This window comes from Rhinopithecus roxellana, chromosome 6 (assembly GCF_007565055.1).
Source record: "Rhinopithecus roxellana isolate Shanxi Qingling chromosome 6, ASM756505v1, whole genome shotgun sequence".
NCBI lineage: Eukaryota > Metazoa > Chordata > Mammalia > Primates > Cercopithecidae > Rhinopithecus > Rhinopithecus roxellana.
This window is the reverse complement of record NC_044554.1, coordinates 79,867,882-79,989,777: the sequence shown is the minus strand read 5'-3', so window position 1 is coordinate 79,989,777 and position 121,896 is coordinate 79,867,882. Positions and strand designations below refer to the sequence as shown.

Below are 121,896 nucleotides of genomic sequence, written 5' to 3'. Positions count from 1 at the left end.
CTGTCTATATCTCTACCAACATTAACAGTAAATGGCCTTTACTGTCCATATCTCTACCAACATTAACAGTAAATGGCCTTTACTGTCCATATCTCTACCAACATTAACAGTAAATGGCCTTTACTGTCCATATCTCTACCAACATTAACAGTAAATGGCCTTTACTGTCCATATCTCTACCAACATTAACAGTAAATGGCCTTTACTGTCTATATCTCTACCAACATTAACAGTAAATGGCCTTTACTGTCTATATCTCTACCAACATTAACAGTAAATGGCCTTTACTGTCCATATCTCTACCATCATTAACAGTAAATGGCCTTTACTGTCCATATCTCTACCAACATTAACAGTAAATGGCCTTTACTGGCAATATAGCTACCAACATTAACAGTAAATGGCCTTTACTGTCCATATCTCTACCAACATTAACAGTAAATGGCCTTTACTGTCCATATCTCTACCAACATTAACAGTAAATGGCCTTTACTGTCCATATCTCTACCAACATTAACAGTAAATGGCCTTTACTGTCCATATCTCTACCAACATTAACAGTAAATGGCCTTTACTGTCCATATCTCTACCAACATTAACAGTAAATGGCCTTTACTGTCCATATCTCTACCAACATTAACAGTAAATGGCCTTTACTGTCCATATCTCTACCAACATTAACAGTAAATGGCCTTTACTGTCCATATCTCTACCAACATTAACAGTAAATGGCCTTTACTGTCCATATCTCTACCAACATTAACAGTAAATGGCCTTTACTGTCCATATCTCTACCAACATTAACAGTAAATGGCCTTTACTGTCCATATCTCTACCAACATTAACAGTAAATGGCCTTTACTGTCCATATCTCTACCAACATAACAGTAAATGGCCTTTACTGTCCATATCTCTACCAAATGGCCTTTACTGTCCATATCTCTACCAACATTAACAGTAAATGGCCTTTACTGTCCATATCTCTACCAACATTAACAGTAAATGGCCTTTACTGTCCATATCTCTACCAACATTAACAGTAAATGGCCTTTACTGTCCATATCTCTACCAACATTAACAGTAAATGGCCTTTACTGTCCATATCTCTACCAACATTAACAGTAAATGGCCTTTACTGTCCATATCTCTACCAACATTAACAGTAAATGGCCTTTACTGTCCATATCTCTACCAACATTAACAGTAAATGGCCTTTACTGTCCATATCTCTACCAACATTAACAGTAAATGGCCTTTACTGTCCATATCTCTACCAACATTAACAGTAAATGGCCTTTACTGTCCATATCTCTACCAACATTAACAGTAAATGGCCTTTACTGTCCATATCTCTACCAACATTAACAGTAAATGGCCTTTACTGTCCATATCTCTACCAACATTAACAGTAAATGGCCTTTACTGTCCATATCTCTACCAACATTAACAGTAAATGGCCTTTACTGTCCATATCTCTACCAACATTAACAGTAAATGGCCTTTACTGTCCATATCTCTACCAACATTAACAGTAAATGGCCTTTACTGTCCATATCTCTACCAACATTAACAGTAAATGGCCTTTACTGTCCATATCTCTACCAACATTAACAGTAAATGGCCTTTACTGTCCATATCTCTACCAACATTAACAGTAAATGGCCTTTACTGTCCATATCTCTACCATCATTAACAGTAAATGGCCTTTACTGGCAATATAGCTACCAACATTATATTTAATATTGGTAGAGGCCATTCTGATGAGGTCTCAGACAGAAATGAGAAGCAAGGTATTGGAAACTTGAATAAAGGGCATCTTTGTTATAAAGTAGTAATGGTGGAACTGTGTCCATGCCTGACAGCTTTATGGAAAGTGGAATGTGAATGACAAACTAGGATATCTGGTGGAAGAAATACCTAAGCAGTTAAGCATTCAGGCTGCTACGTGGCCATTTTTAATCACATATAGTGAGATACAAGAACAAAGGAATGACTTAAAGACAGAATTTATAATTTAAAAAGAAGCAGAGTGAAAGATTTGGAAAATTTATAGCCTGGCCATGTAAAATATAAAAAGGTACATTTAGGAGAGTGAACTCAGAGCGTGGCCCAGAGACTGCTTGCTGAAGAGATTAGTGTGAATGGAAGGGAGCCAGATGCTATTCACCAAGGCAATGGCAATGGGAGAATGATCTCAAAGCTATTTCAGAGGAGATTTTCGAGGCTGCCCCTTCCATCACAGGTCCAGAGCTCTAGGAGGGCAGAATGATTCTGGAGGACAGGCCTGGGGTAACGTCCATAGGCTCACTGCCCAGAGCTGCCTTGGAACTCCGCTCCCTGCATTCCAGTGCAGCATTCCTCAGCTGCCCCAGGCACAGCTCATGTGGGACCAGGTCGGTTTGGATTGCTGTTTTGGAGGGCACAAGCAGTAAGCCTTGGCAACAGCTTGAGGCCCAGGAAGAAACTTATTGCAGGGGAAGAGCCACCACAGAGAGTCCCTACTGAGGCAATGCTTAGCAGGAATGTGTGGTCAGAGCTGTTACAGAGAGTTCCCACCAGGGCGGCACCTAGTAGAGCCCAAAACTGTAGACCTACCCTTGTGTAACCCCAGCCTGGGAGAGCTGCAGTCATGAGACTCCAAACCAAGAGAAAGCCATGGAGATCTGGCTGCCTGAGGCCTTGGGGGCCCAATCCCCAAACCAGTGTGCCCAGGATTTAGAACATGGAGTCAAAGGAGATTATTCTCCAGCTTTAGGACTAAATACAGGTTTTTCTCTGCTGGGTTTTGGACTTACTTGGGGCCTGTTGCTGCCATATATTCCATTCTGCAATGTGTTGTATTCACTTCATAAATTCATACCCACGGATTCTCAGTAAATACATGTTGTGTGTGAATAAAAACTATGGATCACAATTTATTCAGCCACCTATGGTTGGGTGTTTAACTCTAGCTTTTCACAATTATAAATCATGCTGTAATGAATGTCCTCATATAAATAAATCCATACAGTCGCTTGAATATAGTTATAGGGTAAATTTCTTTCTTTTTTTCTTTTTATTTTTGTGATGGAGTTTTGCTATTGTTGCCCAGGCTGGAGTGCAATGGCACGATCTCGGCTCACCACAACCTCTGCCTCCTGGGTTCAAGTGATTCTCCTGCCTCAGCCTCCTGAGTAGCTGGGATTACAGGCATGTGCCACCATGCCTGACTAATTTTGTATTTTTAGTAGAGATGGGGTTTCTCCATGTTGGTCAGGCTGGTCTTGAACTCCCAACCTTAAGTGATCTGCCCACCTTGGCCTCCCAAAGTGGTGGGATAACAGGTGTCAGTCACCGCGCCCAGCTGGTAAATTTCTAGTAGTGAAATTGCTTGGCCAATATCTATGTACATTTTGATTTTCGATAGTGTACTGGATTTCTTTTTCTTGCCTTTTCTGATCTGCTCTCCACCTTTTTCCAACCTACTCTCTTCCCTGGAAGGCTGATCCAGATGAAGAGGGTTAGCCTGTTCATCTTAACTTCCGGCTTCAAAATGGATGTGACCATTAGTCACTACCAGCAGAAAGTCAGAGGGCAAGGAGTTAGAGGACAGGTGGGCTTCTCCACTAGCAACTATTCATCTTGATTTTAGAAGCCACTTTCTTCCAGGCCCTCCAGGCCCAGGGGTGGGAACAGCTCCCTGCTGTTACTAGTCCCATGGTCCCATTCTATCTCATGCGAGGTTTCAAAAACCTTGCCCCTATCTTTGTAAATAGTCCCTTTTAAAAGCCCCCTTCAAACTACCCGGCTTGGGAGGGCCATCTGTTTCCTACCAAGATCCTGACTGATAAAGCTAGATTTTGCCAAACTGCCTTAAAAAATGTCTGTATATTCTTACACTTCCACCAGCAGTGTCTACAAGTGTCTGCTCCCCCACATCTTTTTATTATAGTGTATAATGAACTTCTTAAAACATTACATTTTAATTATAAAACATTTATTAATAAAATGCAGAAACCCTTTAGATTTACAGAGGGCAATATTTGACATCCCCAACTTCGATCTCCTTTATTCTTATTTTTAGCTGAGGTATTTTGTTTCATTATACCATAGTTTAGTTTCTTTTTTTCTTTTTTTGAGACAGTCTCACTCTGTTGCCCAGGCTGGATGGCAGTGGCACGATCTAGGCTCACTGCAACCTCCACCTCCCAGGTTCAAGTGATTCTCCAGCCTCAGTCTCTCGAGTAGCTGGGAGTACAGATGCGTGCCACCATGCCCCGCTAATTTTTGTATTTTCAGTAGAGACAGGGTTTCACTGTGTTGCCCAGGCTGGTCTCGAACTCCTGACCTTGTGATCCTCCTGCCTCAGCCTCCCAAAGTTCTGGGATTACAAGCGTGAGCTACCTTGCCCGCGGAATCTTGCTGTCTTCCAGTAAGCTCATTAAAGAGATTTGCAAAAATGTAAAACTATGTTACTCCTCTCGCTGAGCTTTTATTGCTTTGAAGAACATTATTTTTTGCATAAAAGTATGTTAACATGTAATGTGTTTTATCGTCATTTAAAAATGGATATTTAAACATTTTCTAAGTTTTAATTTCTAATGTGGTAAATATTGATAAGTATAACCCATATCAACAAATGTTCTTTGGAGTGTTCAACAAATTTTAAGAGCATCAATGGCTCCTAAATCAAGAGTTTCAGAACCACTGTTCTAGGGCAATTTACCTGAGTTTGATTTTACTTACAATTCATTAAAGTGTAGACACTATGAAGACGTGTTAACCTGCATGTTTTATTCTAGAAGAAGTGCAAATCATTTATATCCACTAGAAATGATAACCTATGGTTTTATCATCTTGTACAACACCAGCCGGCTTTGTATCCAACCTAATCTTACTCTAATGCTTTGTCAAAATGTTTAAAGTCCACTTCCTCAAAATGCTTTTGAACCAGCTTTACCATATCATTGTTAATTTGCTGAAGAAATCTTGGATATGTGTTCATGATAAATTTGTATGAGTGTCATGCTTTTAAGATTATACTTTGACAGACACTAACAACATATGCATACATGACGTATATGTGTATATACATACTATACACACATACACGTACATATTTCACAACATGGCATACGGATTCCCTATTCTGAATCTAGCTCTTTCCACTTAATATACGTGAATGCACTCACTCTTTTCTTTTCTTCATCGTCTTGACTTTCTTCTGATGCAACGCCCTGAGTTTAACTCACAGCTCTGTTATTAATAAGAAACCCATAGATCCCACATATACGCATTTTCCCGTATCTGGCTCACTAACAAAAAGCTTACCGCAGCCCCAGCTTTAACCACAGGTTCCGAATACCCAGGCGGGAACTGAACACAGAAATAAGAAAGGCTCCACAGAAAACGTGACAAAAATCCGAGCAGTCACGTGACACTGGACGCCCCATAGTTTTTTTCGCCCTCTTCAAACATGGCGGCCAAGCGACCACAGCGCAACAGCAGCCACGGGCCTCCTTCCGCGTAGGAACCTCAATGCTGACTTTATCGGGCTCTTTTGTCAAAGACCACATCAGGGCAAAGAGCGTGGGGCAGCCGGGCCCGGGGAATACAGCCCGGGGTCGCAGGGGCCGAACAAGCACGGACCGGAAGTTCTGGAGCCACGCCGTCCGGCGGAGCCGTTGGCTGCGGACGCCGGAAGTGGCCAGTCGGCAGGTCTGAGGCGGCGCTCCGTGTGTGAAGCGTACCTAGGGCGGGAGGCGACATGGAGCCCGGAGCGGCGGAGCTGTATGACCAGGCTCTTCTGGGCATCCTGCAGCACGTGGGCAACGTCCAGGATTTCCTGCGCGTTCTCTTTGGCTTCCTCTACCGCAAGACAGACTTCTATCGCTTGCTGCGCCACCCGTCGGACCGCATGGGCTTCCCACCCGGGGCCGCGCAGGCCCTGGTGCTGCAGGTGAGGCGGGCAGGCCTGCGGTCTGGGGAGCCGCCGCCCCCGGCCTGCCTTGACTCCTGGCGCCCGCTCCTCCAAGCTCTCCCAGCCTGTTTCCTCCTTTTCATGGTGTCCTGGGGTTGAGCTTTCGAGAATGGCTTCAGTAATCTGAAGCACGGATTGGATGTCAGTTTATTCCGCTGAGGGAGCAGCCGGGGTTCGCTCCGGACGTCCTGAGGTTTCAGAAGTAGTAAGCCCACTGTTAAGAGCCCTGCTCAGCACCCGGCAGCGCGTACCCCTCACGGTGCTGGGGTCTGCTAGTCAGGGAGTGAAATCCATGCAGGCCAGACAGGAAGGAAGGACATTTACAGCAACAGAAACGTGCATGCCCCAGAACCACCAAAGACTTGAGCTGGCGGTGATGACGGAGGCATTGTGTGGATCAATGGGTGTGGCCGCTTGTTTGAAATGTGACTTCCCAGGTCAAAGACTGTCGTAGTGATTATTAAAATTTCATTTGAACTTAATTCCATACCTTCCAGGTTAAGTTTATTGTATGTTGGAAGCGCTGTCAGTACTCATTCAGTAAAGTTGACTGGGCACTTTTGAATGTAGTAAGCAACCGTTTGCTGAATGTAGTTTACACTCTTAGGTACGGGTGATAGGGGTGTTTAAGTAGTGGTTTCTCTCTGTTTGTGACACAGTTAAAGAGGGAAAACCCAGAAAGTAATAGAAAACTTTGTAAGGGCAATTATTTGATGGAGCCCATTGTAAAGAAAGGAGATAGAAATGATGGTTGAGAAGTGAAGAAGGTTTCATAAGAGAGATGGGACTTCTGATGAGATTGAAAGAAACTATTCAGCCAAGCATTAAGCCTGTTCGTAGAAACCCAAGAAGATAGAAATGCTGATGATACCTCCCCCAGTTCTCTAGATGTTACAATTTATAAAGTGTTTCAAATGTTTCCTACTGAAATCTTAATGCATGCTGCAGGTTGATCGGATGTTACTTTCCTCAGTAGAAGCCAAAGCTTTGACTGGCTTGGTAGCTACCAGGGTAATAGGGCCAAATGAAGAATGGGGTTCCATTAGGGTTCAATTTCAGAACTTAAGGCTATTCCTCATCCTTGTCAGTGGCATAAGTGCCATCTTAGTGATCAGAGAGCTGTTGAAGGTGGCCTTTAGCAGGACCTTATGGCAGGTTAATGAAGCCTTGCCATTTGATCTTCAGTCTCTCTGTGAAATAGGTAAGTTTCAAGTTCACATACCAATTCAGCAAGGTTAAGTGATTTGACCGAGAACACACAGCCATTCACCGTAGAGCTGGAACTAAAAATTTCATTTTGTGAAATCCAAATCTTTCTGTTCTATTGTTTAACCATTCCATAGTAGCATGAGAACACTTTTGTCCAGGATGATTGTAGTTTGCAGAAAGGTGTGGAGGAGAAAGGAGTATATACGAATATGTATAGTGTCAGATGTTTTATATTCTGGAGTTGTTGTCTTATTTAACCCTTAACATAACCTGAGAGGTTGGTCTTTGTTTCACAGATGAACTGACAGAGGTAGTGCACTCATTTACCTGGTAACACCTCTTATAAGACACTTCCATAGGTTAGGGTTTGGTGACCAGTCTAGAGAAGTAGTGGAGATGGGGAGCGGGGATGGAAGAAGGGGAGGGATGGGTCAGTGATGATCCAAGGTTTAAACTTGGGTGACTGGAATAGTGATAATGCATTAACTGAACTGTCACCTGGGTTTAGGGGAAAAAGTTCAGTTTTAGGTTGAAGTTCCTGGTAGGAGTCCCTGCCCATAGGCTATTGGAATTACTGGACTAGATCTTTTGGGAGCTAGAGCAACTGGAGTGATTCGAGGGAGAGAGAAGAGCCAAAGGTGAAGAACAGGTCTTGGGGAATAATCTTGGTGGAGAGCAGTAAGTTTCACAGAAACGCAAGAGGACAGTCTTCAGCAAATGGTTAAGAGAGGTGTCATGTTTTCTGGAAGTGGTTCTCAACTATCAGCATCGCTTAAGGAACTTTTTTTTTTTTCCCGGAGACAGAGTCTCACTGTCACCCGGGCTGGAGTGCAGTGGCATGATCTTGGCTCACTGCAACCTCCACCTCCTGGGTTTAAGCAATTCGCCTGCCTCAGCCTCTTGAGTAGCTGGGATTGCAGGCATGCAACACCACGACTGGCTAATTTTTGTATTTTTAGTAGAGATGGGGTTTCACCATGTTGGCCAGGCTGGTCTCAAACTCCTGACCTCGTGATGTGCCTGCCTCAGCCTCCCAAAGTGCTGGGATTACAGGTGTGAGCTGCTGCACCCGGCCAAGGAACTTTTAAAAACACATTCCTGGATATTTTGGTTGGGTAGATCAGGGTGAATCCTGGGAACTTGTTCTTTTTTTTTTTTTTTTTTTTTTTTTTTGTGAGGTGGAGTCTTACTCTGTTGCCCAGGCTGGAGTGCAGTGGCGCAATCTTGGCTCACGGCACCTCCACCTCCCAGGTTCAAGTGATTCTCCTGCCTCAGCCTCCCGAATAGCTGGGATTACAGGCATGCGCCACTATGCCCGGCTAATTTTTGTATTTTTGGTAGTAGAGATGGGGTTTCACCACGTTGGCCAGGCTGGTCTTGAACTCCTGACCTCAGGTGATCACCCACCTCGACCTCCCAGATTGCTGGGATTACAGACATGAGCCACCGTGGCCGGCCAGAACCTGTTCTTTTATCCGCAGAAGCTCATTTGGCAGGAGGCTTGTAAAGGTGATTTCAGTATTGACAAGGATTTTGTTGTGGGGTGGGACAACACTGAATGAGACTGAGTGACTTGGTACCAGCATAACATTATTTCTGTGTGGTGTGGTAGTAGGTGATCTCCTGACCTCTCCACTCCTACTCATCTGCCTCTTAGGATTTTTTTTTTTCTGTCCCTAACTTGATGGCATAAGACGGCTTCCTGTGGTCTGCCCCTCCACCCTGACCAGAAGTGGGATGCTTGGTGTCTCTGCTGAATATAGGCAGAGAAGAATTTGGATGGGAGTGCTGGGCTGCATCATTGTAGAACTTCAAAGTGTTCCCTTAATATTTTGGGGAGTGCAGTGTTGGTGTAGAGTTAGGCAGCTCATATGTTTCCTCCTAAGAGTTTGCATAGCCTGGATACACAGCTTGAAGAACCTCAGTAGGAATGATGTATGTGAAAATTGCATTCCACTTTAGAATACATTAGTATGTTTTAAGACAAAAATAGTTTAGACCGACAAGCCATTCATTGTAATCGATAATGCTGTTTTTTTTGGGAGTCCACTTTGAGAAGTGCTCCTTTGTAGAAGTCCTTGAAACTAGAATCAGGAAAGCTAGCTACATCCTGTTCCTCACATAAATTGTTGGGAAATCTTGGGAGAGTCACTTCACCTCTTGTCAGCTGAGAAGATTGTCTCAGGAGGTCACAGATTGGAGTTCTCTTCCAGCTCCATGTTCTGTGACTCTAGAATGAATACTGAGAACACGTGATGGTTGGGAGGTTGGCAGTGGTAGCACTTCCTGGTGGTGTGAATGGGTAGGTCAGAGAAGGCTAGATGTACTGAGTGAGCAGAGGCAGTGGCATGGTGAGGACTATCAAGTCTGGGGATTCTGTGTTAGAAGTCTCAGGTGTTAGGAGAGAGAGTTCTTGTTGCTTTGCTTTTGTGGAGTTAAGATGAGCTGGAGTATCAGGAGGATGAGCAACTCTGACTGCAATGGACTCAAAGCGGTAGAAACACGAATGTTAGAATCTAGTCAGGGCTTCAGGTTATCTGCAGAAGTGAAAGTGGTTCTGGTGTTGTTTCCAGTTTTTAACCTTTTAGGATTTTATTGATTTTTTTTTCCCTTCTGCGTACATCATCATCTCCTTGCACTGTTTGGTGCGTGCTGCGTAATTTTTTACTTCTTTTGCCAGCAGGAGCTGGGGCAAGTTACTTAACCTTTCCAAGCCTTATTTTTTCTCATTTTTGAAATGTTGATGCTGTCTTCTTCACAGGATTTTTGTGAGGGTTTTGAGAGAATGTTGGTAGAATCATTTGACACAGTTAGTCTGTTAGCACCCTTTTGACTGCCTGCGCAGTGCACAGAACATTGTTACTTAATACCAGTCCACATTCTAGCCCTTTAGAATCTGACTCCCACCCATGTCCCAGGTTGCTCTCTCAGCCTTTCCTCCCTCCAGTTGTTGCAAGAGCTTTTGCCATTCCTTGACAAGCCTATTCTTGGAGCTATGGCGTTTCCTCCAATGGTTCCCTATGGAAGATGTGCCTCTCATTCAAGGTCTAACTGGAATCCTCCTTGTTCCAAGAAGTCTCCCTAGATTTCTTTTGCCAGGTATGCTCATTCCCACCCATACTCTGACAGGGAATTAAGGGCTCTGTCATGCCTCCTCTTGTATCAGAGTTTTCATATGTGGGTATGTCTTCACTGTACTTTTTTGGTAGAGAGGTCCCAGCACCTTCATGGGTGTGACTGTGTCCCAGAAAATGTTAAGAACTTATTTACACACCAGAATTTTGAGTTCTTAGGAGGCAGCAGAAATCATTTTCATATTTTTTTTTGTTTGTGTGTTTCTTGCACACCATAGGCACATAGTAGATGTTTGTTGAATTGAATGTCCATACAGTGTGGTGAAAAATAGCAGCAGTCCAGTAAACCTGGTTGCATTTGGGGAATTGAAGTTCAGCCATATTTTCATGTTTCATTTGTGAGTCTGAATTTTGGATCCTTTATAACCCACAGTTGTACCAGGACCATGTATTCTTTGCATTGTGAACAAAACTGGGGTCTGTAAAAATAATGACAACAAAGACCATCTAACTGTGCATATTTTAGGTTTGTAAATATTGTTAGCCTTGGTTTGTAAGTTTTTGATTTTGTTGATTTTGGAATCCTCCTGTTAAACACTGTTTACCTGTCAGCTTTTGGTGAAGTGGCAGTGCATTTCCATTTTTCCAATGGGAAAACTTGTCAGTTTATGACTTTTAGTTCTCTCCTTAACAGATTTTACCACATTTCTACAAGATATGTGGTACATTGTTGAGCAGACGAACTGATTGCTGGGTTGCTGTTTGATTTTAGGTATTCAAAACCTTTGACCACATGGCCCGTCAGGATGATGAGAAGAGAAGGCAGGAACTTGAAGAGAAAATCAGAAGAAAGGAAGAAGAAGAAGCCAAGACTGTGTCAGCTGCTGCAACTGAGAAGGAGCCAGTCCCAGTTCCAGTCCAGGAAATAGAGATTGACTCCACCACAGAATTGGGTGGGCGTCAGGAAGTAGAGAAAGTGCAGCCTCCAGGCCCACAGGACCCTGTGAAGGAAATGGCCCATGGCTCACAGGAGGCAGAAGCTCCAGGAGCAGTTGCTGGTGCTGCTGAAGTCCCTAGGGAACCACCAGCTCTTCCCAGGTGGGAATTTCTACTTTGCAGCTTCCTTCTTTCTTGCTTGACATCTGGTGTTTGTGTTTGTCCATAATTCATTCTTTGTAACACATCAATTCTTGATGTCAGTATTTATTTAGCTCTTCATATTTGCAAACTGCTGGATTACAGTCTTTCAGTTACGTAGGATGGGAGGTCAGTTGGCCTAAGGTCAGTTCCCTCATTAGGTAAGGTCAGTAGTCATACAACCATTTGAGATATAGAGCCAAAGTTAGAGCACTTGACTCCTCTCACAAAGACCTAACTTCATCTGTTTTTAGACGTTTAGCCTCATCAGCTCTATTGTTTGTGTTTTTCTCTCTGCAGGAGCACTGCTAGGATGTGCTTATAGTGCCTGAGGTATAATGGACACCTGAAATGGCAGTCTGTTTTAGGTGACTGGATTCACATCCTGGCTATGCTGCTTCCTGAATGTATTACCTTGAGCAAGCAGTATAATCTTTCTGTGTCTCTGTTTTCTCCTCTGTAAAATGTCGGTGATAATAATAGTACCTGTCTTATAGAGCTATTGTGAATTTTAAATGAGCCAATAGTCAAGCAGCTAATGAGCAGTAGAGCTTGAATGTGGCATAAGGTTTCCCTGAATCAAGTCTCATGCTGTACTTGTACTCACTTTTTAGGAGTTATGTTTCGTGGGTGCTCTAAACTTAGTTATACAGTCCTTCCTTGCAGTCTGAGTGAGAGGAGCTGATCCCTTCTTGTGTGGGAGTTGTAGCAGTGTCTGCAAGACAGCCATGAGCCTCTTGGCCTGCTTTGTTTTTTGGAAAATTCACTCTCTTCCCTCTGATAGGATGGGTCACCTGTGTCCCCCTGAATCCCTGCCACCTTGAGTTCTCTTCTGTTTTTCTTACTTCTGTGCTCTTTCTGACCTGTTTTGTGGGAGATTGTGTGTGTGCATGCACATTTTTAAATAGAAACCGGATCTTACTCTGTTGCCCGGGCTGGAGTGCAGTGGTGTGATCATAGTGCAATATATGAATTGAACTCTTGGACTCCAGCAATCCTCTTGCCTCAGCCTCCTGAGTAGCTGGGACCGTAAGCGTGCACCACCACATCTGGTTAATTTTGTAATTTTTTGTAGAGATGTCTGCCATTATACCTGGCTAAATTTTTAAAAGATTTTCTTGCTGTATTGCCTAGGGTGTGGGGGAGTTTTTGAATTTTTTTTTTCTAGTTAGTGAAGCAAAGTGAACAACTTGGAATGGCTTATAAAATATGGAGTAAGAGAAAATAAGTTTTGTAAAGACAGGAGGGGCAAGATTGCAGAGTCTTAAAGGCCGGGCTAACTAATGAAGTTCAGAGAAAACAATTGTTTGATGGCAGAACCAAATTGATGGAGAAGGGGAGCAGTTCTTGAATATGGAGCTCTGGATGAGAAGGGGTGAAATAAAGATTTAGAGATTGGAAGTGGGAAGTATAGGGTGGAAGGCAGACATCTGATATTTCCTTGCAGATCTTTTAAAAATATTTTTTATAGTACAAATCTGCTGATAGTGAATTCTTTCAGCTTTTTTGTCTGAAAATGCCTTTATTTCATCTTGCATGTCTGAGGATATTTTTGTTGGATATAGAATTGCAGTTGACACTTTTTTTTTGTTTTTGTTTTTCTTTAAACATTTTAAAGACTATAATTCCATTGTCTTCTAGCTTGCACTGTTTATGATGAGAAGTGAGTAGACATTCTTTGTTCCCCTGTATGTGAAATATCCCCATTCTTTTGTTATATCAGCTGCTTTTAAGTTATTATCATTAGTTTGAGCAGTTTAAGATTTACTCAGGCATGATTTTTGTTGTGTTTATACTATTTGGGGACTTTTGTGCCCACCCCTCAACCCCAACACACACACACACACACACACACACACACACACACTCTCTCTCTCTCTCTCTCTCTCTCTCTCTCTCTCTCTCTCTCTCTCTCTCAGGAGGTCTGTTTTCTCTTTGTCCTTCCTTTGGAATATTTTCTGTTGACCTGCCTTCAACTTTACTGTCTTTTCTCCTTTAGTGTCCAATCTTTAGTTAAACTCATCTAGTAACTTCTTAATTTCAGATAGTTTATTTTTCAACCCTGCAGGTTCCCTTTGATTGTTTTTTATGGCTTCGATTCCTACCTTGGTTTTCCTTTAAATCCTTCAATATACTTACAATAGTTTAAAGTCTTTATCTGCTAATTCCATTATCTCTGTGATTTCTTGGTTTATTTCTATGGATTGAGTTTTCTCTTGATTTTGGGTCACATTTTCTTTTTCTTTGAAATGTCTGATAATTTTTGATTGGATGCTAGACATTAACGAATGTTGCGCTGTCGAGTCTCTGGGTTTTGGTTTCTTCTGTTGAGTGTTGAGTTTTGTTCTTGCAGGCAATTAATTTATTTGCTGATCAGAATGATCTCTTTGAAGCTTGGTTTTTATTTGTATTGATTGATCAATTGATTGTAGAGATGGAGTCTTAATGTTACCCAAGCTGATCTGGAACTCCTGGTCCCAAATGATCTTCCCACCTTGGCTTACAAAGTGCTGGGATTATAGGTGTGCACCAATGTGTCTGGCCTTGTTTTTCAGTTTTGTTAAGCTGTGTCTAGGGTACTTTTATTTTAAAGCTAGCTTAGTCTTCTAACACATGCCTTTTTGGGGCTTCTGAGTGCTCCAGCTGTTTAGTGAGGTCTTTCCATTCTGGCTGGTTGAGGCTTGAACATCTCCCAGCTCTAGGGATTGTCTGGCAGTTACCCAGGTTTCCTACTTGTCTCATGGAGTTGCACTTTACACGTGTGCAGTTTTGTATTCAGCCAAAGACTCAAGGGGATCTTATGAGGTTTTCTAGAGTTCTTTCTATGTGTAGCCCCTCCTTACTGGTAGTCTTTCTGTACAATAATCAGATGTGAGAATGAAGATTGAATATACAAAGTTGTTTGTCATAGTCCACTTATGCTGCTATAATAAAATAATATAACCCGGGTGGCTTATAGACTACAGAAATTTATTGCTCACAGTTCTGGAGACTAGAAGTCTAAGATCAAGACTGGCCGCTTCAATGTCTGGTGAGAGCCCACTTTCTGATTCATAGTTACCTCGCTGTGTCCTCAAATGCTGAAAGAGGTGAGAGAACTCTCTCAAGTCTTTTATGAGGGCACTAATTCCAGTCATGAAGGCAGAGCTGTAATCACCTCCCGAAGTACTAATCCCAATATCTTGGGATTAAGATTTAGCATAGGAATTTTGGGACACAGACATTCAGTCTATAGCATTGTTCACTTGAGTTCTATTTATTCCAACATTACTTATATTAGCAAAATTTTGGAAGAATGCTGAATTTCTATAGTAAGGGAATGGATAAATACATTTATAAAATGCTTTTAAAGATTACTGACACGGTTATTGTGATGGTCAGTTTCATTTGTGAGTTTGGCTAAGTTACAGTCCTGGTTATTCAGTCAAACACTCATCTTGGCATTGCTGTCACGGTATTTTGTGGATGTGATACAAGTTAATAATTGGTTGACTTTAAGTAAGGGTGATTGTCCTAGGTGATCTGAGTGGGCCTGATCTATCAGCTGAAAGCCTGAAGAACACAGCAGAGCTCCCCTGACGTAGAAGAAATTTCTCCGATGGACAGCAGCTGCACTCAGTTTCTGGAGAGTTCCACATTGGCCTGCTATGTGGATTTCAGACTGGCCTAGCCAGCCCCCACAATCATGTAAGCCAATTTCTTGCAGTAACTCTCTTAATAAATACATTTATCCCTTGGTATCTGAAGGGGATTGGTTCCAGGTCCCTCGTGGATACCAAAATTGGTGAATGGTTAGGTCTCTTACATAAAACAGTATAATATTTGTGTATAACCTATGCACATTCTCCCATATACTTTAAATCGTCTCTAGATTACTTACAATCCCTAATACAATGTAAATGCTATGTAAATAGTTGTTACACTGTATTATTTAGGGAATAATGACAAGAAGTTTGTACATGTTCAGCACAGACAAAACAATCCTTTTTTTTTTTTTTTGAAATTTTATTTTATTTTTTTTGATACTGGGTCTTGCTCTGTTTGCAGTGACATACTCTTGTTTCACTGCAGCCTCTGGCTTCTGAGCTCAAGCGATCCTCCCACCTCAGCCTCCCAAGTAGCTGGGACTACAGGCGTGCACCACCTTGCCCAGCTGATTTTTGTATTTTTTGTAGAGTTGGGGTCTTAACCATGTTGCCCAGGCTGGGGTCGAACTCCTGAACTCAAGTGATTCACTCACCTCAGCCTCCTAAAGTGCTGGGATTACAGGTGTGAGCCACCATGCCTGGCCTTTTTTTGGGAGTATTTTTGATCTGCAGCAAATATTTTGATCAATATTTTTTGGGAATATTTTGATTTGGGATATGGAACCCATGGATAGCGAGGGCTGACTATATCTGCTGCTTCTGTTTCTTTGGTGGAACCTTGACTTATACAGATATTTTCATGATATAATGTTAAGTGAGAAGGGGAGAATTCAAACTATATAGTCTAACATCAAATTTGAAAACTTTAAAAATTATATATGTAGAAAAAAAGGCTGGAAGAAAATAATAGTAGTAATCCCAGAGCGGTGGAATTGTGAGTGTTCTTCATTTTTATCTTTGTCGCTTACTATATTTTCTAATTTTTCTGTAATGACCGTTTATTTTGTTTCATTAATTTTTTTGTATTCCTTTTATGATCTCTAAAAAATGAAAAGAGGGGATTTGTTTTGATTTCTGAGTAATAGACTAGAATAGCTACTTTGTTGTTTCATAGGGACCCTATTTTAAAATTCTTGAACCAATGATTTATGTTCTGGGTTAGAATTAGAGTTAGTTTTGTGAGTTCTACCTTAAAAATAAGTATAGAGTGAAGACTTGCATATGTTTCAGGAAAGGTAACCTTTCTACTTGGTAGCTTTTTGTTCAGAATAGACTGGTCCTGCAAGAATCCTAATCAAACATTTCCAAGGACTGGAACATTCTCAGCTTCAGTTACTTGTTTTCCTCTAACAAAACAGGAAGTTGTGGCACTGATCTCTGGTTATACCTGAAATGTAATGTTTTGGCAGATTTGAAAGTAGAACATGAAAGACCATCCTTTTCCTTGTTCTACCTTTAGCAGTACCCCCAGTCCTCCCACCAGTGTTCAGGATAGTTTATCCTATAAACTGTAGATCTGCAGTTCTTTTAGTTGAGTAAGTTAAGGTAGTTATTCTTTGGAAGACCACACAGAAGCACCGCCTTTTGTGGGCACTCTGTCTAAAATCAGTCACCTAGAATCTAAGTCTTAGATTGCTGATTTCTGCTGACTCCTGCTTGACACGTTTTTTGGTTCTAACCAGTATTAGGCATTAGCTCCCTTTTTGTATGCTACAGTAAAGTCACATCACATGCTTATTTAATTTAAATAAATTTAGTGTAAGTTCTGGGAAAAAAGAAATTATTAAAAAATAATGTATTTATATTTTGCATGTATGTATTTTGAGTTTTAGTTTTTTAGAGACAGAGTGTTGCTGTGTTGTCCAGGCTGAACTCAAACTTCTGGGCTCAAAGTAATCCTCCTGCCTCTATATATGCATTTTTATTATAAGGTATTCATTACTGTATACAGACAATTGTTTTGTGTTTTAGTAGAGTATAATTTATGTAACAGTACAATTCATTCCTTGTAGAATACAGTTTATGACTTTGGACAAATACAGTCTTGTAACGACCGCAGTCAAAATAGATGACCGGTATGGTTTAGCTGTGTCCCCACCCAAATCTCATCTTGAATTGCAGTTCCCATAATCCCCACGTGTCATGGGAGGGACCTGGTGGAAGGCAATGAATCATGGGGGCAGTTACATACATGTGGTTCTCATGATAGTGAGTTCTCATGAGATGGTTTTATAAGGGGCTTTTCCCCCTTTGCTTGGCACTTCTTCCCGCTGCTGTGTGAAGAAGTATGTGTTTACTTCCCCTTCTGTCATGATTGTAAAGTTTCCTGAGGCCTCCCCAGCCATGCTGAACTGTGAGTCAATTAAACCTCTTTTCTTTATAAATTACCCCGTCTTGGGTATGTCCTTATAGCAGTGTGAGAATGGACTAATACAGTGACATTTCCATTGATGCCAGACTCCCAGATCCTGGCAACCTTGTGCCTGTGTTCTGCCTTAAAGCTGTTGCAGCATACATTGTTATTTATACATAATAATGTACAGGTTTCATTTACAGTATTTTCGGGGTGATTTGGGGGAAATTTTATTTTGACGTAATTTTACCATCACTCTGATTTTAGCATCTCCCTGACTAATAACCTACAACTGGTCTGAATTTCTTTCTTGCTCCTGCCCTGCTGTTGCTGCCAGGACATGGCAAATGAAGATCAGAAATGCTCCCACCCCAGTGCTTAAAATAACCTATCTTTTTTTTTTTTTGAGACGGAGTTGTGCTCTTGTTGCCCAGGCTGGAGTACAATGGCGTGATCTTGGCCTACTACAACTTACACCTCCCAGGTTTAAACGATTCTCCTGCCTCAGCCTCCCAAGTAGCTGGGAGTGCAGGTACCTGCCACCATGCGTGGCTAATTTTTGTATTTTTTTAGTAGAGACTGTTTCACCATGTTGGCCAGACTGGTGTCGAACTCCTGACCTTGGATGATCCACCCGCCTCAGTCTCCCAAAGTGCTGGAATTATAGGCATGAGCCACTGTGCCCGGCCCAAAGTAAATAACCCATCTTACTCCTCAGAGAAGAGTGAGAATTTGAGCACACAGATATTCCCTTATTTGTACAAGATAGCATCAGAGAATGTGCTTATATTCTGTAAGGATACTTTACAGTTTTGGTAGTTGTTCAGGCTGGGTGTGGTGGCTTATACCTGTAGTCTCAGCACTGTTAGAGGCCGAGGCGGGCTGATCATTTGAAGTCAGGAGTTTGAGACCAGCCTCATCAACATGGTGAAACTCCATCTCTACTAAAAATACAAAAAATTAACCAGGTGTGGTATGTGCCTGTAATCCCAGCTACACAGGAGGCTGAGGCAGCAGAATTGCTTGAACCCAGGATGTGGAGGTTGCAGTGACTTGAGATCGTGCCACTGCATTCCAGCCTTGGTGACAGAGCAGAGCGAGACTACATCTCAAAAAAAAAAAAAAAAAAGTTCATAGTAAAGACTTTGTAAACAGTGAAAAGTGCCATTTGAGCTTCAGTGTTTGTGTAATACTAGACTGAGTGACCAGTGCCTGCAAACATGATTAGGACTGTGGAAGAGAGGAGTGCAAAGTCTGCAGCATCTTATGACATAGTCACTAATCAGGCATTTCTCAAGAGCTGCCTGTTAGGGTTTGCCTCTTGGATGACATCACAGTAGGGTTTGGTGTTGGTTTTCTGGGCATGGGCTGTCAGTGTCAACTTTCATAGCACCTGCAGTTCAGACTCTTGACCTGCAGGTGTTGCTGTAGGCAGCGGGATGGTAACTTTGTCTTTGCTAGTGCTGGGATGCTGACAAAAATCTCCAAAAGTCTGTGTCAGTTCTGGGCTTTTCTCTTTAAAAATCACGAGCAGAATTCTTTAACAAAGACGAAGGAAAATATGGTAGCACTAAGAATGTCAGTTACTGCCTAGAAACCGTTGTCTTTGTCCTGTGTGCTTGGACTGGGTGTCTTTTTGTCCTTTGGATGAGGAACAGAGTGCTCCAACACTGTTGGTGTGCACTGGGCAGTGACAGGGCCCTGGGTCCAACCAGGCCATTCCTCCTGCCCTGGACAGGGAAGCAGAGTAGTGGCAGTGTACCAAGAGGTGTCATGGAATAATTTGACATATTAACCCCTTCTAGGACAAGCCCATTAGAACATAAAACCTGAGAAAACTGTTCATTACTTTCTCTTGCTTTGGGTAGTATGGCCTTTGTGCCCAGTTACAGGGACCTGAGTGCTTCTTGGGAAGGGAGTGGCATCATTTGGAAAATAAGTTTCAGGTTTCCTAATAGTGTCCTTGGCAGATACTTCATCATCATCAGACTGCTCCCTCCTGACCTGGTCCCCGTAGGTATGGGCGCTCTTCACTTCTCTCATCAGCAAAGTCTTTCCAGTAGTTCATCCCTCCGATTTCCCCAGCAGATAACCCTGCCTCCTTGGAGTTTGTGCTTCGTTTTACGTTATTCCTTTATGGCTGGCTGTGCCCACATTTTCAGTGATACAGGACAGTGACTTACTCAGCCTTTCTCACTTCCTGGCCCTTTGTGAGGTGACCCCCAGTGCATGCTGAATTCCATTTCTTACTACCTCTTCTTTGGTTTTGCTTACTGTTTTCGCTCAGTCTGTTATAACAAAAATACTGTAGCCTGGGTGGCTTATAAACAACAGACATTTATTGCTGACAGCCTCTAAAGGAGGCTAGAAGTCCAAGATCAAGGTGCCAGCAGGTTCAGTGGTGAGGGCCCACTTCTTGGTTCATAGACCTGTCTTCTCATTGAGTTGTCACATGGTGAAAAGGGCAAATGAACTCCCTTAGGCCTCTTTTATAAGGCCACTACTCACATTCACGATGGCTCTGCCCTTATGACCTACTTGCCTCCCAAAGGCCCTACCTCCAAATAACATTACTTTGGAGGTTAGGTCTTCAACATGAATTTTGGAGGGACACAAACATTCCTTCTGTAGCATTCACACACCTATCATGACATCTGTGGCTCTTGATGTCCTTCGGGTGGGCTGTCAGGAGAATAGAAAGGTGCCTGTGCTCCGGGCCTGAGACTTCTTTCTGTGTGTAGGTGCACACTGCCTGAGAAAGTTGGCTTCCTTGTTTTGTCTTTAAACAGCTTCTCCTTTACTATTCAAGGCTTTTTCAGGTGCCCATTGCAGGAGACCCCTTTGTAGAGTCATGGGGGCTTAATCAGAATCCCCTTCTCTCCATATACCCAACTCTGTAGGCTCTGGTGAGGATTGAATGAGGTCTGCTTAGCATGATTCCTGACAGAGTGTGAACTCAAGTAGGTAACTAGCTATTATTGTTACTATTATTTCTCTTGAAAAAGCTTTTCATTTTTCTTTCTGATTATTTATACTCAGTGTACAATGTTTGGAAAATACAGCTAAGTATATAAAGAACATTCCTTCACCTCCTATTAACTTTTTGGGATATTTTCTATGGCTTTTCTTTCCTTTCTTCTTCCTTTTCCTCTTCTCTTTTCTTTTTTGAGACAGAGTCTTACTGTGTTGCCCAGGCTGGAAGATAGTGGAGCACAGTGCAATTGTAACTCAGTGCAACCTCGACTTCCTGGGCTCAAGCTGCCTTCCTACCTCAGCCTCTGAGTAGCTGGGTTCACAGATGTGTACCACCATGCCTGGCTAATTTTTAAAAAATTTTTTGTAGAGATGAAACTCCCTGGTGTTGCCCAGGCTGGTCTCAAACTCCTGAGCTTAAGTTATGCTCCTGCCTGAGCCTCCCAAAGTGCTGGAATTACAGGCATGAGTGTCTGTGCCCAGCCTGTTTTTTTCTTAATGTAAACATATACATAAATACATGTATGTATATTTATAAAATTTTATTACACTTTATCTTCTTTTATGCTAAACAGAGTATCCTGAGCATTTCCTGGTATTCCTTTTGCTGATTTTGAATTCGTGATATAGACTAGCCTGGACAATATGGTGACAGCCCGTCTCTACTAAAAAATACAAAAATGAGCTGGGTGTGGTGGCACGCACCTGTAGGAGGCTGAGGCAGAAGAATTGCTTGAACCAAGGAGGCGGAAGTTGCAGCGAGCTGGGATCATGCGACTGCACTCCAGCCTGAGTGACAGAGTGAGACTTCGAATAAAAATAAATAAATAAAATAAATGAATTCGTGATATACACTGTTGAGTGTTGTCTGCCTGAAGTGGCTCTTGTCCTTGGATGAGGGCATATGCTGCATAGTATGCACTGAAAGAGAATAATGAATTGAAAGCCAGGGGTGGAGGGACGTCTGTCTGTTTCTCATCAGATTCAGCTTATGCACTGAGAGAGAATAATGAATAGAAAGCCAGGGGTTGAGGGATATCTGTTTCCCCTAAGATTCAACTATCTGTGGACCCCACCTGGGGATCGAGCCTTGGGCCACCTGGCTCAGTCTCATCTTGTGTCATAGCTGCTATTTCACCTTTCCAGTGATTCACCCTGAAACTGCACCTTCTTTAAGAAAGCTCAGGCATAAGAAGCCTCCAAGCGATTTGACTTAAATCACAAGTCAGGAAAACCTGATTTAAGTTGTTAGGAGGACTTTAAAAAAATTATCACAAGAAACATTGCATTTTAATTTTTTATTTTGCAATTTATTTTTATTTTGCAGTGAAGGTTATATGCTTCATTTTTAGAAAGCAGTATTGAGTTTGCTAGATATTGAAGTTATATCAGAAAATAACCTGGTATCTTAACCTTTCAGAGTTGGATGGGTTTGAGGAGCATGTGGTCAGGGAGGAGGAAGAGGAGTGTTAGAATCATCTATGAAGTCTTTCCCCTGGAAAAATATATATTTCCAAAATTTGAGAACCAATGATCTGCTTCCTTTTTACAGATGAGGAAATTGAGATGTACAATGGTCAAGTGCTTTACTTAAAATCACACATTTAGAAGGTAGGGCCAGAGAGTTATTGAGGATTGAAACAGAACTACCTCGTGGACTAACTGAGGATTTATTTGCATTGCCGTGTTAGAAAAAAGCGACTGGCCGGGTGCGGTGGCTCAAGCCTGTAATCCCAGCACTTTGGGAGGCCGAGACGGGTGGATCACGAGGTCAGGAGATCGAGACCATCCTGGCTAACACGGTGAAACCCCGTCTCTACTAAAAAAATACAAAAAACTAGCCCGGCGAGGTGGCGGGCGCCTGTAGTCCCAGCTACTTGGGAGGCTGAGGCAGGAGAATGGCGTAAACCCGGGAGGCGGAGCTTGCAGTGAGCTGAGATCCGGCCACTGCACTCCAGCCTGGGCGACAGAGCGAGACTCCGTCTCAAAAAAAAAAAAAGAAAAAGAAAAAAGCAACTAATTACCATACTATCTGAGAGATACTTTTTAAAAACTAGCCAATTTCTTCTAAAATAACCAACTTCTATTTGAATATTTTTCTGTAATAATAGTTCTACTTTTTACGCTAGCTTGGTTTTTTTTGATGTTGGAAAGGTAATATATGTACTTCACAAAATGTTTATTAGGTAGAATTTGAAATACAAAAGACAGTAGACAGAAGAACATGACTCCTCATGTGCTCATTGCCCACTTCCAACAGCAGCCTGCTTTTTTCCCTCCTGGGTTATTTTGAAACAAATTCTGCCTTGTATCATTTCATCTGTAAATATTTTCAGCCACTGTTGAAACTTCCAGTTTTCTTATAATGTCTTAATTAAAAGAAAGTTCTGTTTGAATCAGGCTATTAATAAGGCTCCAAACACCAATGCCTCGTAGTTGACCTTCCATTTCTCTCTCTCTTTTTTTTTTAACCTCAAAATTTATTTGGTAAAGTAAATCAGGTTGTTTATTTCCTACTGGCTGGATTTTGCTGATTGTTACCCACGTGTGGTTTAGCATGTCCTCTGTCCTATTTCCTGTTAAGTTGGAGTTGGATTTAGGGTAACATTTTTGAAAGTTATGAGAGTATGTAATAGAAGCAGGTTCTTCCTAGAGGTGACTGTTGTCAATATCGTCTTTTGCAAAATTTTTATATTTTATGTGTATGTATATATTTTCCATATTATATGTAGTACACATGCACACACAAAAGCACATCTGTGAGTATTGCCTTTGTCATATCCCTGGAATGTGCCATGAACCTTTGCACTAGATAAGCAGCTGACACTGACTGAATACTTCCTATTGCCAGGTAGCTTCTCCTTAGCGTTCACATAGGTTTTTCACTGTCTTCACAACTCTTTGAGGCCAGTCTGTTGCCTTCCCATTTTGTAGTTTAGGAAGCTTACCCAGGCTCATGTTGTTGAGCAGTGGAACCTAGTTTGCCTTTGGGTGGTTTGCCCTGAGATTCTCCGCTATTTTAAAATGCTGATTCCTTATGCTCATTTTGTTTGGTCCATAAAACATAAAATAAAATAAAATGCTTGGGCCGTTGCTCTAGAGATCTGATTTAATTGGTCTGAGTGTGACCTCTTCTGTGTCATGTCTGGATTTTCAGAAGCTTTCCAGGTGACTCTGATGTGTGGCCAAGATGTTTATTAGCTGCCGTATAGTATTCTGCTGTGTAGATCTTATTATTTAATGAGTCCCCAAGGGGTGTGTACTTACGTTGTTTCCAGTGTGCTGGCATCACAAATGATGTTGCAATGAATATGTGTTTTAAGTGTCTCTTGGAACATGTGTATGAACATCAGCTAAATGAATTCCCAGAACAGGAATTACTGGGTCAAAGGGTATGGCATTTGTAATTTTGATGGATGTTGCTAAATTGGCCTCAGGGAGTTTGTGTCAGTTTGTTCTCTCACTGCTAGGTTGTCTGAGGGTACCCGACCCCATCCTAGGTGTCAGCCGGAGTCCCTAACTCCTTTCTGGGCTACTGTTACCTTTTCTTCTTTGGTTTTCTTTGAAATGTCATTCACTTTTGAAATGTCTTGGATTTAACTTTGTATATGTTTCTGTATTTTTTTCCATTCTGTGTATTTACAAATACTAAACCATTTGTTCAGTTTGTTTGTTAGTACCACGCTATTTTGTTTATCATAGCTTTATAATACATTTTAGCACTTGGTAGAACTAGTGTTTAGTCTTTTTACCCCCAGCTTTTCTCAAATATTCCCGTAAATTTTTGCATATGAAAATTCTGTTGAAATATTCATTGAGAATCATTAAATTTATGTTTTGCATCTTCACATTGTTGAGTCTTTTGGTCTAAGAAAAAGTTATGTCTTATTTACTAAAGTCTGTAGAATTTTAATCTTTTTATTCAGTAAGTCCTATATACCAATATTGAATTCTCTGGTTTCTAATAGTTTCTCAGTTGATTTTCTTGGATTTTCTAGGAGTGCAGACTATTTCTTATTTATTGTAGTATTTTAGTAACAACTGTATTTAGTAATGTCATATATGTATTTGTCACATTTAGAATTCTAAATGTAATTGTATTTTTTTCCTCCCCCTCAAAATTTGTTGCTGAGCAACTGGAAGGATGGAGCTGGCAGCCACTGAGCACTGGAGGGGAAGCTTCTCAGGGGTGATTGGGTTTGGTCACAGCTGCCATCAATCTGAGAAGCTGGCCAGTGGTCGAGGTGGCATTACTGAGTAGGCAGTAGACACACGAGTCTGGAGTTCTGAGAAGAGTGGGGACTGGGATGGGCATTTGGAAAGCATTAGCATTTAGATGCATTTAACCATAGACTGGGTAAGATCACCAAGGCAGTGAGGGTGGATGGAGGAGACAAACCTGAGAGCATTCCAGGAGCCCTTGTGACTGGTGCAGTAACCCCTTTATTAGACCTGTTGCTTCATCTCTGGTTTGTTCATGGAGTCTGGATGAGCACCTAAAATCTTGTGTCACTTTTGTGAGCTTTTGTTACCCCTTGCTTCTAAGAGGTATATCTAAAGTCTCTGTGTCATCTCTACTCTGTAGTGGGTGGCCTCAGTGTGTCCCTGGGTAGATGATTCTCTATTCTCTGTCCCATGAGTGGTGGCTGTAAACACTTCTGTGTGTTTACATACTCCTATGTGTTTACAAAAAATCTTTATGTGCTTTTCCTGTGCACACTGTCCTTTGTGTATCTTTTCTTATGGCCACTCATGCTTGCCTGCTCATTCTGTCAGCAGAGAAGTCAGGAGGAGGGGAGTGGGACTGACCTAGATCACCTGGCCCTGAGCTGGTCGTTACCATGTACAGTTGGCCCTCTGTATCCTTTGGTTCCATATCTGCAGATCCAACCAACCTTGGATTGAAAATACTAAAAAAGCTCGAAATCATAAAAAATAATACAATGATAAAAATAATGCAAATAAAATATTTAACAACTATTTACATAGCATTTACATTGTATTAACTATTACAAAGCTAAAGATGATTTAAAGTATACATGAGGACGTGCGTATGCAAATACTACACCATTTGATATCAGGATATCAGGGACTTGAGCATCTTTAGGTTTTGGTATCCTCAGGGATCTTGGAACCAGCGCTCTGTGAATACCAAAGGACAACTGCGTATCTACTCGCTGGGTATTATTTGTCGTCACCATGCAAGGCAGGGAGTTTGTTCATTGTGGATTCTACTGCCTGGCACATAGTTGGCACTCAGTAAACAGCTGAACAAATAATGATTGAAGTTAAAAGTCACATTGAAGATGATCAACCTTTGAATTTTAACATATCTCATGAATGCTACTCTTCAGTAACATTTAGTTTTTCTCATATTTTTACATTTGTGTATGTTCCCTGTCTTATGAGGGCAACTCAGAGTTGTGCTTTAAACTTGCTAGTAGTTTGAACTCTTGGTTTGGTCAAAGTAAAGATAAATAAACAATAGTTAAAAGTTAAACTTGCTAGTAGAGTCCTAAGGCCACTTTTTTGTCTTCCAGCAATTATGCTGAGCCATCAGGCTGTCAGCTGCCCCTTCTGGTTTTGTTGTTTGTGCTCTTGCCCTTCTTTCCCTTCCCTTGTGGACTGCTTCAGTTGCAGCCCCTGAGTTACAGATACCCAGGACCATGCAGAGCCCGGTCCACGCAGGCCTCGTGCTCTCTGAGCCACGCTGTGAGGGAATTGGAGTGACCTGAGTTTTTTTTTTTTTTGAGACGGAGTCTCGCTCTGTCACCCAGGCTGGAGTGCAGTGGCCGGATCTCAGCTCACTGCAAGCTCCGCCTCCCAGGTTCCCGCCATTCTCCTGCCTCAGCCTCCTGAGTAGCTGGGACTACAGGCGCCCGCCCCGGCTAGTTTTTTTTTTTTTGTATTTTTTAGTAGAGACGGGGTTTCACCGTGTTAGCCAGGATGGTCTTGATCTCCTGATCTCATGATCCGCCCGTCTCGGCCTCCCAAAGTGCTGGATTACAGGCTTGAGCCACCGGGCCCGGCCCTTTTATATCTTCTTTAATTAAGCCAAGGAATTTGCTGTGGAAGCAGCATCTGAGTGACAGGCTGACATTGAGGGGACCTCAAACTGAGCCTGAACGTGTGGGCAGCTCTGTCCTGTAGAATTTGCTTTGAGACCCTCTGGAATAAGTAATCTCAAATGACTTGGCTCTGAGTTCTGTGAGCTGAGAAATCAGATTTGGAGCCTGTTATCTGGTCTTTAAAATAGCAGCTGTGGGATTCTGAAGAATGAGGGTCAGATCTGTGGTCTGGCTGCTGGCTGCTGTGGTATGGAGTCAATCTGTTCTTAGTAAGCAAAGACTAGCATATTCTCTCTCTCATATAACTGTTAATGTCTGTTTATTTTTTGGTCTTTTAAAAAAATCTTTGAATTTTAGATAATTCACACCTACCAAAAAAATTGCAGAAGTCATGCAAATAATTCTCAAATAATGCTCTTCACCCAGCTTCACCAAATGTTAGAGTCTTTTATAATGAGGGATTACCATTAGCTCATCTGTAGACCTTGTTTAAATTCCGCCTGTTGAATGATGTCCTTTATCCTTGGCTCAGGGTTCCATTTGTTATTGTCATTATATTCGTGGTTGTGTCTCTCTTCAGTCTCCTTTATCTGGGACAGTGACAGTTTCTTAGTCTTTTCATGACCTTGACACTTTTGAAGAGAACTGGTCTTTTTTTTTTTTTTTTTCTTTTTTCTTCATTGCCTTTTTTGTTTCTTTTTGGGTGGAATGTCCCTCATTATAGTTTTGTCCAATGCTTTCTTATGACTATATTTGTGTTACATATTTTTGGCAAGAATACCACAGAAGAATACCACAGTGGGCCCTTGGTGTGTCATGCCAGGATTTGCCCCATTCCTTCTGATGTTAATTGTGATCATAACTGTGATCATTTGGCTGAATGGATGGCTGCACATTTCTTCCACTGTGGAGTTATTATGTTCCTTTTTGTAATTAATAAGTATCTTGTGGGGAGATACTTTGAGACTAGATAAATATCTTGTTTCTCAGGATACTTTTACCACTAATCTTAGCAACCACTGATTATTCTTGCCTGAAACAATTATTACTGTACTGTTTGCTAAATGATTTTCTATTTTTATCTTTCTTTCTCCCTTTATTATTTAGAATTATACTTGTCAAAAGACAAAATTATAACAAATTTAGTTTAAAGATCTAGTTGGCTTTTGTGTTTCTAGAATTGGGCAACATTTTATTCTGTAAAATAGAATGAGTATTCCTATGAGCTGACCAAAGGAGTCAGGTTTTATAGGCAGAAAAGGGCTGAGAAAAGCAGACACAGAGAACAAAAAGCAGATCGTTTCAAAGTCACTTCCTCATAGGGTTGAAACAGAGAGGTCTTCCTTACCTGCTGACTCAAGTTGACTGAAATCTCCTGTTTTTGTTTGTTTGTTTGTTTTTGGTTGGTTGGTTTGTTTGAAAACTGTCCCTTTTTAAAGTACATTTTGATTATCTCCATTCTGGTTTGGTCTGGTGTGCTGAGGCCTTGTGCAGGAGCTCAGTCCAAAACAGATGGACTGTAAGGACTGTAAGTTTCACATGCTGTAAGGAAGAGCTTTTCTTTCTCCTCTACTTATTTATTAGTTGTTGATGTATGTCAGTGTGTATTCATGGACAGTTAGTTTATAGGTTGTGGTCCATTACTATTGTTTAATTCCTCAAGTGGCTTCTTCCAGTTGACTTTTCCTGTTAACATGTTTGCATCATTTTTCAAGCACTTCTTTACTTTCTTGAACACTACAGGAAGTTCCAGGTTTGAGTTCTTTTCCTGCCCTGGCTGTGAAATGGACCCCTTCTCCAAGAAGTCCTTGGGTTTTGATAAGAGATTGGGATTACAAGCCAAGAGCTGGGCCTGCTGTGTTAGTTGGTGCTGTGGTGTCAGGCTTCTAGACTCTGCCAGTGGATGAGCAAGGAGGATACCCGTCTCCTACCTTGTGGTTTGCTGCTTTGGTCTCTGAAACTGTTACATTTATCTTTTTACTTCCTGACTCTAGTCTTTTCCCCCCTTTAAAAAAAGTTACAGTGTGGAATGAGAGTGTGAATCTTGGAGTCTAGAAGCCATGCATTCAGTTGCTAGTTCTGACACTGATAAGCTGTCTGGCATTGAGCAGATTCTTTTGTCTCACTGGGCCTTAGTTTTCTTTTCTTTTTCTTTCTTTTTTTCTTATATACAGTAGGGTGATAACAATTAGAGGGCTGTTGTAAGGATTAAATGAGATAGTATAATTAAAGCTTTCAGTATAAGCTAAGTACTAGGTTTGGTTCTTGTTTTCAGCAAGTATATATGGAATAATTTTTTTTTTTTCAGGGCCTTGGGGCAAATGGGGTTTAAGATTACCAGCCTGCCCTAATCTTCTGCCCTGTCCCTGCTGGGCCTCATTGGGGACCTTGGTCTCTGACCTGCCCCTTGATCGAAGAGCTCCACCGCTGACTTGTCCCTTGATCTGGGAGCTTGGGCTCTAACTTGGCAGCCTGGATCAGGGGGATTGGCCTCTGACTGATGCAGAGGAACCTCTGGCTTCTCTTTCTTCCCTTGAGCAGTTGTACAATTTGAGTCAGTAAGGGAGAGAGGATGGCTCCTTTCTGGCCACCCACTAGCAGAAGTTTTGGAGTGGGCGCTTCGCCGTTCCCATGTTAAATGAGCAGTTCTGATTCTGTCTGGGCACATTCTGCTTCTGAAAGCAAAATTTCACACCGATCTCTGTGGGTGGTATTATTGTGAGGACCATTGGAAGGGACTCTCCTTCCCTCCCTCCTTTTCTGTCATAACTTTTCTATCTTTATTGACCCATTCTTCAGTAGGGGTGAGATGCTGGCTCAGCAGGCCCTGAAATAGCAGCACGCTCAGCCCTGTAGAGGCTGGAGGAAGTGACACCCAACCTTCTTCACCACGGGGGGCCAGTGAGGGTGAATGTGGGGAAAGAAACTAGCCAGTGCCCCTCAGTCTTCACTTCTGGTAGCTGAGCCACACCTTAGATTTGGACCAGAATCTTCTCCCAAGGAGGGCCAGTGCTGTCTTCCTGTGACCCGCATGGCAGAGTCTGAAACACCAGTCTGAGCTAGTCACATGTTCCCTCACCTGGTGGGGCTTTGTGACCTGGTGGTTCATGGGAAGCAGGGGTGTTTGCACACTTTCTCCCTCCTGCCCACTAGCATGCCTCCTGCTTTGCAGGCTCACCCAGAGCATTCTGTTCTGCTACTGCTAGAGCTTCCCAATAAGTGGGTAGGTAGGACTAGCTGTGACCTAGAAAACACTTAGCATTATCCAAGTGTCCCTAGTGAAAAGCTGAATAAAGCAAGAGAAATGTCACTTTGGATGCTCAAGTTCTCCTAGGAGAACAAACTTACAGACTTTTTGTTTCCCCTAATTTTTGAAGGCAGCATGGCTGAGCCCAGAACCACATGGCTGAGCCTGGTACCAGAGTAGCTGGCAGGATGAGCACTGCACAGATTGGTGTGATGACTAGCAGCCTCCTTCCTGAGGCCTTTGGGGACCCGCTAACTGTACTGGGTCTTAAGTAAGAAAAACAGAAAACTGTTTCTCATTCCAAGGAAAACAAGCAGTCAACCCCATGTACATACCTCTCAGAGCTCTGAATAAGAAAGGAAACCAGGCATGGTGGCCCCAGAAGTGTTCAGGGCATATGGGTGTGATCCCTTGCCCCGAGGGGGTTGGCAGTGCCCTCTTGAGGGGCTTTTTGTGTCTGCTGAGTGTTTTCCAATTTAGCATGGCTCAGGGGGTGGGATGAGGATTCTTCAACTTTTCCCTTGTTTTTTGGCTTTTTTTCTTAAGTTGGCCCTGGGTGGCTGTCCCTGCTTCTAGGGGGCATTGTGAGCTTTACATAGGTGCAGTGCTGGCTCCTGACAGCAAGCATCTGGCTTATGCCACTGAGATGTCTCATGTGGAGTGGCTATGCCACCCAGGCTTCCATGGTCCTGGGTTCACTGGTCATTTCTTTCCCAAAAGTATGCACTCATGAGGTCAGCTTTGTATCTTTGGGGCCAAGCATCTGTGATTTTGCTGCTCTAGCTTTTATTTAAATTTGACGCTCTCATACCCCTCTTACCCTGGAGCTTCCCATTTTTCCTTAAAAGTTTTTCTTTTTTTTTTCAACTGGTGTTTTGAAAAATGCTGTATGTGGCCGGGCGCGGTGGCTCAAGCCTGTAATCCCAGCACTTTGGGAGGCCGAGACGGGCGGATCACGAGGTCAGGAGATCGAGACAATCCTGGCTAACACGGTGAAACCCCGTCTCTACTAAAAAATACAAAAAACTAGCCGGGCGAGGTGGCGGGCGCCTGTAGTCCCAGCTATTCGGGAGGCTGAGGCAGGAGAATGGTGTAAACCCGGGAGGTGGAGTTTGCAGTGAGCCGAGATCCGGCCACTGCACTCCAGCCTGGGCGACAGAGCGAGACTCCATCTCAAAAAAAAAAAAAAAAAAAAAAAAAAAAGAAAAATGCTGTATGCATATATCAAAAGCAATTTGAGAAGTATGGGAGGGTGTGTAGTGGAACTTTGGTGGTCTTCTCACTCACGGCCCTGTCTGTGGCTCTATTCTGCTCTACACAGAGAGGTGATGGTATTTATCCACTCTACCCTAAGTGGCTGCTGTTACCAGTGTCTGGTGTACTGGTCAGGAGATATTCTTTGAAAATACAAGCATACTTACCTATGCCTGTCTTCTTTCTTTTTTCTTTTTTGGTTAGTACAGTTTATTTTTAGATTGACTTTAGGTTCACAGCAAAATTGAGCAGGAAGTGCAGAGAGTTCTCCCTACACTGATGACCTCCGTGATTAATGTCCCACATTCTCTACTTTTTCAGTTTTAACCTTTCCACAGATGATAGTGGCTGTATACACTGCTCATCCGCGTCAGCCTCAGTGGGTGTCTGCTGTGTTCTCTAATGGCTGTTTAGCAGTTTCCCATTTCATGTGGACAGGCCTTAAGGTGTTGATAATGTTTTACTGTGTGAACTGTGCTCTGGCTGTCTGTATTCTCTCAGTCTCATTTCTGGTGGAATTATAGGAGAATAGTGTGAGATGACTGTGACATTTTTAAAATCGCTAAAAGTTTCTTTATAGTAATATAGAGGAAAATTAGAGAATATATGTAAAAAACATTAAGATTAGGGAAATTTAAAATGCTCTCTGTAAATGTCCTGGGGGATGTCCCATGCTCGTGTGGGGTCCAGGGCATAGGGTGGATAGCAAAGCGTTTGTGTTTGAACTGGTGCTGCTGAGGTGGAGCAGAGCACAGGTGTCAGCTTCTGCTTCCACCTTCATTTGGGCCCTTCTGCTCTGCTGCCACTTCCCTGGGCCCTGCCCTGGGCTCATCCCCCAGGATGGATGTGGGTTATTGTTTTTGGCACTGTAAGACGAGGGAATTTAGAATAAGGAAAAGAGGGTTGAGATTCTGTACTAAATACCAGCATTGTTGGGTGTATTAATTTAAAAGCCGGAATGGGGATAACGCTCCTTCTAAACAGGTATTGGTCCATAGAAGAACAACAAATTAAAGCTTATGTAAGGATTTGGTGGGCCGGGCATGGTGGCTCACACCTGTAATCCCAGCCCTTTGGGAAGCCAAGGCGGGCAGATTACTTGAGGTCAAGAGCTCGAGACCAGCCTGGCCAACGTGGTGAAACCCTGTCTCTACCAAAAATACAAAAACTAACTGGGTGTGATGGTACATGCCTGTAATCCCAGCTACTCGGGAGGCTGAGGTGGGAGGATTGCTTGAGTCCGAGAGGCAGAGGTTGCAGTGAACCTAGATTGTGCCACTGCACTGGGTGACACAGCGAAAGTGTTGATCTAGTCAAGGTACAAATTGTTGATCTAGTCAAGGTACATTTCTCTGTGCCTGATGTTTTTCTGAGACATAGGTGTATGATTTGTCCGGGCTATATTGTGTTCTAACCCAGAGACCCTGAAATGGAAAAAACGTGTAATTTAACTCAAATTAATGGGACCATGGAGCTCTTTTTCTTTCTAGTTGGCCTGCTGTCACTGTGAGGGACTGTTATTTGGAGGAGGTTAATTTGGGAAATGATTCTTGCTTCGTTTTCTTTTTTTTTTTTTTTAAGATGGAGTCTTGTTCTTTTACCCAGGCTGGAGTGCAGTGGCATGATCTCCGCTCACTGCAGCCTCCACCTCTCAGGTTCAAGCAATTCTCCTGTCTCAGTCTCCTGAGTAGCTGGGACTACAGGCGCGTGCCACCATGCCTGGCTAATTTTTGTATTTTTAGTAGAGATGGGGTTTCACCATATTGGTCAGGCTGGTCTTGAACTCCTAACCTCAGGTGATCCACCTGCCGCGACCTCCGAAAGTGCTGGCATCACAGGCGTGAACCACTGCGCCCGGCTGGAAAATGATTCTTTTGGTCCTTCATACTGCCTGCAAAGTTGTAGAAATACTAAATTCCCATTTCATCCAGAAAATGTATTTCTTTGAAAATACCCATTTTTTTAATTTAGTAAAAATACATTCCTTTTGTAAATAGATAAAACTCAAGACCCTTTTGATCAACTCTCAAGCCCAATATTCTGCCAGAGAGTTATCATTGTTCTTGTGCTCACCTTTTGAGTTTTTATTTGTTTGAATTTAGTGATTCCAGTTTTTAATGTTTAAGATCGCTGGTTGATTCTTATGAGTGTAATATCCTCTTAGACCACTTGGAGGCCATTCATTGCGCCTGTTTTTAAGTCCTGTGTCTTTACTAACTCTGTGTTCTGCAGCATCACTTCTTTAGGTGTAGAATTTGGTGCCCTTTTCTCAGGGTTTGGGGATACTCAGCTGTATATTAACTTTTAAATTTGAGGTTTCTGTTAGCCTATCTGGGTGCTGCATGTTTTCCATAGTTGGTCTCTAGACATTGTTGGGGGCTTGGTTGGGCATGGACTATGCCAACTGCTAATTCTCAGGGATGGCAGGCTCCCTGCCCTCTGTGAGTGTCACCCGCTTGTCCTCGCAAACCAAGTGTCTTACTCTCCTTCTCTCTGGGTTCGATGCCACTTGGGTTCAAGTGAGTGGAGTTACATGTGTGTTTGTGGGGAGGGGCAGGAGGTTGTTCCATTGTTGTACCCTAACCACATTGTCCTTTGATACTCACAAAGACAAACTACAGCAGGCTAGGGTTTCTGGGCATCTCTGCCTCCTGACCCTATCGGGGTCAAGACACACCCAGGCTACATGTGTAGCCTTCACCTAGTGTCTATATTCAGTGCCAGCAGCTATCTCTTGAGGGCCACGGGCACTCATACAATGCAAAAGATACTATAAAGCTCTTGTATCTTTATATATATACACACGCATATATACACACAGCCTGGGTGTGTCTTGATTAGTAACCCAGAATACACAGGCAGTGTTGCTTTGGTGATGAGTTTTTCAAAAAGGCAATTACATTTTAGTAAAGGCCATAATCAGACAAGTTGTATTCCTGGAAAATTCACGGTATAATAAAAACATACAAAAAATTATTCGAGTTTTTATCTAAAATTGAGTTAGGTTACAGGCTCAGATAAATGTTCAACAGCTTCTGCCTACCTCCATGTCTAATGGGATGTGTGAAGGTAGTACGGGTAGGGGAGAGTGCCCACTGACGCTGTCCACACTCTCCCAAACTCCCAGGACGCAGGGCCCACCCTCCCTTTGAGAGCTACTGATCAAGTAGGAGTTTTCTGTTTTCATTCACGTTTGAAAAATTGGAATAATCTGCTTTATGATTTCTTTATTCCCTGAAAAGTTAAGCTAATAATATTTGTCAGTGTTTTCCTATATAAGAACATTTTCTGAAGATGTGGTTGTTAGGGGATTTTAGAGTATAAGTTGTGTGTATGTTAATTTTTTCTGGGTAATTATATGGTTGAGATGCTAGTGGCACACATTATGGTTACATTTGTTTAGTAACTGTAACTCGAGCCCTGGAAATTAGGCTTTTTGTATAAAATTTCATAGTAATTCATGAAATGTTTGTAAGCAAAATGTACCCCGCTCCTTGACTGAGTTACCTTAAATATCCTTAAAGGTAGAGAGGTAATGCACATTCCTTTTTCTCTTTCTGTATGTGTGTATATATGAGAGAAAGAGTGTGTGTGCACATGTCCCTAATAATTCCTACCTCAGAGCAGTGGAAGACCTCTGAGTTTGATAATATGCTTTGCATGTGCTGTATTTGTGAACTGCCTCAGAACATCTCTTGGGGAGACTACCTGGGTTCAGGGACCATCTGCCTATGCACCTGAATCATGTGAGCCCTGATTTTGTTTACCATGGAGCCAGGCACTTGAACACTGTCACGTCCCAACTGTGTCCATCCCAACTGTGGACAGCTTTTACATGGTCCACCTCCTTGCCTTCCAGGACCCCTTCCTTCATTCTCCTTGGCTTCTGGGGCCCTGCACCCATGAAGGCCAGCACAGGCATCACCTTCTCTAGGAAGCATTTCTGACATTCCAGAAAATGAACTTTCACATGGTCCGGGTTAGGGCCTGGATCCCAAACGTTCTGTTTCTTTGTTTCCTCCCCCTTTCAACCATTGTGGCTGAGGTGTGGCCATACTGCATGTCACATGGCTGGTGAAAGACCCCTTTCTCTCTCTCTTTGGTGCTTGTTCAAAGGCTTCTTGACTCTCAGTAGTATAGGTCAGATTGTACCATGTGTCTGCGGCTGTCTGACTCAATCATGGGAGCTTTTCTGTCCTTCCCAAAGCATCCCTAACAGGCGGGAAATGATTTAGTCTTTATGAGTGTGCCTCCTGCCACAGGGAGACAGCCTTTTCCTGTTGCAGATCACACTGATTTTTAGAGAAGACTTCTCTCTTCGTATGCAGCTTACCCTTCTATCCTCCCATCCCATTGTATATGTTGAGTACCTTCTATGATGTTTCAGGCCCTGTTCTAGCAGTCAGACATATAGAGTGGGAGATGCTCAAGGGATTCACAGTTTAGGGGGAGCTTGAACAAACTGTTGGAATCCCATGTGATGAATGCAGAGGAAGGGGCCAGACCCGTTTTCTGGAATGTCAGAAATACTTCCTGGAGAAGGTAATGCCTGTGCTGGCATTCGTGGGTACAGGGCCAAAGAAGCCAGGAGAAGGGAGGAAGGGATTCCTGGAAGGCAAGGAGATAGAAGAAAGCATTTTAGTTGTGTCCAGGGAATCCCTTTGGGAGGGGTATAGTCTTGAAGGAGCGTTTTGAGATGAGCAGAGTTGAGCCCGTCGGGTTTTTTAGGCCTGTTGTCTAGGACCACCTAGGATATATGGTAGGAGAAAAGAATTATCACACAGTTCAAATACGTTTTTAAAAATAATGAAAGATTTTCCAATGAAGGAAAACTAACATCCTTTAATGCGAATTTTGCAAAAAAGCCTTTTTGCTAACTGTTGACTAGTGTAGAGTTAATTCATTTGAAGTAATGTTTTATAGTATTTGTGAAATTTAGTATAGGTTAGAGTTAGTACTGGATCCAGGATTTAAACTTTTGTTTTCTCTTTCTTTTCCCCCAAATTAAAGCATTCTATCCTTTTTGTCTTAATTTCATTCATATCTTCACATTACGTTTTTGAGATAGCTTTTTTTTTTGAGGGGAAATAGTGACATAAATAGGTTTAGAACCTCAGGTGGCTTAAAACCCCAGGTGTAGTCAGTGGTAAAAAATTTTTTTTTCTTGGTTAGTCTAGTTTTGGTGTTGGTAAGTATTATATATGCTGGTGGGTTTTTAAAAAGGGCATGTGGTAGAGTCTGGCATACTATTTGGAGTCTTGTGGTAGCGGCCCACTTCCTGCTAATGCAGTAGAGCATGTTCATAATGGCCTTCTACACTTTCCTTCCTAGGACAGGCCGTACTTAGTCATACCAGGTAAGAAATATGTTTTAAAATTTTAGTTAGGCCGGGTGCGGTGGCTCACGCCTGTAATTTCAGCACTTTGGGAGGCCGACGTGGGCGGATCACGAGGTCAGGAGATCGAGACCATCCCGGCTAACACGGTGAAACCCCGTCTCTACTAAAAATACAAAAAAAAATTAGCCAGGCGTGGTGGCGAGCGCCTGTAATCCCAGCCACTGGGAGGCTGAGGCAAGAGAATGGCATGAACTCAGGAGGCGGAGCTTGCAGTGAGCCCAAATCGCACCACTGCACTCCTGCCTGGGCAACAGGGCGAGACTCCGTCTAAAAAAAAAAAATAAAATAAAATAAAATAAAATTTTAGTTAAACAGTTATGATGATACGTTGTAGTTTACTTTGCATTTCTTTATTTATAGAATACATTTTCTACACAGTGATTTACTGTTGGTACTTCCTACTTTGTTAACTCATTAACTCCACTTACTCGTTGATGGGAGTCTGGATATTTTCCTTCTGTAGAGTTTCACAAATCCTCACGTTTTCTTATTCACTGCTTTTCTTCTATCAGTTGATTCACTGAATTTAGTGTGGGGATTTTACCACATCGATACTGCCTTTAGTGATTTTCTTTATGTTAGATTTTAGAAATTTCTCTCTGCTTTAATGTTGTAGACTAAATATACCATTCCATTGTCTACTAAAGGGCTCAAGACTGTTCTTTAATATTGTTTGATTTCTTTAAAATGACTTCCACTGTGACTTGATCAAGTTTTGTATTATACCCCTTGGGGACTTTAATTGATATTATGTTAAAACTACATATTAACTTGAAGAATATGATCAGTTTTGTTCTCATTAAATTTTCCTGTTAAAAGGAAGCATATCATTGTATTGTTGGTGACTTCTTTTTTTCTCCCATTAAATTCAGTTACAGAAAGTTGCCTTCAAGAATTACATACAAATCTCATGTGTCCTCAGTTCCATTAATAGCCATGCAGTTAATGTTTGTGTTGCTTTTAGCAATGGTATCTTCTTCTCCACCATGTGTTATAGTTGTGTGACAGTTAGGAAAGCAGTTGTTTAATTAATTACAAAAGTAATTTGGAAAATTTGGAAATAGAATTATCCAGTTCTATCACTAGTATTACCTTGTTCAATTTTCTTCTGATTAAAACAATTATATTTGCCAGTTCTTTATTAGATAATTATAATATTAGAAAATACATGGCCACAGGGCTAGGCGTGGTGGCTTATTCCTGTGATCCAAACACTTTGAGAGGCCGAGGCAAAAGGATTGCATGAGCCCAGGAGTTTGAGACCAGCCTGGGCAACATAGTGAGATCCTGTCTTGAAAAATTAGCCAGGCGTGGTGGTGCATGCCTATAGTCCCAGCTATTCAGGAGGCTGAAGTGGGAGAATTGCTTAAGCCCTGGAGGTCGAGGCTACAGTGGGGCATGATCGTGCCGCCACACTCAGTCTGGGCAACAAAGTGAGGCCCTGTCTCAAAAAAAATAAACAAATAAAAAAAAGAAAGAAAATTAAGAAAAATCCATCTACAATAGAATATATATAAAAAATACTTAGGAATAAATTTTTAAAACTCCAGAACTAATAATACTTCCAAAACAACACAACATTGTTGAAAGGAATTTCTCCTTTCTAATCCTGCAGCCAGTGTCAATATACTGTGAGATGTCCTTGCACACCTTTCTCCAGGCTCATACAGATGCTTATATGCATGCACACACATCACCCCCCCCCACACACACACATACACACACAGCACTCCCCCTTTCTAATCCTGCAGCCAATGTCAGTATACTAAGACGTGTCCTTGCACACCTTTCTCCAGGCTCATACACGTGGTTGTATGCATGCACACACATCACCACACACACACACACATACACACACAGCACTCCCCCTTTCTAATCCTGCAGCCAATGTCAGTATACTAAGACGTGTCCTTGCACACCTTTCTCCAGGCTCATACACGTGGTTGTATGCATGCACACACATCACCACACACACACACACACATACACACACACAGCACTCCCCCTTTCTAATCCTGCAGCCAGTGTCAGTATACTAAGACGTGCCCTTGCACACCTTTCTCCAGGCTCATACACATGCTTGTATGCATGCACACACATCATACCAAGTGCACATGGCACACCATACCAGACACACGTACGGTTTTAAAAACTTGAGATATAGTTCACATACATTAAAATTTGTACTTTAACATGTACAATTCAGTGTTTTTCATATATTTACAAGGTTGTGTAACTACCGCTATTATCTAATTCCAGACCTTTTTTTTCTTTTTGAGACAGTTTTGCTCTTGTTGCACAGGCTGGAGTGCAATCTCACAGCCTCAGCTCACTGCAACCTCTGCCTCCCAGGTTCAAGTGATTCTCCTGCCTCAGCCTCCCAAGTAGCTGGAATTGCAGGCATGCTCACCATGCCTGGTATTTAGTAGAGACGGGGTTTCACCATGTTGGTCAGGCTAGTCACAGACTTCTGACCTCAGGTGATCTGCCCACCTCAGCCTCCCAAAGTGCTGAGCTTACAGGTGTGAGCCACCATGCCTGACCCCAGAACATTTTTATTACCTGAAAAAGAACTTTGTATGTATTAGTATTCACTCCCCATTTTCTTTCAAAACTCCCAGCCCTAGGCAATTACCAGTCTACTTTGCCTTTGTAGATTTGCCAATTCTGACATTTCATATAAATGGAATCATACATTGTGTGGCCTTTGTGTCTGGCTTTTCTTAATGGAATGTTTTCAGGATTCATCCATGTTGTAGCATGTATCGGTACCTCATTCCTTTTATTGACAGATTAATATTTTATTGTATGGACATACTTCATTTTGTTTATTCACTGGTTGGTGGACAGTTGGATTTCTATTATGAAGAGCATTTGTGTACAAGCTTTTGCGTAGACATATATGTTCATTTGTCTTAGGTATAGACCTAGGAGTATAAATACTGGGTCCTGTTAAACTGTATGTTTAACCTTTTGAGGAAGTACCAGGCTGTTTTCCAAAGCAGTTCCACCATTGTACACCAGCAATCTATGGGGATTCCAATTCCTTCACATCCTTGCCAAAACTTGTTATCATCTGTTTTTTTTTTTTTTGATTATGACTATTCTAGTGGGTATGAAGTGGGATCTCATTGTAGTTTTCATTTGCATTTTCTAGCAACTAAAAATGTATATTTTTTCATGTGCTTTATTGGCTATTTGTGTATCTTTGGAGAAATAACTATTCAAACTCTATCCATCTTTATATAGTCTAGATACAAGTCCCATATTACATATATAATTTACAAATATGTTTTCCCATTAGTTTCGTAGTTTAAAACATTTATTCCTAAGTATTTTATTCTTTTTTGATTCTCTTGTAGATGGAATTTTTCTTAATTTCATTTTCAGATTGTTCATTGCTAGTTTATAGGAATACAAGTGATTTTTGTAGAGTGATCTTGTAACATGCAACTTTGCTAAATTTGTTTATTAATGCATAGTTTTTAGTGGATTCCTTAGGATTTTCTGTATACAAGATCTTTTCATCTGCAAAGGGATAATTTTACTTTTTTCTTCTCATTTGGATACTATTTATTTATTTTCTTGCCTAACTCCTCTGGCTAGAACTTCTAGTACAATGTTGAATAGAAATAGTAAGAGTAGGCATCCTCGTCTTATTCCATTCATCAGGGAGGACATCTAATGTTTCACCATTGAGGATGATGTGAGCTACAGTCCTTACTTTTTGTTAAATCTCATGATTTAGTTGGCAGAATCCTCTAGTAACCTCGCTAGAAAGTGACCATGGCACAGAAAGTTTTTGAGACCTCATCAGGGGTCACCAACTTCCTTGATTTGCCTGGGATTGAGAAATTATTGGGACATGTGAATTTTAGGTTTTTCTTTTTTTCCCCAGGTTATATCTGGGTTAATAGTTTACCTAGGACTGAGGGAATTCCCAGGATGTGGGACTAATGGTTCTGAATCCAGGAAAATCCTGGGCAAACCAGGACGAGCTTGTTACCCTGCCACATGCCTAAAGATGCTTTTTTTTTCTATCTTTATGCTTGATCAAAGTTTGAATCTGTAGAACTTAAGGTTGGAAATACTCCCTGCATTGCTCCATTTTCTTCTAGCTTACAGTTTGACCCTTAGGAAGTCAATGTAATACTTTTCTTTTTTTAAGACTGGTCTTGCTGTGTCGCCCAGGCTGTATTGCAGTGGTGCAATCATGGCTTACTGTAGCCTCAACCTCCTGGGCTCAAGCAATCCTCCCACCTCAGTCCTCTGAGGAGCTGGGACCATAGGCATGTGCCACCATGCCTAGCTAATTAAGATTTTTTTTTTTTTTTTTTTGGTAGAGATGAGGCCTTGATATGTTGCCTAGGCTGGTCTGAAACTCCTGGGTTCAAGCTGTCCTCCATCTTGGCCTCTCAAAGTGTTCAGATTGTAGGCGTGGGCCACCATGCCTGACCTTGATTGTGCTTTTGATATGACAAGTCAAGTGCAATAGTGAGAAGTGGGGAAAGAGTAGAACAAAGAGTTTGCTTGAGTTTAACCTGGTACTTGCTGGGCCTTTAAAGCTGAAGATTCATGTCCTTTGTATCATAATTTAAGAAATTTCCTTAAATTCTTTCTGTTTATCTGCTTTCCTTTATTTTCTTTGTTCTCTAGTTCTTCAGTTATTCAGATATTGGATCACTAGTTTCATTAAAAAAAATTTTTTTTTTCTGTATCCTGTGTCTCTGACTTTTTGTTCTTTTTTGGGGGAAAACCCGCACATGACTTCCTCAGCTATGTTCTCTAATCCTGGTGTTGAGGTGTTTTTTCTTTGCTATGATTATCAGTTTATAAAAGCTCTTTTCTTGTTTTCTGGAAGTGATTGTTATTGTTGTTCTTTAAGCAATATTCTTTACTTGTTTCAAGGATGCAAAGTTGTGTCATTGTTCTGAGCAGATAAACACATGCTCTCATGTGCTCTTACACTCACATTTACCTGCACTAATGCACACTCACATGCACTCACACACACACTTGTGCTCTCATGCACACTCTCAATGCATACTCACATGAGCTGTCACACATATGTACACACACAATTTCTCACACACATGCCAGAAGGATTGGGCATGGAGGGAAAGAGGGAAAGGTTGGATGTGAGGAGCTTGCGGAAGAGGTAGCGGTCCTGGGCCAGACTGGCTGGGAGGACGCGTGAGCTGGGAGATGTGCAGTGATGGGAAGGAAGAAGCGAGGACTATAGACCTTGCAGGAAAACAAGCCTGATCCCCAATAAGATGTGGTGACAGATGAGCATGTGAACTGTGGATGAGAAAGGATCCTGTGCAGTGCCATACACACACCAAGTATTGTTGCTCTTTATGCACATAAGAAACATGTGATTGACTTAAGCTAGGAGATAACTGAGTTGTAAGTAGAAGTGACCAGCAGACAGTTGGAAATGGAGTCTGAAGTTTGGGGAAGAGAAGCAGAAGTTGGAACTTGATTTGGGAGTCAGCATCTTACAAGTGGTAGTTGCTGTTTCTGAAGGGAGAAGGATAGAAGTCAGTGTTCAGATGGGAGAGGTCCATAATTATGGGGCAGTTAAGAAGAGGAGCTTGTAAAGAAGGATAAGATAAAGAAAAAAAGCAAGTCTGAGTATTCCAAATCAAAGATTTAAAAGAAAGGGTGTGTGTATATGTGTTTTGAGACAGGGTCCTGTTCTGTCACCCAGGCTAGAGTGCAATGGCATGATCTTGGCTCACTGCAGCCTCAACCTCCTGGGCTTAAGCAATCCTCCCACCCTCAGCCTCTGGAGTAGTTGGGATCACAGGTGCATGCCAGTGTGCCTGGCTAATTAAAACTTTTTTTTTTTTTTTTTTTTTTTGTAGAGATAGGGTCTCATTATGTTGCCCAGGCTGGTTTTAAACACCTGGGCCCAAGTGATCCTCCCGCCTTGGCCTCCCAAAATGCTGGGATTATAGGCATGAGCCACTGTGCCCAGCCTAGAAGAAAGTTTTGAGAAGGACTCGGTCAACCTGATCTGAAAAAGAGTTGAAAGGATTGACACTGGGTGTGGCCTAAAGGCCAGGTCACAGAGTCAGCTGGCATAGCTCACGGAGTTGGTCGAGGTTGGCCTCAGTGGTTATATGCTATGAATGAAGAGCAGATGAAAGGAGTTTAATTCAGTCATTTAACAATAATTTGACCAAACTTGAGATTGGTAGGAAGGTAGACCAGGAGATCATTCTATTCTTGTGCTCTTTGCAAACATTTTGACATGGGAGTTTTTATTTTTTATTTTTTTATTTTTATTTTTTGAGACAGAGTCTCACTCTGTCGTCCAGGCTGGAGTGCAGTGGCTCAATCTCAGCTCACTGCAAGCTCCGCCTCCCAGGTTCACACCATTCTCCTGCCTCAGCCTCCCGAGTAACTGGGACTACAGGTGCCCGCCACCACGCCTGGCTAATTTTTTAGAGATGGGGTTTCAATGTGTTAGCCAGGATGGTCTTGATCTCTTCACTTCATCATCTGCCCGTCTCAGCCTCCCAAAGTGCTGGGATTACAGGCATGAGCCACCATGCCCGGCCTTGATTATTTTTTTTGAAACAAGGTCTTGCTCTGTCACCCAGGTTGGAGTGCAATACTGCAACCTTGACCTCCCAGGCTCAAGCAATCCTCCCATCTTAGCCTCCCAAGTAGCTGGAAGCACAGATATCCACCACCACACACAGCTGATGTTTTTATTTTTGTTGAGATAGGGCCTCCCTATGTTGCTCAGGCTGGTCTTGAACTCCTGGGCTCAAGCAGTCCTACTCCCTTGGCCTCCCAAAGTACTGGGATTACAGGTGTGAGCCACCACGCCTGGCCAAGTTTTTATTATTTACATTTAAAGACGTTTTAAAATCCCAGCATGTCGGCTTGTGATGTTCACCTTTCCTGCGTGCCTACCTTTCCTGCAGCTTATTCTGTTGTTTGTGTCAAATATTACCTGGATCTGTGATGGCTGAATAGATGTGCTGCTATTCAAAGCCATGGAGGTCCTGCCAAGTCTTAACACCATTTTAACCTTCATCTTGGTTAGACGCACAGAGTTATAGGAGCAGGAAATTAAAGTCCAGAAAAAAAAAATTATTACAAATGATTTAGTGCTTTCTCCTTTGGGTTGGAATCCTGTTTCTAGCAGCAGTGAGCTTATCTTCCAAGGAAACCACTATGGGATTCTATGGACATTGTTTATCTATTATTATTATTATTGTTATTATTTGAGATGAAGTCTCACTCTGTCGCCTAGGCTGGAGTGCAGTGGCGCAGTCTTGGCTCACTGCAACCTCTGCTTCCTGAGTTCAAGTGATTCTCCTACCTCAGCCTCCTGAGTAGCTGGGATTACAGGCACGTGCCACCATGCCCCGCTAATTTTTGTATGTTCAGTAGAGATGGGGTTTCACCATGTTGGCCAGGCTGGTCTCAAACCCCTGACCTCAGGTGATCCGCCCACCTCGGCTTCCAAAGTGCTGGGATTACAGGCGTGAGCCACCACACCCGCCCGACGTTTTTTATTTTTAAAGTCACTTCTTCCCGGCCGTCTGAGCTGTTATGTGGAACCATCCTGCGCCTCCATAACAGTAATTGGGTTTTGGGCTAGGAACAGAATGTCCCTGAAATCCAACAGCTGACTTTTCCTCAGAATTGTACAGAACAGCAAAGATGGAGGAAGTCAATGTGCAAAGGACTTTTAAAGCATAACATCAAAGGAGCTACAGTTTAGTGAATTTACATTTCTGGCCCAAGTGACATCAGCCCTTTGTGTGTGCGAGTTCTCTCTTAATTGAGTCACAGAGCAGCCACATGGCTGGTTCTTGTCATCTGGCCAGACCAGCCCCTCCCTCTGATGGCCTTTCCTGGCTTCTGACTTGATTATATTTTAAATCAAACCACTCATCACAAGTGACTGATCTTATGACCATTTTTGTCCCCTCCCAAAAACGTTCAGAAGGACGTATGGAGTCAGAATCCTGAGCTCCTGTCTGCCTGCAGTCAGCTCCTGTGCTTTGTCGGCTTCCTGGGATTCATGCCCATCCCAGGAAGAAGCTCCTGTAAGATAGTCCTGGTGGAGTGCCTGTGTCTGCGTGTCCACACCCTAGCCTTGCCTGCTTAACTGAGTAAAGGAGTCTCTTCTCTTTTGTCTCCGAGACTCTTGGGCTCTGTTGCCCAGACTGGAGTGCAATGGCATGATTTCAGCTCACCAAAGCCTCCTGGCCTCAAGCAATCCTCTTACCTTAGCCTCCCAAGTGGCTGGGATCACAGGCGTGCACCCCCATGCCTTGCTAACTTTTATATTTTTGTAGAGATAGGTTTTCACCATGTTGGCTAGGCTGGTTTTGAACTTCTGAGTTCAAGCGATCATCCTGCCTTGGCCTCCCAAAGTGCTGGGATTACAGGTGTGAGCCACTGTGTCTGGCCATCCCTGGGACTCTAACTCCTGTTTGCTTGTCCCTGGGACTTGAGATGGGCTGTCTCCCTCCTGGGCTGCCCTTGACTCTGGTTTGTATTTAGTTTAGAATCAAGGTGACCACCATTCTTATAGCACAGGGAGGACATTTTTGCCCTCATCAATGATACTTTCTCTTGACTGTGCTTTTTTTTCCTTCTTTACAGATGACTTTTCTCCACAAATACTTTTGATTTTATTCATGAGATCATTCCAAACATACTGAATACTTTTGTTTTGTTTTTTCTCTCAGGATGACTCTGTCAACCACCAAATACTAACTCTGGCTTCCTTTCCTCTTTTTATCCTTCCTCTTTGCCCACCTTCTTTTCAACTTAGTCCATTTTGTTTTCCTGTGTACTAAACTGCATGTATTTAAAGTACACAGTTTAATAAGTTTTGATGTATGTACACCCCTATGAAACCATCACCACAGTCAAGCTAATGAACAGTCATCGCCCCCAGAAGTTTCTTCAGACCCCCTCCTGCTGCCCATCCTTCCACCTCCATTCCCATCCTTAGGCAACCACGGCTCCGTTTTTTGTCACGATAGATTACAGTTCCTAGAATTATATAAATGGAATCATATAGTATGTACTTTAAAAATTTATTTAGTTTCTTAAAATTGCAATAAAATACACATAAAAGTTACCATCATAACCATTTTCAAGCGTGCTGCAGCTATGTGACATTAAGTGCATTCACATTGTCATGCAACCATCATCGCCATTGAGATCCAGGACTTTTTTTTGTTTGTTTTTTTTGTTTTGTTTTGTTTTGTTTTGTTTTGTTTTGTTTTTTGAGACAGAGTCTCGCTCAGTCGCCCAGGCTGGAGTGCAGTGGCGCAATCTCCCCTCACTGCGAGCTCCGCCTCCCGGGTTCACACCATTCTCCTGCCTCAGCCTCCCAAGTAGCTGGGACTACAGGTGCCCGCCACCGTGCCCAGCTAATTTTTTGCATTTTTGGTAGAGACGGGGTTTCACCGTGTTAGCCAGGATGGTCTCTATCTCCTGACCTCATGATCCACCCACCTTGGCCTCCCAAAGTGCTAGGGATTACAGGCATGATTACAGGCGTGAGCCACCGCGCCCGGCCGAGATCCAGGACTTTTAAAAGTCTGTTTGCAAACTGAAACTCTGTATCCATGAAACAGCGACTCCCCTTCCCTGTGCTCCTAGTCTTTGGAAACCACCATTCTACTTTCTGTCTCTATGAATCCGACTCTCTGAGTACCTCATGTAAATGGAATCATATAGTAATTTTTGTGTGTGTGCCTGGCTTATTTCACTTAGCATAACGTCTTCTAGTTTCACCCATGTTGTAGCATGTGTCAGAATGTCCTTCTTTTTTAAGTCTGAATAATCCATCGTATGGATATACTACATTTTGTTTATCCATTCATCCATTGATGGATATTTGAGTTCCTTCCACCTTTCAGCTATTGTAAACAGTGCTACTGTGAACATGAATGTACAGATATTCAGAGTATATACTCTTTTTGGTCTGATTTCTTTCAGGATAATTATTTTTAGGTTCATCCATGTTATATATATGAATAATTTCTTTTTTATTTTTTATCTGTTCATCTATTGAATACTACTGGGTTGTTTCTGCCTTTTGGCAGAAACCATTTGTGCTGTGGCCATTTGTGTACAAGTCTTTGTGTGGGTGGACACTTCATTTCTCTGGGTGAATAACCTAGGAGTAGAATAGCTATTCCATATGTCAGGTGCTAGATTGTTTTCCAGAGTACTGTACGCTTTATATCCCCACTAGCATGTATCAGTTCCAGTTGCTCTTCATCCTAACATTAGTGTTTTATATATTTTTATTAAAATTTTTAAGATTGGGTCTTGCTATTTTCCCCAGGCTGATCTCAAACTCCCGGGCTCAAGTGATCCTCCTGCCTCAGCCACCTAAACGTGCTGGAATTACAGGTGTGAGCCAGTGTGCGTGACCAGCATTTGGTGTTTTAAATTTAGATATTCTTGGCTGGGCGCAGTGGCTCACACCTGTAATCCCAGCACTTTGGGAGGCCGAGTCAGATGGATCATGTGAGGTCAGGAGTTCGAGACCAGCCTTGCCAACATGGTGAAACCCCACCTCTACTAAACATACAAAAATTAGCTGGATGTGGTGGCACATGCCTATAAGCCTGCTACTGGGGAGGCTGAGCCACGAGAATCTCTTGACTCCAGGAGGTAGAGGCTGCAGTGAGCTGAGATCACATCACTGCACTCCAGCTTGGGCAACAGAGCGAGACTCCATCTCAAAAAAAAAATTGGACATTCTTATGGTTTCATTGTGGTATTTCACTATAGTTTGAATCTGCAGTTCCATAATAAGCAATAATGTTGCCCTTTATATTTTATTTGATGAAGTGTCAGTTGAAATGTTTTATCCGTTTTAAAAAATTGGGTTGTTGGCCGGGCGCGGTGGCTCAAGCCTGTAATCCCAGCACTTTGGGAGGCCGAGACGGGTGGATCACGAGGTCAGGTGATCGAGACCATCCTGGTCTACACGGTGAAACCCCGTCTCTACTAAAAAATACAAAAAACTAGCCGGGCGAGATGGCGGGCGCCTGTAGTCCCAGCTACTCGGGAGGCTGAGGCAGGAGAATGGCGTAAACCCGGGAGGCGGAGCTTGCAGTGAGCCGAGATCGCGCCACTGCACTCCAGCCTGGGTGACAGAGCTAGACTCCGTCTCAAAAAAAAAAAAAAAAAAAAAATGGGTTGTTTTCTTATTGAGTTTTGAGAGCTCTCTGCATATTTTGGATCTGAGCAATTTATCAGATATATAATTTGCAAATATTTTCTCCCAGTCTTTGGATTGTCTTTTCATTGTCTTAACATTGCCTTTTGAGTAGCAGAAGTTCTTCATTTTGATGAAGTCCAGTGTATCAGTTTGTTTTTTTATGGATCGTGTTTTTGATGTCGTATCTAGGAAATCTTGGCCTAACTCAAAGTCACAAAGATTTTCTCCTATGTTTTCTATTAAAAGTTTTATAGTTTTAGGTTTTATACTTAGGTCTATGATTCATTTTGAGTTATTCTTAGTATATGATGCAAGGTATGGCTGAAGGTTCCTTTTTTGTGTGTGTGTATGGATGTCTGGTTACACCAGCATCATTTGTTGAAAGTACTATACTTTCTTCACTAAACTTTTATATGGTTTTGCCCCTTTTCTTCTGCCTTTTTGCATAGTAAGCCTCCTGTATCCAGTAATCTTATCCTGCTTTGTTACCTGTCAAGCACATTATTCCCTTTCATTTTGCCCTGTGCCTTCCGTTTTTGTCCTTAATTCCACCCAGTCCTTGTCTTCTACTCTTGTGCTGACACCAGCAGTTTGATTTCTGCCTTTATGAATACAGTGACTCTCTCACAAGGTGTGGACAGCTTCCTTGGGGTTAGAGTGAGTGGTCTGTCTTTAGGTTTCCCTTTATTGATCTCCTCTGATATTTGATGCCATCAACTGTCCCTTTACTTTGAAATGCATGTGTTTGGCTTCTGTACTTCCTGATTCTCTTCCTCCCCAATAATTAGTCTTTCAGCTTCTTTCTTAGGCTTGTCTTGTTTCCACCCCTTAAACGTGGGTGTTGTCAAGATTATATGTATAATCAGCCCTTTTCTTCTTTCTGCAGTTTTCTCCGTTGGAGAGCTCATCCATTCCCAGAGCCTGAAGCCATACATCTGTGATTCCCTCTGACCTCTGTTCCATGCTCTCTGCCTCTCCCTGTGTTTGGTCCTAGTTTAATTTGGAGTTTAGTTTTCCTGATGTTCTGTAGATCTACAGGGGACCACATCAGCTTCCTGACCTCCTTTCTCTAGGAAGAGTTCTACCATTCTTCTCATTGCCGAAGCTCAGGGCACCTTCTTCCTTCCTTGCTTGTCCAATATGCACTAAATCACGCTATTACCATGATTTCCCTTGATATTCTGAACAAAATGAGCACATCTTTAGGAAGCAAGACCTATGAAGTAGTTTTTTTTTTTTTTTTTCTCTTTCTGTATTCTTTTGGAGTGGGAGTGGGAGAGTGGAGGTTGCAGGTGGTCCATGTCCAACTTCCTGCCTGAGCTGGAGCAGGGTTCTGGAGGTAGGTTCTTGTGGCTACTGATGCAGAACAACGACTCAGGAAGGTATCACCCAGCTTAGACTAAATCATACTGTGGAGACAGTTCCCACATCTAAGTGGAGTTTTATTTCACCCTGATGTTAACATTAACTGTGGCTCTGGGTGGTGATCAAGGAAGCTGAAGAAGCTTGTCTCAGTGCCAGCAACATTGAGAAGTATACCATCATCATTTGTGAATTAAGTGTAAGATAGAATTACATCACACTTACTATCTCTCCAGCACCTTGGGCAGGTGTTCTGGGGGCTCTGTGGAAAGCCTCTGGTTGGGTCAGTAGTCACTCTCTGCATCTCCTCTTGGGGCAACTTGGGCCACTCATCCTCAGGAGTGACCACGGACAGACTGATGAAAAGGCTGCCCTGGCTCTTAGAGAACTTGCTGCTGTTCATGTTCACTGTGTGCTGCACAGACCAGGAATTAATTTCACCTTCTGCCTGCTAGACTCTTGAAATTGGGACAGGCAGGCAGCCGTGCAGCAAAGGAAATGAGAGAAGCCTATTAAGGCCAAGGAGAGTGGAGGCTGAAGGCACATGGGAGTAGACCACAGTCATGCCAGTGAGTATCAGGAAGCTGAATACTCTGTGGGAAAGCCTGTGTTCAGGTACCAAGTGTGGTGGGTGCAGGCAGGGCATGACAGGTGCATTACAGCCTAAAGAACAGGGGTGAGGCTGGAATTTGGCTCAACCACTTAGGGTATGTGACTATGGACCATTCATTTAGCCTCTGGGAGCCTCCGTTTCCCAGAGATGACGATTTCCCAGGGTGTGGTCAATTCTGCGTGCAACCCTGTGTGGCCAGGCAGAGGTGCCCCTTGCTGATGGCCTGTCCCTTTTCCTTATTCCCCTCTAATTGATGTCGTATGTCTCTTGTCTTCCGTGTGAACTTGATGTCATCTCAGATCCATGGCTTTGAGGATGGCTAATGTAAGGATGGTGTTTCAGTTCATTTGGGCTGCTGTAACAGAATACCTGAGAGCAGGTGTTTATACAAAATTTTATTTTCCTACAGTTCTGTAGGCTGGAAAATCCAAGATCAAGGCTCTGGCAGGTTCAGTTGTCAGGTGAAGGCTGCTCTCTGCTTCTAAGATGGCGCCTGTGCTGTATCCTTTGGAGGGGTGGAATGCTGTGTCCTCAGATGGTGAGAGGGACAGAAGGGGAAGAGAGCTGGATGCTGCATGAATCCTTTTTTTTTTTTTTTTTTTTTTTGAGGCGGAGTCTTGCTCTGTCGCCCAGGCTGGAGTGCAGTGGCCGGATCTCAGCTCACTGCAAGCTCCGCCTCCAGGGTTCCCGCCGTTCTCCTGCCTCAGCCTCCCAAGTAGCTGGGACTACAGGCGCCCGCCACCTCGCCCGGCTAGTTTTTTGTATTTTTAGTAGAGACGGGGTTTCACTGTGTTCGCCAGGATGGTCTCAATCTCCTGACCTTGTGATCCGCCCGCCTCGGCCTCCCAAAGTGCTGGGATTACAGGCTTGAGCCACCGTGCCCGGCCATGAATCCTTTTTAATAAGCACCTTAATCTAGTCATAAGGGAGGAGCCCTTATAACCTAATCACTTCTTAATACCATCACATTGGCCATTAAGTTTCCACACCTGAATTTTGGAGGAGACACATTCAAACCATAGTAGATGGCAAATATACAGAAACTTTCTACAGAAGACCCTCGTTACAGTGTTTGTTGTCCTGGGGCAGGCTACTCAGGCTCGTCACTTAAACGAGTCTTTTTAATGTCTTCCTCTGGAGAGACTGGTTTTGTCAGGTGAACGTTGTGTCTGTCAAACTTGCACGGACCTTCCCATGTTGAGATGGGACGTCAATAAGTGCGTTAACAGATAGGTATCAGGTTGTCTTCTCCTACCAGGCCTGTCCCTAGAGAATGAAATGGCCTCATGGTGAAACATCTCTTGGTTAAGGCTCTTCAAAGGCAAGAACTAATTGCTTTTCCTTGGCAGCCCAAGTAAATGCTCTCTGTGAGAGATGTCTTTCTGACATTTGTTTCACTGTGGCTGTACTTATCGAAAAACTTTTATGTAATTCACTACAGAGAATTCTCAAATGAATGTAATGAACATTGCCAGAAACTGGGCTGGATTTCTGAGGCATTGTTTTATTTACTTATTTTTTTTAGATTTTCAGTCAAATCATATAATCATGTTTGATGGAGTATCTAGTTCTGCCAGTTAAAAGGGTAATAGTATGGGGATTGCTAATTTACACATTAGTCAAAAATACTCCTCTGAAACACTTTTTAAGGGAGGCAATAAACAGTGACTATTATGGCTTGAAGTGAGATAGGCAGACAGCCCCCTACCCAAATGTCAGATGTAAACTAACAAAGCATGATCACACCCTGGGCATTGGAAGGACCTGGTTGGCCAGCCTGGGGCCGAGGTCTTTGGGGCATCCCTGCCAGCCATCCAGCCACCCTCAGAGCAGACGTGCCTGGAGGATCTTGGCCCATTTATATGCAGAAGAGGATCAAATTGGCTAACACCAAGGCTTTATAAATAGTAGGACTGTTTCTCCAGCCTGTCTTCATTCTGTTCACAGCTAAAATTTCCTGGCAGCTTGTAACTAATGAGAACGGAAAAGTACTGTTTGCAGAGATTTCAGCTAGCTGACTTGAATGCTCCCATGATGCTTTGTCACTGATTGTTGTACTTACTGCTCCCTGGGGTGGCCATTGCCTTCCAAGTTGAGCTGGGTCTCAGGTAATGAAAACAGCAACACTCTGACCAGGACCCCAAGATGGTCACAAGGAAAGCCCATTTTGTCTTCATGAGAGTATGACCACGCACATGTTCTATCGCTGAGAGCTGTGACACCCAGAGGTCACAGGCTTGGCTAAGGATGTCTGTAGGACTTGAATAGTCCAGCCTCATGTGTCAGTTGGGGATAATGATTGGACTAGCATGGACCTATAGGTAAGTGTGCAGTAATGTTGGATACAGCTAATATGTTGTCTCACCTGAGCTCTGCAGTACTTCTGCAACGGAAGTGTTGTTTCTCTGACTTTACTGATGAGCAAAGTGGAGGCTTGGAGAGCCAAGGTTTTATTACCAACCGGTGGCTGGGCAGGGATTTTTGACTCCAGAGTCTGTGTCCTTAAGTACTGGTTTCGGTTCTCCTTTATCTGGAATTCTTGAAAGATGTACCTTGCATTAAACAAATCAGACACGTAAAATCTCTTTGCCTTGGTTTTTCACTTTCTCATTAGAGAACTCATTGCTTCATAGAACTTTACATCAGCTGAAAGTTGTTGTAATGGATTTCCATGCAGTGTGTGTAACTGTGTTGTGTTCATTTCTGTCTAGATACACCTTCCACTGTGCACACCTGTGTGCACACACACAACCCACACTTCCTCCCCTCCAAAAACAGAACAAACAGGAAAAAGACCAGAAACAGTCATTGTGGATGTGGAGAAACCTGCAGAGACCTTATGAGGCAGATGGCTTTGGAGGTCAGCAGTTGAGAAGAGGCAAGCACCTGGTCAGAGGGAATAACCTTTGCAAATAAATGATACCATTAAAGGGATGCTGATATTCCTGTGTTCCTAGGGGAAGGGAGTAAACAGGGATGGGGCCGGCAGGGACCACACTGTGCATGTCTCTGTCCTGCCAAGACCCTGAGTCATGCTAAAGAATTGGGGCTTATCTTTAGAAATTAGGGCAACTTATCTAACTCAAGAGTGTTTGCTTAGATTTGTCAGAAAGTTAACAGGCAGCAGTCAGGGTGGACAAGGTAGGGGATGTAGAAAGGATACATACCAGGCAGCTGTTGCAGTTCAGGGGTGTATGTGTGGAAGATATAGAGATAGTGCTGTGTTCTTTGGAGTGTAAGGGGCAGGCAGCAGGAAGGGTCAGCCAAAGGAAACCAAAGGGATGGAGGAGAGGGAAAACAGGTGAGGGTGGAGGGGTGGAGGAGAGGGAGAGCCTGGGTAGTCCAAGGGTGGGACATGCATGTCAGATGTTGTGGAGGTATCAGATGGACAGAAATTCAGAAAGGCAAGTTTGGTTACCTTGGAAGTCACTTGTGATTGGCAGAGATTTCACAGTGGGACATATTGGAAGGTAAGGTGGGAAGAAAGTGACTCAAGATGTTTCGCTGGGAATAAAAGGAAGAAGGCAGCAGCCTGAACAGAAGGCTGGTTGAAAGAAGAGTTGTGAGTCCTTGTCTTTGATGATTTTAAGGAAGAGTGAGGCATGAGGCAAGGTATCAGTAGGTAAGAAGAGCTTGGGGATCCAAGAGACCAAGTGATACTGATGGCACAGGGTCTCACAGTGGTGAATGGGAGCTTCTCCCAGGCCCACAGGACTCAGCATTATTGATAGTGGGTGTGTGCTAATTAATGTCAAAGTTGGGGTGTTATGTAAGTGTTCAATTAGTTGAGGAGTTTTGCTCTGTCAAAGTAATTCTTTGCTTACCAAAAGGACTTACTGCAAGATTCTATTAAATAACGAACTCGAGTTTGTTGAGGTTTTCTCTTTGTAAATGTATATAAATGCTGCACTTGTGTGAGGCTCCTCAGGGATTGGGCCCTGTCTCCCAGCCAGAAAAGCTTTCTGTTCTTTACATCCACCTTCCCCTGTCCCCAGGCCTGGGACACCTGGGGTGGAGTGGACAAGTCTTGGAGGGAGCAAACCTTTGTGTTTATCTGGGTGCTTTCTCAGAAAGAAGAGGGGCAGAGGGGCTGCTTTACTTTTTCTGGATTTCTCTTTTTAGATTTACAGGCCAAGGAACAGGTGATAGGAGGCAGTGAGATGATAAGGTAAAAGTGATGGACAGGGACTCTGAATCTGTAGCCCTCCTTGCGCCGGCCTGAGCCTTCCTCATTCCAGAAATTCTGTTCTCAATACAGCAAACCTTCTGGTTTTGCTCATAGAAAAAGCTCCAGCCTTTTCACATGATAGCTTCTTTTGAAGCTGAGAGGTATCCAAATGCATTAGTCTTAGATGAACACACCTGAAATCTCGCTTTTATGGGAATTTCATAGATTATACTCTTGAATTCCAGTTGTACATTTTTGCTTGCACACACAGGCATTTCAGAGTGTAATGAGAGGAGGCTGGTGCTCATAAAGAAGGCTGACTTTACAGTAAACCACCTCCCAGGAGAACTGAAGATGGGGCTTGAGCTGAGGTGGGGTCTCCTCTTCACCATCCTGAGCAGCAGCCGGGCCCCAGGTCTTCACCCAGACAGTCAAGGACCTTGGCCTAAACAGCATCCAGCTCTTAGAAGTCTTGTAAAATTGGGCTGGGCGTGGTGGGTCATGCCTGTAATTCCAGCACTTAGAAGGAGGCTGCGGCAGGCAGATCACTTGAGGCCAGGAGTTTGAGACCAGCTTGGCGAACATGGCGAAACCCTATCTCTACTAAAAATACAAAAATTAGCTAGGTGTGATGATGCATGCCTGTAATCCCAGCTATTCAGGAGACTGAGGCAGGAGAATTGCTTGAACCCGGGAGGTGGAGGTTGCAGTAAGCCAAGATCGCACCACTGCACTCCAGCTTGGGTGACAGAGCGAGACCCCATCTCAAAAAAAAAAAAAAAAAAAAAAGAAAAGAAAAGAAAAAAAAAAAAAAAGAATTCTTGTAAAATTGAAAACAAAACTCAGACTTTGGCTACTTGAATCTCTAATGTACTAGGAAAGCTGATAATTTAAAGGTAACAAGTGTGGAATGTCTTCTTTAAGATTAGCGTGCAGTCTCATTGTACCTGTTATCTGTTCTGTTTTTTTTTTTTTTTAATATTGAATGTGTTCAGAGCTCATCCCACCTGTATGCAGAGTGTGTTAGAAACTGTGTCGGATGTGATTGTTCTCTTTCTAGAAGGTAGGGCTCCCATGACAGCCATGTAGGCTCTCTTGGCTGTGTAAGTAAGCACAAAATAAACCAGTAAGGAAAATGCCTGCTTTCTGTGTGAATATGTTGTCGTTTGATGTCATGGTGTTAAGTATGAAGGTGCTATAAAGAAAAGGGGAGAGTTTGCCCCTCTTGTTAGGGAGGAAGTTCAATTTTGGTAAAGACTTTGAGGGTAAGAGGAAAGTGATTGAATGAGTGAGCTGAGACAGAAGATGAATGAGGCGAGGTGAGCCTCCATCTTGTCACTTTTCCCCGCCCACCTTCAGCCCTCCTGGGGCTGAAGTGGTTCAGCCTGAGTGTCCTTGGCCCTGCCCTGGGTCCCCCAGGTGCATACTCTCCTGCATGTGCTTACACCCTCAGGCTTGCCTGCAGTCTCCATGCTGGTGCCCCCAAATAGCCTCTGGATCTACTCCCTTTGGCATTCTGCAGTCTATTCTCCATGTGGCAGCTGTGCATTGACCTTTTAAAACAGCCAAATAACATTGGTCCCTGTTCCAACGTTGCAGTGAGTTGCAATCACTTTTTAATTAAATTCTGAACTCTGTTTTAAAAAGCCCTATGCCGATCTTGGCTATTAAGATAGCTTCTCCTCTTTGATGATAACAGTATTATTTGTATTAATAATCTATATCAGTAAAAACATTAATGATGGTGACAGTGACGACTGCAGCTAACACTTACTCTGAGCCATGCACTGTTCTGAGCTTTGTATCTATTCACTCATTAACCCCAGGAACATCTTTGAGGTAGGTACTCATGTGCCCCCATTTTATAAATTGTATAAATGTGAAAATGGAGATATGAGCCCAAGGGCACAGTGAGTTGGAGGCAAAGCTGAACCCTGAGCCAGTGCTGTGGCTGTGGATCAGGGACTTTGTGTGGGAAGCTCTCTAGGCTGCTCATCTCCGTGGTCTTCATAGCTGGCTCTGTCTTGCCATTTATCAGAGTTCTGTATGAATGTCCAGTTCTTCCCAGGAGCCTTCTCTGTTGACCAGAGGCTCTGAGGGCCACTTAATCACTTATGATGTACTCCAAGTTTGTAAGTTCCACGTTGTTCCCATCTGTGTCCCTGGGACCTACAACAGTAAGGGTACCTGGGCCAGTACTCTTTGAGTGGCAGGTGGGCTGGCTCTGATGTGTGGGCTAGCTATGGAGCCCTGACCTGAAGCCTGGGATCCAAGTGTGGGTAGTCCTAGCTGCGAGGGTGGCACAGAGAGGCCGGAGACTGGACAGAGGCTGGGCAGGGCAGGTAGATATGGCAAGTCCTTGGCTGGGCTGTATGTAGGGTTTCTGATGCTTCCACACTCCAGGCAGAGTAAATTGGTGCTGTTGTTGGCGGGAGCAAAATTGGACAATGTGGGATTCATTTCTCCCTAGAAATTGGGTGGTTCTTGGTGCTGAAAGTCCTCCCAGGATATAATATCTTCAGGAAAACAGAAGACTACCTCACTCACTAGTCATATCAGAGTAGTTTAGTCTAAGAATCCCTAAAAATCCAGTGTTGCCATGCTATGAGTAAAGCTAAGAAACCAACATGACAGTGCCCTCCACATACTGACTGTTGTGAAAACACGTCTTGTTATTTTTGGAAAGTCCGCTTGGTAGACCACTAACATTTTCGCCCCCAAAACAGCAGGAGCAGTAAATAACAACCTTCTAGATAAATCAAATGGGAAAGCATTGTCAGAATTTGCTATATCAAGTGCTGTGAACAGTGGCAGCCAGCAGGGAAATTATGCAGAGAAAAGTGCTTTTATTTGCTTTTCAAAGTTGGTGGGACTGGGGGGATATGGGAGATGGGAAGAAAGGGAAGAAAAAAAGAGAAAAATACCATGATCTTGAGTTGAAAATGATGCTAAACGTTTTTGCTTAGGACTGTGATTCAGTATCAAGGGAAGGAAACTGTTAACTCAGGTATTACTAATAGCCTCATGTTGGTGAGGGAGAGAGAGCTCCCGTGCATGAAGACTGGGTAAGAACTTCTAAGTCTCACAACAGCATAAGAATTGGGATCATTATTTTTCCCATTTTATGGATGAGGAAATTGAGGCTTTAATGAGACTGAGGAATTTGCTTGGATAACACAGCTAGTATGAGCCGAAGCCCAGGATTCAAACTATGGACTGACTTGAACTCCAAGGTCTGAATAGTCACAACTGCAGACTTAAACCTCCTCCCCTTTCCCTCTCTTTGAATGTTAATTGACATGGTATATTTGTGAAAACTAACTAAAACCAGAAAAATTGGAAAAAAAAAAAAAAGACTGTGTCAAGTTAATAATAATGACCACAGGCTTTTTTTTTTCTTTTCTTTTTTTTTTTTTTTTTTTCCCCCAATTTTTCTGGTTTTCTCACTAGTTAGTGTCCGTTTTCTGTTCCAGAATTAGGTCCAGGAGTTACCTTGCATTTAGACGTTATGTTCTCATCACCTTTGGTCTGTGGCAGTTTCCATCTTTTTTTTATTTTCATGACCTTCACACTTTTGAAGAGGCCAGGTATGTTGTAGAATGTTCCCAATTTGGGTCTGTGTAGTGTTTTCTTAGAATTAGACTTAAGGCTGTGGATTTGGAGACTAATACCACAGAGGTGTCTTGTCCTTCTCATCATGTCACATCAGAGGTACATGATGTTAACACGAGTTATTACTGTGATGTTTGCTTGGATCATGTGACTGAGGCTGGTCGGCCAGATTTCTCCATTGTCATGTGACGGTTGTCCCCTTTCTGTACTCTGTTCATGAGAGCCACTAAGTCCAGCCCCACTCAAGGGTGGGGGATTAATCCCACTTCCTAGGAGGATGGAGGAGTTTCAAAGAATTTGTTTAATTCTTAGCATATGTTAAGACCACCACAAGGAATAGATAAATATTTTGGGGGAAGATACTGACTTAGAGGTTATGCAAATATCCTGTTTCCTTAAGGTCCTACTGATGTTAGCATCATCGTGGTTCTTGGCAATTACCATGTTTTAATGGTAATTTCCTATTTCCCTCATTCCTTCTGCATTTTTAATTGGACTTCCATTAGGAAGATTTGTCTCCTTCCCTCATTCATTCATTATAATTTATTCAGTTGTTTATATCAATATGGACTCACAGATAATTCTTTTATTCTTTGCTACTATATTATTTATTTTGCTCCCCACACTGTTCCAGCTCTGGCCATTGTGACTTCTGAGTCCTTCGACATCTTTGCATCCCCCCCACCCCCTCCCCCCTTTTTATTTATGATTATTTATTTATTTATTTATTTATTTTAGTACTTCCTTACTTTCTGGCACTACAGGATTCTCTGGGTTCATCTTGTATTTTCTCTGTTTCAGTCCTAGCATCAGCCATTGTCCAAGGGAATTGTCCAAGGAACCCAATTCCCTTTATTGAATGGTATTTAGAAACCAAGATCTGGGCACTCAGAGGGCATGTGGCTCCTTTCTAGGCCCGGTCAGCAGACCAAGCCAGGACATGGATGTGTGTTTACTACCCCACTGTGACACGTGCCTCTTTATTTTTTACCTCTCTATCTGGGTGTATAGGAACTAAACATGAGCTGTCACCTGCATTTAGCAATCTCTTTTAATAGGTGAGTTCTTTGTCATGGAGTAGATGTGTTCCTGACAAATTGTTGGCCATCAGGATCCTGTGTCCTCACTTCTGTGGTTGCTGTGGTTATGAGCCCCCAGTTTTTCACCTTCTTCCAATGATGATGGGTATGTCCTCCTTTCCCCCAGGCCATCCCCCTCACTGCTCAGTGCTCACTTGCTACTCCTCCTCCTGCTGTCTGTATATTTTTGAGTTAGGCATCCTCATGCACTGCTTGTAATTGCTGTTGTGGGCCCCTCTGTTAGATCATTCCCTCACTGGCCTCCTCTTCACCGAAGTGCAGCAAGAACTTCCGTTCTTATCTCCTTTTCTGTGAATGTGATAGGTTTTCATGGCCAGTGGCTTTTAAACTTTGGCTGCATCCTGTAGTTATACTGAGAAATACATGTTAACAAGGCTCCCAGGTATGCACGTGCCTGCATAGTGGCAGTTTCACAAAACAGAGCTTGTTCTTTTTCAGTGCAGTATATCTTGTGTATTTCATTCTATTCTGTTCTGCTCTGCTAAGAAGATTTTATACCTACCCTTTGAAAAAATATAGTTCTGGGGAATAAATCCTCCAGCTGTGTATAAAAGTCTACGGTCCCTTTCTCTTGGCACTGTCTTGATATGAGGGTGGGATGTGGATTAGCACTCGGTATAGGGTGGGGTCAGTATTAGCACTGGGTGTGGGGTGGGGTAGGGGATCTTAATTAGGACTGGTTGAGGACAGTCCAGGATTGGTGCAGTGTCTACAAGGCTATGATTTTGAGGAAAGGGATTCAGAATCTAGGGTGTAAGCCGTGGATGAATTAGAAAGCTTCCATGTTTTCTCTACTTCTTCTTTTTTTTTTTTTTTTTTTTTGAGACGGAGTCTTGCTCCGTCTCCCAGGCTGGAGTGCAGTGGCGCGATCTCCACTCACTGCAAGCTCCGTCACCTCCCGGGTTCATGCCATTCTCCTGCCTCGCCTCCCGAGAAGCTGGGACTACAGGCACCCGCCACCATGCCTGGCTAATTTTTGTGTATTTTTAATAGAGATGGAGTTTCACCGTGTTCGCCAGGGTGGTCTCCATCTCCTGACCTTGTGATCCGCCTGCCTTGGCCTTCTAAGGTGCTGGGATTACAGGCATGAGCCACCACGCCCGGCCTGTTTTCTCTACTTCTGGACATTTCTGAGAAATAATTGTGCCATTGGTATGCATCCTTTTTGATACTATAGGTACTGTAGATTTGAGTGTTAGGGGTTTTCTTTGGCCTAATTTTTTCTCACATGGGAAGTCTTTTGAGAATTTAAATGGTAAAGCTGGTCTTAATTTTTCTGATTTTGAATGAACAGGAAAATAAAATTGAGTGAAGACTAAAGTAAGATACTTATGTAATTCTGAATTTTTTTTTTTAAGGGATGGGGGTGTCTCACTATGTTTCTTTGGCTGATCTCGAACTCCTGCCATCCAGCATTCCTCCTGCCTCAGCTTCCCAAGTAGCTGGGATTGCAGGCGCAAGCCTCTGCACCCAGCTTAGTTCAGAATTCGTATATTGACATATTTATGGAGTAGATTATCTAATTTTGTTTTAAAATATGTATTTCACATTTAAATACTGATAAAAAATTAGGAAGCCTCTTTCCCACATTAAAATAACACAATTTAAGAAAAAATTCACTGTACAAACTTCCATTTTTAGTAGGTTAAAATAGTTTTATAGTAAATATACTGATTTTTGTTGATGTTGGCTGACCATCTGACACAGATTGTCAAAAGTATTCCCTAAATATGCATTTAAACCTATCAGAGTATTAGTGGGCATATTATCAGTGATTCTGAGTATCTTGCCTTATTTTTTTCAGTAAATATAGAATCATCTAGTTCTTTTTAACTGTAGCCACAAAGTTAATTTTAAAATGTAAAACACATTTTCAAATATACTTCTTATAAGAATTTTTTATTAAAGTGAGCCTTCCTGACTAATCAAACAGTGTCAGTGGGGCTGCCCCAGCCCCTGTGGCCCCCACACTGGCCAGAATCAGGTCAGTGACAGGGTAGTCCCTGGGGTCTCTCTCTGTGTTCCTCAGCTGGACTTTAAATGGCAAATAGAGAAGATCAGCAAAAGGCAAAAATTGGTTCTTTGAAAGAAAAAAATATCAACATAGACAAACTTCTGGTATAACTTATTAAGAGAAGAAAAGAGAATTTACAAAGAAACAAAGATGGAATGATATTGGCAGGCATGGTGGCTCATGCCTGTAATCCCAGCACTTTGGGAGGCCAAGGCAGGCGGATCACGAGTTCAGGCATTTGAGACCAGCCTGACCAACATGGTGAAATCCCGTCTCTACTAAAAATAGAAAAATTAGCCGGGCATGGTGGCACACACCTGTAATCCCAGCTACTTGTGAGGCTGAGGCAGGACAATTGCTTGAACCCAGGAGGCGGAGGTTGCAGTGAGCCAAGATCGTGCCACTGCATTCCAGCCTGGGTGACAGAGCAAGTCTCTGTCTCAAAAAAAAAAAAAGGAAAAGAAAGAAAAAAAGGAAAGGGGGTAATAACAAGTAGAGAATAAAAAAAAAATATGAGTAGAAAATTGATGTAACTCTCTTTTAGACTTTAAGGAAGGCAGGAGTTCTGAGTATATAAAAATGTTAATGTTAAAAAAGATTGGTGCATTTGACTATATTAAAATGAAGAATTTGTGTTGACTAGATAGACATCTTTAAAGTATGAAGACAACTTATAACCAGAAAGTATTTGTAAACTATAAACCAACAAATAATTCTTATCCAAATATATAAAGAACTTCTACAAATCAAAGAAATTACAAACAAAAGTCATGAAAGACATGAACTGGGATTTCACAGGTGATGAGACATATATGACCAATAAGTATATGAAGAGCTGTTCAGCCCCATTAATAAGCAGAGAAATGTGAGTTAAAACTATACTGAGAGCTATTTTTATGTATATGTAATTGGCAAGATTTTATAAAGTCTGACAGTACAAAGCATGGATCCTGTAGTTCTGTAGCATGACCCACTTTGCTGGTGAGAGTAAATTGGGGCAATCCCTCTGGAAAACAGTTTGGCATTATCTCTTAAAGTTGAACATGTATATATCCTTTGACCTAGAAGTTCTACTCCTAGATGCATAGCCAAGACAGACTCTTTAGATTTTCAGAAGTACACAAAAAGGAGGGAATAGCATAATGAATGCCCACGAAACTTTCACCCTGCTTCATCACTTAGCAACACGTCATGGTTGTTGTTTCATCTTTCTCCCTACCCTCAGACTTTTGGTTTTGTTTTTGATGGAACAAATCCCAGACATCATGTAATTTCACCCGTAAATACTTCAACAAGAAATAAGGACTTAAATTTAACAGAATTATCTTATCTTACAAATTTATAATTCCTTAAAATCATCTAATACCCAATCAGTATTTACTGATTTTCCTGATTGTCTCAAAAATTTTTTTTTCTTCAAATTAGCATCCCAGCAAAGGTCCAAACATTGAATTTGGTTGATAGATCTTATGATTATTAATTTAGAGTAGTTCCCCTTCTCATTTTTTGTCCCATGCCATATATTTGTCCAAAAAACTTAGAACTTAGCCTTGTATAATTTCACTGATTCTAGATCTGGCTGACTGTGTGCTCCTGGTTTTGATGGCGGTGCTTCTCTGCCCCTCGTCTTTACTGTGAAGTGGTATTCAGACCTGTAGGTTGGAATGGAATCGAGGTCCCGTGTTGGGGGCAGTGGTACCCAATAGGCAGGCCCTTTCAGGGGGTACATAGCATGTGTGTCACAGATATTTGGGGTGTTCTGGATCCTTCTGTCACAGGTTCCTCCTCAGCTTTTCACTTGGTGCTCACCAGGAATGAATGAAAGTTGCCAGACTCATTGCCTTCATTACAGAAGATGGTGCAAGATAGTGATGTTCTCATTCTGTTTTACCTTCTTTGCTTATTATCTGGAATTCTTATTTAGGGGCATGGCCTTTCTGAAATTACAGTTCCTATGGAACCATTTTATTGATGACTTTTCAGGTTGAGCTGTTCTCTGATCACTAAAGGTGACCCCTGGAGATTTTGTTTTATGAACTCATGGAATTTTTTTTTTTTTTTTTTTTTTTGAGACGGAGTCTCACTCTGTCGCCCAGGCTGGAGTGCAGTGGCGTCATCTCGGCTCACTGCAAGCTCCGCCTCCTGGGTTCATGCCATTCTCCTGGCCTCAGCCTCCTGAGTAGCTGGAACTACAGGCACGCGCCACCACGCCCAGCTAATTTTTTGTACTTTTAGTAGAGATGGGGTTTCAACGTGGTCTCGATCTCCTGACCTAGTGATCCGCCCACCTCCACCTCCCAGAGTGCTGGGATTACAGGTGTGAGCCGCTGCACCCGGCTGAACTCATAGATTTTTAATATACTATGTGCTTTAGTCCATTGTGGACTTCATTTATTTATTTATGTCCCATCTTTGGCCAGCAGGGAGCCTTCTGAAATTGACTGATGTGTCCTTTCAGCATGACCCTCCTGATCTTCGACAGTTCCCCACTTGCTGTAAGGAAGACAGCTAGGCTAACCCTGTGTGTTCTGGCCCCAGGTTGGGGACTAGCCACATCTCTAGGAACTCTGGCTCTCCTGTTGGTGAGTTAGCATTGTCTTTGAAGTAGGCAGCTACCGTCATTGGAAGACCAATGTGTGGTAGATGCTAAAGAGGTAATAAATCAGGTGTCGATAAAATTGTTGACACTAGATTTTTAGAAAAAGCACCTTACAGATAAAATCTGTAGAATTATAAGAGGCATAACTTATCTCTCCAAATGTCTCAGAGGGTTCAAGAATCATCCCATAGTCATAAAAGCTGCTCAGTGAGCTATCTTTCCATAGCCAAAGACTTTCTAAAGGGAAAGGACTGAGTAAGAAAGCAGTACTGAGTGTCACGATACCTTGTTTTAGTCATTTTAAATGGTTTGTTCCTCACCTTTTGGGAGAGATGCTGTTAGTCTTCCCATTTTATAGGTCAGGGGACCAAGGCACAGAGAGGCTTAGTGACCTAGTCCCTGGTTGGTGTGCAGGGAAGCTGGGCTTGACCTCAGGTTGGACACCACGGACACACAGAGCATGGAAACTGCTTGACTGCTGTGGGACTGGCTTGGAGACATTGATTTGTAGGACATACTTGAGACCAGAGCCCGTGGCCCGGGGTGGCTGCTACATTGTCACCAAGCCTTTTGTGCGGCTGGCTGAGGTGGCATGTTATCCACAGTTGGCCTGATGGCGGGTGGCGGGGTGGGGGTCACGTCCCTGCTAGTAAAGAAGCATGAACTTAGAAGTAATGCATGCACAGCAACTAAAGGAGCCTAGTGGGTAGGGGAGCCTCAGTGGGAGCTGGGCAGCAGGCAGGGAGGCACCGCCCTCTAGACAGATGAATCTGGCAGGAGTTGCAGGAAGGCTGGTTAGTATGAGTTGCTTGTCTGTGCAGAAGCCTGGGAGTGGTGACTGGCTCCAGCCTGTCCCTTCATAAGTGAGAAGGTTGAAGGCTGCAGAAGTCAAGACCAAGGCCCAGTCTACGTCTGGGTCGCTGGGGTTGGGGCAGACCTGGCAGCTGGGGGCCTAGGGCTGGGGTCCAGGCATTGAGTCATTTTTGAGCACTGAAATCCGCATGAGTGGACAAGCTCTTGGGAGTGAACACTCCTAGGAAGATACAACCGAGAAGTAGGAAGTGGGCCTGGCCGAACATGAGTTTTAGGCTTCAGAAGCAGGGCAGTGGGCCTCAAGGATGGGTCATTTTTATGATAATGCTTATTTTATAAAGCTTTGAAAATGAAGAAACCCAGAAGAAAATTGACCGTATTTCCATCAGGTGGAAGGAATCTTGAGTTGAGACTGAGCATAGGCAGGGAAGAGTTGACAGATAAGGAGGAGTATTCATTTGTGGGAGCAGGAGGAAAAAGGGAGGAAGGAATCATGACACTCAATCATGGGCTACCTTGAGTGCCTTGCTGAGGCCCTGGCCTTGTCTCCTGGGCCATAGGGAGCCATACGAGGTTGTTGAGAATAATGTAGTCACAGTGGCATGCGAAGAGACTGAGAAGAGGCAGCCATGGCTCCCATCCTGGTGTGAGATGTGCCAGGTCAGTGAGATGAGAAGAAAATTGGTAAGAGACAGGTGAGAATTTCAAGGGAGAGAGTGAGCCATGTCTGCTGGTTGCCTCATACCTATGGCACGTACATCACACACATATATACTGCATGCCCATACCACACCCATACTATACCTTATGCACACATATGCACACTGCATGCATACATGCATACCACACATATGCACATAGCAGACACATACTGCATGCCCACAAGCACCACACACACACCACATACATTGCATGCACATGTGTACCGCACACATGCACCACACATACAGACTGCACACACATTACACATGCCTATATGCACGTGCAGGTACACATATACCAAACACATGCATGTGGCACACACACATTGTATGCACACACATGTACCCCCACACACATATAGTGCACACATACCTTTATCACGCAGTGCACTGCACATATACCACACATATGTACTATGCACACATACACACGTGCTGGCTTAGTCCATTTGGGCTACTATAACAAAATACCATAGCCTGGGTGGCTTGTAGACTACAGAAATTTATGTCTCACAATTCTGGAGGCTGGAAGTCCAAGATAAGGCACCAGTAGATTCAATGTCTGGGGAGGCCCTGCTTCCTGATTCATGGATCTCTGTTTTCATGTGGTGCTCTCCCATGGTGGAAGGGATGAGGAAGCTCTTTGAGACCTCCATATAAGGGCACTAATCCCACTCAGAGGCTCCACCCTCATGACCTAATCACTTCCTAAAGGCCCCACCTCCTACTGCCATCACCTTCGGGGTTAGGATTTCAAGATACACGTTTTAGGGGAACACAAACATTTCAGACCCTAGCACACATATATGTACATTGCACCCAAATGTTGTGGGACCTCTCCTGAGGGGACAGTGAGGTCAACAGGTGTTGAGGTGTGATGACAACTCTCACCTGGGATAATGGAAGGAGATGAGGGTGACAGGGATGTTGTCATCTTTGCACAGAGTAGTGGCTTTTGTGCAATGTAGTTAAGGGCAATGTAGTTAAGAGTGTTAACATTTAAAGGGTAGACAGGATTGATTGCAAGAGACATGAAAGAACAGCTGTATTTGGGGTGACAGAGAGGGGGTTGACAAATCGGGCCTCAATCACTGAGCCCCAGGGGGCGGGAAGTGGGGAGCAGCAAGCTTGACATTTCTGTGCAAACACCTCCGCTTTGGAATCACTGGCTGTGACTTGGGGAGCCAAACCTCGCCTTTAGTCAGGCAGTCAATGCCTATCGTAGGCATTCTCTCTCTGGAGAAGAGCTTGAGGTCAGCCCTTATCTGGTTGAATTATAAATCTATTACAGGTTTGGGGCTCTAGCTTCCTAGGCAAAACTCTTTAGGTTAGGTCTTTGACCTCCTTTTACTCTTCATTTTACATATTTGCCACTAGCTTTTGGAAAATCAGGATTGTCTGATCCTGTTTTGTTTTTTGTTTCGTTTTAGAGACAGGGTCTCATTCTGTCATCCAGGCTGGAGTGCAGTGGCACAATCATAGCTCACTATAACCTTGAACTCCTGGGCTCAATCCATTCTCCCACCTCAACCCCTCAAGTGACTGACACTACAGGTGTGCACCATATGTGTGGCTAATTTTAAAATGTTTTGTAGGACGCGTCTTCTTATATTGCCCAGGCTGGTCTCAGACTCGTGGCCTCAAGTAATCCTCCTGTTTTGGCCTCCCAAAGTGCTGAAATTACAAGTGTGAGCCTAGCCTAATCCTGTGTTTTTTAAAAACAAATGGGAGGAGGCTGGGCACGGTGGCCCACGCCTGTAATCCCAGCACTATGGGAGGCTGAGGCAGGCGGATCACTTGAGGTCAGGAATTCGAGACCAGCCTGGCCAACATGGTAAACCCCATCTGTACTAAAATACAAAAATTAGCTGGGAGTGGTGGTGCGCACCCGTAATCCCAGCTACTCTGGAGACTGAGGCAGGAGAATTGTGTGAACCTGGGAGGCAAAGGTTGCAGTGAGCCGAGATCGTGGCATTGCACACCAGCCTGGACGACAGAACGAGACTCCGTCTCAAAAAAAAAAAAAAGGAAGGAGAGAGGACCTTTTGGTTTCTAGTGGCAGCACTCAAACAGGTGGATTGGGTAGGTCAGGTTCCTGACGATGAGTCTCAGAAATCTGGTCAGAAACCTGACCTACTCAGTCAAGAACTGCTTGCCTGCATGACAGTGACTCCTGGTGACAGTCAGTGCTGCCAGCTCTCCCTGTGCAGGTGACCCTGGTGCCTGGCTTGCCACACTCAGCAGCACCTAGGCCTGCAGTTTGCCAGGAAGGGTCTGGCCTATCCCCAAGGAGACAGAGGGCCCTGCTACCCACAGCACCCAACAGGCAACAGAGCCTGTTCTGTGTTTTTCCTTTAACACATTTAGAACCTTGTTATCCCAGCTCAACAGGAGTGGGAGCTGCAGGGAGACCTACTCCATAATCTTCAACCTGACTGCTGACTCACTTTCCTACTCCCACCCTTGGTGCTGAAGCATGGATGCTCCCTCCCCTGCCTCCTACCGTGTGCCCAGGCCTGCAGCTGCAGGGGTGACCAACAGTGGCACAGTGGGGGCCAGAGACACCTGCACTTGACAGGACGCTTATTTTTACATACTCTTGGCTGGAAATAATCAACCTTATTTAAATAGAATGTGCATTCAGAGCACTATAAAAAGCACCCAACAACTTGCAAGGGCTGTTTAAGGAGTGATTCTCCTGCTTCCTGTGGAGGGAATCTGCAGGTTCCATGCAAGAGGAGCCAGGCCAGGGCTGCTGAGGACATGGCAGGAGGATGGGGTGAGGCAGGTTCTGTGTGACCAGAGCCCTCTCCAAAAGCATACAGCTTTACTGCAGTGTGTAGTGGCAAGGGTGACAGATGTCCCCCCTCACTCCAAGGCAGAGACTGACTGCCATTTGCCCTGGAGGAGGCAGAACCCATGTGGGCATCACTGGTGGTATAAGCTGAGTGACTGCACTGTTGCTGGCGGCAGCATCCCCAAGGATATCCCCCGGCATTATACTCATTCTCCTTTCTTGAGAGAGCCATTTTTCCCCCCCCAACTTTTGAGGAGTCTTCATGTTTACTCCCTGATCTCTGCCAAGTGCTGGGGCCATGTTGGTCTTTATTTTGTGTGTGTGTGTGTGGGTATTTTATTTGTATGTTTTCATAATTTTGACTTTTTTCAAATGGTAATGTATGTACAAAAGTGTCAATGAAAAGAAGTCTACAGTTTCCAGCCATAAAAATAGCTGCTGCTATCTTATTGTTCTTTTGGAAATATTCTCTACATGTTCAAGCATATTTATGTCAGATGTGAATCTTAAAGCTGCTGTCAGTGCTCACCTAGAAGGATCCTGTGGAAACTTGGGGGCTGGGTGAGTCCTCCTCTCTGTGTCTGACTCCTTTGTACTCTGCTCCAAGGGTCAGGCTAGTGCTGCTGCTGTGGCCCTGGGACCGCACCTGGATATAGGGGCTGCAGGGTGCATCACTGTCTCCTGTTAGCATTTTTTAAAGAGAACCATTTTTCTCTTGGTTATAAAAATGTCTACATATTCTAGGGAGTTTGGATAATACCTAGGTACAAAGAAGAAAGTCAGATTCCTTGTTACTCTACTATCAGAGATAACCAAAAAGATTTAATGTGCTTTTTTTCAGTCTTTTTCATATATGTGTACACACATGTGTGTATGTTATGTTTCTTCTTATAAATTAAAGTCATTCCATACTTAAAAGTAACAATACCCCCTTTTCAGTTTTATGGTATATTGAAAGCTTCCTCCGTATCACTAAATAGTCTTTGAAAATGTGTTTATTGGTTGCATCTAAATCTTTCTTTTGCTGCCCGTTTTCAACATACTGAACATTCTTTAGTTTCCTTCCCCACACCCTGTTTCTCATGTCGTTCAGCCAGGAATCCTATGTGACTCCTGGTTTCCATATGTCATTTCTCTGTCCCACAGTGGCCCGCCTGTGTGAGTAGTTTAAGGCTGACATCTCTTCTGAGTGTCTAGAAGTTAGTGGTTGGTGTCTAGTCCTGCCAATATTCAGTGCTGAATTTTGAATATCACCTCTGATTGAAATTAGTTTCCTTAGCCACTGTGTTTGTTCATGCTACCACAATAACGTACCACAAAATGGGTGGCTTAAACAAATGTTGATTCTCTCAGAGTTCTTAGAAGGGAAGTCTGAGATCAAGGTGTCAGCAGGGCCATGTTCCCTCTGAAGGCCTTAGGGGAAGATATTCCCTCTCCTCTTCAAGCTTTGGGTGGTGTCCTGCGGTCCTTGGCGTTCCTTGGCCTATAGGCACATCACTCCATTGTCTCCACATGGCCTTCACATCGTCTCTCCAAAGTCCCCCTTTTAAGGACATCAGTCATAGTGGATTAGGGCCTACCCTAATGACCTTGTTGTAACTGCATCACCTGTGTAAAGACCCTGTTTTTATTAAGGTCACATTCTGAGGTCCTGGGGATTAAGATTCCAACATAGCAAGGGGACCCAATTCAGTTCTTAACAGCCACCAGTTGCCAAGCCCAGAGGACTCAGGCTGTGGTGGAGGCCCAGCTTCATGCATAGACAGTGTGCAGAGCATACCCACGGTAGGTAAATATGTTCTTGTCTTAGATCTCTGGCCAGAGAAAGCCTGCGCTCTTGGACCACCCCTTCCCAACCCTTGTCTTGCATGTGTAAGATACATAGATGTAGATACGTGTAGTTTTGTGTTTTCCTGTATGAACAGGATCATAGTACACACATTGTTTACGAGCCCATGTGGCTGTCTCCCTGCCAGATTTTTTCTGCTTGTCTCTGAGCAGGCCCTGGAGAAGTTGACTGAGCTGCACCTACTGTTGGAATGTTCTGTGTTCGTAGCTGCTGCCTCCTCCATGACTAGGCTTTTGTCTGTAATTTAGATCTTCAGTTCACTATAATGGACTTGTGAGTCTAAACTTACATAGTGTTTATATTATTAGCATTGTTACATTTTATGGAAAATATTATATTTTATTTTTAACATCAGCTTCTTGGTAGGTTTATCTGTATCTGTGCTGTGTTTATAACAGGCCTATACAATACAATTTGCTTGATTGAGTTTTTTAGGCTATCTCATTAAACGTTTTACTTATGTCTTACAAATGATGTATATAATTTTAATGCAGTCCTTTTAGCTTTGATTTATTTACTAGGAGAAAATAGAGGCTAGGGGTTGGATTAGGATTGAAGTTTAGCAGCTGCAGGATGAAATAGTTTTGCCTTTTTTTTTTTTTTTTTGAGATGGAGTTTCGCTCCTGTTGCCCAGGCTGGAGTGCAATGATGCAATCTTAGCTCACTGCAACCTGCAACCTCTGCCTCTCAGGTTCAAGCAATTCTCCTCCCTAAGCCTTCCAAGTAGCTGGGATTACAGGCATGTGCTCCCATGCTCAGCTAATTTTTGTATTTTTAGTAGAGACAGGGTTTCACCATGTTGGCTAGGCTGGTTTCGAACTCCGGACCTCAGGTGATTCACCCACCCTTGGCCTCCCAAAGTGCTGGGATTACAGGCATGAGCCACCACACCTGGCCTCTTTTTTTTTTTTTCCTTTTTTTTAAAGATAGGCCTTGCCAAGCAGTTTATAAGAAACCAAGGACTCATGAGCCTAAGAATTTTATTAATAAGGGCCCTCTGGTTAATTAACAGGCCTGGATCTCAGTACTCTGAAGGCCAGCAGCACCAGCTATACTTTGACTGTGGTCCCAGATACTTTTCCTAAACTATAGGGTGCTGCACTGAGGTTTCTTTTCTGTAGCTTTTCCCTTGTCATGTGATTTCCAGGGGTATCATGTAGGAGGGTCAGAAAAGAAATCACCCGAAAAGAGGAGGGGTTTGCAGATGCCAGAGCAAGTGAGCTTGAGATGAAACTTGAGTTGGTCACATCTCCAGGATGTAGGAGTGGCATGTGGCTGGGTTGCCCATGGGGTCGTCTGCTCAGGCATGGCTGGCTGGGATCTTACCTTTTTTATTCTTTTTCAGGATTCAGGAGCAGTTCCAGAAAAATCCCGACAGTTACAATGGTGCTGTCCGAGAGAACTACACCTGGTCACAGGACTATACTGACCTGGAGGTCAGAGTGCCAGTACCCAAGCACGTGGTGAAGGGAAAGCAGGTAATGGCCTTGGTGGGTAGTGGTGGGCGGCTTCACCCAAGCCAGTCACAGCTGTTGCAGGAAAGACCCTGCATCCTTGAGGGAGTGTTGAGATCGCCTTTGGGATGTGAGGCATGTTCCTTCTTCTGCCCTAGGAATGAGCTGAGCACACCATCCTTGCTCCCCTCATTCTGTTTGTGAGGTTCTCCCAGCTGTTCTGCAGAAATCTCCCTCTGGTGTTGGTGAGCCCTGTTCACACTACTTCCTGAGAGAGAAGCCCAAGCATCTGATGTCCTCACCTATTTTATAAACAAAGCCATAGATACTCTTGGGGTTCCTATTGTAGATGGCCAGCCTCTCAGTTTTCAAGGGAATACTCAAACATTATCTTGGTGAATTCTCTTTTTTCCTAAAGATTAAATCTGCCTTCAGTTTCCCTAAGAAAAGTCCAGTCAACTAAATGCACAGTGATAGCTAACATACATTCACATAGCATCTGTCATGTGAGTTTCCTGGGCTTTGCCAGCCCAGGGTCTAATAAACTCAAATTAGACAAAGTGACACAGTGGGTAGCACCTCCCCATGTATGGTGATGAACCATGCATCACAGAGATGAAAGGTTTATGATTTAATTCTCCATAACCTTTAATCACAGGAGAAAGAGAACTCTCAGACTCTGCAGTTCTCAGTTCTCCCAGGGCAACATGGCTGCACAGGAGGGAGGGAGAGACGGAGGGACGGAGGGACAGGCCCACCCCATCCCAGCGTCCCCACTTGCTATCCTTGCTATTTTTTTTATTTCCTCCTATTCACATAGGTGGCATGCATGTGCCGAGGATAAGCTTCCTGGTCCCCACACTTTTTTAAGGTTGACTTGGAGTCTTCATAGGACATCCCATCCCTGCTGGGGCCAGCCACCTGTTGTCATTCCCTGTGCCTCTATTACTGCTTAGCGGTGTGATGGGTAGGCCTGTAGTTTGTGCACTGATACCAACCATTCTGCTTTCCCCAGGTTTCTTTTATGCCTCCTCAGGGAACAGGTGTCAGGCTGTGGGCCTTTGCTTCCCTCAACAACAAACACAAAACTTATTTTTCTTCAGCTACAAACACCCCGTCACCCCCCTTTAAGCTACATCAGATCATGGGTGAGACCCATTGAAGCCCCTTCCAGTCCTAAGAGGCAAAGCAAAGAACCCAGGTCACAGTGATGAAGTGGATGGCCAGGCCTGTGCGCTGTGAGGGTCTTCCATGGAGCAGGGAGCCATGTCGTGATGTACCTGTAACATTCACAACTTGAGTTTTAAAAACTAAAGTTTCTGAAACCTCCATCTAATGAGTTTAAGTGAGTATAAGTTTAATCTTTTTTTTTTAAATAGAGTTGACCTCGTTCTGTCACTCAGGCTGGAGTGCAATGGCATGATCACGACTCACTGCAGCCTTGAACTCCTGAGTTCAAGCTATTTTCCCACCTTAGCCTCCTGAGTAACTGGGACTTCAGGTGCTTGCTATCATGCCTGGTTAAGTTTTAAAATTTTTTTTGTAGAGATGGAGTCCTGCTGTTTCCCAGGCTGGTCTTGAAATCCTGGCCTCAAGTGATCCTCCCACTTCAGTCTCCTGAGTAGCTGGGATTGCAGGTGTGAGCCATCATTCCCACTGGAAGTTTAATCTTTTAGTGGGAGAGAGATGTCTACTCAAGGAATTGTGATAAGAATAACATTATCATAGGTTGTTGTAAATAGATAATTTTCGCTTAAAAAAACTCAAGTAACAGTGCAAAATGGGACATTACATAATTTAAATCCATAATATAAAAAAATCTGATATATGCCAGAAACTGTATCCGTATTTCGTTCTTCATGAGAACCTGCAACCTGTGAAGTAAGTAATTTCATTCTTTTTTTTTTTAATTTCTTTTAAAAAATTTTTATTTTACTTTAAGTTTTATTTTACTTTAAGGGATGCATGTGCTGAATATGCAGGTTTGTTATGTAGGTATACATTTGCCATGGTGTTTTGCTGCACCTATCAACCCGTCATCTAGGTTTTAAGCCCCACATGCATTAGGTATTTGTTCTAATGCTCTCCCTCCCCTTTCCCCCGACCCCTTGGCAGGCCCCAGTGTATGATGTTCCCCTCCCTGTGTCCATGTGTTTTCATTGTTCATCTCCCACTTATGAGTGAGAACATGCAGTGTTTGGTTTTCTGTTCCTGTGTTAATTTGCCCAGGATGATGGTTTCCAGCTTCATCCATGTACCTGCAAAGGACATGAACTTATTCTTTTTTATGGCTGCATAGTATTCCATGGTGTATATATACTACATTTTCTTTATCCAGCCTCATTGATGGGAATTTGGGTTGGTTCCAAGTCTTTGCTGTTGTAAATAGTGCTGCAGTAAACGTACATGTGCCTGTGTCTTTATAGTAGAATGATTTATAATCCTTTGAGTGTATATATACCCGGTAATGAGATTGCTGGGTCAAATGGTATTTCTGGTTCTAGATCCTTGAGGAATCACCACACTGTCTTCCACAATGGTTGAACTAATTTACACTTCCATCAACAGTGTAAAAGTGTTCCTATTTCTCTGCATCCTCTCTAGCATCTGTTGTTTCCTGACTTTTTAATGATCGCCGTTCGAACTGGCATGAGATGGTATCTCGTTGTGGTTTTTATTTGCATTTCTCTAATGACCAGTGATGATGAGCTTTTTTTTTCATGTTTGTTGGCCACATAAATGTCTTCTTTTGAGAAGTGTCTGTTCATATCCTTTGCCCACCTTTTATGGGGTTGTTTTTTTTCTTGTAAATTTCTTGTAGATTCTGGATATCAGACCTTTGTCAGATGGATAGATTGCAAAAATTTTCTCCCATTCTATAGGTCGCCTGTTCACTCTGATAGTTTCTTATGCTGAGCAGAAGCTCTTTTGTTTAATTAGATCCCATTTGTCAATTTTGGCTTTTGTTACAGTTGCTTTTGGTGTTTTAGTCATGAAGTCTTTGTCCATGCCTATGTCCTGAATGCTGTTGTCTAGGTTTTCTTCTAGGGTTTTCATGGTTTTAGGTTTTATGTTTAAGTCTTTAATCCATCTTGGCCGGGCGTGGTGGCTCAAGCCTGTAATCCCAGCACTTTGGGAGGGCGAGATGGGCAGATCACGAGGTCAGGAGATCCAGACCATTCTGGCTAACCCGGTGAAACCCCGTCTCTACTAAAAAATACAAAAAACTAGCCAGGCGAGGTGGCGGGCGCCTGTAGTCTCGGCTACTCGGGAGGCTGAGGCAGGAGAATGGCATAAACCCGGGAGGCGGAGCTTGCAGTGAGCTGAGATCCGGCCACTGCACTCCAGCCTGGGCGACAGAGCGAGACTCCGTCTCAAAAAAGAAAAAAAAAGTCTTTAATCCATCTTGAGTTAATTTTTGTATAAGGTATAAGGAAGGGGCCTAGTTTCTGGTTTCTGCACATGGCTAGCCAGTTTTCCCAGCACTATATATTAAATAGGGAATCCTTTCCCCATTGCTTATTTTTGTTAGGTTTGTCGAAGATCAGATGGTTGTAGATGTGTGGTGTTATTTCTGAGGCCTCTGTTCTGTTCCATTGATCTATGTATCTGTTTTGGTACTAGTATATGCCGTTTTGGTTATTGTAGCCTTATAGTATAGTTTGAAGTCAGGTAGTGCAATGTCTTCAGCCTTGTTCTTTTTGCTTAGGATTGTCTTGGCTATGTGGGCTCTTTTTTGGTTCCATATGAAAGTTAAAGTAGTTTTTCTAGTTCTGTGAAGAAAGTCAATGGTAGCTTGATGGGAATAGCATAGCATCTATAAATTGCTTTGGGCAGTATGGCCATTTTCACGATATAGATTCTTCTATCCATGAGCATGGATTTTTTTTCCATTTGTTTGTGTCCTCTCTTATTTCCTTGAGCAGTGGTTTGTAGTTCTCCTTGAAGAGGTCCTTCATGTCCCTTTGTAAGTTGCATTCCTAGGTATTTATTTTCTTTGTAGCAATTGTGAATGGGAGTTCATTCATGACTTGGCTCTCTGCTTGTCTATTATTGGTGTATAGGAATGCTTGTGATTTTTGCACATTGATTTTGTATCCTGAGACTTTGCAGAAGTCGCTTATCAGCTTAAGGAGTTTTTGGGATGAGACAATAGGGTTTTCTAAATATACAATCATGTCATCTGCAAACAGAGACAATTTTACTTCCTCCCTTCGTATTTGAATACCCTTTATTTATTTCTCTTGCCTGATTGCCCTGGCCAGAACTTCCAATACTGTGTTGAATAGGAGTGGTGAGAGAGGGCATCCCTGTCTTGTGCTGATTTTCAAAGGGAATGCTTCCAGCTTTTGCCCATTCAGTATGATATTGGCTATGGGTTTGTCATAAATAGCTCTTATTATTTTGAGATATGTTCCATTAGTACCTAGTTTATTGAGTGTTTTTAGCATGAAGGGGTGTTGAATTTTATTGAAGGCCTTTTCTGCATCTATTGAGATAATCATGTGGTTTTTGTCATTGGTTCTATTTATGTGATGGATTACATTTATTGATTTTCGTATATTGAACCAGCCTTGCATCCCAGGGATGAAACCAACTTGATCGTGGTGGATAAGCTTTTTGATGTGCTTCTGGATTCAATTTGCCAGTATTTTATTGAGGATTTTCACATTGATGTTCATCAGGGATATTGGCCTGAAATTTTCTTTTTTTGTTGTGTCTCTGCCAGATTTTGGAATAAGCGTGATGCTGGCTTCATAAAATGAGTTAGGGAGGAGTCTCTCTTTTTCTATTGTTTGGAATAGTTTCAGAAGGAATGGTACCAGCTCCTCTTTGTACCTCTAGTAGAATTTGGCTGTGAATCCGTCTGGCCCTGGGCTTTTTTTGGTTGGTAGGCTGTTAATTACTGCCTCAATTTCAGAACTTGTTATTGGTCTTTTCAGGGATTTGACTTCTTCCTGATTTAGTCTTGGGAGGTTGTGTATGTCCAGGAATTTATCCATTTCTTCTAGATTTTCTAGTTTATTTGCGTAGAGATGTTCATAGTATTCTCTGATGGTAGTTTGTATTTCTGTGGGATCAGTGGTGATATCTCCTTTATCTTTTTTTATTGTGTATATTTGATTCCTTTCTCCTTTCTTCTTTATTATTCTGGTTAGTGGTCTATTTTGTTAATCTTTTAAAAAAAAACCAGTTCCTGGATTCATTGATTTTTTTTCTAAGGGTTTTTCATGTCTCTGTCTCCTTCAGTTCTGCTCTGATCTCAGTTCTTATCTTCTGCTAGCTTTTGAATGTGTTTGCTCTTGCTTCTCTAGTGCTTTTAATTGTGATGTTAGGGTGTCAATTTTAGATCTTTCCCACTTTCTGATGTGGGCATTTAGTGCTATAAATTTCCCTGTTAACACTGTTTTAGCTGTGTCCCAGAGACTCTGGTATGTTGTCTCTTTGTTCTCATTGGTTTCAAAGAACTCGTTATTTCTGCCTTAATTTCGTTATTTACCCAGTAGTCATTCAGGAGCAAATTGTTCAGTTTTCATTTAGTTGTGCAGTTTTGAATGAGTTTCTTAATCCTGAGTTTTAATTTGATTGCACTGTGGTCTGAGAGACTGTTTGTTATGATTTCCGTTCTTTTGCATTTGCTGAGGAGTGTTTTACTTCCAATTATGTGGTCAATTTTAGAATAAGTGCTATGTGGTGCTGAGAAGAATGTATATTCTGTTGATTAGGTCAGCTTGGTCCACAGCTGAGTTCAAGTCCTGAATATCTTTGTTAATTTTCTGTCTCGTTGATCTGTCTAATGTTGACAGTGGGGTGTTGAAGTCTCCCATTATTATTGTTTGGGAGTCTTAAGTCTCTTTGTAAGTCTCTAAGGACTTGCTTTATGAATCTGGGTGCTCCTGTATTGGGTGCATGTATATTTAGGATAGTTAGCTCTTCTAGTTGCATTGATCCCTTTACCATTATGTAATGCCCTTCGTTGTCTTTTTTGATCTTTGTTAGTTTAAAGTCTGTTTTATCAGAGACTAGCATTGCAATCTCTGCTTTTTTTTTGCTTTCCATTTGCTTGGTAAATATTCCTCTATCCCTTTATTTTGAGCCTATGTGTGTCTTTGCACATGAGCTGGGTCTCCTGAATACAGCACACCGATGGGTTTTGACTCTTTATGCAATTTGCCAGTCTGTGTGTGGAATTTTTTTTTTTTTTTTTTTTGAGACAGAGTGTTGCTCTGTTGCCCATGCTGGAGTCAGTGGCATGATCTTAGCTCACTGCAACCTCCACCTCCCAGGTTCAAGTGATTCTCCTGCCTCAGCCTCCCAAGTAGCTGGAACTACAGGTGCACACCCCCATACCCACCTTATTTTTGTATTTTTAGTAGAGACGGGGTTTCACCATATTGGCCAGACTGGTCTCGAACTCCTGACCTCGTGATGCACCCATCTTAGCCTCCCAAAGTGCTGGGATTACAGGCATGAGCTACTGCGCTTGGCCCATCTGTGTCTTTTAATTGGGGCATTTAGCACATTTACATTTAAGGTTAATATTGTTATGTGCGAATTTGATTCTGTCGTCATGACGCTAGCTGGTTATTTTGCACATTAGTTGATGCAGTTTCTTCATAGTGTTGTTGGTCTTTATATTTTGGTATGTTTTTGCAGTGGCTGGTACCGGTTTTTCCTTCCATATTTAGTGCTTCGTTCAGGAGCTCTTGTAAGGCAGGTCTGGTGGTGACAAAATCCCTCAGCATTTGCTTGTCTGTTAAAGATTTTATTTCTCCTTCACTTATGAAGCTTAGTTTGGCTGGATATGAAATTCTGGGTTTAAAATTATTTTCTTTAAGAATATGGAATATTGGCCTCCACTCTCTTCTGGCTTGTAGAGTTTCTGCAGAGAGATCTGCTGTTAGTCTGATGGGCTTCTCTTTGTAGATAACCTGACCTTTCTCTCTGGCTGCCCTTAACATTTTTTCCTTTGTTTCAACCGTGGAGAATCTGATGATTATGTGTCTTGGGGTTGCTCTTCTTGAGCAGTATCTTAGTGGTGTTTTCTGTATTTCCTGAATTTGAATGTTGGCCTGTCTTGCTAGGTTGGGGAAGTTCTCCTGGATAATATCATGAGTGTGTTTTCCAACTTGTTTTCATTCTCCCCGTCACTTTTAGGGTTCCCCAGTCAATCGTAGGTTTGGTCTTTTCACATAGTCCATATTTCTTGGAGGCTTTGTTTGTTCTTTTTCGGTCTTTTTTCCCTAATCTTGTCTTCATGCCTTATTTCAGTAAGTTGATCTTTAATCTCTGATATTCTTTCTTTTGCTTGATCAATTTGGCTATTGATACTTGTGTATGCTTCGTGAAGTTCTCATCCTGTGTTTTTCAGCTCCATCAGGTAATTTATGTTCTTCTCTAAACTGGTTATTCTAGTTAGCAGTTCCTGTAACCTTTTGTCAAGGTTCTTTGCTTTTTTGCATTGGGTTAGAACGTAGTCCTTTAGCTCAGAAGAGTTTGTTATTATCCACCTTCTGAAGCCTTCTTCTGTCAGTTTGTCAAACTCATTCTCCGTCCAGTTTTGTGCCCTTGCAGGAGAGGAGTTGCGATCATTTGGAGAAGAGGCATTCTGGTTTTTGGAATTTTCAGCGTTTTTGTGCTGGTTTTTTCCTCATCTTCATGGATTTATCTACCTTTGATCTTTGAGGCTGATGACCTTTGGATGGGTTTTTTGTGGGGGGTCCTTTTTTTTTGATGTTGATGTTGTTGCTTTCTGTTTGTTAGTTTTTCTCCTAACAGGCCCCTCTTCTGCAGGTCTGCTGCAGTTGGCTCAGGTACACTCCAGACCCTATTTGCCTGGGTATCACCAGTGGAGACTGCAGAACAGCAAAGATTGCCACCTGCTCCTTCCTCTGGAAGCTTCATCCCAGAGGGGCACTGGGCTAGTGCCAGCTAGAGCTCTTCTGTATGAGGTGTCTGTCAGCCCCTGTTGGAAGGTCTCTCCCAGTCAGGAAGTATGGGAGTCAGGGACCCACTTGAGGAGGCAGTCTGTCCCTTAGCAGAGCTCGAGCGTTGTGCTGGGAGAATCCTCCTTGTCAGGATCCGTTGCTCTCTTCAGAGCTGGCAGGCAGGAACGTTTAAGTCTGCTGAAGCTGCACCCTCAGCCGTCCCTTCTCCCAGGTGCTCTGTCCCAGGGAGATGGGAGTTTTATCTATAAGCCCCTGACTGGAGCTGCTGCCTTTCTTTCAGAGATGCCCTGCCCAGTGAGAAGGAATCTATAGAGGCAGTCTGGCCACAGCCACTTTGCCACACTGTGTTAAGTTCCACCCAGTCTGAGCTTCCCGGCCTCTTTAGCACTGTTAAGGGAAAACCACCTACCCAAACCTCAGTAATGGCAGACACCAAGCTCCATCATCCCTTGGCTCCCTGGTGTCAGCCTCCTTTCCAGGGGAGTGAACGGTTCTGTCTTGCTGGGGTTCCAGGTGCCACTGGGGTATGCAAAAATCAAAAAACCAAAAAACTCCTGCAGCTAGCTCAGTGTCTGCCCAAACAGCCTCCCAGTTTTGTGCTTGAAACCCAGGGCCCTGGTGGTTTAGGCACATGAGGGAATCTCCTGGTCTGTGGACTGCAAAAGCCTTGGAAAAGCTTGGTATCTGGGCCGGATAGCACAGTCCTTCATGGCTTCCCTTGGCTGGGAAAGGGAGGCCCCCTGCTCCTTGCACTTCCCAGGTGAGGCGATGTCCCACCCTCCTTCGGCTCACCCTCCGTGGGCTGTGCTCACTGCCTAACTAGTCCCAGTGAGATGAACAGGGTACCTCAGTTGGAAATGCAGAAATTACCCACCTTCTGCGTTGGTCTCACTGGGAGCTGCAGACTGGAGCTGTTCCTATTTGACTATCTTGCCAGATCCCCCCATATCATTCATTCTATTTTATAGATGAGAAATTGAAGCTGAGAGAAGTTACTGAATCATCCAAGTTAACTTGGAAAATCCACAGTGTCATCTCCCTTGTTGTTATGTCTGGAACAGTGAGCACTCTGGATAAGTTTTTGAATGAATGAATAGCTGCATGAATGAAGTAGCAAAGCTGTGGTTTGAGTCAGGTATGTCTGCTTCTAAACCTTATGCTTTTCCCTCTGGGCCACCCTCCTTACTCTATACCAACAAGTGGTGCTGGCTCCTTAGAAGGAGAGACTCTCCTGGAACACATCTCATGTGCATTTATAGGAAATGAACCTCTCTGTATGGTGGGGGCAACTTTGCTTGCACCCTGCATCCCACATGGTGCAGTAAGGTGACTAGGCTTAGTCCCATTCCTGCCTGGCTTGGGTAGGTGTGAAGTCCAGGCTGGCCTGGAGCTGAGTCCCTCTGGCCCTCCTGTCCTGTGCCTTCTGACTCCATGACCACTCCCTCTGCAGTCTCTCCTTCATTCTCCAGGGGCCACTTGAAATAGGCAGACATGTCCTAAACCTGCCCTGTGTGTAGGAGTTTGGGTGGGGTCCATAGCATCCCTAAGAAGACTGAGACTTTTGCGAGTGCCCTGTGCCTTTAAGGTACCACAGGCACAGATCAGTGAGTTGCTGGTGGCCTGGCTTCAGCAGGAAGTAGCTGTGTGCTCAGTTTTCCCTTCTTCCCACCCCACATCCCCAGTATGTCTCTTACCAGCAACTGGTGACCTCTAGAATCATAGACTTCAGTATAATTTTAAGATCAAAGTCAGACCAGATCACTAGGGATCATCCACAAGGAATTCTAGCTTCAAATGACTACTTCCTGTCTGTTTTTAATAGGCCAGGAGCAGGAGCTAACAGCTCTTCCCAAGTAGTTTATCCAGAATTTTGGGATTTTAGTGGGTTAGGTGTTGATGTCTATTTCATTTATTGTTAGTATTGCCATGTATGTAGTTGAATAAATTATGAAAAGCGTTGATTGCCATGCTTCATTCACTTGGCTAAAAAAATTACAGTTTCTTGGTTCTTTATCTGTCTTCTGAACTGCTCTTTCAACCTCTGGGGCTTTCTCTGAAAGGGTTTGTATTAGGCCCAAGCTAAAACTGGTTATTTTCTCTTTTTTTGACTTAAGAGACCCAGGTTAGCTAACAGCTTTCACCATACTTTGCATAGCTACCTGGGACAACTCCCCCCTGGAAATGGTGTCTCAGATGTGCTTGTTGACTATCTGGGATGTTGATGCCATGACTCTGCCCTATGGTCGGCACCGTGTTGTGAAGGTCCTGCCCTATGTCTTATCTCAAGTTCAGATTTACACCTCTCTCAAATGCACTTGTTATGACCTCTAAGATGATGTGGATCTACTATCACCAAGGATAGCCCTGGATTTGGCTCATTCTACATTAGACATTTTCTAAACATGTGGGCTGTGCTTTGTCCCAGTAACTGGGCATGTGGGAATCACCAAGACAGACAAGACTGCTGGTTTGGAGCTTATATCCCAGTGGGGTGCAGCAGTAAAAGTCAGCAAATAAATGAGCAAGATGGAGGCAGGTGCTGTATAGAACCTAAAACTGGTTGGTTTGTGTATTTAACCAGCACTTGTGTGGTTCCTTCTCTGTGTCTTGAAATAGTGAGTTGTCCCCTCCAGTCCTCCTATCATGCAGGCAGTCACTGTGCACCCATGAGGGCCACTGAGAGCTGTGTGTGCATGGTCTCAGCCAATAAGAGCCAGGCAACAATTAAGGCTTGCTCTGGAGCTAGTGTTCTCTCTCACCTCAGAGAAGGGTCGAAGGTGAAGTTTGGTTATAAATATCAGGATAGAAGGATGGAAGGAAGGTACTTCTTTTTTTCAGCGGCTTGTTTAGTAGTGGCTTGCCTAATTTATTTGTTAACATGGTATATCTATGTGACAATAGCATTGGCCTTTTATGACACCTGCTGACCTTATTTGTACTGGTGACCTGCCTTGGCATGCTTCATCTCCTGTGTGGTTGGAAAAACTTTTTTTTCTCCTTCAATAGTATTTTTTTTTTTCCCATGTCATTCTTATAACACTGCAGACCTCTTTTAAAAATTCTTGGCTGGGCATGGTGGCTCAAGCCTGTAATCCCAGCACTTTGGGAGGCTAAGGTGGGCATATCACTTGAGCCCAGGAATTTGAGACCAGCCTGGGCAGCATGGTGAAACCCCATCTCTACAAAACAATACAAAAAAAATTTAGCTGGGTGTGGTGGCATGCGGCTGTAGTCTTAGCTACTTGGGAGGTAGAGGTGGGAGGATTACCTGAGCCCAGGAGGTCAAGGCTTCTGCGAACTGTGATTGTGCCACTGCACTCCACCTTGGATAACAGAGTGAGACCCTATCTCAAAAAATAAAATAAAATAAAATAAAGTAAAAATAAAAATTCTTGGTGTCTTAATTGCTGAGTGATTTTTTTTTTTAAGTCATGCCTCAGTTTTAAAACTTTGGAAAAAGTTTATTTTGTATCTCTTGGATTTTGCTTGTCTAAGTGTTTTTCTTCAGAGCTGTACTTTCTTTCTGGCCTGGCTCTGGTTATTCCCTAAGTGTACCTGTCACGGTTGCCTGTCAGCAGTGTTTATTTTTGGTTTTTGTCTGTGGCACCTATTGGACATTGTCACGATGGTAACCCCGGCTGCAACAACTCAACTGATAAAATCAAAATCTGTTCTGGGTTGGTGATTCAGGAGCTTTGCTCAGGCAGCCCAGTGTTTGTGTTGGAGCTGTGGATAGAGCTTCACAGGAGAGCCAGAGCTCTACTCTCCAGCCGTAGCTTGATGCAGGCATTATCGTAGCTTTGCCTCTCCTGGAGTTTCTCATTGATCCCTTTTCTGTAGAAATGGATATGATGAGTTCACACCTGCCTCTCAAGGGTAGTGGGAGACAAATGAGAGTGTGTGCATAATGCTTTATGTTTTTTAGAAGAAAAATAGAGTGTTCCTATTTTACCTTGTAATATTTAAAAAAATCATCTTGCTAGTGAATCTGAAGGATAACTTCTCAAAATGAAGCTTTTAATTTCGTACATTAGTAAAATGTGGTTAGGTCTTTTCCATCACATGTTCTTTGCTCAATCTACTCTGCTCTGTTTAGGAAAAGCAGCTGATTCCCTCTCTCTCTCTCTCGCTGGTGTACCCACAGAATAGAGACAAGGAACTTTGAGTTTAATGACAGATGTTTTTGTGATTGTTCATGTCAGACCTGAGTGGTTATAAACCTGGCATTTCATTGAATCACACAGAATTGCAATACTTTTGAAAATTAAATTCCAGAGATTTTTAGTTTAACCTCTCATTTTGCAGATGAGAAAACTCTCATGGTGGGATGATGGTAGATCATAGACCAGAACTGAGGTCCTCTCACCCCCACCCTGTTTTATGGACTTATTGCAAATGAAGTCATGATTGGATGTTATTGAGTGACAAGTGAATCTGTTTCCCTTGAGTCTTCTTCCTCTCATAGATTGTGAGTGTTCCTGCAGGCTGGTGCAATCACTGTCGTGACCTGCCATTTTTGTCCTCACCCTGGGTACCTTTTGGAACACCACCTTAGCCACTAGGTGTGTCATGTATGGCTCTAACTCATCCCCAGGCTTAGATTCGTAGTGAGGCCTTGCCTGTGAGCTTGATGTAAGTGCTAGAATTTGTGTTACAAGCTCCATAACGTGTTCTTAGAAGTTGCTTAGGAAAAAATGCAGAAAGACGTTTTATTATAGGAAACTTCCATAGCAGAAAAGACTAATAGACTGCATCATTTTTGCATTTACATAATTTTTGAGTGCGTAACACATTTATATGTTCAAAAGCACAAACATGTATAACAACAACAAAAATCCCTTTCCTGCCTCTGTGTCTTTTCTGTCTTGTCCTGACCCCTCCCCAGCTAGCCCTAACCTAAGTCATCACGTAACTGGTTTTGGGGATATTTCAACAGATATTTTTATGTATGTATAATCAAGTATGAACATGTATTGCTCTGTCCCCACCTTTAGCAAAGATGGTACATTCCACTTTTTAAGATGATCTTAATGCCCTTGCCCAGTGTCATTTTGGCCCCACCAAGGAGACTCCCATCTCTTTGTACCTCCATGTCCCCAAGTGCCTGAGGGATGCCCAGTAAATTCTAGGTAGACCTTGCTTTCCCTGGTCATCTGGCTCAAGTGCCCCAAACCCACCATCCCTCATACCTGGGACTCCTGTTCTTTGCTTTTGCACCCTTCAAACTATAGGCTGATTATTAAACCAACCTCTTGTTAATGGACATTTAGGTTGTTTCCAATCTTTCCTGTTGTAAACAATAAAACAATGTCCTTTAATAAACTTGATTTTGCATTTATGCATTTTCATATAGAAAAAATTCCATGAAGTGTAGTTGCTAGATTGAAAGGTATATGTATTTCTAATTTCTTTTTTTTTTTGAGACAGGGTTTTGTTCTGTCACCCATCATGGCCCGCTGCAGCCTTGTCCTCCCTAGGCTTAAGCAATCTTCCCATCTCAGCCTCCTGAGCAGCTGTAGCTACAAGCGTGCACCACCATGCCCAGATGATTTTTTGTATTTTGTAGAGATGGGGTTTTCTCACGTTGCTCAAGCTGGTCTTGACTCCTGGGCACATGCAGTCCATCTACCTTGGTCTCCCAGAGTGCTGGGATTACAGGCCTAAGCCACTGCACCCAGCCTGTGTTTCTAATTTCTATAAGTGTTGCTAAATTATCTTCCATATGGGGTTATACTAACTTACATATCCATCAACAATGTATAAGAGCCCTTGGTTTTTCACAAATTTGCTGACAATAGTATGTTATCAAACTTTGGGGTTTCGTAAGTTGAGTAGATGAAAAATAGTATCTATGTGCAGTATGAATTTGTATTTCTCTTAGAGTGAGGTGGAGCATCTTTCTACATGTGACTGTCCTTTGAACTAGTTATATCTTTTGCCCATTTTCTATTAGGTTGCTGTACTTTTTCTTATTGATTTCTAGGAGTTCTGTATATATTAGAGAGATCAGTCCTTTGTATGTGATATGTATTGCTGATCTGTTGTCCCATTTTGTTATTAACCTTTTGAGTTGATTTATATTGATCCTCCCATCTCAGCCTCCCAGGAAGCTGAGACCACAGGCATGAACTGCCACATCCAATTAATTAAATTTTTTTTGTAGAAATGAAGTCTCCCTGTGTTTCTCAGGCTTGTCTTAAACTTCTAGGCTCAAGTGATCCCCCTGCCTCAGTCTCCCAAAGTGCTGGAATTACAGGCATGAGCCACCATGCCCTGCCTCACCTTACTAATTTTTATGTATTCGAGTTAATTGGTTCTTTGTTTTTTCATGGCTTCTGAAATTTGAATCAAGATTAAATAGGAGTAGATTGCATTTGGTAGAGTTTCTTTGGTCAGTTATTTGAACTTTTGCTGCCTTATAATCCACTTTGATCTTTTTACCCCATTAGAGTCGTTTTGTCTAAATTCTGCCGATGGTTTCTAATTTAATTGTTGTAGAAATGAAGTGATTTGTTTTCTTCATAGAAGACTTCTAAGTGGCAATTTGGGCACCATCTCATTTATTCATAACCAACAGCTTAACATAGTATGAATTTTATCACTTACAGTTGATCTTCCTATTGTATTTGATTAGATACAGGCATTCTAAAATGCAAATATTTAAAAAATACAGATAGAACTTGAAATTGAACAAAATTAGATACAACTGAAGCTGAAAATGGACACTTGATTTTTAAAAATTGTAATAAAATGATCTAGATTGTATACACCATCTGTTACAAGTTGTATGTGAATAAGGATTTTGTGCCATGTTGGTTGTGAGTACTCTGGGTTTTAAACTGGTTTTTGCGTCGAATATAACTTTAATTATGCTCAGTACACGTGGATGTGTTTTTTGGGTATATCTACACACAGTGCACTTGCATGTGTATCTTCATCTTATTTATTGTTTGGTAAGGGACACATTGCTCAGCTTCCTGGATATCTTCCTAGTCTTAGAGGGGCCTCAGTGGTAGGGTTCTCATCAGAATTTAAGGGTGATGACTTCTGGCCTGTTACATGGCATCTGCCTGAACATGAGTGTGCCACAAGATTGTTTCTAAGGTGGTCTCAATCTCTTTTCTTCCTTCAGACTACCTTGCTTGTCCTTTGCTGGCATCTGAGGACTTGTCCTGTGGAATGAGGCTAGAGAGAAAGAGGCGTCTCTATTTCCCCACTGTGCATCTACTTGTACCCCCAATCTTTACCACCCATACATGGACATATGCTTCCAGTTCTCTGGACATATGTTTTCTGTCTTCACCACTAGTGTATATACCTACAGGGTGGAATTGCTGGGTCATGTGGTACCTCTGTAATTAACTTTTTGAGGAACTGTCAAACAGTTTTACAAAGTAGTTGCACCATTTTATATTTTACAGATCCACCAGAAATGTATGAGGGTTCATATTTCTCCATATCCTCATCAACCCTTGTTATTGTCTGTTTTGGTTTTGTTTTTTAATTGTAGCTATCCTACTGGGTATGAAGTAGGATTTCATTGTTTTGATTGGCATTTCCCTCATGACTAATAACATTGAGCATCTTTTTACGTCCTTATTTTCCACTTGTATATCTTCTTTGGAGAAATGCCTATTCAAGTCCATATGCATGTTTTAATTGGGGTGTTTGTCTTTTTATTGTTGAGTTGTGAGACTTCTTTACATATTCTAGATACTACATCCTTGTCAGATACATTATTTGCAGATATTTTCTCCCATTTTACGGGTTGTCTTCACTTTCTTGATACTACTCTTTGAAGCACAAAAGTTTTAAATTTTGATGAAGTCAATTTTTTTTTTTTTTTTTTTTTTTTGCTTTGGCTGCTTGTGGTGTTATATCTAAAACACCATTGTCTAACCAAAGACTACAAATTTTAGCTCTTGCATTTAGGTTTTTGATCCATTTTTAGTTTAAAAATTTTATTATATGCTATGAAATAGTTGTCCAACTTCATTTTGAATTAGTAAAACAGTTTCATTCTTTTGCGTGTGGTTACTCAGTTCTCATGGTACAATTACTTGAAAATACTGTTCTTTTTCCATTGAATTGTCTTGGTACTCTTGTCTAAAATCAGTTGATCGTAAGTGTATGAGTTTGTTACTAGACTTTATTTTGAGATGGAGTCTCACTCTGTTGCCAGGCTGGAGTGCAGTGACGTAATCTTGGCTCACTGCAACCTCTGCCTCCGGGGTTCCAGCGATTCTCCTGCCTCACCCTCCCAAGTAGCTGGGACTACAGGCATGCACCACCACGCCCAGCTAACTTTTGTATTTTTAGTAGAAATAGGGTTTCCCCATGTTGGCCAGGATGATATCGATCTCTTGACTTCGTGATCCGCCTGCCTCAGCCTCCCAGAGTGCTGGGATTACAGGTGTGAGCCACCATGCCTGACGTGTTACTGGACTTTTTGTTTTGTTTTGTTTTGTTTTTTGTAACAAAGTCTTGCTCTGTCACCCAGGCTGGAGTGCAGTGGCCTGATCTCTGCTCACTGCAAGCTCCGCCTCCCAGGTTCACACCATTCTCCTGCCTTAGCCTCCTGAGTAGCTGGGACTACTGGTGCCCGCCACCACATGTGGATAATTTTTTTGTATTTTTAGTAAAGACAGGGTTTCACCACGTTAGCCAGGATGGTCTCAATCTCCTGACCTCATGATCTGCCTGACTCGGCCTCCCAAAGTGCTAGGATTACAGATGTGAGCCACCGTACCCGGCTGTTTACTAGACTTTTAATTCTGTTCCATTGATCTGTGTAGATGACTGTCCTTATGCCACTACCACACTGTTTTGATTACTGTAGCTTTATAGTAAGTTCTGAAGATTTTATTCCTTGTTTTTGTTCTGTTCCTTCATTATTGACTTGGCTTTTTTGACAGTTTGATTATGACATCTAGGTGAGGCTGGCTTCCTTTTAGTTTATTTTACTTGGAATTCATTGAACTTCTTGGGTGTAATTTTTTTTTCATGCCAAATTTGGAAAGTTTTTAGCCATCATTCTTTCAAATATTCTTTCTTCTTTTCTCTTCTGTATGTTGGTATGCTTAAGAGTGTCCCTCAGGTTCTGTGGCTCTGTTTATTTTTCTTCACGGTTTTTTCCCCGTTTCTCAGTTTGGGTAATCTCAATTGACCTGTCTTCAAGTTTGCTTGTTCTTTCTTCTAAAGCCTAAAAAGTGGTTCATGAACTCTTATCTTTTTCCTGTTTTACTTTTGAACTCCGGAATTTGTATTTGATTCTTTAAAAAATAGTAATAATAATTTCTATCTCGCTATCAGTATCAATGGTGATATTGATATTTATTGATACTCTCTACTTACGAGACTTTATTCCATACTTTCTTTTAGTAATTTTTGCATAATTTTCTTAGCTCTTTGAGCATATTTAAAATAGTTGAGTTAGAGACTGCTTTCTGCTAAGATCATGTGCGGGCTTCCTCAGGGACAGATTTTATTGATTGCTTTCTTTTTCCCGTGTATGGGCCATACTTTGTTGTTTCTTCGTAAGTCTCATAATTTTTTTTTTTTTTTTTTTTTTTTGCTGTTATTGAAAAATGGATTTTTAAATAACACAATGGGGTGACTCAGGAAATCAGATGCTCCTTTCTTCCCCATGGTTGCTATTGGTACGTGAGTTGTTCTTATTTAATGACTTTTCTGAACTAATTCTGTAAAGTTTATATTCTTTATTGTGTCTCACCAGTGAAATCTCTACTTGGTGAACTTGGTGGCCAAGTAATTATTGGATGGCGATTTCCTTAAACCCCTAGGATCAGTAAACACGTGTTTTTGTCGAGGGACTTCATCTACCTATTGGAGCATACCTTCATCGTTTGGCCCAGCAGTTAAAAACTGCCTTAGCCTTTATTTCCTGCTGATGTTGAGTCAAAGTCAGCCAGAGGTGAGAGCTTAAGGCCTTCCTAGGTTTTCCCTGAGCATGCACTGAAGCTCTGTACATTCATGTGTCCTTCTAGATTCCTGGGAAAATGTCAAAGCTTTTCAAAGTCCCCATGGACATTTTATTTCCCACCCTTGCCTTTGGTTTGCCTCAGTTGTTATGTGCCACCTCAGGAGGCTGCCAAGTTAAAACACTTGCCTGTATTTTCAACAAACATTCCTGGGTGGGGTGGAAGGCTTTTCTGAGTTTAGCCAGAAACAGTCAGTCTTGCAAATGAGGTCTGACAGGGAACCATCAGACAGGTCAAATAATGACAGTTCTTTGAGAATGAAACTTTGAAAGAGCTCTGAGAGCACTGTTTTCTCCAGCGATGGCTGCTACGCTGTACCAGGAATGCGGCCTGCTGAGAGCCTGGAGAGTGGGGATGGGTCTAGGCCAAGTTAAAATATCACAGAGCTCACTGTTCTTACTGAGATGTGGTTGTTTTCCTTGAATTAATGCTCCCTGGGTTCCTGCAAACCTTTGGTTAATTTCCAAAATCCATAAGAAGATACTGACAATTTTTGCCAACTTTTTGGTTGCTTTTATGGAGGAGAGCTTTTTGGAGGCCCGTAGTAACCACCATTTTCACTGGCATCCTTTGGATCAGGAATCTCTTAAATCATTCTTGTTTTCCTGGGGGTTCTTGCTGCCCTTCTTTTTTATCTTGTTATCAAAAATAGTATACTTTCATCGTAACCTCAGAATTAGCCAGATTCATTAATACTGTGTATTGTCTAGAAATCTCTTTCTTCCTGAACTCCGCTCTAGACTGGTTATTTCCTGCTTTGCTGTATAGCTACACTCCTGGTATTTTCTTCCTGCATATCTAGATTAAATACACTGTGTTTTGGACTTGAGTTGGATATTCCTCTTTTTCAGTTTTCATCTTCATTTTGTTTTTCTCAAAGTGATATTTTATGTACAATTGTATATCTTCAAATGCATTTATTTTAACTTTTCACTTATTTCTCAATTTGGGTGTATGTAGAATTCTAGCTGAAAAATAATTTCCCCTTGTTAAGATTGAAAGGGATATCTTCTTGTACCCAGTGTTGATTCTGGAAGTCTATTCCATCTCTTTGTGAGTAAGCTTTTTCTCTTTCCTTGGAACTTTTAGGACCTTTTTAAAAACACTCAGTGTCATAAAATTCCATGAGTCTTTCATTCATTCTGCTTAGCTCTTGCTGGGACTTTTCAATCTGGAGGCATGTTTTTCTTTGGCTCTGGAAAATTATCTTATTACTGTCATAGTTTCTGGAATGCCAAATTGATTGCCTGAATTGATCTCTGTTTCTACCTTGATTTCTTTGACTTTATTTCCCAGCCTCTTTATTGAAGTTTAATTTTAGCTACTATATTTTAAATTCTTATGTTCTTTCTTTCTGGCCTAATTGTTCGATTTTCATATTTTATTCTGGTTATATAGATACAGTATCTTCTCAGATCTCAGTGAAGACATAAAATAGAAAATTTTTTGATATCTTGTTTCCTAATTAGCTCTGTATTTTTTTTTTTTTTTACTTGTTTTCATCTGGCTGTTTTTTCTCATAAGATGCAGTCCTCAGTTCTCTAGTAATTTTTTTTTTTTTTTTTGGACAGAATTTCACTCCTATTGCCCAGGCTGGAGTGCAATGGCGCGATCTCGGCTTACTGCAACCTCTACCTCCTGAGTTCAAGCTATTCTCCTGCCTCAGTCTCCATAGTAGCTGGCATTACAGGCATGCAACACCACTGGTGCCTGGCTAATTTTGTGTTTTTAGTAGAGATGGGTTTCTCCAATTTGGCGAGGCTGGTCTCAAACTCCCAACCTTAGGTGATCTGCCCACCTCGGCCTCCTAAAGTGCTGGGATTACAAGTGTGAGCCACCATGCCTGGCCCTTTTTTTTTTAATACAAAAATATTTTTCTCCCATTCTTTTGAGTGTGGGACTGTGTTGATGGGTTTGTCTACTGTGTGTCTGAAGTCTGCTCTTCCCACCACCACTGACAGCTGAGTGGATTTACCAGTCAGCTTTGCTTTATAGGACATGGGGTCTTGGCCATTCTAATGCTTGAGTGAGTAGGACTTCACTTGACACACAGGCATCCACACTAGGTCCTCAGACTGCTGGTTAGTATCTTTGGAGCAAAGTCCTCCATTCTTCTGTAGCAAACAGAGGGATTCCTGTCCCTTTTAATGGGGCGTCCAGGGCCACAGCAGTTCCCACATGTGCCCCTGGCCTTGCTCCTGCCCTGCATACCTGCTGACTCCCAGCTAGAGCCCATGTAGCTGTGGCTTCTAGATGTCTCGTACCCCATAGAATTTGTCTCCTGTGTCCCTCCTCCTTTTGTCTTCCGCAGATTTGTTGACATCTCATCTGTTCCTGGCCTCCCTCTTCCCCCATTTTCACTATCTGGGTTTTTTCTCTTCATGCCTTTTATGTCTGCAGGTCACAAGAGGTCAGAAAGTTGACTGTCTGTACCCAGTGTGACATCTTCACCTGGGACCTCTGTAAGCATTTCTTGTCTGGTTTTCTCTCTTGATGATTTGGTTCATTCCCCTGGGTAGGCAGTGTGAGAAGCTTCCCCAGATTTGGAAATTATGTTATATAGAGCTGGGTGGGAGAATTACATTTGTTAAGTGAGCTTGTTCTTGTGAAGGCAGGACTGAGGAGCCTTGTGTCATGGCCCTCTGTGTCATGTTTCCATTGCACACAAGTTTATGGTTAGACATGATTTGGCCCAACATGTGTCTGGTTCGTTTCAAGAGTGAGTGGATCTATTGTTCCATTTGCTCACGTTCCTCATGGTATTAGAAGGTCAGGAATGAAGCTCAGTTGCCTATTGTTCAATAGGACTAGCCAAGTAAATACCCTTTTCCATGGTAAATTCCCCTATGAAAGGTCATGCAAGTGGAATTGCGGTCTCATGAGAGGATGCTTCCTTGGAGTCTGCATGTGAACCTGGCAGAGCTGCCCATGGCTAACAGAATATCTTCACTGTGTCCCGCAGTGGGCAGCCTTCTGCCACCTTCTCCCCTCACTGCATGGCTCAGGAACTATCTTTCATTTAGAAACTATCTGATGGGCTGGATGTGGTGGCTCATATGTGTCATCCCAGCACTTTGGGAGGCTGAGGCAGTAGGATCGCTTGGGGCCAGGAGTTCGAAACCAGCCTGGGCAACAGCAAGACCCCTGTCTCTACAAAAAATAAAAATAAAATTAGCCAGGCATAGTGGCACTTGCCTGTAGTCCCACCTACTTGGGAGGCTGAGGTGGAGGGATTGCTTCAGCCCAGGAGTTTGATGCAGCAGTGAGCTGGGATCACGCGACTGCACTCCAGCCTGGGCAATGCAGTGAGGCCGTGTCTCTTAAAGAAAAAGAAGAAAAACTGTCTGACAGCAGTGACTCCTGCACATCATTTCTTCCATTTCCCTTTTTTATTTACGAATTTTAAAATACAGTTAGGTTATGGTATTGTATTTCATTGGCAAATACTAAACTCCAGTTTGGAAAACCTATCAGTTTGGGTTGTCTTTTTTTCCAATCATTTTATAAGCATTTAATGAGTCACCTACCAGATGACATGGAGAGTAGCTTCCAAATTGTTTTTATTCCACATACCTATTAGAAAAAAGTTTTAAGTACTTGATCCCAGTGTCTTCTTAATGCATGCCTTATACAGATACAAAATGTAAATGTTTTATTTCCTCTTCTAATTACTGTCTACCCCTGTGAACCCCCTGGGGTACGCATACCCTGCTTTGGAGACTGCTGGCTGGAATACATGATATGAAGTAAAAGGAATCCTACTCCCAGCAGCTGCCAGTCCAGTTCTGGAGACAGACAAGTGGTGGGGTAGGGATAGGTGTTCCTAGGGCAATGGGGAGGGCCTTGGGGCCATTGTCAGCCTAGGACAGGCTCAGAGGGAGGAGGGTGAGCTGAGGCTTTTAGAGGCTTGGTTTTATAAAGAACCGAGACAAAACGCAAAACCATGTGCGGATGTTGATGGTATAATGGTGAGCATAGTTTCCTTCCAAAACCAAAGGAATTGGTCTCATACTCTTGGATGAAGACCAGGCTGTAGTCACCAGGCAGTACAGTAGCTCACAGAAGGAAAAGGCGGTGCTTGTCTCTTGTACAACAGTACTGGGGTGAGCAATTCAGGATGTGCAGCCCCGTCAGCTCTCTTGGTTGCTGTGGTCCAGGGCTGGGCTCCTGCATCTCCCAGGTAGCCACAAGGGGAGGCAAGGGAAAAATACTCACCACTTGTCTCCTCTGCTTACTTTTTTGTGGTGACAATTGGTCTCCCTTAACCGGAGAAGGGAGAAGAAGATTGGGTCACAGCAGCTTCCGCCACAGCACTTGATGTTACCAATTATGCTGAGAAAGATTTTTTGGTGGATTTACCTACATGAGCTGACATCTGCAGGTTGCTCTAGGTATAAATTAAGCTGATACGGTTTTCTTCACTGAGATGCCTGTTGAGCCTGATGACAGCGCTGTAGTGTGCAGTCAGGTACCTTGGAAACCATCACCCCTCCCACTGTACAGCACACCAGTGGTCACCCTGATAAAAGAGATGATTTTCTTCTGCTGTGTTTGCAGGTCTCAGTGGCCCTTAGCAGCAGCTCCATTCGTGTGGCCATGCTGGAGGAAAATGGGGAGCGTGTCCTCATGGAAGGGAAGCTTACCCACAAGATCAACACTGAGAGTTCTCTCTGGAGTCTCGAGCCCGGGAAGTGTGTTTTGGTAAGTTTGGGCACCTGTGTGCAGGGCTCCCAGGTAGACTTCAAACCTGCAGTGATGCCCCTTTTGACCAACAAACCTGTTTACACTTAAGCAGTGAGGCTGTTAATTTCAGCTGCTGGGGCAGATGGGTTTTCCTGAGCATTTTCCCGACTGCTAAGAGATTGCCTCTGTGGGCACTTGAGCTTTGGCCCTTTGAGGTCTTGGTCATTCTGAAGAGCTCCACTGTTCTTACATCTAAGGCAAAAACAAGTAAGTTGAAAATGAAAAGGTAGGTTGAATTTTTACAGATGCTACTCTGGAGGGTGCAGAGTTAATAAATTCAGAGAATCAAGCTCATTGACCAACTGGCTCTCCTTACCCAGCTGCTGGTTAGGCATTAGCTAAGAGTTCAGGACAGTAAGATTAACGTGTGAATCCAAATGAACAGCTCACATGTTACCAGTTAGCAGACTCACTCACAAACTGGGCTGCATGCCTGAACCAGATCTGTTGGTGTCTCACCTCCTTCTCCCCTGTGAAAGCTTTGAACCCTGTCAGTGGTGGCTCTGTACTGGTGCCCAAGTGGAGGTCACCTACAGATAAATTGAGGCACAACATGTTCTGAATTAACTTGTTTCCTCTTTCCTCCTACTGGGGTGCTTACAGGGCATGGTAAAAGGGATAAAGGTAAAAAAAATATTAAGTCTGGACCAAAGTCTTTAGAATTTTGTACAGATATATTCATATGTGCAAAATATGCAATAAAGATATCTGTTTTGGTTTCTATAAGACATGCTTGGTAGGCTTCTGTCTGGGCTTCCCTGGCCAGTGCTGACTAGCAGGGACAAACTATCTTTTGGGTCCACAGTGATTCTGTCCTGGCTGCCCTCATGCTCTGAGGGACATGCGGGCCAGGTACTGAAAGGAGGGTATTCTGTCAGTGCTGCAGGATCCTGAACCAACCTTAACTCCAGTCTTGATATCAAGCCTGGACGATGGAGCTCACTCTGGTTATACAGAGGTGGGGCCAACCTGGGCACAGACAGCATGCTCCTTGGTGCTGCCGTGGCCTCAACTGCTCCCTCTCCTAGTGAGCGTTTCATCCTAAACAGGGCCTCCTATTTAGGCCCTACACGAGGCCCTGTGTGTGGTGTATAGGGTTTCCAGCAGTGGGGCTAGGACTGACCCATCCCAGTTCTGACTCTCCTGGCCACCCAGGGCCTACCTCTGCTGATGGCCAGCGGCAGATGACAGTGGTTCTTGTTCTAAATCTCACCCTGTGTGCTCCCCTGCCTGTGGCGTTCAGTAGCCAAAAGACCAGAGAAGTGTTCTTCTCCTGCCTACAAATACTGTGATGATCACCCCATCACCCAGCAGTTCAGTTCCTCATCCCCTGACCCCTGACATATAAAACCTATGCATTAATTGCACAGCCTGGAGCCTTTTCCCAAGCTATGGGCTCCTGTGACTACTACCAGTTCCTTTCCTTTATGTCATACTTGACTTTGCAGATGCCGTTATGGCCTCTTCCTCACTTGAGCTCCACGTGGTTGTGGAGGTATGAGAGCATGAATGATGCACTAGCAGTACTGGGGCCAGCTAGCTAGACCTCTGAAGGTGCAGCCCTGGCTGCCTGGATTGCACTAGTGAGCCCATGATCCTGGGGTTGCCTTCTCCATGGACTGAGAGGTCATGACAGCCCTGCCTTAAAACACTGCCTTGACTCTCCTGCCTTCTGGTGGGTGAACTCAGTGCAGAGCATGGAGCAGGTCATGATGCTCTGATGTTGGTTCCCTCTGAGCGGGGAGCTCTTGTGAGCCTTCCCCATGTGGTCCGGTTGCACTTTGTAGATACTTCATGCAGAAGCCCAAAGCCTTAGTCACTGGTCTCTGAGCCCATAGCCACCGTATTTGGAATCTGTTGGGATTACAGTCAGGGTACCAATGATTCCTTTTACTGTACACTATTTGTATAAATATGTGATTGTTAATACATAGCTCAACTCTTAAGGGTTTTGTTGACAGAAGTGACTCTAACTTCTTCATGGATATTTCAAAGCCATGTTTCTTTTTTGTGTGTGTTTTGTACAGTTGTATGTATAGTACAAGTGGAATAGGGATGTGGCTAGTGGCCAAAACATTAACTTCTTTTAATAATGGCTGCCATTCAATGAACACAGTCTTTGGGCCAGGCTCTTTGTGAGGTGAGGTGCCTTACAATGCTGTTTAATGCTCTGCAAACTTATTTTACAAATTGGGACACTGAGGCTATGAGAAGGTAAGTAGCTTGCAAAGTGGGTAGAGCTAGACCTCAAACCCATGCCTGCCTTGTCCCAGAAGGCTTTTTCCAGTGCTATGAGAAACGGGAGTCTCTGAAGAAGGCTCAGACCTGTCGGGGCTGGGAAGCATTGCTCCCTTTCAGCTGAAAGGCTCCGTGGAGCAGAACATGAGGAGGGAGGAATGTGGGTCCCCAGTGTGGGTTTCAGAGTCTTCCCTGTGTTAGGTAAATGTGTGAGATGCAGCCACCAGGCAGGATGTTGGGGGAGCTGTGCCTTAAGAGGATAGCTGGATGTTTAACTTTCATGCCAGGGCCCTTGGGGCCATAGCACAACCCTGGCAGGCCTGTCTCCACCTGTGTGTTCTTCATGAGTCCAGCCTTTATTTGTGCCCTGGCTGCCTTTAGTTTTTGTAGTTAGCTTTCATCAAACACCTGATACTCAAAGAGTTTATAGAAATTCAGCAGAACCATTGCAGACTGAGGGGCACTTGTCACTGCCCGTGAACACGGCTCCTAAATATTCTCTGCTGAAAATTCCTCTACAGTTGAAACACTGCATGAGTTCTTTCCCATGGTTCCTTAAAGTGCCTTTATTATCAGTAGATGTCATTGCGTTCCTAATGCACCTTCACCTGTGAGAAATCAAGCACCTGAATAAAGAGAAGTTATGGAGAGCATTTAAACTCTTCCCATAGTGCTCCCATGCAGGGCTCTGCCTGCCTCCACCTCTTTCTGGACCACGTAGCCTCTAGTGCAGTAAATGCAGAGCGTATCACAGAAACTTTGCTGTTTGCAGGAGCTAAGCAGTTCGTTGTCTTCTTTATTTAATAATTTATTTATGTGTGACCTTTTAGGCCCACATCGTTTCCTCTGATTACATATATGAGATAATATTGTGAATTAACGAGCCGATTGCTTTGATTCACAAAGATCCTGTTTGCCTCCTGCTTGCTGCATCGTGTCTGCTGTGTGGAGCTTGGCACACTGCTTTGAGCGTGTGGATGCAGAGGGACTGCAAATGAATCAGAGGGGCTGGCTTTGGGTTGCAGCCCCCTGTCAAGCAGCTGCCTGGTTTTAGGTCATCTCTTTAGCCTTGCTGGACTTCCATTTCTCACCCTTCAAACAAGGTTCAGCACTGTAGTCTGGTTGATCTCCAATGTTTGTTTGTTTCTTATCATTAAGTACCCAACCCTGTTCAGGCACTGGGGATGGCTAAAGAGAGTTGAGGGCTTTGCTCTAAAGGTTTGGAGATATCCTGTGAATGTGGGCTTGCTTATTTGGGAAAAGGGTCTTTGTAGATACGATTAAGTTAAGGATCTCTCAAGATGGAATCATCCTGGATTATCCAGTGATACCTGTCTGTATAAGAAACAGGAGAAGACAGAGATAGACACAGAGAAGGCCACGTGAAGATGGGGCAGAGACGAATGATATAACCACCAAGCCCAGGAACACCTGGAGCCACCAGAAGCTGGAAATGGCAGGAAAGATCCTCCCCTAGAGTCTCTGCAGGAGCATGGCCCTACTGACACCTTGATTTCACAGTTCTGGCCCATGGGACTGGGAGATAATAAATTTGTATTGCTTTAAGTTGCCTGGTCTGTTGTTCCCTGTTACGGCAGCCCCAGACACCAGTGGAGGTCTCCCATCACAGCACTGTGAAGCCGCATGAGATGAGAAGGATGCAAAGGGATGGCATCCGGAGCTGCACTGCTGCCACCGCCCCCAGCTCCTTGGTTAGAGATTCTGACCTTCTGACCTCCGGGCAGGCCAGTGTAGACATGGCCTTCACTTTCCAGCTGCCTTCCACATAACCTGCTCCTCCCTGTGCCGTGGATCCCACATTAGCCAGCCAGGGCAGGCAGGGGTGGCTGCTAAAACCGTATGACAGTTCTTGCCTCCCTCCCTCCCTCCCACACTTCAGAATGTTAAATGAGACTTCTTGACTCAGGCAAGCTCCTTTCTTGGTTACAAAGATGTAAAATCAGCCGTGGCAACGGCACCAGCTCTTTTTTCCGATAGCTCTTTCAGTCCCCAAAGCTAGGCAGTTGGCATGCGCACCGTCCTCCTTTCTTCCTGCAGTCGGGGGAGCTGACAGGCTGTCCTCCACGCTGCCGTGGGTGGCTGCTCTGCTGCGTGGGCTCTTGGACATGGCTGTGCTTGAGATGGTCGTTGTAGCTGTATGTGAGGTGAATGCCATTCCATATACCTCTTCATGTATTGACGTGGTGCACACCCAAGTTATTTAAAATCAGTGAAATTGCTCTGGAGTATTCTTTGAGGAATTAGACCTTGAAGCTCAGGCTTTAAAACTCATCGTAATATATTTGTTTATGATTTTTGAACCCTGTGAGTGTTTTTGTAAAAGCTGTACCCACCTCCTCCCCCCAATTTAGATTATTTCTCAAAAGTGGAATTCTAGTGTAATTGCAGCCTCTGAGCTGTTGCTGTGGTTCTCCTTTGTGGATGAGTTGTTTCTGGAGTGTCGCCGATGACATTAGCCCTGTATCCCCACATCCCCACCAACAGTGGGCTTTTCATCTTCACTTATCTTTGCTAGTTTACCCAGATACTTCTAGTGTCACTTCTTAGAACAATTGTGAGGATGAAACGAAGATAGGCGGTTTGTAGTCTACTTGTCCTCATTGGCGAGCCACCTTCCTGAGTCCCCACAACCTTTCCTGGCCCCACTGAGGCCATCCCATGGATTACTTAACATACTTCTTCATAAATTCAGAGTGGGAACTACAGATTAAATAACCTTAGCATTTTGGCAAGAGCCCAGACCCTGGAAATTAGTATGTGAATGTAATGTGAGCTCTTAAGCCTTCAGTGCAAATGATGTCTCTAGGGAGAGCCCTTAGTGTTTTTCAGGGGAAATCAGAATCCTTCATCAACTCCAGTAGGGAAGAACTGAAGCTTATGGATTCAACAGAGAGCAGTAGCCCAAGGAAACCTGTTCCAATGTGAGTGGAAGGAATGTACTGAGCAGAGCTGGCTAATGGTGCCCTCTTGGTGGCACCATGGATGGGGTGCTGGACACCCTTGTTTCATGGGGTTGGAGGAAAGGAAGGGAACGCAACTCTGTATTGCTTTGTCGGCCCCATCGCTGGAATACGTGGGCCTTCCAGCCACACTCAGACCACAGCTGGGTCGTATCTGGCCTATACAGTGTCTTAATTTTGTTTCTAATTTTCAAGCTTAAAAAAATAGTTGACAGCATTGAAAATCAGGAGATTGCCCATAACAGTGCTGACTTGTGGCGTGTCCTGAGAAGCTGGATCTGCTCCAGTGTGGCCCACATTCCCCCAGCAGCAGGTGCTGAGCAGGTGCCCTGGACCTCCGCCACGCTGTCGTCTCACCCCATTATCTGCCCTCGTTCTGAGGTGCCTTCCCGGAAGGAACGTCCCACAGCATTCCCATAAGTCTCATTGGCCCAGTCTCGATCACGCGGGCAGCTGTGAGGAGTAAAGTCGTCCTCGCTGGGCACACTGCTTCCCTGAATAGAAATGAGGTTCCGTTACTAAGGAAGGAAAGGGATATAAATGCTGGTGAGTCATCAGCGCAGATTGGGGGATGCTGAGGTAAGTTTATTCATGTTGAGGTGGAAGTTTCTATGAGGACATTTTGGGAACACTGTTCAGCCTGCAGTCTGGGGTCCCTCAGAGAAATGAACTGATTAGAAGTCTGGGACCGGGTAGATAAAAGAGGAACCTGGAGCGTTTCGTTATGCTGGAAAATGACAATGTGTCAGGGAAATGATGGAGCATCATCAAAGTCAAGCAACCTCCACCAACCTTGTCTGGGATCATTTGACACCAACATAATTAAGCTTGATAATGAGTTATAAGCCATTGAGAGACCAGAGAGGCCAGGTATCCAGGGGTCAGTACTGACAGCAATAGATAGATAACTTCATTGCAGAAGAGAAGGTGCTTGCTTCAATAAGACACGTAAGCCACCAGTCAGTGTGGAGGGACTAGGGCAAGAAAGTCAGCATTTCCCAGTCTTCGTGGGAGAGATGGGACCAGGCAGATGCTAAGCAGGGCAGGGTGGAGCAGGGGTGCAGGGGTTCTGGAGAGGAGAGTTTGCAAGTCAATAACTACAGTGGAGAAGAGTCAGACCTCCCTTTGGCCAGGTAACCTGAGTGAATACCCCACCCACTGAGGGCTGTGGATGTTGTGTGCCTGCAGGTGGAACATATGTGTGTCCAGCTGGGTGTGCACACATGAGTTAATCAGGAGACGTCAGGGAAGGAAAAAGGCTGTGAAAATGTCCCACATTAAAGAGGACAGGACCCCCAAGATACAGGTGGGACTCTGGACTGGACCCTGTTCCGTAAAAAGTTATTTCCTTATCCTTAGGAAATAGGACAAAGGGCCAAGATGAATGCAACCTATTCTTAAATGGTTCAGAGAAAAGTTATTATATATTATACATACAGCACACATAGAGTGAGAGAGCTGTGTGCAGATGCACAGCTGCTAAACACTTGTCTTATTCTGGTGACTTTAAGCTTAAAATTCTTTCCAAATGTTAAAAAAAATGAGAAGGCTAATAGGCTAATAAGCACATAAGAAGCTCAACATCATGAGTCATTAGGGGAATGCAAGGCAAAACCATGATGAGATGCCCCTAGACACCTCTTAGAAGAGCTGCTAAGAAGGTAGACAGCACCAAGTGCTAGATGAGACGGGGCACCTGGTGCTCTTCTGTGCTACTGGTAGGGGTGCATCGGAGTGGCTAGTCTGGACAGTAGCTGACACCATATGACCCAACACACGCATTCCTGGCTACTTACCAAGGAGAAATGAAAGCATGCAGATCTCTACAGCAGCTCTTTACCTGATTGCAAAACACTGGAAATGCCCAGGTGTCCACAAACAAGTGTGTGGTCCGCCTGTGCCATGAAGCACAGTGTGGCTGAGCGTCGGAGTCCCCACACTCAGAGGAGTCATCAGATACAGGACTGCACACTGTGTGATTCCACACATGTGACATTTCTGGACACGGACATGCTGGATGGCAAAATGAGCATTGGGCTGAGAGGACTGCTGAGAAGGGGAACAGGGCTTCTGGGATGTGGGCTGACTGTAGCAGCAGCTCATGGAGATGTGACCTCAAAAGAGTGAGTTTTACTATGTACATACTATACCTCCACAAACCTGACTTTAAAAAAATAAAATATTCACAGAAAAAAAAACAAAAACAAGTGTAAAACTATCAGACTACTTTTTCAGAGGTGTTATTTTTAGATAGAAGCCTTTGAACTCCGTCCCAGGAACATTGTACCTATGTCCTCTTAGAACTGCATCTTGCACTGGGTGTCAGGAGACAGCCCTGCAAAACTTGTATGCTGTGTACCATTCAGTGGTTTTGAAGGTTAACTACCTGAAGTCATATCTGAGGCCTGCCAGAAGCGTTACTCTAAGGAAAGTAGTTAAATGTGGACAGTGATGGCAGAAATAGTTACAAATTAAACCAGTTTATAAAACATGAGAATGTTCAGAGCATAAAGAAGCTTGTCAGCTCAGTGACCTAAGAGACATGGGCCATTAAGAAAAAAAGGTCTGGAGTTTGGGAAAAAGAAAGGAATGGGGATCTGCAGGTTGGGGTTACGAGCTCAGAGTGAGAGATGGAATTCTGTAAAGGAATAGTGTGGAGAGGGACTCTAGGCAAGTCAAGAACGATGTTAGAATGTGCTTGTTTGGATAATTATCATGTTAATAATATTGTTCATATTGTTTTTACTAATATGCTCATCCTTAGAAAACAGAAGATATTTTAAGGGTACTAAATAAATACTTAACTAAAATTTTGCAACTGAGACCTTGGTCTTCAGAGCCTTCATATGAACCTTTATAGACAACACCTCAGGTCCTGTTTGCTGCCCCAGTATGGAGGGCAGCCCACTTGGTTACAGTGATGACAGATGGAAACTTGACTGGAGCAGGTCTGGAAGGCAGAGGAGGCAGGCCTGTGTGTTTGCGGTCAGGACAAAGGACCAGTGGTGCTGGCCACACCTGTGGGGATGACTGGGAAAAAAAAAAAAAAAGCAGACAATAACAAGTATTGGTGAGAGTATGGAGAAACTGGAACCATTGTATGTTGCTGGTGGGAATGTAAAGTGGTGCAGCTGCTTTGGAAAATAGTATGGTAGTTCCTCAAAAAGTTAACTGTAGAATTACCATATGACCCAGCATTTCTGGGTAAATATGCAGAAGAATTGAAAACAGGGACTCAAACAGATGTTTGTACATCAGTGTTCATAGCAGCATTATTCACAACAGCCAAAAAGTGGGGCCACCTGAAATGTCCGTCAGTTGATGAATAGATAAACAAAATGTAGTTTATCCATACAGTGGAATATTATTCAGCCTTAAAAAGGAATGCAGTTCTGATTCATGCTACAACGTAGATGAACATTGAGGAGGACATTATGCCAAGTGAAATAAGCCAGACAAAAACAAACAGATAACTGTATTATTCCATTTGTGTGAAATGTCCAGAACAGGCAAATCTATAGAGGCAGAATCAGTAGTAGTTGCCAGGGGCTTGGTGGGGTTGAGGGAACAATTTAGAGGAAGGATTAGAGCAAATGGGGAGTGACTGGTAATTGGCACAGGGCTTCTTTGTGAGGTAATAAAAGTGTTTTGAAACTAGATAAAGGTGATGGTTGTGCACCATTGTGGATACACTAAATGCCGTTGAGTTCACTTTTGAATGGTAAGTTTTGTGTTAAGTGGATTTTGCCTTAATTAAAAATTGTTCAATATAAAGTCGGCTCACATCTCCTCCTAAAATACTTCACTGATGCACATGCATGATGTCTGTGAGTGAGGATGGCCCCCTTGGAGAGCTACACTGCCCAGCACAGTAGCCACTAGCCACATGTGACAGCTGAGTAAACACTTGACAGGTGGCTCACGTGACTGAAGAACTGAATTATTTTATTTTAGTTAACTTAAATTTAAAACCTACTTGATTTAGTTCCTGGAAAACCTTGAATATTTTTGAAACGGGCATGTGAATGTACTCTTTCAATGTAAATACTGTGAAATCTAAACACAGATCAAGTATTTCTGATGAAAAAGTGCAGTGCTCATCTTAATTTTTGTTGGGTTCAAGTGTACTTCTGTGTCCAAAGTACACTTGTGGACACAGAAGATTCGGAGATGTTCCCCTCCTTCCTGTTGGGCAGGTGGCTCATTGTCTTCAGGTCCATCTCCCACTGTGCTCAGGAGCCCTCCACTCTGGGTGTGTGTTTGGACCTGGCCGGTGAAACCCTGTGTTGGGGTCTGTGGAGTGCAGAAAGGCCTGGGAGTACCAGCACCGTCCCCTGGATAGTGCGTAGGCCGACCCCTTGCCCACATGGTGCTGGCAGTGGGCTGTCAGCCCCAGTGTAGCTCTGCTTTGCATCTTCATGCTGGGCAATCTGGAAAAGGCCCTTACTTCCAAGGGTTTGTCTTTATTTTTAAATACAAAAAATGGTATGTGTGGTAAATGGTAATGGTATGTATTTTACGGGACTTGTGAACGCTAATAAAATAAGTTACATAGATCACAGTAATAACTACTGGTGAAGATAAAAAATTCGTAAAGGATCTCTTCTTTCCAGAGATTTACAGTTCTGTAAGTTCCTCTGAAGTCTTCCCTGGAATAGAGAAAACAACGTATTTCCCTCTTGGAAGGTTTTTCATTGCATCAGCTTGATAAAGACGAGGTAGAGTTCTTAGTGTTGGGGTCTCTGTGGGTGAGTCAGGTCCCCGTCACACAAACTGTAAAGTCAGCGACAAACCAGCTGAGCAGAGTATCTGGAAATGGAAGATTCATCCCAAATTTAAATTGGGCACTGGCAGAGCAGCGTCATTTACTGGGTAGAGTTGGCGTGTAGGGGAGCCACCCACTCCCCCTGTTCACCACTCCCCCTATCTGCACTGGGAATGTCAGACAAGATTTCTGGGATGCTGGCTTCAGATCATGATTGCAGGTTTTTGTCTTGCTCTTCCCAGTTCTGGAAAATCTCCACCATGTGCTCTTCCACACCTCATCAGTGTCCATCGTGTTCGTTAGTAGAGCACATTCTCCGACTTGATCTCTGGGCTCTGCAGGGTCTAGCACTAAGTACCTTCTGTGGTGTGGGTAGGTTTTGGCAGCAGGGGCTTGGAAGTGGGAAGGTGGAAGGTCCAGTGTTAGGACACTGCTCTCTCAAGCCCATATATGCTGGTGAGTCTCCAGTGCTCTCTCTCAGGGGGACATGGTGTCCTGTGGACTCACTGTGGCCTCTTGGGTGTCACAGTTACCCTGAGTGTGGCTTGGTAGGTTTTACCCACCCAGTCAGTAAGTGTCCTGGTGGCTGCACCTCCATGGATGAGAGCTTCTCTCACTTGCGGGCCCTTTGCTACCTTTTCTCCCTTTCTGTGAGCACCTTAGTGGTTCAATATCATCAGAGTCCCATCACACTTGGGCATGTGAATGTACTCTTTCAGTTGTAAATATTATGAAATCTAAACACAGATCAAGTATTTCTGATGAAAAAGTGCAGTGTTCATCTAGGACAGAGTAGACGAACCCACTCTGTTGCTTCTTGGCCACTCTGGTAAGAATTTTGAGCCCAGCCACTGACCACAGCAGATGCAGCCAGTTTTCTTGTTTTCTGTGTCCCCATGACCATTGATAACGGGGCATGGTGTGGCCAGGGCTCTCCTCTGTGTCCCTGGGACAGGCCAAGCAGCACGGGTCACCTAGGTATGTACAGTACCCCTCATGTTTGCTCTGACACCGCAGTTCCAGTTGTCTTTTAAGTTTTTGTGGTAATGACATGAATCTCACAGACCCCAACACTGAGGGCTGGATCGTGAGTACTGATTGCTGCTTCCTTTGACCAAGGGGTGTCTGCGCCATCCCCACAGAGGTGCCCGAGGAGGCTGGGACAACTTTTGGGGTTCTTGATGGTTGTTCCTCCTTCCTGAGAAGGAAGAACTTTAAGGAGTGGGGCTGGAGGACCCCCTCATGCAGCAAGCTTGGCCCCAGTGAGGAATAAGTAGGGACAGGGCGTGGTGCCCTGTCATGGGGTGAGGAGTCCCCAGGAGATTCTGTCACGCATTAAGCCGAGCCCTAAGTCTCACAGGTCCCAGCTTACCCCCAAGATAGCAGAATGCTGGGTGTTGCTCTTGGAAGCAAGAGAGATCACTGGAGAGGTAGCTGGTTGGTAAGAACTAGGCAGAGCCTTCCATGGCAAGCATGGGGGCAGGCTGAGATGGCCCAGGACAGGTCCTGGTGTGGGGGGTGTCAGGGGTCTTGGAAAACAGCCTTTCTTGATGAGAGTGGGCAAGGTGAGCACATGGAACAGACACCGTCCTGAGTATACAGGACCTGCTGAAGAAGGACAAAGGCATCTTCCAGAATGTCAGTCCCCTCAGGTATGCCCCTCCTAGCTCTTCCCTGGGATATGTTAGCACAGTCAGCAAATGCATTCCCAGGCAGAGTGTCCTGCCTTGGGTTCTGGCACCCCCTCTTGTCTATCACCTCACTTTGTGTAGTTGGTCCTGAGCTTATCCTGGACACCCATCCTTCAGTGGGCTCTGCTCTGTCCCCAACCCTGGACACCTGTCTCAGGTCTCTGACTCAGGTCTCTGTCCTGCTTGTCCCCAGGTGAACCTGAGCAAGGTGGGCGAGTATTGGTGGAACGCCATCCTGGAGGGAGAAGAGCCCATCGACATTGACAAGATCAACAAGGAGCGCTCCATGGCCACCGTGGATGAGGAGGAGCAGGCGGTGCTGGACAGGCTTACCTTCGACTACCACCAGAAGCTGCAGGGCAAGCCACAGAGCCATGAGCTGGTACGGGCACGGCAGTCCTGAAGAGCCCACCCTTTAGGCCCTTGTGCTGGTGACAAAGCTGATAGTGGCAGAGGGGTTGGTGATGATGGTGGGGAAGAAGTATGTGTGAACTGGCTTCCTGCCATGCCCTCGCAAGGAACCTGTCTTACCTGCTCTTGTCCCTGATCACTGCCTCACAGGTGCACTCTGGTCTTTCAGCTGTATTCTCATACCTGGGCTGAGAGCCCAGATAACAGGATTTCTAAGGGTGTCATGAGATGTGCCTTGCCTGCACCAGAGCCTGGTAACGTCAGGTGTGTTGATGGCTTTTGTTTGTGCCTCATCTGCACATGTCTTCCTGTGAAGAGTCGCTTGGTGAGACCTTTGGTAGAGGAGGGGAGGGAGCCAGGCTGCAGAGCCAGTTTCTGGATGTTGGAGGCCAGCATGTGAAGACTCTGTGATGTCAGCAGTGGGTTAGGGAGGAGGAAGAGAAAGGTTCCTCTCTGACCGGTGTAGTGCCCAATGTAGAGTTTGCTCATGGCCAAAGAGAATGATTAATTAGATGTATACATTCTTTCTTCCTATTTTAATAATCCCAAGAGTAGCTATTTAGGGACAAAAGGGTTGCTTTCCTCAGATTATTTTTAACTTCCCGTGTCCCATATACCCAGCACGTGGGTTTGGGCCGCAGTACGGCAGGGCACACAAACCCAGTGCAGCCTTGAGTCGGTGGGGAGGGGTCAGCTGCTGGGCACAGTCTCCTTATTTTCTTTCTGTAAACACGGACCACCTCCTCCCGCTGAAGACCACTGATTCATATTTTCTTCTCATTTTGTCTCTTGGAGGAACCTTACCTTTGGTGTATCTGGATTGTCTTAGACTTACCTTCCAGTACAGCATGTATTAATACATCGTAGGTGGTTCTGCAAGCCCTGTTGCTGTGTGTTGTCCATTCTTGCCTGTTTTCACAGACAAGTGCATCCTGCTCTTATGAGGTCAAGGGGCCTGCGGAGAGGAGTGTCGGCATGTTCTCCTTACCTGGCCCTGCCACACCAGGAGCATGTCCTGAGCACTTAGTACACACAGTTAAGGTGGGATTGACTGACTGTATAGTATCCCTGAAAATACAGTTTGTTTGTTTTGGGGGGTTTTTTTTTCCCCCCACAATAGAGAGATTGAATTTCTGAGATTGTGACTCAGTAGCTTAAGCAGCAGGGATGGGGTTTGACCTCTGATCTCATTTCACACCTTTCTGTCCTTGCAGCCCTGTCCACCCTGGCCCCTGTCTCTATGGAAGAGAATGTTCCTCTGGGTTTGGCCCCCTTTTCCACCCGGGGCATGGCAAGCTTAAAGGACATCTTTGCTTGGCCCATGTCCATGCAGAGTTTGAAGCCTCAGGTAGTACTGCAGCACATGCTCAGCTGAGCTCAGCTCAGGTGCTTAGACAGCCAGACCTGCCTGGTTATGGCTCATTCCAGTCATGCTGCATTTGCCTGTGGCCACCAGATGAAAGGCCAGCCTTTGAACCTTTGCCCTATGGATGGGGCTTCTCATGGTAGTGTTTGGGGATGGGGTATGTGAGGGTCTGCCCACTCTGTGCCCATATTCAGCATTGGGTCCACAGAAGGGCTGAGATGTATTCAGGAGTTGACCTTTGGGAGAAAGAGTCTGTTTTGACTGGAGAACATGATGCCCTTTGTGCAGTCTTACCACGTGCCCCTTAAAAGTGTCTTTTTGTGCCACAGGATGGAAGGACTGAGGTCAGGTGGTTCCTCACATCTTCCCCAGACGCTGACACTGAGTCTTTGTTACAGAGAGATGATAAAAATTATTGTAGTTTAAACGGTATTTGTGCATTTGTCAAAGCCTTGATGAAATTATTGTAGACTTTATCTTATTTATTTATTTATTTTTTGAGACAGAGCCTCGCTCTGTCACCCAGGCTGGAATGCAGTGGCGTGATCTCAGCTCACTGAAACCTCCACCTCCCAGGTTCAAGTGATTCTCCTGCCTCAGCCTCCTGAGTAGCTGGGACTACAGGTGCACACCACCACACCTCGCTAATTTTTGTATTTTTAGTAGAGACGGGATTTCACCATGTTGGCCAGACTGGTCTCAAATGCCTGACCTCAGGTAATCCACCTGCTTTAGCCTCCCAAAGTGCTGGTATTACAGGCGTGAGCCACCACACCCAGCCAGTTTTATGTAGACTTTAGCTGTTGAGGCCTGAGAGAAGCTAGGATGCTCTGGCTGTTTTTATCTCTAAGCCCTCATGTTTCCTGTGATTGTATCTCTTACAGAACCTTACATTCAAAAACAAAATAACAGTAATACCTGCTCATTATTGGAGTTGCCAGTAGTGCCAAGGACACGCATAGAAGTGTCAGGGGCTCCACCAGCCTTTTCTTCTTCTTCTCTACATCCTTGCCCCTCCCCTTCCCTCCTTTCTTTCTGTTTCCCTTTTCTTTCCCTTATATCCTTCCCTCTCCTTGACCTTCCTCTCAGTCTCTTTACCCCATCCTTTATGTTCTGTGCCAAAACCTTGTAACATTGCATAGTCTCACCCCCCTATTGGGGCATATCGGTGAGAAAGACAGACACAGATCTGCCTTTGTGGTGCTAGGATTCCAGCCATTTTAATCTTAGCTTCTCCAAAGAGTATTTCAGTCCTGCTTTGCAGTCTCATTGATAATCCTCCCCAGGAAGCAACTGCTCTTGTCTCTCCACTTCTGGAGGCCTAAGGCCTCCTCATTTTGATGGCTTGTTGCCAAGCCCACTGCCCAGGACCAGGAACAGGGAGGTCTGTTCATTCCAGGTAAGCTGAGGCAACTTCCAGGCAGTTCTGGACCTCAGACCCCTACCTGGATCCTCACTGTCAGTCTGGGAAAGGCCAACCTCAAGGGGTGAAAGATGGCAGCAGTACACATTGTATGTAAGCACCATGCACATACATAATTGCACACATGCAGCATCGCAGGGTGCAGCTGACATCCCCTTCATGCCCTACTGCCCTGCTCTGAGGGCAATTCAGTGGGGTCATCCTGTTGGTGTCCTCTTGGCAAGCTGTTTTTCTGGTCCCTAGGGCACTGCACAGCCCAGGTGTGGAACAGAAAGTCCCCATGGCTGCAAACAGCTTCTTGTGACCTAGCATTGGGGAGCCCATAGACTGGGCAGCGACCCACTTAGGAAGGATTCAAAGAACCTTGAAGATGCTGTGGTCCAGTGGAAAGAGCTCTGTGTGTTAAATCTAAATCTGTTCTGCTGTAGACTTGCCATGGGGCACCATCCTGACCCTTGAGAGGATGTGTGTCCCTCCCCAGGGTAAAGAGCCCTGGGAGATCTTCAGTAACATGCAGGAGCCCAGGGCTGGTGGTGCAGGGGTAGGTCCCAGAGTGACCCTCTCCCTGGGGTTGACCTGCTCCTCAACAGCCAGGGAGCCTCCAGCTCTCAGGCAACAGCTGTAGACAGTAATGAACTGACCTCTCAGGGCTATGGTTGTTCAGAGTGTGTGTCCAAGCACCTGCCTGGTGCTGATGCTAAAGTCCCAACTCCTTCCTGGGCTTGACAGTGTCTGGGGCAGGGTCTGCAGCATATGGAGGCTTGCAACACACAGAGATTTCATGTAAAATGTCCTTAGTGACTAACCTTTTTTAAAAAAATCAAATGAGGAAACAGACATAGAAGGTAGGTACATGCCTTTGTGTGGCCTCATGTAGCAGGTTAGCCACATTTTTTTCAGGCGTCCTGAGGGATACCTCACAGGCAGAGGGACTATCGTGAGAGTTAGGGGGCCGGAGTTGCTTCGCTAGGATCACCAGGCTTCGCTAAGGAGAGAGAATGGAAACAGGGCCAGGTTCTCCTGTCAGCCTCCATCTGCTGTTCACGTCGGCATAGTCACAGTTACCAGCGTGCTCTGGCATTGATGCCCATTTATGGTGTGAACTCAGAGTTTTCTAAATTTGCCAAGATTTCAAATTGTGCTTCTAATGCCACAGATGCTGTGTGTTTTGAAGCAATTTTATTTTGAAATAATACTTTTATTGTTTTAAATTCTTTGGTGTCACTAACCTTTTTCCACAGTCATCAAATTTAAAACCCTTCATCTTTTCCCTAATTTAATTTCTTTCGAGCAGGATTCTCCCATCTAGAAAGAGAATGTGGAATGTACAGGTGCCATTGCTCTGTCTGCGCTGAGATGTGTCTGTGTCTAGGATCTCTTCAGCCTGGTAGGATTCACCCTAACGTTAGTAATTGTGACATCTCATAGGCAGATAGCTTTAGCATAGTCTCTGGTCATAAGAGTGTTTGGTGACACACAGGATTGCCTGCTCTCCACTTTTGCCTCAGGAAAGGTCTGAATGCTGATCTTGGCATCCTAGGCTCCCTCTATTGTAAGATCAAGTCTACTAATCTGCCCTTTGCACTCTGGGAATCCTACATCGGGCCCTCATCCAGCAACCCGGTTCCCAGGGTGAGAGTGTGGTGGCTGCAGGGCTCTGCAACTGTCATTTGCCCTACCGCTGGCTGGGATTCTGTTGAAAGGTTCAGAGGCTTCATGCAGCCGCCTGCTGAAGTCATCCATTCTTATGTTTGGTTGAGACTATGCAGCCTCACACCTCCAGTGGGCAGAGGTGTGGGCCATGCTTTCAGGGCTGTGCAGAGGGGTCTTCATGTAGTCTTCTCTGCACCCACAGCCACTCCATGTGAGCTGCAGCACTTGTTCTCAAAATGGTCTTTCCAAAGTCTCTAATGTGAGTTGCCTGTAAGAAATTGATAGTAATGTCAGTTCATCCCTAGTATATAGTATGTGTCTTTGATATGCTTGTTGTTGCATCACTTAGGTTTTAAAAAATGAAAAAGAAGCTGGGTATGATGGACTGCACCCGTAGTTTTAAGTACTCAGGAGGCTGAGGTGGGAGGATCGCTTGAGCCCAGGAGTTTGAAGCTGCACTGAGCCATGACCACACACTGCACTCTAGCCTGGGAAACAGAGTGAGACCCTATCTCTAAAAAATAAAAACAGGAAAAAGAAAACCCTCTTGTTAGGAAGATTGTGTTTTATTTAAGGAGAAGCCCTGGTGCTGAGAATCCCACAGCCTCATTTTCTGGGCCTATGCTACCGGGTTTTCTGCAGCAGGGACTATGGATCGTATTGGTAGAATAACTACTGGCCCTGCACGGTCTCTTGTCTCTTGTGGTCAGAAGGTCAGAAGGAAGGAGAGATCATCCCCAGCCCTCAGTGTACTCATGGTGGCCAGGTGAGGAGGGCAGATGTGGAGTCCCTATGAGGAGAGAGGGCCTGCCAACTCAGGTACAGATGCTTCCCTCAGGGTCCAGTCTTCCTGATGTCTCCTGCCATGGCCACACACTCAGGCTTGCTTCTGATCCTTGGAGGCTAGATAGTTCCAGAATGGCCACATGTTGGCAAGGGCTTAGTCAACCAGCTCTGACTGCATCTGCAAGGACACCGTGGGGAATTCCTGACTGGCGGGTCTACCACTGGACATTCTGAGGTCTCTTCCTCCGTGCCACATCCTGGGTCAACCCTGGATTGTCTGATGATATAGTTCTTGATGCTGATACCTGAGGTGCTAGGGTACCTCCTCTGCACACCTTAGTCATGATTCAGGTGGGGCTTGAGCACTTTCTCTACGCACCTTTTCTACAACCCCGGTGGGCTGGGACACTCCCTCTTCATGCCTTAGTCAGTACCTGGTGGGACCATAGACGTTGCAGGCTGTTTGGAATTTGGACAGAGATCCTGGTGGAAAAGGGTCAAGATGAACCATAAAGAGGAGCCAGTGCTTTGCTGGGGACAGAAGATGAAGGGTTAGAAGTTCAGTCTGTGGAGCACAGTCTTGCAGAGAAATTGGCAGGCACCCAGTACCTCCCTTGGTTGAAGGCTGCTCCAGGGTAGTACGGTTCTCTGGGAGCCGGTCTTGCCAGGCAAGTGCCTGAGCCCTGAGGAAGCAGGAAGGCTCTCTGCCTGCAGTCAGAGTCTACTCTGGGAGAAAGTACACAGTGCCTTTTGATCCCCTTTAATCTCTCTATTTTCTGTTTGTAGAAAGTCCATGAGATGCTGAAGAAGGGGTGGGATGCTGAAGGTTCTCCCTTCCGAGGCCAGCGATTCGACCCCGCCATGTTCAACATCTCCCCAGGGGCTGTGCAGTTTTAATGACCAGAAGGAAAGGAAACCCTCGCCGATGGGGAGGCAAAGCCTTATCCTCGGCCGCCCTCCTTGGCTCCCTGCGTTCCAGGGACTTGCTCGTCTTGTTTACCCCTAACCATCCTTTCTTTCAAGGGTGAACCAGGCCTTCCACCCTGACCTTGCATCTCCAGACTGTTCCAGAGAAGGTGCGGGGCCAGCTGCTATGTGGTGGCCGCTGTGGCTGACGCTGAGTGAAGTTGTTTGAAATGCAGGAGAGGATATCCCAGCAAATTGGGATCACATGCTTTTGTCTCCACAGCAACCAGCCACTGCAGGCAACATGTCTTTCCTCCCCTGCTCCCTGCTTGCTGTTTGTTGTTTTGATGCTGTTCTGCTTGCATGTCTTCTGGTTGGGATGTGGAGTTGTTCCTGGGCTCTCAGGTGAAGCTGAAGTCATTGAAGTGTGTGAAGCTCTGTGCTTGCATGAGGGCGAGCAAGGAATGGCTGTGCCTGGGGCTGCTTTGGGAAACTCTTTGCCCCTTGACCTCTTTTGGGAGCATTCACGTGGTCTTGCTCATCCCTTTATAAATGTGCTCTGCCTGCCTCAGCCTCATGGTCAGAGCAGTGGAAACTGGAGCCCTGTTTGCACATTCTAGTTGTTGGGAGAAAGCCCGGGTTCTGGGCTCAGGTCCAGATGCAGCAGGGATTCTGTTCTCTGACTGTGGCGACCTTGCTTTGGTTCTTGTTGAAGTGAACCAAGCCCAGGCACCACGCATGGCATGCTGTGCTTGGCTCCCCATAAGACGTCCTCTTTGGGTGCACGGTGTCAAAGCGTAGGCAGGAGTGGAGAGCTGGTGCCCTCAGGAGGAGACCACAGCATGTTCATCAACTCATCAGCAGAGCACAACAGCCACAAGTCCTGAGAAGCTTTGACCTTGAGGGGCTTCTAGGAGAAGTGGAATTTCTGCATGGGGCATGAAGGCACACTGTCCCACCACAACTGAACCAGAAGAGAGTGAAGACTCCCCCCTTCCCATCCTCTGTGCCAGGTGTCAGACTGTGCTCCCTGGAGCTTATGGCCCAATCTTACCTGTTCTCTAGGGACTGGTCACTGCCTCAGGAGCCCCAAGCCTATGCCCTGAGCCATGGCTGCTGACTGACTCCAGCCAAGGTGCAAAGATGAAATTATGGGACAGGGTCTCAGGCCTGTGTTCCAAGTACTCACAGGGGCCTCTGGGTGCCCATCGCCGGGAGTATGGTTCAGCTACCACTGGCACTGCCCATTTGCCTGTCTCTCAAGCTCAGAGCATGGATGAGCCACACAGCAGGGCAGTGTACCCTGGCACCATGCACGGCCAGCAAGAATCAAGGCCTGCAGATGCTGAGAGAGCCTATTGTCAGGGGAAGGACCCCACCCCTGCACACACTTTCTGGATACTTGGGTTGTGGGGGCTGTCTTGGAGAGTAAGTTTGTGGTTGGTTTCTGGTTTACAGTGGTGGCTGACACCCCTTGTAAGAAAGCATTCCTGGGAAGTCGTGTGTGGGTCCAAACATGTTGCTCCGATCATCACAGGAGAGCAGAAGGCCCTAGATACCCCCTTTGGAATGTGAGAGCCTTGTTGTCTGATACCTGCCACTGAGCTGGTGAAGCCCCTCTAAGGAGATCTCGACCCTGGGGAGCAGAACTCTTGTCATCTATGAGGGGTCCTTCTGAGAAAGACTGTCATTTTTTTCCTGGAGTTCTTCACATCGAGGTCCTAGGATTTGCACACCACTGTCCCATATGAGCTTTCCTGCCTAATGAAAGGAGGTCTTGTGTGTGTCTCCTCTCATCTCTGTAGTTCCCGAGTTGGCCCCCATTGCAGCCCCCACCCTGTGGGTAGTCTTCCAGAAGTGATGCAGTGGTGTGAGATGCCCTACACCTTGTTATTTGGGAGACTTTGAGAGTCACTTCCATGGTGACCAGTGTTTGTTTTGCCTGATTTTGTATTCTGTGTTACATTTCTCCCCACTCCCTGCCCTGCTTTAATAAATGGCAAACCAATGTCTAGGAAGAATGACTGAGGGGCAGTATTGGGTATTGGCCCCATAGCAGGAGCAGCCACTTGCATCTGGTCCCGGTGCCACACTGCAATGCTTGGTGTGGTTGTGGAGCCTGTCCCTGCACGCCTTGCTCCCGTTGAGCCACGCTGTTTGGTGGGTGATTCTCTGCCCTGAGCCACCACTCTGGACTGGCCCAGTCTCCAGAGCTGGCACACCCTGCCTATTTTCTCTTTTTAGACACAACAGCCGCAGTTTGGCCAGCCACTAAGTCCCACCAGCTGAGGTCCGAGGAAAGCGGGGTGACTCATTTCTCTTGTCCAGGGCCCCAGGAGAGTGAGGTGTCCAGCCTGCAAAGCTGTTCCAGCTCCTCGGTGTTGGTTTGCAATAAATTGGTATTTAAGCAGTTCTGGGTCTGCGTGTGACATTTGCTGCTGAGACAGTTCTGTCTGTGCATGGTCATTATTGTTATATTCTGGCCTCGGGGTCCCAGGCCAATGTACACAGCAAACACCAGCGTGGGGATTCTTAGGGGTTGTTTCCCATCTGGTCTGAATGCACTGGGCAAGATCTCAACAGAGCTTTATAAATCCTGTTAAGATTTTGATTAGTGAGGAGAAAAAGAATGTAGCTATAGATCTTACATCCTTTCAAACAGGTTCTGGAATTCTGTAGTTACCGGAAAGCTTAGGGTGAGTGCAGATTTGGGAATGATTCCACTGGAGGGCCATCTTTGCCTACCAGGCTCCAAGGCCCTCCTTGGTCTCCAGGTGCATACCTGCTGTTACCTTTGCTGAGCCCTCGCAATGGGCTTCCTCCAGGACATGACCCCATATCTGACACACAAGTCTCCCAGGTGGCTGGCCACCTGCTTCTTCCTCAGTCGGATCTTTGACTCTCCTTCTCTGTGCCCCACCCCATTCCATGGGTATCCATCTCCAGCCTCCTCCGACCCTGCTCACCCCTGGGGACAGGACCTGGGGGTGTGAGAATTACTTCTTGGCTGAATGAAGACTGTTTCAAAGGCAACCCTTAGAATTGCCTAGCATACTCCCAGGGCCAGAAATAACCCACCAGAAAGGAGAGGCAGATTTGCCCCTGAAGAGTGCAGGAGGGAGAACAGTTGAGAAGTGTTTTGTGTGGAAATGTGTCCAAGAGGCATCAGCTGCTGCACAGAGAACTCACTGCCCAGAACACTGTGCTTGGGGAACAGACCTCACCCCCACCTCAAATCTGCTCCCCACTGGGCCTGTTGGCAGCCAGCTCAGCCGGGGAACGGACAGCATGACTCGCTTTGTGAATGAAAAGCACGAAGTTGTCAGCACAGAACCTGGCCAGTCCTTGATAAACTCTCTCCTCGGTGGTCAGAGGCCAAGCAGCCCATGTGTCCCAAGGTCCTGAAGAACTGGGCTATGTCCCTGAGGCTCCCTCCACCGTCTGACTACCGGGTCTGGGGAACAGGCATTTAAACCAGGCTGCTGCCCTGGGGAGTGCTCACTGGATGCCAGGGTGCCCCATAGGGACAGGGTCACAAAGCCCTGGGGCTTCCCCTGCCAGTCCTGGTGAGGACAGTGTGGTCACTATCTCAGAGAGAAGAAAAATGAATATTCTGTCTTTTCAGACTAAACTACTCACCCAGCTCACACTAATATGGATTTATTAATTTTACCTTTTTTTTTTCTTTCCAACTTCTATTTAAGGTTCAAGGTTTGTTACATGGGTAAATTGGATCATAGAGGTTTGGTGTACAGATAATTTTGTCACCCAGGTAATCAGCATCATACCTGATAACGTAGTTTTTCAGTCCTCACCCTCCTCCCACTCGGTTTTATTTTTTAGTGCTGAAAGTTTAACAGACTGGTCTTACCTCAGAGGGAGGGAAGAAACCCCCTATCACTGGGCTCCTTGGTGTGACAGGGGCCTGGTAGGGGTTTTCGATCCACCATCCATTCCTCCACACCAAATGCCTGAAGTCCCCACTTTGCACATGGAGACAGTGTCGTGCCAGGGAAGAGAGGTTGAGCCCGGCTACCCCTCACAACTTCCTGCTTCCCCCTCAGAGGGTGATGGGGAGACCAGAGCCCATGGCAGGACCAACCGTCACTGAACCCAGCTGGCACAGGTCTGCCAGAACACACTGGGGGTATGCTGGGCTTGCTGGGTAAACCCCTGGCATGCTGGCGTTTGCTGTCTTCTCAATGCTGATGGAGATAGGCACACATGGGGTGTGGGAACATGGCCATCCTCAGGCAGGTTCATGAGGGCACTGGCAGGCACTCAGGTGTATGCTGCCTCTTGCTAGGCAGGGCCGAGGCTGTTCTCCCTGGAGAAGGGCGGCTTAGGAAACACTTGCAAGAAAGCTGCCTGGACCTGGGAGGTGACCCTGGCCAGCCTCCCTGCTGCCTCTCTCAGTCCTAGGCCTTCTTCCCCAGAGCTGGTTAGGGCCTCAGGGACTTTGCAGTCTAACCCCTCATTGTGCTACAGTCACAAGAGTAAGTGACACTCCCAAGGCCATGTGGCTGGTGACTCGGGGGACCCAGGTCCAGGATCCTGCCCCTTTTGCAGGCCTGTGGTTCCTTGTCTCCTACTTGCTTCTCAGAGCAGCCTCCTCTTAAGCCAACAGCTCCTTCACCTGAGCCTGGTCACTTCACCCTCCTCCCCAGAACCAAAGAGCAAGACCATCTGCCCCAGGTACAGTCCTGGCCATGCCACATTCTCTGTGGCACTATGACCAAGGTGAGTGGCAGATACTGAAATCATCCAGGGCCACTGCAGACCCCATTCCCAGTGGACTGTTCATCAAGGGACCCTGTCTCAGACCACCTCAGCCAACGTTGTTGCCCAGCACAGGTCTGGCACGTTGAAGATGATCTGTGTTGGATGGGGAAGGCAGAGGGAGGATCCTCCAGCATTGATCACTCACCAGAACCCTCAACAACCCAGACATTGCGGCTGCACTGACCCCATGCCATGAGGAGGGCACTCAGGCTGTTAGGAGCCTGCTAATTCAGGCATTGGGCTGGGGCCTGCCTGCCTGCCTGCCTGCCTGCCTGCCAGCCAGTGGAGCACTGCCCCAAGCCCCTCTTACTGCAAAGGCAGGGTCTTGCCTCCCAGTGTGCACTTTGTGCAAGACACAGGCAGGTACAGGTCTACCAGAGGACAGGGAGTGTTGGGGCACCGTGGGGCTTGGAGGAGGCCCCTCTGGCAGGGAAAGGGAGCCCTCACCTCTGCTGGACTAGGGAATTTAGGAAGCTGCTCTGGTCCAGAGAACTGGGGATCCAGAGAACTGGGTATCAGGGCCATCTTGTGACCCCAGTGATGGTCCCTAGTGGGACTGCTGAGCTTCGGCCTGAGAGTTCAGGAACTCACCAGTGATTGCTTGTGGGCACTAATGACCCAGTGTGTGGAGACCTCATTTACCAGGTGTGCCTAGCTTGCAGGCAAATCCCAGGACAGTGACCCTTAGGGAAGACACAGGGTTTGGGGTCATCAGAGGCCGGGAGACCCAGGTACCTGTCAGGGAATGGGCTGCAGACTGGAGCTCAGCCTTAAGGTGCGGAAGATTCCAGCACCCCTGAGTGACCACCTCTTTCTTGATAATGCAGAGAATGGATTTTGTGACTCCAGGGTGACATTTCTAAGCTTGGCCTCATCCAGGGTGGGCTTGGGCTCAATATGGGTGACTGTTAGTCTAGGTCTGTCTCAATGAGGCTGTCCAGGCAGAAAGGCTCACACACCTCGCAGGCAGAGGGTCTAGAGAAGAAGGGGCAACAGGCCTGAGGAGGTGACAGCCAGGCAAGGAGGTAGAATAGGCCTTGTCTGGACAGTGGTCACCTGTTAGGTCCACAGCTTTTCGTCCCTGGCCTGACCAGCCATGTGAGGAGAGATCCAAACCATCCACCTGAAAGCATTCAGGGTACCTGATGACAAGACCCCAGCCACTCTTGGCTCTCATGTCCTGGTAGGAAGGTATACCTCAAGCAGATGGACCTGGTGGTGATTGACACCGTCTGCCTCCCCAGGGCTGGTCTGTTCATGCCAGACCGTTTTCCTGTTTGCTCCCACCTCCAGCTCAGAGAGGAATCGCCTTCACACCTCTGCTGAAACTAACCCAGCTCTGCACCCATCATTCACCTCTATGCAACACCTGCTCCTGGAGAACCCTACCCCCTCAAATACACACCACCCTCAGGGCCCTGTGATGTGCTCTCGTCTCCCCACCACCATTCAAGGGGCCACAACCAGGTCCAGCCTGTCTTCCCTGGCACCAGGCTGTCTCTAAGCAGTGGGGGAAACTCAGTCACCCCTAAACTATTCTCCAGTGTTCCCATATCAGCCATGTGATGGCAAGAGTCACTTCTTAAACTTTTGCTATCCCCAGAAACTTAAAGCAACACTGGCCACACTCAAAAGTCAAGTGATATCAAGACAGCAACAGTAAAGCAGTAACTGAGCACAAGGCCCTGTTGACTCGACACCCCAGGCTCTCCTGCCGGTAACCCTCCATTGGCAGAACCAGGCACTCTGCAAAGCCCTGGACAGTCAGCAGCCTTCTGAACAGGCTCTTCTGTCCCCACTCACAACTTCAGAGCAGCTAGGACTCCAGTGACCGCCCCCCACCCCCAGCTGCTTCATCTCTGTCCCAGAATAACTGCTCTCCAGAACTTTCCATGATATGGTCATTTAAAAAGTTGTTTTTTTGAGACAGAGTTTTCCCTGTGTTGCCCAGACTGGACTCAAACCTCTGGGCTCAAGTGATCCTCCTGCTTCAGCCTCCCAAGTAGCTGGGACTGTAAGTGTGCACCACTGTGCCTGGCTTGATGGTATCATTTTTCACTGTATGTGTATTTGTAAACTGTATAAATCAATATGTTTGTCACTTGCTTTTCTTTCTCCCTTTTACCTTCATGAGCTGTCTGTGTCCATACACACTCTCCTCTGCTCACCCAGGTGGGGTGTGATATTCCATTAAGTGAATATCACAGTTTATGTAACAACATCCTGTTGGTGAGTGCTTAGGTTGGTCCCAATTTCTCAATATTGCAACAATGCAGCAGTCATTTTCTGTGAGAGATTCCCTAGGTATTTCCTGTGAGTGGAGTTGCGGGGTCACAGGACATCCTCTGGGATGGGAAGGAATATGGAAAGGGGAATGAACCCACCTCCTGTGAGTGGGTCTTGTTGCTCAGCTCCTCACCATTTTAATGGACTCTGTAATGTTTGCAGTCATGCTGAGTGTTAAGTTGGATTGCCCGTGCATTTCCCTTGTCATGGTGAAGTTGAACTCCCATTTATATTTTTATTAGGCATTCAGGTTCCTTCTGTGAATTTTGTTTGTATTTTTCACCATTTTACTAAGCTGTTCATCTTTTATTGTTGACTTGTAGGAATGCTGTGAATACAACCCTTTGCAAGTTGTATTTATTCCAGACCTCCCAGCCTGGAGCCTGTCTTTGCACTTTAAACTTCCTTTCCACCCTCCCGGTCCCCCAAGGTGGGGGGTGTCCTTGAGGATCACCCCTTACTCTGTGCTCAGGCCACCATGAGTTCCTAGACACAGGCTGCATTTCCTCCACATTTCCCAGCTGGATGGACTGTAGGGCAGGCACATTTCCCAGTGGCAGGGCAGGGCTGTAGGGCATGCATTTGGGATAGAAGCTGCCTCTACTCCCAGGATAGAGCCCAAATTCCCCAGTAAGCCTGCCTGTGCCCAAGGCCTGTTCCCTCAGGTTTAGAGAACTGCTCTCCTGGCGGTGGCTGGTGGCAGCACCCACGCCATCTGTGTTGTTGATGGGCCCATTCATGACCTGTTGGACGACCAGATGAGTAGTCTATCCTACTGCCCACTTCCTCATCGCTGGGCTTTGGGGGAAGAAAGCACTAAGCAGTTGAGATGGTCTAAATTTCTTGTCTCACATCCAGCTTGTGTGGAGAACAGAAAGTGAGTGCCATGAGCAAGACTGGGCTTGCAGCTCTTGGAGAGAACCCCGGCACCACGGGCCTAGCAGAAAGGACTGATCCCGCTAAAAGCATCTCTGGCTCCTCGTGGCTCTCAGCCTGGGTGGTGCCTACCTCTCACAGAGGTCTGGCCACCTGGCGCTCTACCTGGGGAGCTCTCTGCTGTTGACTGAGAGAATACCCAGGTGGAGATGCGACCCAGCCCTCCACGTCCCACCTGCCTTCTCCCCCTTCCCAGGAACCTTCAGGACAGTGTCACCCAAGTCCAGAGCCTGGGAGCCCCTGGCCACTTCCCCAGCCAGCACTGGCATCTCCAGCCTCCACCACGTCTGGGACGAGCCCCTGACGGGAGCATGGAATGGAAGGGATTCCCATCTGAACAACAAAACTGCAGAGCAGAGAATCCACATTTCTCAGATCCATCAAAGAATTGCCGTCATACAGCACACGCTGCCCCCAAACCAGAGAGACAGGCAGGTGGACACTGAGAACCACAGTTCACTGGAGCAGAGGCTGCTGCTGGAGCCCCATGGGAAGGAACATGGAAAGGGGAATGAACTGGGGATAGAGAGAAACTCATTTTCATCCAGCTCAGTGGAATCCTCTACTGAAGTCCTGAAAAGCACACACTCAACTGTGAGGAAGACACCTGCTGGGGGTCAGCTAGGCCCATCTCTTCTCCGAGAACTGACCCCCTCACAGGGATTGCCCTGCCTTTTGCCCCAAGGAAGCAGAGCATTGGTTTTGGGATGTAAGACCAGCACCCAAAGCTGCCAGCCAGGGCTGAGTGGGCACCTAGGGAGTAGGGTGGGGACAGAGTGGACAGAACAGAGACACTGACTGCAGTGTGAGAGGCCAGTAGAGATCCAAAGAGATCAGAGACAGGGAGGAAGAGAGACACTCAGAGAGAGACGCAGGAGGGAGAGGGAACACTCAGGGACACAGAAGGGACAAGGAGGGAGAGGGACTAGAGATGGACACAGGAGGGACAGGGAGGGAGGGAAACACAGAGGACTGGGCTCTGGTGGACTCCACAGGGCCCAGGGAGCAGGCTGGGCTTAGGTTGGGTCCCTAGGAGGGTCTCCTCAGAGGGGAGAGGGCCCTGGAGACATGGATGAGAAAGGAGAGTGGGGACCCTGGGGGCTAGATCTTAAAGGCCATGGTCTGCTGTTTGGAGTTTATCCCAAATGTCTGAAAGCAGAAGAGAGGAGCAGGGCAGGGGCCAGACCCCAAGGAAGGGCACTGGGAGATAGGGACACCACAAGCCTACTTGGCCCCTGAGAGCAGAGCCACCCTCAGTCCCACCACTGCAGCTCTGTGCAGGCCCAGGCCACCTCTCCCCTCCCCGATCCTAACCCGCTTCTCCCCTGCTGCTCTTCCATCTCCTTCCTTTACTCCTTTTCATAGGCACATGGCTTGGCTCACCACGTGTGATCCCCAAGGATCCCCAGACAGGATCTCCTGCTCCACCAGGACACGTGAAGGCAGGTGCCACAGGCAAGGTGGAGGCCTGGGCACAGGTGTACATGGGGTGGCAGGCCCCACAAAAGTACCCCTTGGCCACTAGATAAAGGGGCTGTGACCCCAGGAGCTAAGAACTTCCTCAAGGCCTGTTCTCAAAGGGGTGTGTTGTGACCCTCGCCATCCCCTGCTCACCTCGCCCAGCCCTCACTGTCACTTCCGCACTGAGCAAGGTGGAGCACAGCTGGGCTCTCTGACTGCTTGCCCAGAGCCAAGGCTACCACAGGAAGGTTAGGGAGGGGGCCTGGCCTCCCCATGCCTCAGTTTCTTCAGCTGCAAAATGACCAACATTGAGTGGGAAGAACCCCAGCATTGAGCATCCAAAGGCACTGGCAGGCTCCCTGGGGGTCCCACCCCATGAGGGCATCAGCATTCTCGAGAGCACCACCTGTCTCTGGCCTCCAGTGAATGGCCTCCTGCCACCTAGGGCCTGCCAACCGGGGGTGAGCAACTGAACCCAGGATCACCTGCCCTCAACCCCCACCCATCTGACCACCCCCTGAGCCCACTGCCCGCCTCTGCTGAATGATCACACTCTCCCTTCCCCCCACCCAATGCAGCACACAGACCTGCACATGTCAATGGCCCCTCCTTCAGGACCCCTGCTGCCCATGGACAAGACCTGGCCTGGCCCCTAACCCAACCCCTCTCTTCCCCTACCCTTTCTGATTCCCTCCCCTACCCATCATCACTGTTTACTACACTGCCCTCACCTGAGGAGGGGTGTTGGGAAACCCCCACACACTTTAAATTATTTTAAGTGTAATAAAATATACATAACATAAAATTTATCATTTTAACAATTTCAAGTGTGCAAGCTCTGTGGCATTAAGTACATTCACATGGTTGTGCAACTATCACCACCTTCCAGCTCC

The 121,896-nt window shown here is 44.5% G+C and overlaps 1 protein-coding gene across 1 annotated transcript; it reads left to right on the top strand.

Moving 5' to 3' along the window:
- Positions 1-5,439: 5,439 nt before the first annotated feature.
- On the top strand, positions 5,440-115,185 carry NUDCD3 (NudC domain containing 3). The gene is made up of 6 exons (XM_010374566.2): positions 5,440-5,938; positions 11,015-11,340; positions 70,517-70,649; positions 93,133-93,276; positions 105,187-105,375; positions 111,419-115,185. The coding sequence occupies exons 1-6, from the start codon at positions 5,747-5,749 to the stop codon at positions 111,527-111,529; spliced, it is 1,095 nt and encodes a 364-aa protein (XP_010372868.1). The 5' UTR covers positions 5,440-5,746; the 3' UTR covers positions 111,530-115,185.
- Positions 115,186-121,896: the final 6,711 nt, after the last annotated feature.

Coding starts and splice junctions, on each gene's coding strand:
- NUDCD3 (XM_010374566.2), top strand. CDS start 5,747: ATGGAGCCCGGAGCGGCGGAGCTGTATGACCAGGCTCTTCTGGGCATC. Junction 11,341..70,516: donor GAACCACCAGCTCTTCCCAG/GTGGGAATTTCT, acceptor ATTCTTTTTCAG/GATTCAGGAGCAGTTCCAGA. Junction 105,376..111,418: donor AGCCACAGAGCCATGAGCTG/GTACGGGCACGG, acceptor TTCTGTTTGTAG/AAAGTCCATGAGATGCTGAA.